This window comes from Theropithecus gelada, chromosome 7a (assembly GCF_003255815.1).
Source record: "Theropithecus gelada isolate Dixy chromosome 7a, Tgel_1.0, whole genome shotgun sequence".
Classification (NCBI taxonomy): Eukaryota; Metazoa; Chordata; class Mammalia; order Primates; family Cercopithecidae; genus Theropithecus; species Theropithecus gelada.
Window position 1 is genome coordinate 30,505,676 of NC_037674.1, and position 144,179 is coordinate 30,649,854.

The following is a 144,179-nucleotide window of genomic DNA, read 5'->3' on the forward strand; positions in this document are numbered from 1 at the left end:
GATCTCGGCTCACTGCAAGCTCCACTTCCCGGCTTCAACCCATTCTCCTGCCTCAGCCTCCCGAGTAGCTGGGACTACAGGTGCCCGTCACCACGCTCGGCTAATTTTTTGCATTTTTAGTACAGACGGGGTTTCACCATGTTAGCCAGGATGGTCTCAATCTCCTGACCTCGTGATCCGCCCGCCTCGGCCTCCCCAAGTACTGGGATTACAGGCTTGAGCCACCACGCCCGGCAGGATATATTTCTCAAGTAGGATTTCCGAGTCAAGTGTTTGTATGTTTTTTATGTCGTTTTTCTTTTAAAACTCTTGACACACCTTGTATCATTTTCCATTTGTGATTGGTGTCAGCCTCTGTGACTTTTTCTCCCACACTATTCCATGAGTGCAAGGACTGCCATCTGTTCCATTTACTATAATATCCCCATCATGTCTAGAAGTGCCTGGCACATAGTAGCACCTCAATAATATTTACTGAATGGGTGAATGGATAAGTGAAAAAATAGCAGTTAAACTTTCAAACACTTTGCAGGTTGCTAGTTTTGTAACTCACTCATCTTATCCAAAAATAAACATTTGAAATTGATCCCAAAGTAATAAATTGGCTATAAATATATCTTGCTTTCAGAGAAGAGGGAAAGGTATTAAGAGGTAGATTAAAAGTCCAAAACCTAGATAAGAGCAGTGGCTCACGCCTGTAATCCCAGCACTTTGGGAGATTGAGGTGGGTGAATCACTTGAGCCCAGGAGTTCAAGACCAGCCTGAGCAACATGGTGAAACTCCATCTCTACTGAAAATACAAAAATTAGCTGGGCAGGTGGTGGCAGGCGCCTGTAGTCCCAACTGTACTTGGGAGGCTGAGGCAGGAGAATCGCTTGAACCCAGGAGGCAGAGGTTGCAATGAGTCAAGATCATGCCACTGCATTCCAACCTGGGCAAGAGTAAGGCTGTGTCTCAAAAGAAAAAAAAAAAAAATCCAAACCCAAACACTTGGGTTCCAAGGCTGCAGTTAGAGTGAAGAGATGTTGGTGGAGATAGGGAAGCAATGAACTATTTATTAAACCCCCGTGGCTCCAGAGCTTTTTAAAAAAGTCATACTTACTACCCTCATGACTGTAGAGCTCCCTACCTGGGAAGAAAATAATAAAGACAGAAAGTGGTTTATTTGTTTTTCTAAGTCAGCTAAGACATTCAGAAGATGCTGCTTTGACTAAATCATCTGTGTTTTGGGATGGAAACCCTCCAAAAGGAGACTGAATAGTTCATCTGCACTAACACACTATACCTGTCCATAGCTAACTAACGGACCTTGAACTCCAGTGTCATTGGGGAAACACAAATCTGATGGCAGAATGTCTTAGTCTGTTTGCTGCTGCTAAACAGACGACCTGAGACTGGGTAATTTACAAGGAAAACACATTTGTTTCTTACAGTTCTGGAAGCTGGAAGTCCGAGGTTGAGGGGCTCGCGTCGGGTAAGGGCCTTCTAGCTGTGGCATTCCATGGCAGAAAAGCAAAGGGCAAAAAAGCGCGTGGGAGAGACAGAGCCCATTCCCACAGCCATTTTTTTAAAGGCATTAAACCAACCCACAAGGGTGGAGCCTTCATGGCCTAATCATCTGGTAAAGATCCTGTGTCTCGATACTATTACAATGGCAATCAAATGTCAGCATGGGCTTTGGAGGGGACAAACGTCCAAACCGTAGCAAAGAGGTTCTGATAAAACGCTTCAACTCATACTCCACTTTCTGCTAGGCCTGTCCACAGATGGTACCACTCACTTATCTTGGAATAAAAACCCCAATGTCTTCCCTGCATATGTCCTCTTCACCTCCTTTTAAAGTTAGGTGGGTGTGTGTGTGTGTGTGTGATAAACCACGCACCAATGGAAGGGCAAGATGATAAGTGCCTCACTCAGGACTCAAGCAGAAATCTTAGCCAGGCCTTCATAACTGGGAGAATTACAGATAAAATATGTAGATCCTGGCAAATGGACCATGCAGTCCTCGCTGTCAAATTCCAAGGTCACATCGACCCAGAGAGAATATTAATCAAACTCCAGTAAAAAATGAAAATGAGTGTCTCTGTGCCCTGTTTTACACCTCAAGGAACATCCAGCTAACTATTGTAGTGCAGTCGTATTAGGTACTTGGAAAATTATGTAACTGCTACTGAAGTTATCCAAGCATCAATCTAAAAATGTTCCCATTATTTTGGTGAGCCGCTTGGTAACATCAAGAAATAGTGTTTCGCAAAATGCCTCTTGAAAAGGCACTATTTGAAAACACCTTTACATTAATTGCCTAAACTAAAATTCTAGCTATTACATAGATCAGTAGTTCTGAACCTTGGGAACACATTAGAATCACCTGGTAGCTTTTTAAAAATACCAGTACCTGGGCCCCAATCCCAGAGATTTTCATTTAATTATTCTGGGAGAGGCCCAGACACTGGTAATTATAAACCTGCCCCAGATAATTCTAATAATGCAGTCAGGTTTGAGGCCTCTCTCTCAGTGCTACTGTAGCTCATCCTCTGTTGCTGTGACCCAAATCTTCCTGGATACCTAATCTCTAATGGAGACTTCTCAACTCAAAGAAAGAAAACTTGTTCAGTAAGGTAAACACTATTTCTGAGAGTCCATATAACTAACAGTGGGGATGAAATGTTGTCATGTGTGTGGTGCGTGGAGAGAACATGATCTTAGATTCTTTGCCACATCAGTTGTTAGAAAGACAATTCGAATGGCACACTAGTAGTCAGGAGGATAAGGCAGGAGGATTTCTTGAGCCCGGGAGTTTGAGTTTACAGTGAGCTGAGATGGCACCACTGCATTCCAGCCTGGGTAACAGAGCGAGACCCTGTCCCTGAAAAAAAAAAAAAATAATTAATTTGTTTTTAAAGAAGAAATCAAGTAACACATCGGGCAACTTCAAAGCCGACTTCTCACCTTAGATGAACCCTGACACTTAGCATTCAAACTTTCATTCCCTGGAACAAAGACAGAATTCTTATTGGCAATAATCTCAACAATTTGGAGAACTTGAAAACTAGCACGAGTGCAATAAAGAACTACTAGATTTAAACGGTCCTAAAAGACATGAACTATAACTAGAATACACTTCCCTAGGATTCAAATTTCTCAAATATAACATGAACTAATTATTCTGCTGCTAAATGAGGCAAGCAATGCCTCACATACAGCAGACACACAATAAACACACACACAAAAAAATAATGCTGAAAATGCTTATAAAGTGGGTATTGATAAAATTTAGAATTCCTATTTGATAACAAGATTAGCAGGCATTTCAGTGCTACCTGTAAGACAGTTCTTCCAACAATTATACTAGAATTAATGTCATTGCTATACTAATTTTTTTAAGAACAGTAAATTTCAAAAATCGTCATTTCATTAAACTTGCTGTCTTAATTACACTTGACCTCAAATGATATCCTGTCAGTCCTGAAAGAACTGGTAAGAAAAAGTATCCATTCTTGTCACAAGAAAAATGAAACTACTCCATAAAATCTATCATTTCCCCAGGACATTTTCTTTTACTGCTAGATTTTTTTTTTCCTCCAATGAATAAAAAACATATATTGAGGACCAACCCTGTGCCAGGCAGGCCCCATGCTAGATGCTGTTTAGGATATCGCCTGGTGATTAGGAGTCAGACAGACCGTGCTTGAATCTAAGCTCTGCTTGTTAGTGATATAGATCAAGTTATTCAATGTCTCTAACTTTCCTGTTTCTCATCGGCACAATAAGAAGGGCTAACTTGAAGCGTTGTTGATATCGGGAGACAATATATGCAATATACCTGGCCTCAATTATTGCTCTATCACTGGATTCTCACAACTCTGGGACTAGGGGGTACTATATCCTGTTTGCAAATGTGTAATCAAAGACACTGAGAGGTTGTGACCTAGATACTTTATCTTTTGAGATGTTTTCCTCCTACGCTTTTTTTGTGGGGGCTTGGGGCAGACAATGTCTCTCAAATTTTGTTACCCAGGCTGGAGTGCAGTGGCACAGTCATAGCTCACTGCAGCCTTGACCTCCCGGGCTCAAGCAATTCTCCTGCCTCAGGCTCCCAAGTAGCTAGGACTACACACATGTGCCATAGTGCCTGGCTTTATTTTTATTGAGTCAGGGTCTCACTGTTGCCCAAGCTGGCCTTGAACTCCTGGCCTCCAGTGGCCCTTCCAACTTTGCCTCTCAAAGCACTGGAATTACAGGCATGAGCCACCATGCTATTTCCATTGTATAGTCTTGTAATGCATCTTCTGGTAATTCTTGTGTCTTCTAGAAATAGATAAATTGTATCTCTATGGAGTCAAAAAGCTTCTAGCTCTTGTGTTCTGGCAGCATGAAGAATCTGAGAACAGTGAAGAAAAACTCAGGGGACAGGCAATATTGATTGTGTGCAACTGTAGCTTAACACAGCACGAACAAGCCTTTCGTATCCTCATCTGCTTTGGGATGCCATGCCCTTTTACTTAGGTGAACTGCCTTTAATAGTTGCTTGCTGCCTGCGTTGCATTCTCTGATACCAGAAAAGGAAATATGTGACAAAATCATGAAGTACAGACTAAGAAACTGTATGGGGGAACTGATTAGAATAGCATTCTCACTGGTGTTCCTCTTAAGATTCCACGGCTTCTTGTCAAACCAAATGTATAGACACTTTCTAGAATGTATTATACTAAAGTATGTAACAGTTGGCATTCTGAACACAAAGAGTTTCTTACAATACTAAGGAGCCAATGTCCTGTATTTTTGTCTTGAAGAAAAAAATCTGTTTCAACAGATTCTCCCTAATTCGTTCTCCTTATTTCTAATTTTATACTCTGGCTATGGAAGTAAAGAACTATTTCCATCAACAAAGCAAGTTCCAGACAAAAGTTCTTTAAGAAACTTGCCAAAAAAAACAGCTCATGCTGTCTTTCCTGGGATTCCTCGACATATGAATGCTCCAGCCAGACCCAGAAACGCAGCTTTGTTTTACTACCATTCGATAATGATCTAAGCAGCAAAATCAGGTATGTAGCCCTAAAGCCAGCACTGCTCCCCAGCAAGCCTTTCCAACAGCGCAGATTTCATTACTGTCAGAGTCACACAGGCTGCTTCTGTTCTTGGTATATCTCTCTGTTGTTAATTTATTCTTTGTATCTTTCAAATTACTGGTTATTTTTAAAATAGACTAATGTAAAACCTAGCATATGTTTACTAGAGGGGAAAACACACTCATTTTCCATTTAGTTGACATTTACTGAGCACCTTCTAGGGTCCTGGTACCCAATACCCATGCCTGGGATAGGAAACAGTCCTCGCATTCTTGGAAATTACGACAGAAATGCATTACCTGGGTATGCTGGAGGATGCCTTCCAGTTAAGACAAAAAGGAACTTATTTGCAGGATCATAGGGAGACACAGAGTCAATCAGAGGCTAAAGAAAGAGACCAGGTAACTGGTACCCCAGGGAAGATCATGTGGCAGAGGAATTACCTCTCCCACATGCTAGCTTCAATTGATTAAGATTAAAACAGGAGAGCTTAAATCAGAGGTCATCCTATAGCACCAGAAGGTAGACTCCTATTTAGCATAAGGAATACATTCTTCAGAGGAGGTAATTTCCCCTGTTGTAGAAACAATTCAAATCACATGAAGACATGCAAGGTACAATTTGTGGATCTCCTGTTCAATCCCACAACATAGTAATAAAGGAGTATAGACTGAGAAATCCTTCCAGAGTCCTTGAAATTTAGTTTTTATTTTAAGTGTTTAACGTTGATGTTTTTCCCCTTGTCTTTTCAACACAATTCAGCAAGCTGCCATGTTAACTTTTACACAAAACTCCTCATTGGATATGAGAATTTACATTAAGCTGTGAGCAATTAAAGTCTGATGTCTTTTTCCAGATCTCCATTTAAAATGTAAATTAAAGGGCAGAGGGAAAAATAACTTCCCTTATGTCACTTAAATTATCCCTTAAGATTACAGGAAACTATTCATTTTTTCAAACTAGGAGGAACCAAAAACGTATTTCCCCTTCCCACTCTTCACAACAGAAAATGCTGATGCAATGAGATGCTCTTCTTAATAATAGAACTTTCTGGCTGACTTAAAGGCTAAAATTGACATTTTAAACCATACATGTCCTTGTTTTTGTTAAGTGGATTTCACTCAATTTAGCCACAGTCATCCCCAAACCTTAACAGTCTCCACCCTTCTCCCAAGTCAAATCCCACTACTGTTGTTAAGTTTTGTGTGGCCACACACAACCAATCCTAATAGCTAACATTTTAACACTAGCTTACTATGATGGTGGCCTTTAAGTATTTCACATGTATTAACTGATTGAATCCTTGCAAAGAATTCCAGGGTTGGTCCTGTTACTATCTTCATTTTTTCAGATGAAGAAACCAAGTCACAGTTGAGTGTCGCTCTCTTAGCTGTTATCTGGGCTTGTGAAGACTTGATATACGAGGCTCTGGATAAAATCCTACATAAATGCAGGGAAACAGACGTGTATAAACACAAATCACTAACACCTTGATCTTCTAGTTCTGTGGTAAAGGAACAGGTTACCTAGTCCTCAAATTTTTCTACCTATATATTTAAATGGGAATAATGCTATCTGCTTCATGAGATATTGTGAAATAGGTCAATCTTCTCAAACTCTTCTGAACTCAAACTCTTCTAAACTTACTCTTCTAAACTCTTCTCAAACTCTTATAGATACAGAAGTTTATCCACAAGATAAACTTCTTCCTAAGGTTTCTATTTTTAAGAAGTAAGAATTTTTGAAAATAGTTTTTCTATATACTGACAAGTTATTGTAAGGTATATGAGTTAAGGATATCCCTTCCCATGATTTCCAATCCTATATTGTTCCAACCTGGGCAACATGGTGAAACCCTGTCTCTATGAAAAAAAAAAGTAAGACAAAAATCAGCTAGGCAAGCTGGAGCAAGCCTTAGTACCAGCTACTTGGGAGGATGAGGTGGGAGGATGGTTTGAGCCAGGAAAGCAGGAGTTGCAGTTAAGCCAAGATCACGCCACTGCACTCCAGTCTGGGCAACACAGTCAGACCGCCTCAAAAAAATGGAAAAAATAAAAAAACAGTTCCCCGTAGTAAACATTTTGCTTTGTTTCACTACTAGCTACTCAGCACAGGCCTCTACCAAACAACCTGAAACAAAGTAGCCTAAAAGTATTATACCATAACAACCTCTCAGACAACATTTTCATGGGAAGTGATCCAAACAGGCTTAGAGGGTTATGGTGGGACGAAAAAAAAAAAAATTATGGCATTTGTATCCGTATAGTTTAGAATGAGATCTGGGTTCTCAAAATTCTATGAAATCATGAAGAGGAAGAAAACTGTTTGGATGCTAAACTTAAGATGCAACACCAGCTCTTCAATTCAGCCCAATTTCCCCCAAATTGATGGTCACAAGGCACGGGCAGTTTGCTCCTTCGCTGGCAGTGTAGGACACTTGTTTCCTAATCAAATGTAACTTTTAAAATGTTTATTTCTTTAAAAAATGAATATGGTATGTAGTAAAAACTCAAGAAACTTTACAAATGTCTTTCCTCACATGTATCATTTCCCCTAATCTTCAATCAATAATATTGTTTACAAATAAAAATACCCAGGCAAAACCACACTGGAACTCAGCTCTCCTAACACTTGGTCCAGGCATTGGTCTACAGCTTTAGTTTTACTACCTAACACTGAAATAAAAAAAGAGCCATTACTTTATAATTATGTAAGGCTAAGAATTAGTCATTTTTTCTACATTCTACCTTAAAAAAAAAATATGCAAACTGATAGTTACTTAGTATCTTTAACATACTTAAAATTGTAAACAATGTAAAAACACAGAAACATTAAGTATCTATTTCTCTTTAATTAAATGTATCTCCTACTTAAATGGGATGTGTGGAGGAAGATTTCTTCTTCCAGATAATCAATACTTCATCTTTGTTTAGTGCCTTTAAATAATAAATATCGCATTACTTTTTAAATGGTTTTATTTTACATACAAATAATGAACATACGTTGTACCCATAAATTCTACCTTCCAAAATCAGCAGCTTTTTAAAAGAAAACCACATAATAACTTTTAAAAGGCGCTGGGATTCCTCTGCTTCTAGATCACTGCTGGGCTAGAAAAATAAAGTTTGTTCTACCAGGAATCACAAGTGAGAACTGAATATTCTCCAAAGTGGAAATTCTAGAGTGTAGTGTCACTCCAGGCAAAGATTATTCAGTTCTCATCCCCAACATCCACAACTACCTATCAGAAGGGTTAAACCAGGTCAAAACAGTCCAGCATAATTTAGGTTTCATCAAACAATGTCATTATGCTCTTCTAAGATGCAAATAAACCAAAACAGGAAATACTAAAACAAAAATAATATCTGATACTGCCATACAAATTGTTAGTTCCTTTTTGTATCCCCCTCTTCTATAACATTAACAAAGGGAATATTTTACCGCAAAGAATATTTTATTTTATACATCACTAGCCATGAATTTTTGCCATTAGTTACTATACAAATGCTGCCTAGTGCCATTACCCAAATGGCATAACCATTTTACATCCACAATTCACTTCTATAGTTATAAGCAGAATTTTCATGATTTACTTAAGTACATCTATCAGTGAAGATTTAACACTGAGATGCAATCTAACATCCATAATATCTGATGTTATGTAGAAGGCAATGTAGGAAAGATGTATTTTAATCACTTTTCATTTAAGTGACCTTATGTAAAAAATAAGATAATTTAGCAGTTCCAAGTATCCAAAGGGTCTTTTCAAATGTACACAAAAGAAATGGTTACAGAGATTTTTAAGGAGCATCTTCCATGTCCACATCCTCTTGTAACTGCTGTACCATTTTCTCTTCCAACTGCTTCCCTTTGCCTTTAATAAAAACAAGTAAAAAATAAACAACTTAATTCAATGTGACCTTACAGAATTCACATCAACACTTTATAAAGGATCCTGCATGTTTTAAAGTAATATAAGCCATTCCTAAGAAATTTAACAACAGCTAAACTAACATAGGTCTTATGATATGCCCTGCATCAAATAAACATTCTACATACATTTGCTCATTTCACTCTCCTAACAACCTCCATTTTAAATATGAGAAAACTGAGGCTCCAAGACAGATTAACTTGCCGAAGGTCACTCAACTAGAAAGTCATATAAGTCAAAGCGCTGGCATGTGAACTCCGGCCATCTGGATCCAAGGTCCCTGCTCTTAACACTGTTCTATCTACCTCAAAAAGGATTACCTAAAAAATTAGATAACAATGGTTCCTTTCTGGTGCTTTTTGACTATCAGTTTGTTATCATGTATATGTGAAACAAATGCTCCAGAATTTTGTCTACTTTAATAAAATTTGGTACAAAAATAATACAAGTAGATTTACACAAACGTACTCAACATGTGATTACAGAATTTGACCTTTACTAACATTTCTTTCCCTTTAAGTGATCTACCTAAGTAAACTGCATAAGAGACTGTACTTGGTGTTAGCTGAGTAAAAGAAACAGTAGTCCAAATTTTAGTATCAGAATCACCTGGAATGCTACTGAACAGTGGCTCAGACTCAAAGAGCCTCGGCCTATGTATTTACACTAAGTTCCCCAAGTTGGTAATTCTGAGACCAACCAAAGTTTGAGAAACACTAATATAAAACATTGTCCAAAAATCCTCTACAAAACTATTACTCAAATAATTTTGCTTAACTTGGGGAGACATGGAACATAGAATTCAATGAAGGGAAAAAAAACACCATATAAATAGATTACACCTGGGAAATACACTGAATAAATTACATTTTAATAGACCAAATCATATCATACCTTTACTATGAAAGATAATATTTAAAGGAAAAAATACCCAAAGTTAGTTGGTACCCAAATACACAGACCACAAAAATCTACATTTTTCATTTTTCTTCTTAAAGCAGAAAATTCCTGTGCAACGTAGAACTCACCTGCAAGAGGGGCTCGGATAAGATGGATGTTTTGCTTGACTTCTTTGATATCCTGAACTTTCTGTAGCTCTTTATTTTTCTTCAATCTACAGCAAAACACATTAAAGCCAAAATTTCAGTTACTAACACTGCTTTAAGTGGCATCAATTCACAATACAGCTTCTAAATGTTGTTACTTCAGTTAGCCCCACAGATGGGGAATGGAAGCACGATGGCTGCCCTTCTGTTCACTCCCCTTTCTTCTCCCCACAACACTCCCCATCCAGCAGCAGCATCAACACCAAGTGAACAAAGAGCCTCTCAGTTCTCTCACGTTATTCCCAAATGGCAAGTGGTGAACATAACCTAAAAGAGATATATACCTTACATTTATTCCCAAATCTAAAGTAAGGTCACCTGTTAAGCCCTCACAAATGTACATTTTCTTCCCTAACAACTCAAACTCAAAGTGGTTTTCTAGTTCGAAATTAGCTCAAAATAGGATTCCTACCCTACCACAACACTTGTTCATGCATTCATTCTTTGTACTTAAGAATGGCACAAAATGGGAGCTCAATATATATTTGCTGAGTAAACGAAGGATGTGAGTCATGAAAAGAAGTAGTGCTTGGCTGGGTGCGGTGGCTCACGCCTATAATCCCAGCACTCTGGGAGGCCGTGGCGGGTGGATCACGAGGTCAGGTGATCGAGACCATCCTGGCTAACATGGTGAAACCCCGTCTCTACTAAAAATACAAAAAATTAGCCGGGCGTGGTGGCGGGCACCTGTAGTCCCAGCTACTCGGGAGGCTGAGGCAGGAGAATGGCAGGAACCCGGGAAGCGGAGCCTGCAGTGAGCCAAGATGGCGCCACAGCACTCCAGCCTGGGCGACAGAGCGAGACTCAGTCTCAAAGAAAAAAAAGAAAAGAAGTAGTACTCTACTACATAAAACAATCTTTAACCCTTTAACTGCTACAGTGCCTAGATCTTTTCTTCTCAAATAGATAAGTCTCTGTTATATAATTTTTAAAAAACCATTGGGTAATTAAAAGAGCACAAAACACATGATATTCAATAGAAATGCTAACAGACTAGTCCTCAAACATTTTTCTGAAATGCTTTAAAATTTTTAAGCCACAAAGCTGCTGGCACGTGCTTCTTTTCCTTGACATATTCCATAGCAATTAATTTAAAAGCTAATGGTCCTGCTCTGAAAAAAATAGCTGATTCCAAGCTGGGGAAGAGGAAACATCTTGTGAGCTACGAAACATGAATGCACTCAAAGAATGAGGAGAACTGTCAAAATGACATAACAGTCTGCCTGAAGGAACTCCCACAGGCCAAATGTGGGCCACTTAGAACATCAAAATAAACAATGACAATAAAGAATTATAACCCAATGTATACCATAAGAATCCATGAATACACACAGATGTAATATGAGTAAAGGAATAAATCTTGAAATTGATGGAAAAGGGAAAGTTCTTTCTTACATGAGAAAATCAACTAAAAAATGTAGAAGAAATGATGGAATTAGAAAAACCACCATTTGGCAACAATCACAACAATAGTAGTAAGTGATTCAGGCAAGACTCTAATGAAAACCAAAACCAGTAGGTACAAGTTTGAGGAGTAATAGGCTCTTTACTGAATCTCTGTGTATCTCCCCCAAGAGATGTACTGATTATAAGGAAAACAAACTAGTAACCTTCCAGTGGAGAAACCTAACAGACATCACCTTAATCAAATGACCAAAGTTAACATCATCAGCAAGGTGACATCATGTGCTTCCCGATATGATGCATGAGAAGGATATGCCATCATTTCTGTGACATCCCTGCCAAAGGTGCCTAACCAAAATCTAATGAGGAAGATATCAGACAAACCCAAACTGAACAACATTTTATACAATAACTTGACCTATAGTCTTCAAAACTACCACTGTCATGTAAAAGAAAGAAAGATGAGAAACTGTCCAGATTAAAGGAGCCTGAAGAAACATGAAGGACTTTCCGTTGCTATGGACGTAATCAGAATAACTGGTGAGGTCTAAACAAAGTTCATAGATTATATAACAGTATTATATCAATGTTAATTTCCTGACTGATAGATAACCACACTGTGTTTAAGAGAATGTTATTTTTAGGTTACATACACTTAAGTATACTTAGAAGGAAAAAGCATTATGGTCTTCAATACATTGTGACAGGGATAAAGTAAATGTAAAATGCTAGCAGAATATATAAGAGTTCTTCATATTATTCCTGGAAGTTTTTGGTAAGTCTGAAGTTATGTCAAAATTAAAAATTAAAAAAAAAAATATGAATGCCTCTAAATATCTACTAGTAATTACTTTCCAAAAGTTACTCCACATAAATATTCATACCTGTTCATTATAAATTTAGCTTGGCGTTTCTGTTTGATCTCTTCAACTCTCTTCATTGCATCAACTACAAAAAAGTTCACAAGAGTTAGCAAATGTACGCACATTCAAGCACTATGATCAACAACTGCAATAACAAGCACTTCTTTATTATTCTGATTTAGAAATGAATTTACATGAAAAAAATCATTACAAAAACAATCCCTACTCAAAAAGCTGAAGAAGGTATATACTCATGGCCATCATCACTCTCAACATTCTAACAATTATCATTTCTCTAATTTTTATTTGACAAAAGTCTCTATTGCTGTTAAATTTTCCTTCCACTTTAAACCAATCCAATGCTTTTCAAATTTTACTATACAGAGAACTTGGACTATTGACAACTAATCTCATTCTTAACTTGTAATTTCCATGAATAAAGACAGCATCTTTCTGGTTATGAACACTTAAAGTGCCTGGGATATGGTCAGCACATGATATTGGCAGAATGAACCAAACAATCAATACTAATATGTTCTAGACCACAAAAATCCAACTGTTTTAGAAAATGTCTGCAGGAGCGTTGGCTAAAAGGGGGCTGAGTCCAACTATGCTCTAAAATCTCTATTAGTACTATCCAATGAAAGACAAACCACATATGAAATTTTAAATTTTCTAGTAGCCGTATTTTTTAAAGTAAAAAGGAACAGGTGGAAATTTAATGATACATTTTATTTAACCCAAATTTTCAAAATACTGTCATTCAACATGCAATCTATATAAAATTATTAGTGAAATATTTCATTCCTATTTTCATATTGAGTCTTCAAAATCCAGCATTCATTCCACATTTACAGCACAACGCAATTTAGACTAGCCACATTTCCAGTGCGCAGTGGCTCAGACACCACAACTTCTGATCTACCTCTTTAAAGTGTAGTCTGCAGATCTACAGAATAAGATATTTATATAGTCTTAACGTGTCTCCCAAAAGTGCACTTACTCATTAAAAAGAGTAAAACAGTAACTCTTCAGTGGAAAAACCTGACAGACACCACCTTAACCAAATGATCAAAGTTAACACTGCTAGTAATGGAACTAATGGACAGCTTGTGTCTCCTGACAAAGAACACTGAAAAAACTCAGCATCGAATCTCTGGTGCTCTTGCCAAATGTGCATTATCCAAACCTAATCTGAAGGAAACATCAAACAATCCAGTTAAGAAATTTTATACCAAACGCCTGGCCCATATTCTTCTGAACTGTCAATATCATGAAATATAAAGACAAACTCAGGAAATGTTCCAGATTAAAAGAGATTAAAGAGACATGACATGTACTATTCTTACAAATTTTGCTATAAAGAATGTGACTGGGACAATCAGAGAAATATGAATAGGTCTGAGATTAGGTAATAATATTCTATTAATGTTAGTTTCTTAATGTTAATAATTGCAGTGTGGTTATGTGAGAGTGTTCTTATTTCTGGAAATACATATTAAACTAGGGATAGAGAACATTATGTTTGCTTAAACAGTTCAGAAAAATATACGCTAAAGGGAGAAAGGGAGAAAGAAGAGAGACAGAGAGAAAAAATTAATTTAACAAAATGTTAACATTCTGGGAGTCTGGACGAAGGATATCAGAGAACTCTACTCCTGCAACTTTTCTGTAATCTGAAATTAGGTCAAAATAAAAACTTTTTAAGAATTGTAGTCTACGACCAGTAACAGTGGCATCATTTGGGAGCTTGTTAGAAACAAAGGATTTCAGGCCCCACACAAACCTATTATATCTGAATCTACATGTTAACAAAAACCACCAGGACAATCTTTAAGACCCCTAGTATTAAAGCAACGTTTATATAAATAATTCTAAGAAAATGTCAACTATAAATCTGCATATGCTGTAGCTCAGAATTAATAATATGCTGGATATGTAACTTTTTTTCTTTGTCTTTCAGCAAAAATAAGGACAAGTTCTAGTACTCAGAAGCATTTCCACACTTTAAACTTATTTAGAAGGGAAATAAACACAAGTGGCAGGAAAATCCTTTCCAAAGAATAATATACTGTATTTCCAAATATTCCAGAAGATTGAAATATTTTGAACCTAAGAAGCATCTGACTGTACAATTCACAACTGCAAAGATATGGAACCAACCTAAGTGCCCATCGACCAACAAGTGGGTAAAGAAAATGTGGCATTTATACATGATGGAATAGTACTCACCCAAGAAAAGGAACAAAACAATGTCTTTTGCAGCAACTTGGATGGAACTGGAGGTCATTATTCTAAATGAAGTAACCCAGGAATAGAAAACCTAATACTATATGTTCTCACTTACAAGTGGTGGCTAAGCTATGGCACGCAAAGGCATACAGAGCAATATAATGGACTATGGGGACTCAAAAGTGGGGGTGGGGTGGGGTAAGGGGTAAAAACTATATATTGGGTACAATGTACACTACTCAGGTGATGGATGCCCTAAAATCTCAGATTTTGCCAATCTACAATTAATCCATGTAACCAAAAAAACCACTTGTACCCCAAAAGCTACTAAGATTAGAAAAAAGTTCAACAAAAATAAAATAAGTAAAAAGTTAAAAAAAAAAAAAAAACCTGAAGACATTAAAAATTCACCTGCAACACAGACAGCCATGAGGGATAAAGTGCAAACTACTTTTCCTGGTGTTTTTGAAATTCTAACATACTACTGTTTCTACAGACATCAATACCTTAACGAAGGTTGTTCAATCCATGTCCTCACATAATTTGATAATGTAAGTAATGAACATACAACTCTTGTCAACAGATTAGTTTATAGACCAAATGATATTGAAATATGAGGGGTGTGGAGAATCAATAAATCTCTTAGAAGAATAATATATTGTTCTGGAACAATACTGAAAACAACTTTTATTAATTGTGTAAAACACCAGGAAACAATCTTAAATTCCAAAGACTCTCATCCTATATACCTAGCACTCATACTGTCCACTTAGCAGATCTTCTTAGAAAAAACTATTTTTAGGATCCCAGTAAAAAGGAAAGCAGAATCAGTGCAGGAAAAAAAAAAAATCTACAAAGCACTGTTTCTTACAGAATTTACAGATGTACAAATGAGGGGGGCAAGAGAATGAGACTCTGTAATAAAACCTAACAGAAACAATAAAATAGGAGTACTCAGTAAATGCACCTAAAGGGCAGAGACTGTGTGTGACCTGTTCATCTTTGTATACCACAGGCAGTGCTTAATAAATGTGCAATGAATTAAAATAAAGTAAGAACTGCAGAGAACATTACCATTACAGCATGTGAAGTCATACAGAACACAGCAGTATTTCTCTCGAGCAATATAACACGAAACTAGCATGGTAGACCATAGAACTGATTATTCACGTTATCACTGAAATTGGATATGCACCTCATTTCAACAACCACCTAAGTCAAAGCAGTTACAAAATATGTAAAAATGATCTGGAGCTGCTGTCTTCAAGCAATAACAACAACAACAAAAGCAAAGGTCAAAATGAAATAAAACTGAATGAAATCCAGAAATGCTTCAGGACAGGCACGGTGGCTCACGCCTGTAATCCCAGCACTTTGGGAGACTGAGGCGGGCGGACTGTCTGAGCTCAGAAGCTTGCCACCAGCCTGAGTAACATAGTGAAACCCTGTCTCTACTAAAATACAAAAAAAATTAGCCAGGCATGGCAGCGTGTGCCTGTAGTCCCAGCTACTCGGGAGGCTGAGGCAGGAAAATTGCTTGAACCCGGGAGGCGGAGGTTGCAGTGAGCCGAGATCACACCACTGCACTCCAGCCTGGGCAACAGAGCAAGACTCCGTCTCAAAAAAAAAAAAAAAAGAGAAATGCTTCAGGACTTTCCAATAATGTCCTTGATAAGGATGCCTTTTGAAATCAATTTAATAATCCTATAAGTTAATCTCTTTAGAAATCCTTGAGTTTGAATAAGTGTTATTTCCTTGTCAAATAAACCCAATAAAAATCAATTGCTTTTCAGAAATTAACTCTTCCTCTAATTATAAAGCAGAAGGAAAAGACCTTTTTTTTAAAAAGGGGGTAGGAGAGACCCAAAGGGTACAATAATTAGGGCTAAGTATAGAAAAGGCAATTCCAAATCTAAACTCCAATTTCTCCACATGGTCCAGGGTAAACAAAGCTTTAGAACAAGTTTGACCAACCCACAGCCCAACATAAATTCGTAAACTTTTTAAAAACATAAACAGAGTTTTTTGCAATTTTTTTTTTCTTAGCTCATCAGCTATCATTAGTGTTAGTGTATTTTATATGTGCCCTAAGACAATTCTTCTTCCAATGTGGCCCAGGGAAGCCAAAGATTGGATGCCCCTGGTTTAGAAGGTGTAAATACTACTACAAAGGTCCACACATTTTCAATTCTTCCCCTGAAGTCTCGTGACTGACTGGAGTACAGAAAGGGATGCCCTGCCTATGATCTATTAGGAGAGTAATAAAGTTTGTGGAATTCTAAGCCTTACAGACTCTGGTTAACAAACCACATCACCCCCACACCCAACACTAGAAATGGCTACAGGCTGCACAAAGGTAACCATGGGAAGAAAAGAAGGCAGGGCCAGTGCCCGGCGTGGTGGCTCACGCCTGTAATCCCAGCACTTTGGGAGGCCAAGCCGGGTGGATCACTTGAGGTCACGAGTTCAAGGCCACCCTGGCCAACACGGCGAAAACCCACCTCTACTAACAATACAAAAATTAGCCAGGTGTGGTGGCATGCGCCTGTAATCCTAGCTACCCAGGAGGCTGAGGCAGGAGAACTGCTTGAACCTGGAAGGCAGCGACTGCAGTGAGCCGAGATCATGCCACTGCACTCCAGCCAGGTGGACAGAGCAACACTTTGACTCTCAAAGAAAAAAAAAAAATAATAATAATAATAATAATAAAAAGGCAGGGCCAACGGTCCCAAACATCCAAACATACACAAATGTTGTAGAACCTACAAGCGAGCTTAAGGGATTAACTTTTTCTACATATGGGACTTTTTTCATTAAACTTTCTGCCTACTTCAGGGAAAAAAAGAAAAAACTAGGTATTATTGCTTTTAATTTCAGAAGATTACAACTTCATTTTTTACCTAAGTCAAACACTTAGAAATTCTCAGGACATTTGTAATGTTGACCTTAAGCACTACACTTTTTAATTTTAATTATAAGGTATACAGAATACAAGTTTATATCCTAAACTATACGGTCTAAACATGTGAAGTGTGTTAGGTTTTGTGTGTATTTTAACTGTCCCACACTCACCCTAAAACGGTATTTTCCTTCTCTCTTTTTTTCAGCTACCTGTATGTTTTTACACCTCTGTGTGGGCACTTCAAGTAGTATCAAAGTGAATAATTACATTATTTTAAAATGAACACACCAGCCAATTGTAAAAAAAAAAAAAAAAAAAAAAAAAGATAAAAGATATGACTACAACAGAACCATTAAAATGAGGATAAAATAATAAAAGCCAGGCGATGACAAATGGAAAATTCAATATTTAAACAACAAGCTGACACTTAAAGTTATAGTATTATCCCAAACCAGTCTCTCCTCAAAATTATTGGTATTTTTCTGTGACTTACTAGTTTTATTCCATAGCTCTCGCTGGTATTTGATAGGTTCATTTCTACGTTTTTCAAATTCAAATGAATTATCCTGTAAGAGGGAACAGAGGAGATAAAAATAAAGTTTTAAGAAAAGTAGAAAGGAAACATTTCTTAAAACATCTTCCTTTTCATAAGTGTTCTGAGTGAACACACATCAAGATTCGCCCCTCAGGGTGATCTCAGAGAATATAGGTTTTCAAACTTTTTCTCCTTTCACACCGCCCTACTGAAAACATCTTTCTATATAACGGTGCTTCTCAAAGAGAGAGGAGGAGTCAGTAACACCTCCATCCCTCAGAACGGCATAGGACAATTACCAGGATTACAAACTGAAAAACCTTCCCCATTTCCATTCCCAGATAAGATTCAAAGCCAGAAAACTCTGAATTACATTGAACCATATGAAACTGCCATTTTTCACAGATCAAAAAAAGTCAACATCAAGAATTCCATGTCCTTCCTGTAGGAGACAGAAAAAAAGAGAGAGAAAACTTCATATGGTTCAACCTAAATATCTATGTGTTATAGCAAAAAGGTATGAAAACTATATATATCTTCAAACAAATGAGGTGCTACTCTGCAGAATATAAGTCAGGCCCTACATTTCTTCAGATCTCCTCCAAAGACAGTTACCATTGCTAGTGGCTGGTATTTTTACAGTTAATGATCCTTTTAATCTTAAAACACACAAAACAATTTTGGAAAAGCTACAGGTATTTCTTGGTTTTCAAATCTATCTGACAGGCATATAAAACAGCACCACCTCTGGATTTAGCTACTATTTCTTTTATATATACACACCTTTATTCAGAGCATAATAACCTCAGCCACAAGGTAAATGGTAATCAGTAAATGACTGACTAGCAGTCTTTCCTCAGGCAGCTGCCACTTGCATTTAGGCTGCTATGCTTCTTCTCGTCCAGAATGAAAATTATTTTTGTGACAGTAATTATGATTTGGCCTTGCATCTGGTCAAACGATACTCTTTACATTTACTGCAAAGCTCTGGTATTAAGGAAGCCAGGAAAGGGCTTGATGGAAAATGCTTGCAGATACTGACTGCCCTTTAGCAATAAAAAGGTGGGAAAGGGGTCATAGGTTTGGTGGGTAAAGGAGGCCATGGACGGAGGGGACAGTTTAAAAGATCTTCCTCCCTCAAAGGTAGCCTGTACTGCATTTTCATCTCCTTTCTTTATAGGGACTGAACGCGGACAGCTTCAAAATATCCCTTTATCAATTCAATGTAACAATATAATGATGGAGGCTCACTCCATTAAATCCTCTTCCCCCTTGACTTAGCTCTAGTCCTCCTCACACCAACATTACTAATTTCTCTGCTCTCAGATACAAAGCCCTGCTAAGGAAATCCAGAAACTGATAAATGACTCTATTATAAACTTCACCTGAGCCTTGACTGCTGTTCAGAAATGCTTTCTCTTAACTTCTTCTCAAAATCTTTCAGTAGCAATACCCAACTTCATCCCAAGCCATTTAAATGATTTTCCTCTTTCTCTGCAAGAGCTAAAAATAGTAGCTCCACAGAATTATAGTTTTCAGGACCATGTAAGAATGAGATTATTTCCAAAGCCAAATACAAATAAGGCACTTATTAATCATGTTATAGGAGGCCTTGCCATGACTGATTAAATGACATACGCCCTTCAAATACTAAAACTGTGAAACGTGTAAAAACTATATTGATAGCTAACTGTACTCACCACTGTAAGCTCTTTACCAGCTGCTTTCCGGAATGCCTTGGTCCACCTAACTTTGCGAGGATTGCGCTTCTTTTTAAAGTTTTTATGACATTTAGATTTGCAAAATCTGAACACCTACAAGAAAAGTTAAAATATTGAGGAGTCAACATTAAAAACTTTTCTATCATAAGATGTTACCCCTGCTAGACAAAAAATACATGCCCTTCTACTTAAACTGCCATTTAGAAATGTGTAAGATATATCAGATTAAATGGAAACAACTATTTTTTGACTGTCAAACATCATCCCAACCAAAGGCTAAGGGCCCTGAAAATATTATTTCAAATTACTAATCATTTGTATAGAATAACAGTAAAATTATTTCAAATAAAGGGAATAGTTGTAAGTAAAGTCATTTAAGTCCTTTCTTAATTCAGGATAATTTTCAAAATTCACTGTCTCTATACCTCAATGGGAATAAAAGTTTCAAACAACCATTCTGAAATCTCCTTTTGAGTCTTTCCATCTTCCTTGTTGAAAGCACAAAATAATTTCAAAAGCAATTAAAACTGGTGCTCTAATAGATTTGTTTTCGACTTATCCATAGATCTGCCAACAACATTCTTTACTACTTTAACTCTCCATCTTCATCCTAAAAGATTTAATCCTTTAATAGTGCTAACTTACAACTTGATGATGCTTCAACATGTTCCTGAAATGGCTTATTAGGACTCATTTTATAAATCTAACAGTATTATTTTGTTATTTCGTAATGCCTTAGAACACACTGCAATTTGTGTATGCCACTGGAGAAAATGGGAAGAGAAAAAGTAATTATTTGGGGTTTGTGGATCTTGGTAAAGAAAATTAAGTTGAATTATACCTAGAAGGTATGACAGATAAATAGGTCAAAATAAACAGTACAAACACTTCAAACTAAATAAGCCTGTGTATGTATCACAAATCATACCACTTTTCACCTTTTATATATGTTGCCCTATGGGGAACCTCAAGTAGGTCACTTACACACAGTAGGACAGTTTTCTTAGAGACTGCTGCTATTAGTTTAATCTGATCCAGGCCCATACCTCCTAGAGAGCCTTCTCCTAGAGTGAAAGCATGTCTATATCCTTGAGTTAATTTCAAATAGACTAGAAAATATAAGAACTACTAAAGTCTCTTGGAGTAGCCTACTATGAAATCATAAATAAAAAATGAATATATTAAAATCATTGTGAAACGAATTATATTTCATTTGAGTATTTTCAGCCCAAAATACTATTACCTTTTTAAATAAAAGCCTCCCACATTTAATATCTACTAGATGACCCTTAGGCAAACTCCTTTTTCTACTATTTATCTAACAGGAGGACTAAACTTGTTTTGGCTCCTCTCAATTCCAAATAGATCCAATGAGGAATCTACTTGGTTCCTTATCTAATAGGTATTACCTGAAAGGCACAATGAAGGATCTAAAGAGACTTGGAACCAGAGGAGGTGTGAAGGGGATTCAATCAGCAAATAAGGAGTATCTATGTGCCTGATGTTGTACCAGTGCTAAGGATACAAGAACAATTAAAATTTGGTACTCTACCTTGAAAAGCTTAGTCTGGCAATGCGATAGTCTCACTTTGCGATCAAGAAAGACCAAGATCTGACTAGGATACAAACAATGAGATAAAGCTATAATCATGTATAATGTAACATGTAAACACATATGAGGAAGTGGTTAAATCTATGGTGGTGTAAGAGGTGGATGGCTTATGTGTCAGGCAAAGCTTTATGTTCTCAAGTTTCTCTTTTAATTTAGTCCCCTAAATGCTAACATGCTAACAAATGATCCCCCATACCTTGGACTCACAGGTCTTCAAACTTTTCTTATTCCACTAATTCAACATGTATTAAGCCCTCATTAAGACTGTATTTTTCCTGTTTGCAAAGTATGTGCAAATATGGAGAATTAGCATTAATTCTACCCTTAATCCATTTATGCCTAAGAAGAGTAAAAGGTGAAGTTTCTATTAACAACAGTCTCAGAAACTAAGAGAATAAAGGCAGAAAGACTAGTTAAAGCCTGGGAAACATAGCAAGTCCCTGTCTCTACAAAAACAAAAACAAAAAAAAAATTTTAATCTCCCCGTCTCTACAAAATTTTTTTTTAATGTTGGGCATGGTGGTGCACACCTGTAATCCCAACTACTCAGGATGCTGAGGAGGTAGGACTGCTTAAGCCCAGGAGACTGAGGCTGCAGAGAGCCATGATCACACCACTGCACTCCAGCCTGGGTAATAGAGAGTGAGATCCTGTCTCAAAAAAAAAAAAAAAAAAAAAAAAGACTAGGTAAGAGGCTATAAAAGTGGTAAGTGCCTAATCTGAACTAGGGCAGGAAAGCAGAAAGAAGGCAAAGACACCACTATTTTTTCAGAGGCAGGATAGGTAAGTCTTGATAACTAGATACAAAAGGTGAAAGATTCAAAGATGACTCTCATATTTCTAGCAAAACTATCTGGGCACTTAAGAGTGGTATTAATTCACAGAGCAAAAAGATTTGAGGTACTAAGGAATTCTCTTTCAGTAGGCCCACTGTGAGGTACATCCAGTGGAAAATTCAGATTTGGAGCTCAGGAGATTTAGACTTGGAAATCAAGAACATAAAAAAGGTGAGATACTTGTTCTTTGTTAGTGCTTCAGGCCCTCTATCTTTTATTTCCTCCATCAACTCTCTTCTGGATCCACTGGTCTTCCTTAGGCCAAGCTGACTCCCAGCCAACTCAACACTGTCCTTATTCTTCATCAACTTAACTTCCACTGTGTCTACCAAATCAATACCCAGGTCTTGACAGCTCTCACGATCTGTTGTTCTAATTCCAATATCCAGCTGACAAGCATCCTGGACGAAAATCACAAAATCGTAACGAGATCATGTATAACGAGATCATGCCTACTCTGAATTAGACTCCAACCTGGCAATCTTTTGGTTCATTTTTATAAACTTCTTATCATGTTCCTGAGAGCAAGTATTCAAAACTTTCTACGTTCTTTTACCTTACCACACATAGCTTTGGTCCCTCATTTTCAGCTGAATCCCCTGCATCTAATTAATGGGGTCAATATCTTTGATCTGTTACAGAGATATAAAGTGAAGTCAGACTTGTAATTCTTTAGCATGTCAAATTCACCTTAATATACAGATTCTTAGACCCTCTTCCCCTCCCCTAAAGATTCCAAGTCAACAGATCTGGTGGAAACCAGGAATCTGTAAAAGCCCAGTAATTCAGAAGCAAACTTAAGAAGTCAAATTCTGAGCAACAATGTGTTTCTCTGAGAAAGAGAGGAACGGGATTCATTCTGTAATGACAGGACAAACTCATGTACCATTCAAAACGTCTTTCACAACTAGGACTCATTTATTATTTACCTTTATACACTTACTATAATTATACTTGTAGCCCTACGCTCAAGGCTCTATCATCTTTTACAATCCAGTCACTTATTCAAACAAGTGGATTTGCTCCGTTCTCTGCCTTTTCTCAAAATGTTCACTTTCCTTCCACTTAGAAGGCTCCCTCCGCTCTTTCTTCCGCAAAATTCAGGATCCAAGATAAGTATCACCTCCATTCTGAGTCTTTCCGTACGGGACCCTCCCCAACTCACCCGCAGTACCTAATGCAGTACTACCTGCAGTAGACTTAATACATAAGTCTACTATTAAGCAATATGGAGCACTTCCATCAACCTCTACACTTTAGTATGGACCTCAGCATAATGCCTGACAGGGTATACACTAAACAAAGTTTACTGGATTCAAGAACGTGGCCCACGTACACAAGTGGCCAAACAGCCCTCACAGACATCCAAGATTCCTGGTAGGCGCTAGCTGGGATCGCTCCTGAAGCTCCACGCTGCCAACGCCACCCAAGGGTGGCCTGGTGACCAGTGCCACTCGGGACACCGGGAAGGAGAAACGCCCGAAGCGGAACGCTGAGACCGGAGCCCCAGTTAAGCCACCCTCCCACGGGGACAGCGGGAGCAACCAGGGCCAAACCCGGCAGACGCAGAAGCACCCAGCACTTAGTCCCCGCGCCCAGGAACCGCGGAAGCTGGGCTGAAGCGCAGACTGGTCTCGGTCGCCTCACCTTGCAATCGTTGCGGACGAACATCATGCCGTGTCCAGGGTAGATGGGCCCCGAACAGAAATAACACTTCTCGATACGCATGTTCAACCCGCGTGGGACCCCACCAAACAAACGCCAAGCTTGAGAGGAAGTGACGCAACCCCGTCACCGGAAGTGACCTTCTTCCCCCTTCCCCCGACCGGAAAAAGGCAAGCGTCCTTAGTTCTCGCGGGTCAGTTAGACGAGAAGCGAACACGACTGTGCCTCCCGCGGCCGTGCGGTGAAAAGCGCTGCCGTTTGACGCAGGCGCAGAGCTGCAGACTAGACCTGTTCGCTCTTACTTTGGGGAAATACGGTTTTGCGCCACCTTCTGAACTCGCTCTCACAGCGCCTATTTTTTTTCCTCTCTGTATGTCGGCATTTACGCACCTTTTATGTATCTTTGGTTTGTGCTTTGCTCCAGAGTGCTCTCGAGTGCACTGTCTTAACTCGTTTGTCTACTGCCTGCCCTAAACCAGCCCTCGATTCTCGTCCCATGGTGACTTTCAGGGTGTAAGCGGCGAAGAACCTGCAATCCAGCGTTGCTTCTTCAAACATTATAATGAAAACGGTTGAGTCGTTGATGCTCCAAGGACTTTACCAGCAATTTTTTAAAATGTAAAATCGTGTTCTCCGCCTCCTGCCTCCCATTTTAATTAATATACATATGTAGTAAACAAATACTTTCGGCTGGGCGCGGTGGCTTACGCCTGTAATCCTAGCACTCTGGGAGGCCGAGGTGGGCGGATCACCTGAGGTCAGTAGTTTGAGACCAGCCTGACAAACATGGAGAAACCCCGTCTCTACTCAAAGTACAAAATTAACCGGACGTGGTGGCGCATGCCTGTAATCCCAGCTGCTCGAGAGGCTGAGGCAGGAGAATCGCTTGAATTCTGGAAGCAAAAGTTGCGGTGAGCCGAAATCGCGCCATTGCACTCTAGCCTGGACAACAGCAGCGAAACTCCGTCTCAAAAACAAAAAGAAAAACAAATACTTTCGCCAGAAACTACCTCCTTTCCTAGACGTGCTGTCTTCCTCCCCAGGGGCAAAACAGTTCCATTTGTTACCTACCAGAGCTTTTCTGTGCATAGGCAAACACGTATATTTGTGTGTTTCCCTGTCTGTACGTCGTCTTCTTTATAATACTAGTTAATATACTATTTACCCTTTTCTGCATCTTGCTGTTACCTTGTCTCCATTGGAATGTGAGCTCCATGAGGGGCAGGGATTTCAGTTCGTTTGGTTTGCAACTACATCTCAGTATCTAGAATAGTCCCTGGCACATAATAGGCATTTGATACACATTTTACTGTAAACGGGTATTTAACATTCGTTTTCATATATATATATGCCATTGTACGAAAGTATTTTAATTGGTCACTAAGCGATAGTCATTCTTATCTTTTGGTATAATAAGCATCTTTACTGACACGCCTTTTCAAGAGAGGGTTTATGTAGAACTGCTGGATCAAGAGGAGCTGGATATAGATATCTAATTTTAAAATTTGGCAGATAATACTAAATTGCCTTCCAAAAGTTTTTACCAATTAACACTCCGCATCAACAAATAAGATGTCTGTTTCACTACACCCCTATGAAAAGTGATCTTTGCCAACCGGAGATGAAAATTTATCTTCTTATTTCAACTTGAATTTAATGACAAATGATGTTAAGAATCTTTCACAATGGTTTTCAACTTTTTTCTGTGAATTGCCTGTTCAGGTCCTACACAGTTTTCTATTGTTGATTTTCAACAGCGCTTTACACGTTAAGGTTAGTCCTTTGCTGAAATGCATTTAGAAATTATTTCCCTATCAATATTTTAAGCTTTGCTCATGGTTTTTTCCATGCAGAAATATGTTGTTTCTATATTCAGATGTATCCAGATTTTTATGATTTTGGATTTGGTACTTTCCTTTAAACTGCACTTCTCCAAAATTGTTTTTCAAAATGTTTTATCTTACGTTTTGTAGTTTCATTTTTTTGCATTTGAATTTTAAACTTGTCTGGAATTTAAGTATAAATGACATAGGACTCCAGTGTCTTTCCCTCAGTGCTATATGTTGATAAAGCATCCTTTCCCTCACTCACTCAAAATGTCACATCTATAGCTCCATTTCTGCACTCTGTTCCATCCTTTTACTTGTTAATGTGCCAGTGCCCAAATATTTAAATTATTGTAATTTTTTAAATAACTGGGTTTACCTCCTCTCCCTTTCTATTAGTTTTCATGCTGCTGATAAAGACATACCCTAGACTGGGCAATTTATACAGGAAAGAGGTTTAATGGACTCACAGTTCCACATGGCTGGGGACGCCTCACAATCACAGCAGAAGGCAAGGAGGAGCAAGTCACATCTTACATGGATGGCAGCAGGCAAAGAGAATGAAAACCAAATGAAAGGGGAAACCCCTTTAAAATAATCAGATCTCGTGAAACTTATGCACTATCGCAAGAAGAATGTAGGGGAAACTGGCCCCATGATTCAATTATCTCCCACCGGGTCCCTCCCACAACACATAGGAATTATGGGAGCTATAATTCAAGATGAGATTTGGGTGAGGACACAGCCAAACCATATCACCCCTCCTTCCTTGTCCTCCTTATTCATTATTTATCTGGCTATTCTTCAACATTTATCTTTTCATTTTAACTCTAGAATCAGTTTGTATAGTTATAATCTTCAAATACACACATTTTTCCTTTTATTGGATACTTTTTCTTGTCTAGTTATTCAACCAGTAATTCCAGAGTAATGTTAAATAACAAAGGCACATACCAGAAATTTTAGTAATAAGCATCTGCCCAATACTTTATTGTCAACCAAGAGACTGAAAATTATTTTACATTTCTTTATTCTTCCTCTCCTATCCTCCTCAACAATTACGGAAGAGGCTTACCAGTCTTTGCAACCTTTACACAATTCCTTCCCAACTCTCAGTTTGTTCCTGCTACTTCACCAAGAAATGTTACACCCTTCCCATACACATGAACACCCAGGTCTACCCGCTTACCTTTGATGTCAGAGGCCACATCCTTTATCTGTGTTCTGAATTCCATACCTTAAGGCTTCATCTGAGACTTTGTTCCCTTCAGTCTATGAACATACTCAGTGCTTCACTTTAGATTGAATGGGTGTGTAGCCAGCCTTAGAACTGTTCTTTTCTTTACACCTATTTTAATGGAATACGAGATTGAACTGAAATCTTGGAAATATGATTCCTTCTCATTTTTCCTTCTTAGGGTTTATGATTCCTAGATCTAAGGGTATGTGTCTTTTATTATTACTGGAAAATTCTCAGCTAGTATGTTTTCATATAGTGCCTCTTCCTTCAGTTTCTCTAATTTCTCTTTCTGGAATTCCAACTAGATATAAGTTGGAGTGTTTTTTCTTCCCTCTATGTCTTTTAACCCCTCCAGGACTTTCTCCTTATCTCTGTTTGCTGAATTGTGGGTAATTTCCTCTGACCAGCCTTCTAGAATTTTCTCTTCAACTCTGTCCAACCTGTCATTTAACCTCTACCATTAAGTTTTGAATATCAATGGCTATATTTTTCATTGTTGGAAGTTTTTGGGTTTTTTTTTTTTAATTCAAACCAGTCTGGTATCTTTAATATTGTCTTCTTTTCTGGATTTTTTAGTTCCTTTCATGTTTGTGATTATCTTAAACACTTTGACTTTATGGTCTCCTTCTGATAAGAATATTATTTGAGGTTCTTAAATGCCAAATCCTGCTGGCTGTTTGCTCTGCTGGCCCTTGCTAATGATTGGAGGTAAGGATAAAGAAGAAATAGATTGTAATTTTTCATTGTAATCTCATCCATAGTAGGGTGTATTTTAGCCTGTGCAGAAATGTTCCATCTGCAAACATTTTTGCTGTGCTTCCACCAAGTAATCCAGAACAAATCACTTCTTTAAAATGTTAATTTTTGTTAATTTCTTGATTTAACATACCCAGAAAAATTAGGTATTATATACTTTAACCCTCAACCTGTGTTCAAGCAGACTTGTGATTGTAAATTTTCACAAGAGATTAAAGACATAGACGAGGTCGGCCAGGCATGGTGGCTCACGCCTGTAATCCCAGCACTTTGGGAGGCCGAAGCTCAGGAGTTCAAGAGCAGCCTGGACAAGATGGTGAAACCCCATCTCTATTAAAAATACAAAAATTAGCCGGGTATGGGTGGTGGGTGCCTGTAATCCCAGCTACTCGGGAGGCTGAGGCAGAGAATTGCTTGAACCCGGGAGGCGGAGGTTGCAGTGAGCCGAGATCATACCACTGAACTCCAGCCTGGGTGACAGAGCAAGACTCCATCTCAAAAAGAAGAAGAAGAAGAAAAAAAAAACAGACCAGGTCCTGGATTTCTGTGTGTTTGGGGACAGAGGGCTGCAGTTTCAGCACCCTATTCTCAATAGGCCCAAGGTTTTCTTTATTAATTCTTTGTAGCCATTATAACAAAGCATCCTGATTACTGATACTGGCAAAACCAAACCAAAAGCAAACCACATTCAGCATCAGGTTGTTGTAAGTCCCCTCTGTTGTCTGTTTTCAAGGGGAAGAAGGTGGTCTTAGGGTATTGCCCATATTTTTTTTTGAGAAATCAACAGTACATTTAAAAAAATATGTTCATACTTTATCCAGCATTATCTAAGTATTTTATAATGGAAGAGCTTATTAGTTATATAAACACCTATATTACCAATAACAGAAGACCTGGAAATACCACCATAGAGATTTCCAATTTATAAAAATACCAAGTGAAACACATCTTAAATAGATTGTTAGTCATCTTGACATCAACTTCAAAAGATCAGAATTTATTTCTCAGAATTTTTTTTTTTTTTTTTTTGAGACAAAGTCTTGCTTCGTCACCTAGGCTGGAATGCAGTGGCAAGATCTCAGCTCGCCACAACCTCTGCCTCCTGGGTTCAAGCGATTCTCCTGCCTCAGCCTCCCAAGTAGCTAGGATTACAGTCATGCGCCACCATGCCCAGCTAATTTTGTATTTTTAGTAGAGATGGAATTTCTCCATGTTGGTCAGGCTGGTCTCGAACTCCCGACCTAAGGTGATCTGCCCGCTTCTGCCTCCCAAAGTACTGGGATTACAGGTGTGAGCCACCGCGCCCAGCCTGATAACATTTTAAATTACTTTTCCAGAATATGTTGTCTTGGCTGGCCCCTCAGTGAGCACCTAATGGAACGTGTATCCCTGAATTTCATTTCCTTTGGCATTACAACCTCTGGTATGAAACTTTGTGATAAGAAATAAAGTTACATTCACACACAAATTTGACAGACTAGACCACTTTATTATAGCTTAATTGGCACATGGTTCACTGAAGATACACTTCACTTTTACATAGGCTTGTAAATAGAAAAATACATTGATGCACAAAAAATATAGTACTTCAATACCAAACTAAAATGATTTCCAAAAAGAATACAGGTTATTTCAATAATTAAAGGTGGCTCTTCTGTGTGCACTATATCATGTATACACTTAATTGTATGTTTAAGGCCAGTGGAATCTATAGCTAATTACTTGGTTGGTTCTTGAAAACTGAAACATGCAAACATTCTTACGTTTAAAGACATTTAATGTGTTATTCTAACACAAATACACCATATAAAATATGCCCTGATATGTAGCTGTAAAATTATGTTGTACTCCACTGAAGTGTTATGGCAACTATAGAAGGCACTGCTGTGTGATTATGACCCTGCTTTTTTTTTTTTTTTTTTTTTTGAGATGGAGTCTCGCTCTGTCTCCCAGGCTGGAGTGCAGTGGCGCTATCTCAGCTCACTGCAACCTCCACCTCCCGGGTTCACGCCATTCTCCTACCTCAGCCTCCTGAGTAGCTGGGACTACAGGCGCCCGCCACCACGCCTGGCTAATTTTTTAATTATTATTTTATTTTTAGTAGAGACGGGGTATCACTGTGTTAGACAGGATGGTCTCGATCTCCTGACCTTGTGATCCGCCCACCTCGGCCTCCCAAAGTGCTGGGATTACAGGCATGAGCCACGGCGCCCAGCCGACCCTGCTCTTGAAATGTCTAAATCTTTTCCTCACTAGCATATACAATTCAAATGCACAGGCCTCAATGACTTCTTTGGAATTTAAAAGAAGCCTTCATTTCAAGGATAGAAATATGCAAAATTTTACCACCCATGGCTAAGTATGTTATGGGAGCAGTGGAAGGACAGTGGAAAAAAAAATAACATTTTTCATTATACTTATATTTTTCCTTTTTTAAAAATAAATTTAGGGGGTACAAGTACAGTTTAGATACATGAATATATTGTGTAGTCGTAAAGTCTGGGCTTCTAGTGTAACCATCACCCAAATACACTTGTTTTTTTCTAATTACAGTTCTACCAAACATTTGCCACCACAAAATTTATTTTTATTCTTTATTTAAATTATAGTGAGTGATATTTCTTCCTAAATAGCCATTAAGATCTCTGGAAGTTTTGATCTACTTTATTCAAACCACTTTAATAAATAAGACTTTTCACCTAAATGAAATACCTTTGAATTTTATAAACAACTTCCATGAAACATATATTAAAACCACCTTAAATTTGGTATGAAGACACTTTGGCAATACAGCAGAATATATGATCTTGGCAAGATCCAGCAAGTACAGTAAATGCTCATGAGCTCTATGAAAAATATAGCTACAGAATACTTCATTTTTCTTTTATTGAACTACAGTACAAATATAACTGCTTCAATATGAACTTCTATCTTCCACCAAATAGCAAACAGGCATCTTATGTAATTAAAAACTAATTACTTCAATTCCACCAATGGAAAAGCAAAACAAGTCGCAAATATCAACAATACACAGCCTGCTGGTAAAGACAGAGATGAGTAATTTATAAGCTAATTAAGCTGCAGCCTGAGGATGCCAGATCAACATTATAAATATGAAGAAAAAGAAACTAAATATTTACTCATCACAAATAATTCGGCATAAGCACCAGCTGTGTTCAGATGTGGCCAGCACATGGGCCAAGTATAAATGTACAATCACAGTGAACTAAAGCCATAAAATCTAGTTCCCTGACCCTTCAATCAACCATTCAGAGCAATGGGAATATGGCAGGGAGCCAGAAGTCCCACTTTGGTTGCTCATAATACATTAAGCCACCCTGCCCCACCCCAATCCCTTTCCCACCAACAAAAAAGTCACCGTGAACATACAATTGGTCAATCCAGTTTATCCAAGGTCTATCGATATGTCCATGATTCGTCTTATATTCATGTTAAATAGAATGCTTACATAAAATTAATACTCAAAGACATTGAGCTGATGTGCATGTATATCCTTATTTAACACTCAAGTGGCTTTAATGGGATTTTAGAATGTCACCTATGACATGAGGCTTTAAATCTGGATTGAAGACTGTGGCAGTTTTATAATTGCATGTAAGATCTTAAATGTAAGACTCTGGGCCTACCTACATTGAGGCAGGTGACAGTACCCTCATTCATTCTACATAATAAATACACTCTTCTGTGACTGCAAAATTCTAAATTCTTGAATGATTTACTATAATAGGCTAAGGCTTTATAAGGCACTTTTGGCTCTGAAATATTTCTCCTAACTCTCAGGCTAAATCTTAAAGAAATATTTCAAAGCTACAACAAATTTATTTTAAAACCAGATGCTTTATTGGTAGGTCTAATGGGGATAGTGAGAAGCAATTTGTACACAATGCCCATTAATCTCTCGCTGTGCCATGTATCAATCATAGAGAAGATCCCAGGCATGGGCCACCTCAACTACTATGTCGCTTACTTGACTTCTCAACAGCCACATGCCCCTTTCTCCTTTTCTTCACTTAACTGATCCATAGAGGCATGACCATTTGATCGCACCACTCCTTCAGGAATCCAAGACTTGTCCACACACCGCTCCATTCGTTTCATTATCAGGTCCAGAAGCATCTCAATTGCTTGGCTTATGTTTGTCCCATTGGCAGCACTAGTTTCAAAGTAGGGGATTCTGGAAGACAGAGACAACTCAGGTAACAACATGTGGAGGGAAAGGACAGTGACCTTTGCTCTTGATAATTCAAATTAGAGAATCGATAGAATACAAATATACAAGGTGACAAACATTTTACCACCCCGGAATACATTAAAAAGTGAAAAAGACAATAAAATACTCACACTGCATTTCTAGTAGATATGCAAAACTGGAAATTTTAGACTCTTCAAAATATCAATTTTCGGTTGGGCACAGTGGCTCACACCTCCCAGCACTCTGAGTGGCTCAGGTGGGCAGATCACCCGAGGTCAGGAGTTCAAGACCAGCCTGGCCAACATGGGGAAACCCCATCTCTACAAAAAATACAAAAATTAGCCAGGAATGGTGGCATATACCTGTAATCCCAGCTACTGGGGAGGCTGAGGTTCCAGAATCACTTGAACCCGGGAGGCAGAGGTTGCAGTGAGTCAATATTGTGCCACCGCACTCCAGCGTGGGCAATAGCGTTAGATTGCCTCGAAAAAAAAAAAAAAGCAATTTTCATTTTTTTTAAAGGAGCATATTTATGCAATATATATTTTGGTAATATATATTGATTTACTATAAAAAGATTTATAAAAAGATATAAAGTAGGGGATTCTGGAAGACAGAGACAGAATTAAATCTTTTGTCATTTAATAAGTTGTTGGAGGGTTTTTTGTTTGTTTTGAGACAGAGTCTCTGTCACCCAGGCTGGAGTGCAGTGGCACGATCTCAGCCCCCAGGCGACTTCACAAGCATTGATCCTCCCACCTCAGCTTTCCCAGTAGCTGGGACCACAGGCACACACCACCACGCCCGGCTAATTATTGTATTTTTTTGTAGAGACAGGGTTTTACTATGTTGCCCAGGCTGGTTTCGACTCCTGAGCTCAAGCTGCCCACCTGCCTCGGCCTCCAAAGTGCTGGGACTATGGGTGTGAGCCGCTGTACCCGGCCTAGTTGTAAGAATTTAAAACTTGATTCTTAGTATGAAAGCTGTTTACATTCCTCTATGTGAAAAGTAAAACTTGAAAACTGTTAGAAGAAAAATAAGAGACTATCTTTTTGACATTGAGATAAGAAAGGATTTCTTAATATAGCCACAAAAGCTCAAACCACAGAGAAAAAGTTTGATAATCTTGACAATGTTAAAATTTAAAACTTTGGTGCCACAACATATATCATAAGCAAAGCTAAAAGATGAGCGACGGGCCAAAATACATGATATTTCATATAAGTTGCAAATGGGTGAGCATCCGAAAAAATAATTCTTCAAATGAATTAAAGTAATAAACAAGATAATACGGAATAGACTAAGGATATGCACAGGAAATTCTAAGAAATTACATTTATGAAAAAACGTTCAACCTTACCCAAAATAAGGGAAATGCACATTAAAATAATGGTATATTAACTCACACCCATCAGATTGGCATACATATAAAAATTTCCCAATATCAAGTATTGCCAAGAAGAAGAAAAGAGGAACATGCATTTACTGCTGATGTAAGTATAAATTGTTATAACTAATTTGGAAAATAGGACGGTAATATCTGGTAAAACTGAAACATGCATGCACTATGACCCAGCAACAGCCCTTCTGGGTATACACCTAAAGCAAAGCCAAGGCATGCTGATGGGCAGGAAGTGAGTTACAGGGATACCTGAGACATGAGCAGTCCCTCAGTCCTTAGGGCAACTGAGAAGGTCTTAGGGCAGCCAGAGTCCCTGAACCAGTCTCCTCCAACCTTGAGCAGCCTTATCTATTTATCCCGGTGAGCTGCACAAATATTATCATTTTCTGCAGGTGTCATGCTATGAAAAATATTGAGAAACCCTGTCCTGGAGCAGCACTATCCAACACAACTTCCCACAATGACAGGAACTTTCCGTATCTGTGTCATCCAGTACAATAACTACTAGCCACATGTAGCTATTGAACACTTGAAATGTGGCTAATGCAACCAAAAACGTGACTTTTTTTTTTTTTTTTTTGAGACAGGGTCTCATTCTGTCACCCAGACTGGAGTGCGGTGGTGCAATTTCAGCTCACTGCAACCTCTGCCTCCCAGGTTCAAGTGATTCTCGTGCCTCAGCCTCCCAAGTAGCTGGGACTACAGGCACATACCACCACTCCCAGCTAATTTTACCATATTGGCCAGGCTGGTCTCAAACTCCTGACCTGAAGTGATCTGTCTTCCTTCCCTCCCAAAGTTCTGAAGTAACAAGCGTGAGCTACCACACCTGGCCAAAAAACCTGAACTTTTAATTTTAACTTAAATAGCTACATGTGACTAGTGGCTATCATACTGGATAGCGCAGCCCTAGAGAAGCTCTCATATATGTACACATGGCATCGTCTAATGGAATAGATATTGCAGAACTATTTGTAATAGGGAAAAAATTAACCTAAATGTCCATCTATAAGTGCATGAATAGTGATATTTTTGTACAATGAGTTATACAATGCTCAAACTGTATCAACTTGGCAAAAATTAAATGTTGAATTAAAAAAACAACTTGTATGATACAAGATCATTTGTGTAAAGAACACAAAATAATTACACATCATTATAAAACCATCTATGCAGTAAAAGTATAACTCCTTGGACTAGAAATATATAATTCTGACTGCTTTTAACTAAAAGTAAAAGAAAACTGTGGCTCAAATTGGCATGAATCACAAGTAGGAATTTATTGTCATGCATAATGAACACAGACCTAGAGTTTCCAATGTTAACTCAGTTGCCGAACAGTAGAAACAAAGAACCTAGATTCATCTCTTCCTTCTGTTCTGCCATCCTCCACGTGTCACCTTTGTCCACAGTCTGACTCCCTTCATGACCCCAGAAGTTAAAACATTCCAGGCATCACATCTCAACACACCACAGCTCCAAGGAAAAAGGGACTCTCTTCCTCTGTGTGCCTCCCTCAGGAAAGAGGAAATCTTTCCCAGAAGTCCCTGGCAGACTTTCCCTCATGTCTCATTGGTCAAAACTGTATCACATGCCAATGCCTAAACCAAACTCTGGCGAGAGGAATGGTACACCCCCATCACTGGCTTAAACCAATCAGTCTGCCTGGACTGGGGACTGGCACCTGCCTCTCTTAAGTAGGACGTCCTCTAGAAGCAGAGTAGATAGCTAAAGGAAATTGGGATTCTATAAAGAAAGGCATGAATATTGTCTAGGCAACCAACAACATCTGCTATAGGAAGTAAATATAGTGTGGTTCCCTCTGAGGAGGTAGGAAGGAGAATGGAATCAGCAAGGAATTTTATAAGGAGCTTCAATTGTATCTGTAAGAAAACTTTATTTTTTATTATGTATAATATCGTTTCAGGGTCAATATGATCATTTAATACATTGATATAATTTGTAAAGATGAGTATACTTGGGGTAGCCATAATCTTAAATATTTGTCTTTTCACATAGAACGATTTAAATTTTTCTCTCCTAGCTATTTCAAGATGTACAATAGATCGTTGTAAACTATAGTCACCCGACTGATCCATCTAACAGTACATCTTATTTCTTCTGTCAAACCATATATTTGTACCTATTAATCAAGCTCTCATCATCTTCCACTCCCTCCTACCCTTCCTGGCCTCTGGTATTCACCAATCTACTCTCTCTCTTCATGCGATCCACCTTCGTAGCTCCCACATATGAGGAAGAACATGCAACATTTGTCTTTCTGTGTTTGGCTATTTCACTTAACATAAGGATCTACAGTTCCATCCCAGCTGCTGCAAATGAAAGGATTTCATTCTTTTTATGGTGGAATAATATTCCGTTATATATATAAACCATATTTTATTTATCCATCCATTGATGGGTACTTAGATTGATTGTGTATCTTAGCTATTGTGGATAGTGCTGCAATAAACATGGGAGTACAGATAGCAAACATCTTTTTGATGTATCTGATATATATCTATATATATCTTTTGGAGATATATATATATATCCAAAAGTAAATAAAGCTTACATAAAACTTATGAGAAAACTTCCACTAATATATATACACACATATATACATATATACACATACACATGTATATATACATACACATATATATATATACATACACATATGTATTAGTGGAATTGCTGGATTACATGGCAGTTCTATTTTTAGTTTTTTAAAAAAAAACATCCATACTGTTCTCCATAGTGCTTATACTAATTTACTTTCCCACCAACGATGTACAAGGGTTCACCCTTCTCTGCCTCCTCACCAGCATCCACTGTTGTCTGTATTTGGGTTTTTTTTTTTTTTTGGCAGGGGTGGGGATTACTGCCTATATTTTGGATAAAAGTCATATTAACTGGATGAGATGTTATCTCATTGGGGGCGGGATTACTGCCTACATTTTGGATAAAAGTCATATTAACTGGATGAGATGTTACCTCATTGTAGTTTTGATTTGCCTTTCCCTGAGTAGTGATGTTGAGCATTTTTTCATACACCTGATTGCCATTTGCAGATCTTCTTTTGAGAAATGTCTATTCAGATCTTTTGCCTATTTTTAAAACAGATTATTGGTTTTTGCTATTGAGTTATTTGAGCTCCTTTTATATTCTGGTTATTAATCCCTCATCAGATGGGTAGTTTGCAAGTATTTTCTCCCATTCTGTAAGCTGTGTCTTCATTTTGTTGTTTCCTTTGCTATGCAGAAGCTTTTTAGCTTGATATAAATCCCATGTGTCTAGTCTTGTGTTGGTTGCCTGTGTTTTGTGGTCTTATACAAAAAGTTCTTGTCCAGACCAATGACCTGGAGTGTTTCCCAAATGTTTTCTTCCAGTAGTTTCATAGTTTCAAGTTTGATATTTAAGTATTTAATGCATTTTGAGTTGATTTTATATATGGTGAGAGGGGTCTAGTTACATTGTTCTGCATGTGGATATCTAGTTTTCCCAGCATCATTTATTGAAGACAATGTCCTTTCCCCATTGTTCTTGGCACTTTTGTCCAAGATGAGTTGTCTGTAAAGGTATGGATTTATATCCGGGTTCTTTGTTCTGTGCCATTGGTCTATGTGTCTGTTTTATGCCAGTACCTGATTCGGTTACTATAGCTTTGTTGTAAACTTTGAAGTCAAGTAGTATGATATCTCCAGCTTTGTGCTTTTTTCCTCAGGATTGTTTCGGTTATTGAGGGTCTTTTGTGATTCCATATAAATTTTAGGATTTTTTTTCAATATTTGTGAAAATATTATTGGTATTTTGATAGAGATTGCATTGAGTCAGTAAATGGCTTTGGGAAGTGTTATTTTAACAATGTTAATTATTCCAGTCCATAAGCATGGAGTATTTTTCCATTTTTGGTGTCCTCTTCCATTTCTCTCATCTGTTTTTATAGTTTTTTTTAATAGTTTTCCTTGTACAGATGCTTCACTTCTTTGGTTAAACTGATTTCTAGGTATTTTACATTCTTTGTAGCTATTGTAAATGAGATTGTTTTCTTGGTTTCTTTCTCAGATTGTTCCCTGTTGGTGTATATAAATGCTAATGATTTCTGTATGTTGATTTTGTATCCTACAACTTTACTGAATTCGTTGATCAGTTCTGTTTTTTTTTTTCGTGTAATCTTTAGGTTAGAAAAACATTCTTAAAGCAGGCCTGTAGCAAGGAAGGCCCAGAAAAGTAAAGCGGTCTGATCAACGTCATTCAGCTAATAAATGACAGAGAAGCAAGCAGGTTCTTCCTGTTTTCCTATACAGCTCCTCATATACCATACTACATCTTGTAAAACAAAATAGGAAATGTCTTCTCAGTGTTTAGTTCATAGATTACTGATTTCCAAAACTATTAACTAGAAGAAAAAAAATTGGGTGAATTCAAATTTTGCAACATACTATTTTATTAAATGAGTTTTCTGGATTATAACCTTTTTTTTTTTTTTTTTTTTTAGCTTTTCCCCCTTTTTTGCTTCAGGGATTTCTTGCATATTCTCTTCAGAGTGTTCTGGTTTGCCTGAATTGAAACAAGCTGATATATATGAGTCATTTAAAATCGAAGAAAATAATAACAAAAATTATTTCTTGAGCTACCCAGTACTATGTGTCTTACATGCATGATTCACTAAATATAACCCCTACTGTATTCAGGAACACAGTGTTCCCATTTCACAAATGATTAAGGCTGAGAAAGATGAAAGGAACTTGCCCAATTCACAATGCTACAAAGTAGTGGAGTTAGGATATGGGTCCACCTCTAATTCCAATGCAGCCATCTTAACCATAGGTTCTACTGATTCCAAACTAGTATGAGGGCTTTCAAAATAAATAAATCTTATGCACCGCACAAGAAGAAAACGCTGGCTTTGGGGAGTAATCAGAGGTCACTGGCCATGTTTATCAAAGGCTTTACCACTTACCAACTCCAGACTATATTTCTGGACCATACACTTGAAGACATTCTGAATTTTACAGCATCAAGATCCTCAAGAGCATCAAATCTTTTTTTTTTTTTTTTGAGAGAGTCTCACTCTGTTGCCCAGGCTGGAATGCAGTGGCATCATCTTGGCTCACTGCAAGCTCCGCCTCCCGGGTTCACACCATTCTCCTGCCTCTGTCTCCCGAGTAGCTGGGACTACAGGCGCCCGCCACCATGCCCGGCTAATTTTTTGTAATTTTAGTAGAGACGGGGTTTCACCATGTTAGCCAGGATGGTCTTGATCTGCTGACCTCGTGATCTACCCGCCTCAGCCTCCCAAAGTGCTGGGATTACAGGCATGAGCCACCGCGCCCGGCCCATCAAATCTTAAGTATACATTTGTTTTGTTATTCAGAGACCTGTAGTACAGGTGTAATTTTTAAATAACTCACAAAGCATTACTTCAAAACTGTATGGCTGTTTTTCACATAATCTTGGGAAATCAGTCTTCTTGTCGAAGTCATCCTTTATACATTTGAGATGGTCTTTCCAACAGGATTAATCACCTGACAAATTCATCTTGCTTTTCAATAAAGCCATGAAAGACGTGATAACATTGTATTTCCTTCAACTGTTGACTTCATTGCGACCATTTGTGAGGAATCTAACCAAAATGCTCTTAGATATCAAAACACAAAGCAAAGTTATTTTATCATCTCAGGGAGTCCTGCAGTTGAATTCAGTAAAGTATTTCTTAAATTTATTAGAATTTTAAAGTCCTCCACGATTACTTTTCTTAAAGAATGTTTTTGTTTTTCTGTATTCTCACAGCATGTTAACAACTACGTCAGTGACTCTGATTACAATTTACTTTACTCTTTTATTCTTTCTTGGCCAGTAACAGCTTCTATATGAGAGCTTGGTAAAGTTTTCTTTTTTAACTTCTTAATGCTTTTACAGATCTTTTCAGAACTCTTTGACGTTACTAAGAAGCATATTTCGATCAGGGGTTCCCAATCCCCAGGCCACAGACTGGTACCAATCCATGGCCTGCTAGGAACCAGGCCACACAGCAGGAGGTAAGCAGGGGGCCAGTGAGCAAGCGAAGTTTCATCTGTATTTACAGCTGCTCGGCATCACTCGCATTACCACCTGAACTCTGTCTCCTGTCAGATTAGCAGTGTCATTAGATTCTCATAGGAGCACAAGCCATATTGTGAACTGTACATGTGAAGGATCTAGGTTGCACTCTCCTATGAGAATCTAATGCCTGATGATCTGTCACTGTCTCCTATCACCCCCAGATGGGACTGTCCAGCTGCAGGGAAACAAGCTCAGAGCTCCCACTGATTCATTATGGTGAGCCGTATAATTATTATATACTATAATGTAATAATAATAGAAATAAAGTGCACAATAAATGTATTATGTTTGAATCATTCCAAAACCACCCTCACCTCCACTGGTCCATGGAAAGATTGTCTTCCACGAAACCGGTTCCCCGTGCCAAAAAGGTTGGGGACCACTGATTTAGAGGATATACGTGTAGGGACATAAGGCTATTTTTCCATTATGATTCCTCAGTAATGCTGTCTTATTATTTGATAACTTCCTCCAGGAGGTGATAAGGCCGTGCAACTGAAACTCTGCAATTCTCTGTTTTAGCACAGCTATTAAAAACTGGTTGAGAAACTATCACCTCATTTGAGTATTTATCCACCCACCTGTGAGTTCTGCAAGGCAGAGTTGCTCCACTAACTCTACCACGCTCATCTTCTGTCATCCTTTGATTTGCTGAGTCTAAAATATCTTAATCAGAAAAAAGTTTGTTGGGAAAAATGACATGGTCTTAGCAGTTTTTAAACTTCCTGCTTGCCTCTTAGTTACTGTCAATCTTTTTTCCTCCATCTTCATCTATCGCCTTGCCCACAAAATGAAGATAATGCATCTCTGTCCCCCCCTAGTCACATGTAATATTTGATTAACAACCTGAAGGGGCAATCCTTTGTGACTGGAGTCAATATGTGTTTACTTATCAAGAATCTATAATATTATTGAGCTAAAATCCTAGGGATAGTTTGTGATGCCATTGCTACAAGAATAGAATTTTAGAATGAGATTTTTCAAAATGTAAATAGTTACATTTTCTTCATTATGATCTTTCTCAATTATATCCATTAAAAATCAGTTAATGTCCACAGAACATTTCTTATACTTAAGGAGAGGGCTTGACCATTCTATCACCTTTCAGAAATACATTACATGAAAAAGCAGTTGAAAAACTCGGATCTCCCCCAACGGAATAAATTGGAAATATTTTTAAAAGTAGTTGAACAGTAAGTTTCTTTAAAATACTAAATCACAATAATGTATACTTCATTTTAAAAATTCTCTCAAAATCAGTTATAAATATCTTTCCAACTCCAGAGTCTCCAGCCTCATTTGATTCCTTAATTTTCCTCCATGACTCCTGAAAATTACCTCACCATCATTTTTGAGGAATAAATAAGAAAACATAGTTGAAAGTACTTTGAAAACTATAAAACCTATGCATGGAAGTTATCGACAGCATGAATCAATGGTTAAGAGTTATAACCTCAGGCCGGGCATGGTGGCTCATGCCTGTAATCCCAGCACTTTGGGAGGCTGAGGCAGGTGGATCACCTGAGGTCAGGAGTTCAAGACCAGAAAGCCCGTCTCTACTAAAAATACAAAAATTAACCAGGCATGGTGGAGGCCTGTAATCCCAGCTACTCAGGAGTCTGAGGCAGGAGAATCACTTTAATCTAGGAGGCGGAGGTTGCAGCGAGCCGAGATCGCGCCACTGCACTCCAGCCTGGGCAACAGAGGGAGACTCCGTCTCAAAAAAAAAAAAAAAGTCATAACCTCTGGAGTCATGCTGCCTGGATTCAAATCCTAGTACTACATCTGACCAACTGTGATTCTGACAAAAGTTTAACCTCTGTGCCTCCGCTGCTTCATCTGTAATACCAAACAACATCAGTGTCTTCTTGTAAGGATTAAATGAGTTAATATTTAAAGCACTTAACATCAGAACCTGACACATAGTACAAACAATAAATGTTTCCTATTTCCAACACAGAATTGGGTTAGGTGATAAAAGCTTATTTGTAATTATGTTGTTTAAAACTCAGAACACAGCCAGGCACAGTGGCTCATACCTGTAAAACCCGGCACTTTGAGAGGCTGAGGCAGGTGGATCACCTGAGGTCAGGAGTTAGAGATTAGCCTGGCCAACATGGTGAAACCCCATCTCTACTAAAAATACAAAAATTAGGTGGGCATGGTGGCATGTGCCTGTAGTCCCAGCTACTAGGGAGGCTGAGACACGAGGATCTCTTGAACGCAGGAGGCAGAGGTTGCAGTGAGCTGAGATGGTGCCACTGCACTCCAGCCTGAACAACAGAGGGAGACTCTCTCTCAGAAAAGAAAAACAAAAACTCAGAATACATCATCCCAAAAATGCAATGTCACTAGCAACATGGTAAACATTAAATTCTCAGTCTGTGTGTTGTGTGAAATAAAAATAAAAATAAATTTGCAGACTAACCAACAAACATTGGTTTAATCCACAATGTAGTTGATCTATAAAATCCACAATACTGCTCTAATTCTGGTACCTGGGACCATGCCTCCCTACATCAGAGATGCTGCACTCAGACTCGTCCTGGCCAAAGTGCTTCATGCCCCAAAGCATTTGCCTCCCTCACTCTTCATCAAACTCCTCACTTCCCAAGCAATCTTCATTAAATGCTGGAAGAAAATGGATCTTACTCTACTGATTAATACTGAGGTCTAAATGACTGATGCTTCTAGCAGAGCTGTGAGGTACTGTCCACTGTTTATTAACTTAAGCAAATATTTAATTGGTATAATTTCAAGGTATAAGAGTTCTAACTTTTCAAGTTACTCATGCTAAAAGATGCACAATATTAACAAGACATAGTTTAGACTTGTAACTCCAAATTCAAGTAACAAACTTCTTTCAATTAAAAGTATTATTTTCTTGCCATTTGTAAACCTCTAGGTCATGGGACCACGAGTCAGGTTAACAACTTTAAAATCTTTAGAGTAATCATTCAGAGTTTTCTGAGCAATTTGAGGCAGTAAGATTTTCATTTCTACAGGAATAAGTGAATAGAGTTCACTCCACTCTCAGCACTGTGCCAGAGTAGTATTGAGCTACAATCTCATCTAGCAAACTAGATGAGAGCCATAGAAAAGACCCTGAATTAAGACTTTCTTTCCATAAGAAAATCATGTTCCAGGCTGGATGCGGTGGCTCACCTGTAATCCCAGCACTTTGGGAGGCCGAGATGGGTGGATCACTTGAGGCCAAAAGTTCAAGATCAACCTGGCTGACATGGTGAAACCCCATCTTTACTAAAAAAGAATACATAAAAATTAGCTGGGCATGGTGGTCCACATCTGTAGCCCCAGCTACTCAGGAGGCTGAGGCAAGAGAATCGCTTGAACCTGGGAGGCAGAGGTTAGAGTGAGCCGAGATCGTGCCACTGCACTCCAGCTGGGTGACAGAGCTAGACTCCAACTCAAAAAAAAAAAAAAAATCAAGAGAATGTATTGTCCCCATTTTAACCATAGAAAGATTGCTATTGTTCCTTCTCTCCACATGGTGGTGCTAATGTAGCACCACCATGGAGCCCTACTGCGAAAGCCAAAAAAATTCAGTGCTGCTAATCGTATTATCAGTCTGTAAGCAGCCACTTAAAGGCCATTTGGAGTACATGCACACCATCAATTATAATGCATTTTCCAAAACTAGATTAATCATAAATTTTTAAATAAAAAATTTAAGTAAACAGATTCAAATCATTGAGAGGGGCATGAGCATTTGCAGTTTTTCACCAAGATCTTGCTTGTGGCGTAGGTCAGCATTCTGATTTCTTTTCCATTATTTATTCTCACAAAACTAGAAGATCCTAAATCTCAGTCAGAGGTTGCCAGGAATGACAGCAAGTAGGTTTGGTGGTCAAATGGCTCTAGATATTTGGCTCCCATGCGGATCTAGAAATTATGAAGAAATGTCTCACTGAAGTGAGAAGTGAGTTTCACACTACTTTTCATAGCCTGTTGGATGCTAATTGAACAACATTTCCAGGAAACAGCTGGTGTGCTGACTGTTTGAACCTGGGAGATTGTGGCAAATGAAATCCAGATCCTCTGCTGAGTTAAATGGAGCTCTGCAAATTAGTCTTTTATGTTTGATTATGGCTTATTTGTGTACTTTTCGAACATGCCCAATGCTACAACACTAAGTTATTTCTCAAATCAAGAAAAGATGTAATCAAGTTTGTAAAGAATTAAACTATTAGAGATCAAGCTATTTGTACCACATTTCATCTAGTTCAAACTAGGGAAGACACTGAGCATGCTGTTGAACTAAGCTACTTGAAATCCCTGAAACGATCCATACTGATATTATTAATGTTGTAAATAAATATTTTTAATTCCTCTTTCATTCCAGAAACTCTTGAGCATCTTCCTCAGCAATAACCAGCAGCCTTCAGTAGGGAGAACAACATCTTAAATTTGCTGCCCTTTTCTTTGCACAGCACACAAAATATCTACATTCAGTTGTCATTCTTAGTTCATATTCTTTTTTTCTTTTTTTCTTTTTTTTTTTTTTTTAAAGAGATGGAGTCTCGCTCTGTTGCCCAGGCTGGAGTGCAATGGTGCAATCTCGGCTCACTGCAATCTCTGCCCCCTGGGTTCAAATGATTCTTCCGCCTCAGCCTCCCAAGTAGCTGGGATTACAGGCACCCTCCATCATGCCCAGCTAATTTTTATATTTTTGTAGAGAGGGGTTTTCACCATGTTGGCCAGGCTGGTCTCGAACTCCTGAGTTCAGGTAATCCACCCACCTCTGCCTCCCAAAGTGCTGGGATTACAGGCATGAGCCACCATGCCTGGCTTTAGATCATATTCACATTTTTCTCTATTTTCCTCAACCCTGAATCAAGAACAAAGGCTTATTATACCACCAACCATCCTCTGTGAATAAAGTGTGGACAGACATTTCAATGCAATCACATTTAGTCACAGAGTGAAGCCCTTGTCTGCTCACTTGTGGTTGGTGCTCCTTCACTACCAATGCCACAGTCCCTTCCCAGCCTACATCATAAGGGATGTAATTAACTGGGAGAGAAAAAAATCTTCCTCTCTTTAGCATGGATTTTCCAATGAGAAGTCATTGAGCATATTTCACTCATTCATGCATGGCACAAGTAGACAACTGGTTCATATCCTGTACCAGATTGACTTTGTCCAAAGAAAATATTGCTGGCATGCTCACCTGTCAAGCAAAATATCTGCTAGTGTGCGTATGTGATAGGAACTCAAAGCGTTGTCTTGAACCAGCAGCAGCAACATCTGGAAACTGATCATCAGTGTAAATTTCTGGGCTCCAACCCAGACCTACTGAATCAGAAACTGTGGGGCCCAGTGTTCAGGTGACTGATTCTGATGCACACTGAAGCTTGAGATCGAATAGTACCTTCTAAAAGAGGAATGTTGCCAATATTTCATTCTGCTTTCTCTTCTATTTGTCACTGACTTCGTAGGTATCTTTTTAGAGTGTTTCAGGAACCATGTGAACTGTAATCATTTGGCTGGCAGGAGTGTAAGTTTGAACAACTTTGTTTTGTTCTCTTCTCTAACTTCATTGACAATATCACTCAATATAATACATTAGAAACCATTATGTCGCATTTGTTCCAGGAAAATTCAATTGGTTTACCATAGAGATCACTTTGATTTGTTAGGAAGTGACCTGAGAGCTTCATATTACAATTTAACCAAGTTTCACAGCAAAAACAAAACAAACAAACAACAACAAAAAAAAAAAAAACATGGAAAATTAGGGGTAGACTCAGGTCACAAATTTTTTTTTCTGATATTCATTATCGTGCATACAATTTGCCCTTTACATTTTTGTCTGTTGTAGGAAGTCCTCATTCTCAAATTTACTTGTCCCAGCACACACAGATTAATATTCCATATTCGTACTACAGTGTTCTTCATTAGGCTTACAAAGTTCTTCTGAGACATGGTTTTTGATTCTTTGAATGCATGTCTATTCCAGAGAACCACTTGTAAACCAATGATCTGGGGTTTTTTTCAGTTTGTTTATTTTTGTTTGTGTTTTAAGACCGAGTTTTGCTCTTGTTGCCCAGGCTGGAGTGCAATGGTGCGATCTTGACTCACTGCAACCTCTGCCTTATCAGGGTTCCAGCGATTCTCCTGCCTCAGCCTCCTGAGTAGCTGGGATTACAGGTGCCTGCCACCACACCCGGCTAATTTTTTGTATTTTTAGTAGAGATGGGATTTCACCATGTTGGCCAGGCTGGTCTAGAACTCCTGAACTCAGGTGATCCACCTGCCTTGGCCTCACAAAGTGCTGGCATTGCAGAGGTGAGCCACCACACCTGGCCCCAATGATCTGTTTTTATGAATTGAGAATAGAAGACAGCAAAATAGTAACAAAATATAATATAAATTTATCAAACAACATACAAATTATATGAAGACACGCCATAAACTTTATCCTGTTTTCTGACTGTTAGCACATGGTTAAACTGAACAACATAGTCCTTTAGTGCATGTGCAACCAATGTAAATGTTATAAGAATAATGATTATTTTCACAGGTGTTTTGTTTCAAAGTTATATGCCATATTTGTGAAATGCATGTAACCAAATTGTTCCATCGTATTTTCCTCTGAAAGTATCAAACAGCCTACCGAACTACATGTTATGCTTTCTGTATATCCTAAGGGACTGTTTCCAGCCCTTTTCTTTCTTCAAGAGTTTCAATCATTATCTGCTAAATCACCTTTTCTCATTTTAATCCAATTCAAAAACTATAGATTGAGCTTCTCTCTATGAAATACTCCATAACCATGGTGACCTGGGCACAGGTCATCCCTCACATACCCCATATGACAGAAGGCAAGGTTAGGTTCTGTGATACCAGACAGGCTGTGGAATCCTAAGAACCAGGCACAGGAAACAAGCAAAGGGCTGAAAAAGCCCACAGGGACAAGAAGTCAAGCCTGACCCTCCCCCAGTACTTGAGAATATACTTGAATGTGCTTGTTTGATCTAGTTAACTCCTCTAACTGCCTTTTTTTTTTTTTTTTGCATTTACTGACATACTCTCAAAAGAATGCTCTAGATCCATGGTTTCCATTGCTTCATCACTTACTTCCTCCTTACCCATTGCAACACACCTCACAGCTTCAACACTTCAGTATTCTCTGTGGTATTTGATCTCTCCCTGTTTCTTTTCTACTACATTACATGAGTGCCTCTCAGGGGAGCAGGGGGGCATTTCAGAATGGCCGGTAAGGCTCTGTCAACCTCCACCTCAGAATCACCTAAGTCACGGGTTCTCAACCATTGCACATGAAGATCACGTGGGGGCTTTTAAAAGATACCAATGCCCAGGCTTTGTAATAAGTCAACTTGGCTAGGCTAAACAACATTTCCCAGAATTCCCTTTCTGGTTAAGGTGGGCCACAAAAGAGATTTGGGGGCAATTTTGGGGGTGGGAAGTGAAGCAACATCCATTTCATAGCCCTCATACATTGTCGCTTATCTGCTGGCTCATCTTGTTGGCATAAACCTGCAACTAGACCTGCACCTGGGCCAGGTGAATGTTGTTAGCCCTCTGACAAAGGGCCCCAGTTTCTGCAGGACACCCACACCAGCCAGGTCAGAGGCAACAGGAAGTGACATGGGTTTTAGTCCCTCACCATGGGCACCAGCTGGTTCTCACTTTTTCCATCTGTCCCCCACTTCACATCCTTCTTCCCTTCCTGTCTGCCTGTCCTGTCCTTCAAACTTCAGCATCAGACACAAAGACAACACCTTACAGAGACTACTTACCCAGCTCCCACAATTGCATATGCTCAAATTCCTATAACAGAGCCCTTCATGTATAGGTACGCTTCTTCAGTTGAACCCTGCCCGAGAAACTCCTCCAGACCAATTACGTCTGATGATCAGAGGTGAAGCCCAGACATGAGCATGGGTTAAAAGTTCTCTGGATGTTTCTAATATGGTTAAACACCGTCTGCCCTGGGGTAAAAACCTCTACATGCAATTGCAAATCCTTGCCAGAGTAAGCCTATACTGGAGGGGAGTCCTTCAGCTGAGCCAGACTTGAAAAAAACCTAAAATCCTGCCCTACTCTATGTGTTTTTCCTGATTTATTCTTCCTTTTCCTTTTTCACAAAGCTAGCCTCTGCCCACCTCACAGACCACTGCAATCTATCAATCTCTAGTCTTTCCTCTCTCTCTCCACCTATATAGCCTCTAGACTGATCTGGAAATGTAAACATAACATCCCTCCACGCTCAAAGACTTTCAGCAACTCCCTGTCCCCCAGGAATCAAATCTAATCTCCTTACCTGGTATTCAAACCTCTCCAGAGTCCGGCTTCTTTCTACCCGGCCAACCTATCCTCCCCGTCCCTTCGCAAGTAGAAACCCTACCAGCTTTCTGAACCTCTATCAACCAAAGAGAGAATAAAGAAGATCACACAATAAAAAGGGAAAGGTTTTTCCTTGGCCTCCTTGGATTCTGCCAACCACCAAGGCCACAAGCTGGGTAACATCCCCTACGCCATCTACACCATCTCTATTTCCCTCCCCTCCTTTCTCAACGCACTTGCTTCCTTCCTCTTTTAATGCTAGTAAGGGTTTGAATTTACATATGGATTCTCATTGTATGAGAGGTAGAAAGAAAGTAAAGTACAAATTCCTTTTAGAGGCACCCTTAACACTAATACTTTAATAAGCAGCAGCTGACCACTTCTTTCATGTCCAATTCATGCTGCTGCTGCGGCTATGATCCTATTCCCAGAACTCAAGGAGAACGACAGTATTTTGCCGACCCTCCACCACAAGACCATAGACTAAGCCGAAGAAGATCTCACACTCCTCTCCCAGCATAGAAATTTCAAAACCAGCACCTAGTCTGCAATAACCAATAAGATCTTCTTATATGCTAGCGTTCTCTATAATAGTATATAAAGTGGCTTTGAAATTTCCTTGCTGAGGCTGGGTGTGGTGGCTCATGCCTGTAATCCCAGCACTTTTGGAGGCTGAGGCAGGTGGATTACAAGGTCAGGAGTTCAAAACCAGCCTGGCCAATATGGTGAAACCCCGTCTCTACTAAAAATACAAAACTTAGCCGGGTGTGGTGGTGGACTCCCATAGTCCCAGCTACTTGGGAGGCTGAGGTAGGAGAATCGCTTGAACCCGGGAGGTAGAGGTTGCAGTGAGCTGAGATTATGCCACTGCACTCCAGCCTAGGCAACAGAGTGAGACTCTGTCTCAAAAAAAAAAAAAAAAAAAGAAAGAAAAGAAAAGAAAGGAAAAGAAAAAAGAAATTTCCTTGCTTAACATGGAGGATTTCTTTACCCCAGGAGTCTCCTATTTGCATCTTGGAAAGAAGACCTTACACTCTTAAGACGTCTCTGAGACAACTCAAAGTTGTCTCTCTGCAAATGCCAAGAGCTTGAGAAAATGGGACCAAAGCACTGAAGGAAGCCCTTGCCACATGCATTTTCAAAGGATCCTACTATCACATAATATAAAAAGGAAACATTCAACATGCCCCAAGGCCTATGGCTGAGGTTTTGCTTTAATTTCCCACTTTTGTCTTTTTCATTACCATTCTCCTGCTAATGTTTATATCGAAAATGCTTTCTCTAGACTTCTCCACAAAAATACTCACCCATATTTCTCTGCGAGTGCTACGGCTTCCTCTTCTTTCACTGCTCTCTGGTCCTCCAGATCACTCTTGTTTCCACATAGCACAATATCTGGGTTTTCACAATATGCATGCATCTGTAGCTGGCCTATTAATATAGGAAAGTTTATTATATACGTAAATAATAATGTAAGTGTATGATCAATGAACAAAACACGCAAAAGTGCTTTGAAGACTGTAATGTATATATAGATATTGGGAATTGATATAATGCTTTCAAAGCATCAATAATCTTATCTGTAAAGCTGAATAGTTGGGGCAGAAATATAAAACCATTCTTAAGCACATACCCCAGTTTACTGACATCAGAGAGTTGATAAGAGAATGTGCTACCTCTCAAGTGTGAGGGCCAACATGTGCACACACACACGTGTGCACACACACATACAAAACACCCTTTTTTATGATGGCTATTTGAAAAGAAACTTGGAGGAGTTCCTAGGGTTTATTGCTAATCTTAAAACTGTTTTTATGTGTCTTTTTCTCCAGAGCAATGACATTTCTAAAAGAATTGTTTTTCTCCAAACTAATCTATTTCTATCCAAAATGTTTTTCACATGTTTCTATTATCCTAGGGCAGAATCAATTCATTTAAAACAAACAAGATACAGGCTTCAATGAGAAGAAAAGACCCAGAATAAACAGTAAATGATTCTGTCACCAAAACCAAGTGGAAGCAGAGGACTGTAATTCTTCTTCCACAGCATTTATTTCACCTGAAAACCTGCAAATAGGCACAATTATAAAAAGCCATTGACTCAAACCAAAGAGCTTCACTAAGCTAAATAGTTTAATCTTTCAAAGCAGGAAAATAACACCTCATTTCTTATTCATCAACCCCAGAATAAAATTAAGGCCTAAACTTCCACAGTAAGTCATACTTCAAAGTTTATGGCCTAATTTATTTTTTCATCATGGTTAACCAGAACCATGTGGACATTTTAGTTCCTCATTATGAAGTCGTGTTCATTATATCTTATCATGAGAAAGTCAAGGAGGTAGGTGTTTACTGAGCATTAGCACAGGCTTGATACTCTGCATGGAATTTCACAACAGTTCTTTGCCCTCATGGGGCAACTGGGGTAATAAGACCTCCAGAGGAGAGACTAAACTGTGTACCATTTCATGAAAAGCCATGCCCTTTCTTTCCTCCAGGTTGTTACACATGCTGTTCCCACATTGTTGAATACTTAACCACAACCTTCCTTCAAGACTTGCTTCATGGTTACCTCATTATCTTTCTGGTCTCCCAAGTGGTTCTGTGCTCTGTTAATGCCTTATAAGGTGTTATAGGGTCCATGCCCAGTGTGATGGCTATAAGCAAGGACTCAGAATCCAGTACACCTAGGGTTGAATCCTGGCTCTGCCATTTACTAGCTATGTGACCCTGATGAAGCTATTTGACTGCCTCAATTTCCCCATCTGTAAATGGTGATAATGATACTACTTACTTTATACAGTCAAGGTAAGGATTAAAATGAATTAATCCAGCAATTCTGCAGGTAAAGACTGTGAGCCACCAGCCTTAGCATAACCTAAGAATTTGTTGACATGCCAAGTCTCAGGTCCCACCCCAGCTCTACTGAATCAGGAATGCTGGAAATGGGGCTAGAAATCTGTGTTTTAAAAAGTCCACCAGGTGACTGAGATGCACATTCACATTTGAGAACTACCAAGTTAGTATATTAAAGCATTTAGAAGAGCATGTAAGTATCACCAGGAATTCTGGTTAACAGTATTTATTTTGGGCAGTCTAGGAAGCATGATTATTGGTGATTTCTTCTTTTTGTCTCATTTTTCCTAATTTTTCTACTAAGATTGTACTTATCTAAAAAGTAGATTAATCAGTTATTTTAAAAACTTCACTAAGAGAAAAGTCACCTACATAAATAACTACAATCCTGTACTGGACGTGATAAGGACCCTATAAACAGTATAAAATGTAACAGGGGTTAAGAAGAGGGAAAAAATCTAACACAACTAAAGTTATCACAGAAAATCTCACAGAGGCCATCTTTGCTAGGTTTTAAAGAATAAGCAGAACTCTAGTTGGTTAAAAAATGGGGGCAGGTGACCGGGCGTGGTGGCTCAAGCCTGTAATCCCAGCACTTTGGGAGGCTGAGATGGGCAGATCACAAGGTCAGGAGATCGAGACCACCTGGCTAACATGGTGAAACTCCGTCTCTACTAAAAAATACAAAAAACTAGCCAGGTGAGGTGGCGGGCGCCTGTAGTCCCAGCTACTTGGGAGGCTGAGGCAGGAGAATGGTATAAACCCAGGAGGCAGAGCTTGCAGTGAGCTGAGATCCGGCCACTGCACTCCAGCCTGGGCGACAGAGGGAGACTCCGTCTCAAACAAAAAAAAAAACAAAATGGGGGCAGGTGTGGAAAGGGTTTTTCAGACAGAAAATAATGAGAATAAAAAATAAAGAGGTAAAAATATGTAAAATATATGCTGTTGGGTTCTTGCACCACTTACGTAAGTCTACAGAAGAAACTTTAGAAATGTAGGCTACTTTAAAGTTCCCTTAGGAAACACACTAGCATTGGATGAAGAGTGACTCCGGGCATGACTTGCTTACTCCTCTGAACTCCAGGAAGACAGGGCAGTGACTACCACACTACCAAATTCCTTTCAGATTTCAATCCAGGCCCAGAGGACTGAGCCTCTGTTCTGTCTCCTCAACTGAGTGGGGCTTACTTTAGACTTGTATCAGCCTTGTCAGGTGGGCATGGAGAGACTGAGTGAGAGGGAAGGGTCTGCAAGGAGCAAAGGGAAAGGGGAGGGTATATAGACCTGCTCTCCTCTCCCAGGCCAATCAGGGCCCACGAGTCAGCTACTTCTTTAATGCAACACTGCGTTCTGGCACTCACCACTGATTTTTATATGTGTGTGTGTGTGTACTTGTGTGTATTAAGCTATCATTTTAATTAAAAGATAAGAAATGGGCCGGGCACTGTGGCTCACGCCTATAATCCCAGCACTTTGGGAGGCCAAGGCGGGCGGATCACCTGAGGTCAGGAGTTGAAGACTAGCCTGGCCAACGCGGTGAAACCCAGTCTCTACAAAAATACAAAAATTAGCTGGGCGTGTTGGTGTGCGCCTGTAATCCCAGCTACTTGGGAGGCTGAGGCAGGAGAATCACTTGAACCCAGGAGGCGGAGGTTGCAATGAGCCGAGACCACACCACTGCACTCCAGCCTGGGAAACAAGAGCAGAAACTCCCTCTCAAAAAAAAAAAAGATAACAAATGAATGATCCTTGTAATAGTCAAAATGCTTACAGGAAGAAGAAAAATTAAAAGTACAGATAATTAACAAATGTTTATTCCTAATTAAGATTTGATATTACCACTTCTGACACTGAACATTATACCTTTTTGTTTAAATGGTAGGGGGTGCAGAATACTTTCCATTAAAGACATAAAATCCTCAATACATATAAGTATTCTTTATCTAATTGAGCAATAAGGATTCTTTTACTAAGGAAAACAAAATGCATCAATGTGTATACATATTTTCACATAATTTTGTTCTTTATCCAGCTAGTTAGCCAGGATAGGCAACATTTATCTAATGTCTCAGAGTTTTAGTGTCTACCTGTGAAAAACAGGTGGGCTATTTTTCAATGCTAAGATTCTATGAGCACTCTCCAGTGATCCTTGCAAAATGGTTGATTTTAAAAAGCCCCACAACTTGTTCTGATGATGCAAAGGAGGGATGACAAGCATGGATTGAGAGTAAGGGACCATAAGTAGCCACTGTCATTCAGCTACAAGGGAAATAATGAGGTATGCAACTCAGCCAGGCATCTAGCGAAGTGAAGTCCCAGTAAGCATTATTATATTTGGGGAACTCATATTTAAAGTAATTAATAGCTCTTCAACTCTTAGTGGCCAACTGACTTGAGAACGGTCATAAAAGGCCATTAAACTGACAGCCAAAGCTTCACATCTTTGGATAAGTCTATTACTTTTTAAGGCTCAATGTCCTTCTCCTGAAATAAGGACGCAACACTGACCTGAATCTTTGCCCAGGGTGATTGTGAGGATCAGACACAAAGTATGTGAAAACCACAGTGTACTAAATTATTTTTAAACTCATTTTAAAAATAAGGTTTTCTACTATCAAAACTACAGCCAATTACCCTTTCAAAATCCCAAAACAGTAAGTAATTTTTAAGTATCAGGTCTTTTTAAATCGGTGTTTTATAGATTTAGACATTAAAAATTTAATATTACAGGTTTCTCTAATAGCTTCTCTAGGGTTACACTAATATGACCAAATAAGGAAAACATACATTTGAAAGCCGTTATGCAGTCAAGTGGCAGAATTCTAAATGGCTACGAACCATTTAGGAGGTTAAAATCTCTCCAAAATAAAGGTTGACATACATTGCACTGGGGACCACTTTTACCAATGCAGTTGTAGAGTTTTCCATGGCAGAATCCTCCTGAAAGATGCTCTAACCCTAAAACCTAGAAGGGGACTCTAAGCACAGAAAAGACATGAAGCCAGGGGTATGAACCATTAAGTCTTCAAAAGCTATCTGCATCTATGTAATATACATGTAATGCCGAGAGATGATAGAAGAATTGATAGCATACAATAGACAAGCAGATACTTAGAGATTTAACTTCTCTAGGCTTCTACTTCCTCATCTATAAAATGGGAAAAAGACTCTGTTCTGTGGGATAGACTGAAAAGGAGAGCACACATAAAGTGTTGCCTTGTACCTGGAGCACAGGAAGTACTCAACAAATCAAAGTTATCAGTACCAGGGAGAAGCAGCGTATTTCAATTATCTTTGTCCCTAAACTAAAAACCTTGCTCCTTAAAATAGTATTTGCACTAAGATCTCCTCCAAAACAATGTATCACAGAAGTAGAGCTTAAGAGGGCATTCTATAAATAAGAGAGGAGTGTGTAGCAGGACACTGGGGAACAATAACACTTACTTATCCAGTTTCTGACATTGAGGAAACTTTGCTCATTTGTCAGATCAAAAAGTAGAAGAAAACCCATAGCATCTCTGAAGAATGCTGTTGTTAAGCTACGAAACCTAGGAACATAAAAGCAGAATGGTAAGTTAAACCATCGCCCCACTCCTGAAATATAAAGCTACAAGCAATGCCTTCAGCCTCTTACAAAAGTTTACCAATGACAAGCTACATGGTGATATTTCAAAAGTGTAGAGGATAGTTATCACTTTTATCAGTTTAAGTGTTAACAGACCATGTGATTTGAAAACCCAGCCTGCTGGACAGGGATGACAAGAACCAGCTTGTGATCTTAGTCTCAGCCAAGAATTTATTGTACAATTATGAGTTAATTTGGCCAAATGCAATAGTGTATGTTTTCCTTCTGTGAAAGCTTGACTTAACATTACAATGTGTTCCATGATCTTTTAATTTCAGAATATGCAGAGATCTCTTATCTCTGATTGCCCTTTGTTTGACTTGAAGGTAAGAATGTCTTGACTCAGACCCTATTCTGTCTTAGTACTCTGCCTTCCAAGGCTTTATCCTCCTTTCTTCTCCGTCTTCTCTCTCTCTCTCCCCACCCCCAAACCCACCCCACCACCAGTCAGTTTCCTCTGTCTTTGCCTATACGTAAAATCTGTAACTGACAGGCAGGCTCTAGGGAAGAAAATATTGGTATGAATTTGTCATCTAATCAGCAATATTAGGTTTTTCTCAAATACTTTTCATCAATGTTTTTATTTAAAACAGTTCTTGGCCAGGGGCCATGGCTCACGCCTATAATCCCAGCACTTTGGGAGGCCAAGGCGGGCGGATCCCTGAAGTCAGGAGTTCGAGACCAGCCTGACCAACGTGGAGAAACCCCGTCTCTACTAAAAATACAAAATTAACTGGGTGTGGTGGTGCACACCTGTAATCCCAGCTACTCGGGAGACTGAGGCAGGAGAATCACTTAACCAGGGAGGTAGAGGTTGTGGTGAGCTGAGATCGCACCATTGCACTCCAGCCTGGGCAACAACAGCGAAACTCTGCCTCAAAAAAAAAAAAAAAAAAAAGAGTTCTTATCTTTTAGAGCTACATACCACAAGTATTACAAATGAAATAATATGATGTCTGGAATTTGCTTCCAAATTATATGGCAAGGGGGTGGGAGTGAGAAGAGGTAAGGGGTGTAAATGAAATTCTATTGGTCACAATTTCATAATTGTTGAAGGTGAGTAATGGGAACCTGGGTTTATCATATAATCCTTCCACTTTTGAATATCCTTGAAGTTTTCCATAATAAAAAGTTAAAAAACAAATCCTTCAAGGTGGTTTTGAGAGAAAACAGAAGTTTTAGCTAACTGAAAGAACTTTATATCAAGATTTCATGTGGCTTATTTTGGTCAAGTATTCTCTGGTCATATGAATTAATTCCAACCAGATTTCCCACTAGGTTTCAACAATCAGGTAAGAATAACGCATGTAACTTGGCCACTTTCTTGTGGTTGAGTAAACAGCAAAAGGAAATGGAGCAAAGTATCTATGTCAAAAAATTAAAAGAAGGAAAAGAAAAAAGTCCACGAGTAAGAATCCTAACCTTTCCTTTGACCCTGTATGAAATAAAGCCACCATTCTCATCTCAGACTGACAAATTTCCTGCTAAATTGGCAGCATTCTTTATCCAAGTACAAACCAATGAATTGGCTGGCTTTTTCCTGCTCAGGTCACTGTTTAAAGAATGCAACTATTTCTCCCTTTCCTTCGGTAAGGAGCACATAACTGAAGATCTCATACCTCTCCTGCCCTGCTGTGTCCCACAACTGCAGGTGGATTCTCTGGCCTCTGCCAATGGCTCCATCCGGCCCATTGGCTCTGTACACCTAAAACAGCAAAGTGAAAGAGAAAATAAGAGAGAACTTCTGACACCAGTGAACCCTTCTCACCTTTTTATTCAGTACAAATCCCTAAGGCATCTAAACTTCCAAAGAGAATCCCATATGGAATACAACCACGTTTGTATTTATGTCAAATAATTATATCCAGGTAATGTAATAAGTTATACTGAAATATATGTATATATTTTATAAATATATTGTAAAATATGTATAAAAAATAACTTGTATAGTATAAAATATAATATAATTAGCTTATCTTTCCTCAAAGTTCTCTTGGGTCACTAGTTTCAGGAAATATTACATTTCTATGGCTTTTTCCAATCTCATCTTTTTTGTTGGTTTAACCAGGGGGTACACGTGCAGGATTGTGACATAGATAGATTGCATAGTGCTGGGGTTTGAGCATTTATTGAACTCATCACCCAAACAGTGAACGTAGTACCCAGTAAGTAGTTTTTCAGCCCCTGTCCTGCTCCCTTCCCCCTTTTGGAGACCCTAGTGTCTACTGTTTCTGTCTTTATGTCCATGCGTACCTACTGTTTAGCTCCCACCCTGGACCGTTAAAAATTTCTTCCTCCACAATAGCAACAAAAACACTGGTAAAAATTGTCCAAATCAAATTTTTCAGTACTCTAGAAATTAACAAAGACTTGCAACATTCCAAGGAGCATTTATTCAAGAAAAACAGCTGAATATCAGTAAAAACAGTAAGCTTTGAGGTGTTTTTTTACCTTGCCCCAGCTTTTAGAAGACTTAAAAACCACTTGCACAAATGTGGTAGTTGTGAAAACATCAGCCTAGCCACCACTGTGGACAGCGGAGGCACAATAGGTTTGGAGCTCCCTAAAAGTCCCATACTGAGAAAAATTGTCAGGAAGCCCCTTGGAAAGCTCCATGCCCCAGCTTTGTTTTTATTTGACCTCACTCAAAGCTTGCTCTTTGAGAACAGCCCTATCCCCAAGGGCGTTTGTTGAAAACTATTAGCAGTAATTTATTTAACATCACAGCTACCAGAGGTAGCAATACCAGTTAGGGCTAACAAAAGTCTAACAACAACAACAACAAAACAAAATTTAAAAACAGAAAATGAGATTTCTATAATGCTCCCAAATATTCCTTGGAAGCTATAAGGCCATGTTCATGGGCAGGGCTCTATAAATGCCCAGGAAAGATCTAAAAAGGTCCTAATCTCTCACTTCTGACTGACTTTGAGGTTCTTCTCAGGCAGAAAATAAAAGCTAAGGCAGAGTTGTAAACTGCCTGCAGTCGTATTAAACACATACCCCAACAAACACACAGAGACTCTCAGAAAAAGCTAAGAGACTTATTGGTTCAAGGAATTTAATAAACTTTGTCCACTCATTAGCTGTCCACTAAGTTCACTGAGCAGAGACTTCAGTAGCTGCCTACAAAGAATACAGATTTTGCAGAATTATCCTAGAAACATTATCAAACAAACAAACAGCAACAACAAAAATAAATAAATATGCAGTAAAAACAAGAAACCCAGGTAGGGGAAAGAATCCTAGAATAGACACATTATTTTAAATGTCCAGTTTTCAGCAAAACTTGTAAGACACACAAAGAAACAGGAAAGGATGGCTCACGCACAGGAAAAAAGCAACTAATAGAAATTATTCCTGAGAAGGCCCAGATGTGAAACTTATCAGACAAAGACTTTACATCAGGAATTATAAATATATTCAAAGAACTTAAAAATCAGTAACATAGCTGTCCTCTAAAATTAAAGGATAAATTAAGACAAAACTGAGAAAAGTCATCTCTAGCAGACCTGCCCTACAAGAAATACTAAAGACAACTCTCAAGACTGAGCTGAGAGGACACTAGACAGTAACTTAAATCCATACAAAGAAATAATGAGCGCCAGTAAAAATATAACTGCATGGTAAATATAAAAAAACAGTATAAACGTTTTTTTCTTTATAGCCCTTTTCCTCCACCAGATTAAAATTTAACTGCAGGCTGGGAGTGATGGCTCACGCCTGTCATCCCCCAGCACTTTGGGAGGCTAAGATGGGTAGATCACTGGAGGCCAGGAGTTCAAGACCAGCCTGGCCAACATGGCAAAATCTCAGCACTACTAAAAACATAAAAAATTAGCTGGGCATGGTGGCGAGTGCCTGTAATCCTAGCTACTTGGGAGACTGAGGCAGGAGAATTGCTTGAACCTGGGAGGCAGAGGTTGCAGTGAGCCGAGATCTCACCACTGCACTCCAGCCTGAGCAACGAAGACCCTGTCCCAAAAAAAAAAAAGATAAGATAAGAAAAGAAAAATTAACTGCATACAGCAATAATTGTAAAGCTGTGTTGGCGATAGGCACACAATGTAGAAAGATGTCATTTGTATAGCAATAATGGTACAAAAAGAGGGGAGAAAACAGAGCCATATAAGAGCAAAGTTTTATACAGCATTAAAATTAAGTTGCTACTAATCAAAATTAGATTGTGAAAAATTAAAATAATTGTAATCCCCAAAGGAACTATTAAAAAAGAACTCAAAATATATAATTTTAAAAAGGAATTAAAATGATACACTAGAAAATAGAAAAAGAAACAACACAATATCTATCAACAGACAAATGGATAAACAAACTGGTGTACCAATACAAAAGAATATTATGTAGCCATCATAAGTAATGAAGTCCTGATACATGCTACAACATGGAAGATCCTTGAAAACATCAGGCTAAGTGTAAGACGCCAGACACAAAAGGCCATATATTATTCCATTTATATGATGTGTGCAGAAGCCAGATAGAAAATTCATGGTGGCTAAGGGGAGGTAGAAAGAGGAATGTCTGCTAATAGGTATGAGGTATGAAACTATTCTAAAATTCAATGGCTGTGATAGCCACACAACTCCAAATATACTAAAAACCACTCAATTTTTATACTTTAGATGGATGGATTTCCTTTTCTTGTGAATTATATCTCAACAAATCTATTTTTTAAGTTATAAAATAAGTAACCAACAAAAATAATCACATACATATATACAGATTCTATCAACTATACGTCAATATTAAAAATTTCATTAGGGCCCTATTGTTATTCAGTGGGTCTTAATCTCTATAAGACTCTCTGGTAGTAGAATAAAAGACCTAGAATGGGCAAAAGAGAACGTTCTTCTGTCCTAAAAGCCAGGGACCTTTCCCCCTGACAGAATATGATCCATTAAAGGACCTTTGTCATTAATTTCCTGACCACTTGTTTACCTGCTTCATGCTAACAATGGATTTTTCAGCAACAAATGTAATCTAAGGAGAAGGCCGTCTTTCCTCATCTGCAACTGTGACACAATGACCTTCTGCCTTCCCCTCCAACACTAGAATAACTTTCAGTCTTAAAGTCCTTAAAAAAATAAGTAAATAAAAGCTTCTCTCTTTAACATTTTGCAGAACATCACATTCACTACTGGCATTCTCCATTCCTACTCCAACCTCACCCTCCCGGCAGCAGTGATGAGTTCTGCCAGTTAGTATTCCATGCGGAATTGCTGAGACTTTATTAGGAGAAATCCCATTAAAAATAATAAGATACCAAAGGTGGAAGATACAGCTCATAAAACAAGAGTATGAGGGGCAAAGTGGCTGGCAGGCTTCAAGACAAATAACTGTTGGAGTCCAGAAGGGAAGATACAAGCCAAAAGAGTACCAAGGTGACATTTTAAAGAACTGTCTTCCACTTTGTCTGCCTGGTTTTATATGAAGTGTTGTCAGCACAACCTTTTCAATCATGTTGCCTGGATTGAATACAACTCACTTTCCTACGTACCTTTTAATTTCAGATCCCGACCTTTGTCCTCCTAATTCCTACAAAGTAAACTAAACAGACCAGCAAATGTTGACTCAAAGATTACATTTTTACACAGAAGGATACAGAACTTACCACTCTCTTTTCCCTGAAATCAATGCCCACTGTTGTGATAAATTTGGAGTTAAATTTACCATCTGTATATTGGTAAAGTACACTGGTCTTCCCTACGCCAGAGTCTCCCAAAGCTAAAAACTTGATGAGGTAATCATAATCTCCATCAGACATAATGAAGAACTCAGTGGTTCACCTGTAAAATACACACAAATTTTTTTAATTAAAATCCATTAGAAAACATTAATTATCCATTAAAAAAATGACGACAATATTCAGCTTAACACCTAATGTTAACCTGTATGTCTACAGGTTGTATGAAAAGAGGGTTACATACATATTGGTCACCATCCTTGAAGACCCAATAACTAGCTAGATGAGAAGCTATTGAAATAGTAATTAACAGTGTAGTTTTAATTTAACATATATGTAATCCCAGCACTTTGGGAGGCCAAGGCAGGCGGATCACCGAAAGTCGGGAGTTCGACACCAGCCTGACCAACATGGAGAAACCCCATCTCTACAAAATACAAAAATTAGCCGGGCGTGGTGGTGCATCCCTATAATCCCAGCTACTCGGGAGGCTGAAGCAGGAGAATCGCTTGAACCCGGGAGGTAGAGGTTGTGGTGAGCCAAGATTGCGCCATTGCACTCCAGCCTGGGCAACAAGAGCGAAACTCCGTCTCAAAATAAAAAAATAAATAAAAATAAAAATAAAAACATACATATTATAGTACCAAAAAAGGACAAAAATTCCAAGTGAGAATGATAATCAACAAGAAAGTAACAGTCACTAAGTCTTATCTGCAGACTATATAGAATAAAAACTAATACAAGAAAAATAGAGGAAGGAGAATGTTATAAGGAATAACAGTAATTGTTAGAGTACAAGTGGTTCCAATTTCCCCTCCTTTTTCAAAGTCTCCTAGTGCTACAATTTGCAATTGCAAAAATAAGGAACCAGTCCAAATGCTCACCAATCAATGAGTAGATAAAGAAATTGTGAGAGAGAGATATATACACACACACACACACACAGATATATATGCACACACACATATATACACACACATACATATACATATACACACACATACATATACATATACATATACATATACACACACACACCATGGAACACTACTCAGCCACAAAAAGGAATGAAATGATGGCATTCACAGAAATCTGGATGGAATTGAAGACCATTATTCTAAGTGAAGTAACTCAGGAATGGAAAACCAAACATCATATGTTCTCACTCATAAATGGGAGTGAAGCTATGAGGATGTAAAGGCATAAGAATAATACAATGGACTTTGGGGACTCGGGGGAAAGAGTGGGAGGGGGGTGAGGGATAAAAGACTACAGATTGAATACAGCGTACACTGCTTGGGTGATGGGTCCTTCAAAATCTCAGAAATCACCACTAAAGAACTTATTCCTGTAACCAAACACCACCTGTTCCCCCAAAAACCTATGGAAATTAAAAAAAAAAAAAAGAAACAAAGTCTCCTAGTGCTAGAACCTTGCCTTTTCTCTCTTTTTACATGGACATCTAGGCAATTTCATTTATTCTATTCATTTTCACATGTTATTACAGTTCCTTCAAAGACACTGTTATTTCACAAGTAAATTTACTCCCTGCTTCCTTACATATTACTATTAATATGTACTACATGTTATGTCAGACTTCTTTGGAATATCACTGCTCACTTGGGAACTGAGTTCCACATTTAAACAGTCACTGCTCACAGACCATAGTCCCACAACCAAGGGCTCGCTTACCTATATTTACCTGGGTATTCTATCAAGAACTGCTAAAAATTCAGCTCTTCAATACTGACTAAAACAAAAGTCCACCTTAAGGAAGAAAAATTCATTTATATCAGCAATACATAACCATGGCTATTTTTGGTTCTTTGCAATCAGCACTTTTCATGATTTGTTTTTACCCTCTAAATAGATTCAAAACCAAAATATCAGTCCAACTAGAAATGGGATCTCTCTCCAGGGAAGGTTTACTTTTTTATTAAAATATTATTGATACATAATATTTGTACATTTTTATGGGGTACATGTAATATTTTGTTACATGCACAGAATGTAATGATCACATCAACACAATGTTACATGCACAGAATGTAATGATCAAGGTATTTAGGGTATTTATTACCTCGAGTATTTATCATTTCTATGCATTGAGAACATTTCAAGTACTCTCTTCTAGCTATTTTGAAATACACAATACATTTTTGTTAACTATAGTCACCCTAGTCTACTGTTGAACATTAGAACTTATTATTTCCATCTAACCGTATGCTTGTACACATTAACCAACCTCTCTCCATTCTCCCCAATGCCAACAAACTCTCCTGAAAATCATAAAAATAACTATCTCATTAACACTGACAACTCTACATGACTATTCAAAAACATACATATTTATCTATCTATATACATGCCTGATGTCCTGCATTAGATGCTACTGAGTCCTGGCATTATCTCCTTTTTACCCAGCCCCATATCCAGAAACTTGGCTGCCATACTCAGTGCTTCCTATAGGACTATTTCTATGTATCCATAAAATTAATAAAAACTCAGACAAGAATATTGACTGGTTTTCAATGTTGCCTCCCTTACCCTATCCTCAACTTGGTGACTCACCTTATGCTGAAAACTCCTGAATGCTGAGCCCCAAGAGCCACTGCAGGGTGTTTCCTCAGAGTTCTTCAGTGCAGATCTGCAACCTCATGTTTCAGGTATGGTCAGCCCATGGATAAGGGCAGAGCCTCTACAAACATTCAAAATTCTATTTGCACACCATAAAGAGTGACACTTCACAGATGATGCCTTACCTATCTTTATAGTTGGGTATTTGCAAGTGTAGGTCACCAGTATTAATGGCATATAACAGAATTCCTCTCCAAAAACCGACAACGTGGACGTCAACATTATGGCATGTCACATCACAGCATCACACCTGGCTCTAAGTTAATGGAAATAAGAGCTAAGAATTGAAAAGCAAGTCCAGATAATGTTGACTCATTTGGGGGCTTCCCCTCAAACTGAATGGAGCAGCAGAAAACAATACCGATCCTGCAGTGAGAATGATGCAAGAAGACACTGTGGCTACCTTATTTCCTCTTTATTTTTAATTTGAAAAAAAAAGTTGGTATAACTATGTTTTTTATATCACTTAAGGTACATGAAAAAATGCTGTCACTAATGGCATCATATTCTAGAATTCTCTAAACCCACTTAAGTGGAATTCAAAGACTTAAAACTATCTTTAATGTGTTTCATTTCCATGGATAATCACACATGTAAGTCTACAAGTGATCTTCATGAGTTTTGTTTTCTATTCGCAATAGCAATAGTGACCAAGTAATCATAAAGGGACTATTAACAAACCAAATACCGCAAACTGAAAGTATAGATACCACCATCAATATTAATCATAGTTCGCACTTTTCAGATTGTATCTTTAAGACAATTATCTGCTTTCTTGTTCAGACCTTCCACTCTCTGGGTTCAGTTTTCTAAAGGATAAAACAGAACCCAGAGAAGCAGACTGATTTGCACAATCTGGAATCTAGATCTCCTAGTTCCAAGTCCAATGTCTGTTCTACCCCAAGCTTCATGTCCGTTACTCATTTTTGTTACAAATGCAATATTGGGCTTTAAAGTGACCACTAGTATGGTATTTTACAAGGTAACCTAATAGGAAACTCATAAAATCAAGCAGAGCTGGGTTTGAAATCCCAAATCTCCCAGATACCAATTACTTAGATGTCTCTGAGCCTTAGATTTCCAGGTTTCTGTTCTATAAAAAAGAATACATACTACACCTCACACCATTGTTCTGAGGATTCAATGAGATACTGTTTATGGAATGCCCAGCACAATGGTTGGCATATACTGGGTACTTAACTGTTAGCTCACTTATTGTCTCCATTGTGGACATTCAGACTGAGTCTGAAGACCTAGAACAATTTTCAAATTGACTCTGGCCAGCTTAAAACATGTTTTTCTAGCACAAAGTATTGCTCACTGGTTCAAAGTGGTCGGCTGAGTTAACAAAGATCACTTTCAAACTAATTCTGATCTTTTTTAGCTGGTTCTAACCATTTGCAATTCATTTAATAAAGATATGTTTATTTCAAAAGAGTTCTGATCAACTTGAAAACAGGTTCAAATCCATATAAAATACACCCATCCATTTCAGCAAGTTCATAGTTGTTCAAAAGAATCTTGTTCATATTATTTTAGGGTGAGTTAAAAGAGGTTCTCCTACAAAACTACTTTCTGACTCTGGTTAAAACCTGATATATCTAACCAAAATTATTGGAGTCTCATTGTAATTAGCTTTAATTGCTTCAGACTGGTTTTAGCTAGCTCAAATAGGCTCTGACTTGGACATGCAGGTTCTGACAGGCTCCTATAAGTTTTAGTTGGTTCTGAGTATATTTTACTGGATCAAACTCTGCTGACAAATTAAATCTACTTTCAATTGAGTCACACTTGCTCAAACTCTATTAAACTGCTGGAAACTAGTTTGATAACTACAGTTATCTATAAAATTGTTCTTACTTGTTTAGACTGATATAGACTGGTTCAAAACAGTCTGAAATGTTTCAAATTAATTTCAGATGTCCCAACAGTTCAAAACTAGAAATGTAAAATGACAATCGGAAGCACCAAAAACAACAGTGTGGTGCTTAAAACTTGTGCCAAACCAACAAACTTCAAATTCTATTTTTAAATTACCTCATTTGTAGGTATTCTGTATCCAAAAATGTATCTCCACCATTACATACTGTATCGCCACACTGGAACAGCATGTATGTGTTCGAGGACAGTAAAGGATTGGGAGAAAGGAGCACTGGCATAGGAGATGATGACAGATAACAGGGAAAGATGTGATGAGTGACACAGGCTTCCTGGGTTGAGAATTCATCTCCCATCTTACCTCAAAGACCCGGCAGAAAAACATTCACCCATGACCCAGCAATGAAGACTTCAATTGGGGAAAACCTTCAGCAAATTTGGATGCTGTCTAGAGTTTGTCCAAAATTGATCACACTGACCAGGCTGGTCTGGGTTAACAGAGACCAGAATTCCAAAGAATAAGGAAATTTCAGAGAAATAAAGGGAGTTGGGGGCAGGCAGGTTTTCAAAATAACAGATCTTTCAAGGTTTGGGCATGGTGTTCAGGGTGGCAGCCTTCTTATCTGAGCTTGCAGTCCAATTAGTGAAAGCCTGGAGTTAATGGAATTACCCCATCTTTCAGCAGAAAATCATTCTAGTCCATAGCAGACTAGACTCCCAACTCCATCTTGCAATCCCATACCTGGTTTTCTCATCACTACTTATCACTACTAGGTGAAGACAACTTCATGTTAAGTCTCAATTGATGGTAGATTTTCATATAAATAATTTTTTTAATTTATTACTCAAGTCCTGAGTGGTATTCCTAGGGCCTGTTTTCCAGGAAGAAAATACTCCACTCCTCAAATACAGAAATCTAATAATGTAAATGATTTTTGTGTCGGCATTTCAGAGGACAAAGGGAAACAGTGAGAACACATAGTACCAGAATTTGACATTGGTGGCACCCAAACAACATTGTACACTCACCATTTCCTGCTTGTACTCCAGCCTACTGAGGTTTGGGAAGCCGTTTCAGAAGGACTTCCCTGTGACACTCTCTTGTTGAAAATGTATCTGAAGCCTAGGTCAGATGTCCACATGTCAAGCACTTTACACACATTAGTACAACAATCCTCATCACTGCCCTAGAGGCAGGTTGTACATAGCATATACACTGTCTCCCTCAGAAAGATCTGGGGCTGTTCTATCATGAGTGCCGCAACGAGGGCATAAGTAACTGGATCTTGGCCAGTCTACCCACATATTAGCATAGGCTCAATTCCAGTGTATTATTGACAGGAGAAAAACACGGAGGTTAAAGGCAGAAACTCTACAACCAAGCCACCTGTATTTGAGTCCAGTCACGTAACTTTCGAAAATTTATTTAATCTCTTTTGTCTTGGGCTCCTCGTCTGTAAAATAGGAATGAGATTCTATTTTATCAATTCTAACATGCTTTCTTATTTTAACTTCTTTAAAACTGGGGTGCATCTTACATTTCAGTCTTACAACCCAAGACATCTTGCAATTGCTATTATAAATCAGGTGTCACTAGAGATACAGTTGTGTGAAAGTCTTTTGTTAGCATCTTCTAGCAAGGTCAAGAATGCATCATCAATATATTTTAGACTTAATGAAGCACAATAATAAAGCTATTTCTGAGGGCTATTGTGAGGATTGAGCTAGGGTATACACATAAAGTTTGGAACAGTGGACAGGACATATAGTAAGTCCTATGTAAGTATTAGCTGCTATGAGCAGCAGCAGCATCCAGCAATCTGGCTTCCAAGGGTCAATATGCAGGCAATGATCTTTTCTTTCCTAGAAGTATAAGAAAGTACACTGAGCCCCTAAACTGAAAATTAATTTTTAAAAATAAGGATGTGCTAAGAGTATTTGAAGCCAAGGTTACATATTTAAACTCTGTACCTTCTTGAAAAAAGTGCTGTCTACCTCAAGGAAATGTCTTCTAAAAAGCCAAGAATGACCTTAATTTGGGATACGCAAAAGACTTTCTTATTCAGCTCACTTCTCTCTCTCCTCCTTATACAAATATTTTTTCAAAGTGCTCTCCACCCTCACTATCATCAGATTAACAATAGAAAGCAAGGAACACCCACTTCCTCAACATGTACTATGTGGTGTTAATTGCCCAGTGAGAGAAAGTCTATCATCTTCCTTATTTTTAAAATAAAACATATTTTCACCTGTAATACCAGTGGCTGAGGAGGCTGAGGCAAAAGGATAGCTTGAGGTGAGGAGTTCAAGACTAGCCCAGGCGACTAGTAAGACCTATCTCTTAAAAAAAAATATATATATATATAAAAAAAAAAAATATATATATATATATATATATATAAAATTAGGCAGGTGTGGTAGCATTAGCCTGTAGTTCTAGCTACTTGCTTGGGAGGCTGAGGCAGGAGGATTGCTTAAGCTCAGGAGTTCAAGGCTGCAGTAAGATATGATCACATCACTACACAGCAGCCTGGGCAACAGATTAACATCCCATCTTTAAATAAAATTTTTTAATAAATAAAAATAACTGCACATGTACCCCCGAACTTAAAATAAAAGTTGAAGGAAAAAAGCACTTAAAAAAATTTTAAGTGTTTTCAAAAATACTTTTTAAGCGTTTTTTAGGAAACAAGATAGAAGAGAGTAGATTTAGTTAAGAGCAAAGGGAAAATATCTAGTTCTATTTCTCCCTCTCTTTCTGTCTCTCCTACACACACACACAGACATATCACAGCCTGGATTTTCCATGACGTGTCATATTAAAGTCAATCATAGACTCCAACCTTAGGATCCCCTACTATTAGGAAGAATCATTCTAAAACTACTCCAGACAGGTCAGCCATCTTTTGAAAGCCAAATTTTCCCTCTATTACTCATATTTAGTGCAGAGCAAAAGAAAGGGGAGGAATAATATTAACTGAACAACTACATGTAATAAATACACTTGATTTTATTTTATCTGCTCATTATCCTTAAAAAGAACTTCATGTCTGGACAAGACTCATACTATATAGAGAGTGATGTTTTCTCAGTGTGATGGCAAATAGACTTGAGTTCAGATTCTGACTTTTCTACTTTGTAGGACTTGATCCAAGTTTTTTAAACTAAGCCTTCTTCTTTCAACTGTAAAATGGAGATAATAACAGTACTAATCTCACTGAGTTGTTTTAAGGACTAAGTGAGATAACCCACAGAAAGCTTTTGGCACATTGTTTGCCCTGTGCTAAGTGTTCAATAATTGAAACTTATTAACAATACTACTAATAGTTTCACCAAGTTCTTTATTAGCAAGGCATGTAATTTTATAACCTATTCTTAATGTAACCAGTACCTGAACCTTCAGAAAAATTATAGAAAGAAATTCAATGTAAATACAATGACTTTGGGGTACCCTACCCATCACAAAATCTACTTTGGCATTCCAATCTAAGAATGAGTTGTATCTGGGTGGTTTTTGGTAATTTCAGACCTAGGAGTACCCATCAGTTGAATGCTCTAATTTCCAGAAGAGGAAACTGAAACCCAGAGAAGGCAAATGAATAGTCTGAAATAAACCAGTTAGATATGGGGCTAGTCTAGATCTCAAGTCTCCTAAATTTCAGTCATGTATGCGTATTTTTTCGTCTGTCTGTATTCCTTCCTTCAGAGCAAGAAACCTCAGTTATAGCTTCTTGAATTCAAGAATCACAAGTTTTCTTCAGTGCCAGCAGTTATAGCAGTGATAAACTGCTTTACGATTAAGGCTTGGGCTGTTAGAGAGGTTGGGTTGAGGGATCTGTACTTCTGTCCCCAGAGTCCCTCTGTCAAGAAGCCCTTCCTCCTGATGAGCTCTGCCAAGGAGAGAAGTCATAAATTGGGAGCTTGTCTGCTTCTTGTTGGTCACTGCAAATCCAAGAAAAAAACAAAACAACAACAAAAAACTCTTCTTGATACTTGTACCATATCCCATAAATCATCTTTCTTTCCCATGGTTTCAAAATGAAAAGCAAGCAGAGTAATCATGAAATTTTCCATTTCCCTGTAGAATTGCTCAGTCCCTTAGTATTTTCCTCTCAAATAAGATTATTTTAGGCTGGGTGCAGCAGCTCATACCTGTAATCCCAGCACTTTGGGAGGCCAAGCGGGGTGGATTACCTAAAGTAAGGAGTTCCAGACCAGCCTGGCCAACATGGTGAAACCCCATCTCTACTAAAAATACAAAAAATTAGCTGGGCGTGGTGGCGGGCACCTGTAATTCCAGCTTCTTTGGAGGCTGAGGCAGGAGAATCACATCGAGATCGTACCATTGCTCTACAGCCTGGGCAACACAGCGAGACTTTATTTTCTCTGACATCATGTCTCTGTAAGGATACTTCTGACCCTCTATCTTTTTCCTTCATTCAATAAATATTGATTGAATGCTTACTATATGCTGGGTGCCAGCGTACAATGGGGATCCAACTCAGTTATACTCAATGTGGAAAATGTATCTCTTACTCCTTGCCTACCTTAGACCTTATGGTTTTAGCCATGCCCCAGTCTAACTTCTCCCAATGACTATACCTGCCTTTGGGTTTTCAAATAAGCCAATCATTCTGAACATTTTAAGCTTCTCTCATAAACATAACACAACATGACATCAAAATTCATATCCCAAGTCAGATGTTTCACAAAGATGCAAAAGGAATAAACATGCAAAAGGAATAAAAATGTGAAGCTCAGACGGGTATGGTGGCTCACACCTGTAATTAGAGCACTTTGGGAGGCTGAGATGGGCGGATCACTTGAGGTCAGGAGTTTGAGACCAGCCTGGTCAACATGGTGAAACCCCGTCTCTACTAAAAATACAAAAATACAAATGGCTGGGCATGGTGATGGGTGCCTGTAATCCCAGCTACTCAGGGAGGTTGAGGCAGGATAATCACTTGAACCTGGGAGGTGGAGGTCGCAGTGAGCAGAGATGGCACCACTGCATTCCAGCCTGGGAGACAGAGGGAGTCTCCATCTCAAAAACCAAGCCAACAAACAAACAAAACAAAACAAACAAACAAAAACACGTGAAGCTCAGTAGAGAATAAAGAGACAGCCTCAACCTCCTGGGCTCATGTGATCCTCCTGTCACAGCCTCCCACGCAGCTGAGATCACAGCAGTGCACAAAACCATACACCATGCCCAGCTTTTTTATTTTTTGTAGGTGGGAAGATGAGGTCTCCCTGTGTTGCCCAGGCTAGTCTCAAACTCCTGAGCTCAAGAGGAGAAATATTTAGAAAGAGAAACATAAGGTATATTATAAAGAATGCTTTATCTGAAAATATTTTGTATTTTTTAGAATGGTTAATAAAATATTCGCGTGTTCCCAGGTAGCTTATGGACTTCAGTTCTTGCGGTGTAAAATTATTTTTGCAGAGAAACAGGAGCAGGTGAATACAACTATCACTTTTCGGGTAGCACAGAACATCAGCATTTATGTGAATTACAACACCACATGTTCTTTCATATAATTTAACAGCCCCTTGTCCAGGGATTCGTTTGGAGAAAATGTTCATATACAAATGACTGGCATAGAATTATAAAGCTTATCAGTGCTTTTATGTTTAACGTTAAAAGCAGTAGGCTTTTCTTGGTTTTTTGTTTGTTTGTTTTGTTTTTAACGATGCCACTGTGGACCCATACGTGGCATTCTGGAAGGGAACACATAACAGAGACACCAAAAGCAAGGAAGAGAAGTCACGTGGCATGAGGCAGGATAGAAGAGGCATTTTATAATGTACCAAGATATTTGAGTAGGGACAACTTGTATTTACCAAATGAGCCCTGGCCACAACTCTCACAGCCCATTACAATTCCCACACCCTGAAGTGAAACACAGCTACTTTCACTTCAAAAGCAAGATGCATAGTGCCCAATAGCAGGAACCCCATTTCCATAAGTGGAGACAGCCTATGTCTTCTGTGCAGTTTACTCATCTCAACTTCTGGTCTAGATGTGTGTAGATATGGTCCTGCCCTCCCTAATATGTCAAGAGTGGAAAAAATGACGTTATAAACAAAGAGCTTGTCTTGTTTGTGCAAAATCTCAGGCGTAGAGAAGTGGAAATCTAACACCTTTGAAAAGTAGAAGGAAACAGGAATATGATTTTTCCTTGTTTCTTATTAAAAGATGAGTTTGATTTTATCTAAATTCAGAATATTAGATAACTGCATTTTATATTCACCTATAACCTAAGATTCATAAGTGCATTCCTATCAGTACAGTGTTTTATAATAATAACATAAGTCCATCCTTAACAGTGATGTTGAGGCAGCAGAGAAGTTCACAGCTAGAAACTGTTGAGATTTTAAGGTGTACAGCATTTGGCTTAATATTTACAAATGCACCTGCTACATAGGAATATTCCATTTCCCTCATTTAAACAAAGTGAAAACTTTTAGACCAAATGCTAGAAAACTGCTAGACCAGCTTCTAGCAGATGGTGATATTCCAGTATAGCAAGTTCTTCAGACAAAAAATAAAATTATCTGCAAATAGTGTTGATTTAAATATCCATTTCTAGGTCGGGCATGGTGGCTCATGCCTGTAACCCCAGCACTTTGGGAGGCCAAGGCAGGCGGATCACTTGAGGTCAGGAGTTCAAAACCAACATGGCAAAACCCTGACTTTACTAACAATACAAAAAAATTAGCCTGTAGTCCCAGCTACTCAGGAGACTGAGGCAGAGAATTACTTGAACCCGGGAGTTACATGTAATGTACATATACACATGTATATACACATATATATAACATGTAAATATATACATATAATACATATATATATACACACACACACATTTCTAAATGCTTCCAAAACATACCTCATTTTTAAAAGCATCTTCCAGATGTTCATAATTTTTCTTAAAGAGAAAGACCAGGATGAAGAAAAAGTAAACACTCATAGCCCAGAAACCCATGAACTATTTCTGAAATGTTACCATCACCTCAGTGGGTGACCAACATAACCCAGTAGGCAAATAACACAAACAACTATATGTTAGGAAACAAGAGGGCATTGAAATGATTCCTGAAAGCAGAAAAGGTTGTGGAAGACCAATGTCAATGACTCAAATGAGATATCGGCTTTTTTTTTTAATTTATGGAAACCATTGACTCATTTACCCAAAAGACATTATTTGTTGCCCAAGGCTCTTCCAGGATCAGAATATGAATGTTTATAGAGATTTATGGAAAGTAAATGCATCAAAACACTGGGTCTTATAGGACTTACAGTTTGTGACAAGTACCTCTTGCTTTATAGATATAGGGTAATAGAAAAGAAAAGCAAACATAGAATATATGCCATTGGTAAAACATAGGCAATACAGTGGAAACAGGTGTGGCTGTTTGGTTTGCTTAGTAATATCTCAAATAATGTGACAGCAGTCTCAGAATGGACACAACCACACAACACTGCAATAGTCTGCTCAACCCATAGCTAAACATGCCTCTTACCACCACCAAGAAGCAAGCAGCCTCCAAGAATTTGGAACAAGTGCAAAATCTATGAAGTATGCTCCCACTGAGTGGTTGCTTTTTGTGAGCACATAGAAGACAATGAAACACAGACTTCGGAGTCAAGTTCTCCTAAATTCAAATAACAGTACACCACCTCCTACCTGTATAAAGTGAGCAGCAAAATGCCTAATGAAGATCAATGAACCATAGCTATTCTTATGATTATGACAGATTAAGGCTTAAATCAGGCTTGAGCACTGAGCCTGGTGGTTTTTCCACTCTACCTTCAGGATGACACTGAGACTTCATAAAGCTATCAAAGAATGGAGTGGAAATATTTCCTGAAAATGAAAAAGAAGGAACAACTTAAGCCACCTGGAAGGTGAAACATCTGCAAGCCCAACTGGTAAGTACAGGGAATTCTGGTATTAACAAGCTCTGAAGAGGTAAAATGCAGAGCTTTGGTTATCTCAGAGTGCCACCAAACTCGTGGGCTCAAGGCTCAAAGGCAGAAAAAAATAGAAATGACAGCACAGCCAGGACTGAGAGAATTACAAATCAGATAGCATTCAAAAAAAAAAAAAATCAGCACTCAAAGGACTTCACATTGCAAGGAGAATTTCCAAGTTGCAAAACGCAGACCTAAAAACAGTGTCAAGGAATCTGCCAAGACTCATCTTCCTGCAACATGAAACGTGCATGGAAAACCTTTGACCAACACAGACTGACTCCCTCTTGCATCTCACCTTCCTCAAGTTTTTTGTTTGCTGCAACACAGGAAAGATGTTAATCTGTTAGGGAAACACACCAATTCAAAAAGCAAACCCTTTGCTTTCTGAAGGAGCAATGATGCTTCTTTCCTTCTAAGAAAAATGTTGAATTAGAAGCAGCCAGACCTGTTAAAGATGACTGTCCAAATAATAAAAACAATTAGACAAATGTCCACGAGTTGACAGTAACTGGGGAAGAGAGGGGCTCATTTATCATTGACTTTTTAAAAAATGAGAATATGAGTACCATCAGTTTGGCACATAGATACTTAAAAAGACTACTAAGAGGCACCGGGTATGGCTTCACACCTCCCTTGTCCTGCCTACCCCACACCCTCACCCTCACTAACCACATTTTTTTTTTTTTGAGACAGAGTCTCGCTCTGTTGCCCAGGCTGGAGTGCAGTGGTGCAGTCTCAGCTCACCGCAAGCTCCACCTCCGGGGTTCACGCCATTCTCCAGCCTCAGCCTCCCGAGCAGCTGGGACTACAGGCGCACAGCACCACGCCCTGACTACAGGCAGTAACCACATTTAAACAGATACATTCTCTGCCCACGGAATATGTTCTTCAGGTACATGGTTGCATGCTAAAGCACACAGGACTTCCATCTCTTCACAGCTGATTTTCATTTCCATAGTCAAACATCCGCCCTACCACACCCCATGCTGTGTTCCAACAGCCTCACTTCCAACCATCATCTGGGTGCCATAGCCTCTCTACTTTTAGTCTTTTTCCTCTTCTGGCTTTCCTGTCCCTCATCTCCAGGTACTGTTGCCAACTCCAGTTTGCATGTGCAAAAAGTGACATGAAACTAACAATGCCAGTGCTTTTCTTGTTACACACTGAGTTGCTATGTGAACTTCAAGGTGTGCAACCCTCCTCAATAAATTCATAATGTTGCTGTGTCTTCAGGGACTCCCACTTTTCCAATCAGGAAGAGTTTTTCCCCTGTAAAGTCTGGGAAAAAAGCCATTCTGGAAACCCAAGTGCTTCTTAGTACTATGCCAGTTTGGGCTTTACCATAATGTTAATGAAAAGGTAGCATTCTGATACAAACAGGTCACGCGTTTAAAACATTAGTATCTATAAATATGTTTATTATATCCCAACTTAGTTCTTTTAAAAACAGTAAACTAGGCTCAGAAAAATCAAGGCTTTTCCTGATGGTTTTTTTTTTTTTTTTTTTTTTTTTTTTTTTTTTTTTTTTTTGAGACGGAGTCTCACTCTGTTGCCCAGGCTGGAGTGCAGTGGCCGGATCTCAGCTCACTGAAAGCTCCACCTCCCGGGTTCACGCCATTCTCCTGCCTCAGCCTCCCGAGTAGCTGGGACTACAGGCGCCCGCCACCTCGCCCGGCTAGTTTTTTGTATTTTTTAGTAGAGACGGGGTTTCACCGTGTTAGCCAGGATGGTCTCGATCTCCTGACCTCGTGATCCACCCGTCTCGGCCTCCCAAAGTGCTGGGATTACAGGCTTGAGCCACCGCGCCCGGCCTTTCCTGATGTTTTAATACCACTAAACCAATGATGCCAGGATTCTTAGCTTCTTCCATTTGGTGTCAGTACGCTGTAGACAGCCAGCTATATACAGGTCTTTTTGATTTTTGTCAAGTCTACTGTCTCCATTAATATATATTTACAACACATGTTTAAATGTTCCCTAAATATCATATTCTTTAGTAACTGAACCAAAAAAAAAAAAAGAAAGGAAACTCACCTAATGGACAAGGTCAAATCAAATATACTTCTTATTGCTTCTCAAAGTCTTTCCTTATTTCACCTATTATTCAGTATGCAGAGTCTCAGAACTGACTGCATTTCTATCAGCAGCTGTTTATAGAATGGGGTGTGACTTGTGTTTACTTATACAAAAGGACTGAAGAACAACAATGCACACTCATCCAGCCAGTTTCTAACTCAGCCTGTCAGATTACAGTTGGCTTTTTTGCTATTACTGTTGTCCATCTCTAATTTTATTGCACTGTGATTGCTAAATGTGGTCTGCATAACATCGAATTTGGGGGAATTTAAGAGGAATTAAGTTTATTTATTTAGAGACAGGGTCTCACTCTGTTGCCCAGGCTGGAGCGCACTGGCGCAATTATGTCTCACCGCAGCCTTGACCTCCCCAGCTTAAGCAATCCTCCCATCTCAGCCTCCTAAGTAGCTGGGATCACAGGTATGCACCACCAAAAATGGATAACTCTTTTTCAGTTTTTTGGTAGAGACAAGGTGTCACTATGTTGCTGCCCAGGCTGATCTTGAACTCCCGGGCTTAAGTGATCCTCCTATCTCAGCCTCCCAAAATGGTGAAATGACAGACATAAGCCACCATGCTCCACCTGAATTAAGTTTTATAAGTGTTCCATGATTATGTGAAAACAATCTGTACACCCTGTTAGCTGGATGCAAAATTACATACATTCTAGTCAAACTAGTTAGTTGTGGTTTTCGATCTGATATACCATTATTTATCTTTTTGCTACTTCATCTGTTTCTAAGAAAGGTGTGTTGAAACTCCTAGATCATATTCATTTTTAGAAAATAAGCCCAAGGTCATCTCTTAAAGAGGATGAATATAAAGCATAATAAAAGAGTAAGCATTGCAGTCTTTATTCAGAGAAGCACTAAATCTGTGCTATTCAGTTTGCATTCTGTGAAACTCTAGGATTCATGAAAATACTTTAAGAGTTCTGTAAACTGGGGCCGGGCGCGGTGGCTCAAGCCTGTAATCCCAGCACTTTGGGAGGCCGAGACGGGCGGATCACGAGCTCGGGAGATCGAGACCATCCTGGCTAATACGGTGAAACCCCGTCTCTACTAAAAAATACAAAAAACTAGCCGGGCGATGAGGCGGGCCCCTGTAGTCCCAGCTACTTGGGAGGCTGAGGCAGGAGAATGGCGTAAACCCGGGAGGCGGAGCTTGCAGTGAGCTGAGATCCCGCCACTGCGCTCCAGCCTGGGCGAAAGAGCCAGACTCCGTCTCAAAAAAAAAAAAAAAAAAAGAGTTCTGTAAACTTACTTTTTATTTTTCTATTGTTTGTTTTTGGGGTTTTTTGGGGTTTTTTTGTTTGTTTGAGATGGAGTCTCACTCTGTCACCCAAGTTGGAGTGCAGTGGTGTGATCTCGGGCTCACTGAAACCACCGCCACCCAGGTTCAAGTGATTCTCATGCCTCAGCCTCTCCTGTGGCTGGGACTAAAGGCCTGCGCAACCACGCCCAGCTAATTTTTGTATTTTTTAGTAGAGATGGGGTTTCACCATGTTGGCCAGGCTGGTCTCAAACTCCTGACCTCAAGTGATCTGCCCACCTCAGCCTTCCAAGGTGCTGGGATTACAGACATGAGCCACCGCGCCTGGACTTTCTATTATGTTTTTTAAAAACTGGAATTAAAAAAAGTATATGGTCAAATAAGTGATATACCAAATTTAGAGACCTCCAAGTTGTTTATTTATGCTACTTTAAGTTATTTACGTCTGCCATTAGCATTTACATGTTATTTGGAATTCCTATAATTATTAGTGGAGAAGCCTGTAATTTGCACTAGACTTCTCTCCTTTTCTTAATCAGAATGGATTCATTTGTCTATTGTTGTAAAATTATTTAAGGAAGCACATGTGAACTACATTCAAGAAACGGCAGTCAAGGCTCAGGCACACGTTTCAGCACACGTTTGCTTTCATCCTGTTACAACAGTCAATTGAGCAATAAAGAACGAACACAATATGTTGCATCATAACATTTTATTACAGATCACTATAGAGATTATTCTTTGGGAAGTTTCTTGTCTGACTTCTAGAAGCATGAAAGGGCTATTCTAGGTTTGGGCTACTTCTTTTTCACAGCAGATGAGTGTCTTCAGAGCCAGTTCCTGCATAGGAAACCTACATAATGTCATTGCAACAAACCTTTCATTGCCTCAGAAAACTGCTCTGGTCCAGCTGGTTGCAAACTTTCTTTAGCAATAAAACTGTTTCTTCAAATAAAATCTTACATGGCACCCCAACATATAAAATAGGTGGCAGCAGAATGATTCTAATGAAAGGAGTGAAGGTTAAGACACCAGCGCCCATAGACCCACCAAGGACATAAGAAAAATCTCACGGTACACATTTGGAAAATCATTGCAGAAAGGTCTACCTACAATGCAGCTCTGAATCATCTCCTTTGCCTTTGGCTTTGTCCCTAAACACCTCCTCTCTGCCTAACCACTTCAGTTGACAGCTCATTTGTAAGGTCTGCCACACTCTTTATTCAGCGTCTCCTATACCACCTTAACACACTTCTTATCTGGGAGGGATCTGAAATGCTTTGGGTGTCCCTGGTGAGAACTGCAAGAGGAGCTATCTAAAGCTTGAGAGAATGAAATGAGACCACAGGAAGAGTCTTGAGAACAACCATAACTGGGTCATTCCCAGGGAATGTGTCCTGGAAATGAGTCCTGGAAAAATCTAGGCCAAATGGCCCAAAAGGGAAGCAGCACTGACCATGGGATAGGAAACTGGTGTCCTTAAAGGCGCAAGAGAGAAAACTGTTGGGAGGATGTTTGTAACCAGCTACACTGGTGATCCTTTCTTGTATCTAAATGGACACTTTGAGGCCATCAGAAAATATGACCAGATTAGTCCTGACGGACTCAAAAATCTATATATGGATGGAACCCTCAAAAGTCAAGGTATGGTTTGAAGAACACAATGAAATGTTGGTATAGCAACTTTAAGATAACTGAGAACATATTATTTTGAGCTGTATCAGAAGTCACTTCATACTAAATTATAGCACAAAAGAGCATAAAGAGGTACAAAAATTTTTTAAAATACTGATCAAAGTAAAACTTCAGATTTTCTTCTTTCTATGAATTCAGAAGAAATTTCTAGTATTAGGCTCAGCTAATGGCTGTGCCAGGAGGAGTGTTTTACAAGAAAGTACCCTTGCTTAAAACCATTACAAAGTTCCAGGGAAGGAGAAAGGGGCAGGAGGTAGAGGGGACAGAGAAACCCCTGGCATTCCCTACCTGGCTTTATGTCAAGGCAGCACAAAATCAACTCAAATCCACAGGGATTAAGTACAAAGGGAGTTTTCAGACAGGTTCAAAGTCATATCAAGGTCAAACACCAAGAGACTAAGGAGCACGTCAACAAAGGGAAAGAGTCGTTTATGGATCTGGGAGTCTCGGAGGATAGCATTCCAAGAATTCAAGAGGACATCTGGGCAGACAACACAGTTCATTAGAGCCCACAGTAACAGTAGCTAGAAAAGACTAGGGGAGAGTGGTGAGGGATATAAAAACTACATATTGGGTACAACGTACACTATTCAGGTGATGGGTACACTAAAATCTCAGAATTCACCACTATATAATTCATCCAAGTTGCCGGGCACAGTGGCTCGCACCTGTAATCCCAGCACTTTGGGAGGCCAAGGCAGGTGGATCAGTTGAGGCCAGGAGTTCAACAGCCTGGCCAACATAGTGAAACCCCGTCTCTACTAAAAAATACAAAAATTAGCCAGGCATGGGGACACGTGCCGGTAATCCCAGCTACTCTGGAGGCTGAGGCACGAGAATGGCTCGAACCCAGGAAGCAGAGGCTGCAGTGAGCCAAGATTGCACCACCGTACTCCAGCCTGGGTGACAGAGCGAGACTCCATCTCAAAAAAATATAGAAAATAAAATAATAATTCATCCATGCAGCCAAACACCCGAAAAGCTATAGATATAGATAGATAGATGTAGATATATGTATCTATTTATATATACCAAAAAAAGACCCATAGTAGTTGTTGCTTTATCAAAAGCCAGAGAAATTTTCTAACCTTCTAAGTTACAGCAATTTGCTTTCCCCTATTCTGCCCATCCAGTTTGAAAGACTCCCTGGCCAGGCACGGTGGCTCACACCTATAATCCCAGCACTTTGGGAGGCCAAGGCAGGAGGATCATGAGGTCAAGAGATCGAGGCCAGCTGGCCACCATGGTGTAACCCCAGCTCTACTAAAATTACAAAAATTAGCTGGGCATGGTGGCATGCGCCTATAATCCCAGTTACTTGGGAGGCCAAGGCAGGAGAATTACTTGAACCCAGGAGGCGGAGGTGCCAAGATCGTGTCACTGCACTCCAGCCTGGCTGACAGAGCAAGACTCTGTCCATTAAAAAAAGAAAAGAAAGGCTCCCTAACTGGCCAGGTGTGGTGGCTCATGCCTGTAATCCCAGCACTTTGGAAAGCCAAAGCTGACAGATCACCTGAGGTAAGGTATTCGAGGCCATCCTGGCCAACATGGTGAAACCTGTCTCTACTAAAAATACAAAAATTAGCCGGGCATGGTGGTGGGCACCTGTAATCCCAACTACTCCGGAGGCTAAGGCAGGAGAATTGCTTGAACTAAGGAGGCAGAGGTTGCAGTGAGCCAAGACAGTGCCACCACACTCCAGCCTGGGTAACAGAGCAAGACACGATCTCAAAGAAAAAAAAAAGAAAAGCTCCCTAACTACTCCAACTAGGTTCCTTCACTAAGTTTCCTTTTCCTGACTAGGCAGATGGAAAGGCAAGCATCCAGGTTAGAACTTAGTCCCCCAAGGCCATACCTTGTCTCTGTCCTCAGCTAAGCCTGTGATAAGGCTATCCATGGAAACAAAGCTCCTATTTTCTTAACATGCCTCTGAGAAAGACATTTGAAGCCTAGAGGTTAAGAACATAAGGGCTAAAATAAGCAGGCAAGAGGGTGGCTCAGAAAGAACAAGAGCCTTGTTTTAAAAAAAAAAAAAAAAAAAAAAAAGTCAGGGAATAAACCTCAATACAGATTTACTAACACAGAAATAAAGACTTTGTGTTAGCAAAGAGACTATGAATCAGCAAGCGAACAACCCAAGAGGATAAAGGAAATTGTAGACAAGAGGAGCATAAACCATGAAGACATAAGTACCCACGTGTTTATAACATGGATAATTGATAAGCAATAAGTAAGTCTTTAGAAACTATGAGTGTTCAGGGGAAATCACAAAAACAAGTGACATTACACTTAATTTTTTAAATGAGGGTGAAATGAGATTCTGCATGAGACAGATAACTGTAAAGTAGTAAAAAAAGTTTTCAGAAGTCACACATGAAAATCAATCTCATAATTCTACAATCACATTTTATTATGTCCACATTTTAAAGTATAAAGTTAGCCTTTATATACCAACAAATTTGGCCGCAAAGGTTGGTTGAGTTTTGACCTCGAGAAATACCTTCCTATTTTTTAAAGAAATAAATATTATAATGATATTCCTTTTATTACTTTCCTATGTATACTTGCTCATCACATAAAAAATATAATTGCTATATAGCCATCAAGCATTAAAAATAAACCAACACATCTAACAATAGGCCTCAATGGTACCAATCTATTTTCCTAGATGTATCACTCTAAAACCATATATGAATGTTCAAGAAATGCAAGTTTTTTATTTTTCTTTTAGAATCTACAGCATAGAACATGATAGATAAAATTATTCCATATAGAAATTATGATTTTTAATTAATTTGAAATAATTTCCATTAATTTCTGATGCTTGTAAGCATTTTAGATATACATTCCTTTAGCTCTTGAAATACAGTTCTAAACTGTGAAAAATTCTGACACAGGCAGGAACAGATATCAAAATTCTATTACTTTTAATCTAAAAGCCCTCCATCTTATGTTTTCTGTAGGAGACAGAAACTCACAAAAGAAAATGTGTTGGCTTCTATTATTAGGAAACTGGACATTTTTCACATATATTATAGTGGAAGCAGTTTTACATTTCATTCAGGCACAAAATATTTATGAACTCAGGAGCAGCCCAAACATAAAGACAAAATGCAGCATGATTTTCCAAACCAAAATCTGGGGCTTATGTCTACGGATTTTTGCAACCCTTTGGGAAAAGGCAGAGTTGGAAACACAACTTAGTTGTCCAAGTATTAGAACTTTTAAAGCATCTCTTTGATTTATGAAGAAAATGCACAAAAATATGTTAAAGAAGTACCAGAAAATCCAGCAAGTTGCTCATCACTACACACCTCCATGCACAGATGACATGAGCAATTATTTGTCTTTCTTTCACTTCTGACTTCCAGGGCTCAGGGCTGAGGTCCTATTGACTGCACATAGTAGAAGAAAGGGAAGAGAAGTTGTTTCAATGGCAACATCCTCACCTACTTATGTCTCTTTTCTCATGGCTCCAGTAATTAACTGAATGATTATAAACTGAAACCAAACTGCATCTCTATCCCTTCCATTTTCACCCTGGAAGCCTGTTCTCATAAATTCATTCTCCTCAGGGTATTCCTTTAATCAGTGTTTCTTAATATGAATGAATGCTTTGGCTAACTTGTACAGGTCATCTGCCACTTTTAAGTACTCCGTTCCCACCTCATGGGTGTGTCTCTTCAGTACAGTTGCATATTTCCTGAAGAGTCTCATTTTGTGTATTGCTTCTCCACTACCCCTCACCACTGGACAGACAACTGGCCAGCTGTCACTCAAATGCTAATTGTGTCTACCATCTACTTTCTCTAACAGGCTTTTCCTTCCCCTAGTTCCCTCCATTCCCTGCCAATTTTATTTAGGAGTGACTCAAAAAGTGTTTTGGGACTCCACTGATAGCTGTGCTTTTCTGATAATTAAACGATGTTTACATCCAACTCAACAGTATTTGGTAAGCAATTACTACCTACCCATTACTGTGCTAGCAACTACGAATGTCATGAAAGAAACATATGATCCAGCTACTCCCTTAAAGAAGTTGGTAATCAGGGTTAGGTGGAATGACGCACTCATTTACAAAAAAGGACGGATAAGACAATATTATCAGGGAGAAAAACATCTGGTACACCATCTGGACCAGCCAGCACAAGAAATCAAAAGTGAAAGGGGCTTCAAGTCAAAAGACCTGAACTATGCTACTTCCTTCCCAGCTATGTGTCCTGTGGTGAGCCAGACAGCCTCCCCCTACTGTTTCCTCAGTATGGGAATATTTATCTAGCAAGATTATTGGAAGGATTAAAGGGTACGTTACGTGAAATGCATTTTATAAACTGTAAACTACTGGGGACATGTAAGATGGCTGTTTTATAAGTCAAGTAGAGCCTGGGAGGTCAGAAAAGGAGAGCAATCTGCCAGGCATGGTGGCTCATACCTGTAATCCCCCCTATTCAAGAGACTGGGGTGGGAGGATCACTTGAGCCCAAGAGATCAAAACCAACCTGGGCAACATAATGAGATGCTGTTGTACAAAAATTGTTCTAATTAGCAAGGTGAGGTGGCTTGTGCCAGTAGTCCAGCTACTCGAGGTGGCTTGTGCCAGTAGTCCAGCTACTCAGAAGGCTGAGGTGGGAGGATCACTTGAGCCCAAGAGTTCAAGGCTGCAGTGAGCCATGACTATGTCACCACACTCCAGCCTGGGTGACGCAGTGAGACCCTGTCTCAAAAAAAGAAAGAAAGGGAGCAATGTGACCATGACTCAAAGCAAGAGCCAGGACCTGAGCTGGGCATCTTCTTCAAAGCCAGGCAAGATTTAGCTAGAGAGTGAGGAATAGGATACACAGCATGTTTCATGCAAGGACACGTTTTGACTTCCATTTAATAAGTATTGAGGAGCTTGCTAATCATTTCAAAGGATACAAATGTGTTTAAGATATAATCCTCCAAGTACAAAACTGGCTGTAAACTCAAAGGAATGCTTATGAGGTAATGTGGCAAGTTAAGGAGAGCAGGACGACTAATCCGTTGGTATATGGGGTTCCTCTACCACCATCTGTGTAGACCCAGGATAGGTCACCATCCCTCTGCAGGCCTTGTTTTCTCAAATATGAAATAAGAGGTTTCACCTCAATGGTCTCTTTCCAACACAGACATTCTATGCTGTATGATTCCAGGTTCAAAGTTCAAAGCTCAGCCATGAGCAATTTAAGTGGGGTCATGGTGACAGCTGTCCCTTCTATCACCTCTCACTCCTTGCAGATGAGGGCCTAGATGAGGGCAGCCGCATGGGGATGGGAAGAAGGGGATCCAAGATACACCAGTTTTAAAATAACAGAACAGAGTTCCACATCAGGTAGAAAAGGATACAGCAAAGAAAACACCAAAGAATAAAGCCTAGAGAGCCAGGAGGCCAAAATAATGCTGCCGACAGAAGCAGGACATGTGAAGTGGGGAAGGGAAAGAATTGGAATGGCCATGAGGTGTTCGTGGGTGGTATCAGATTTTTGGAAGGGAAGGATGATGAGATTGGATGGGGGCAGCTTCAGTGTGAGAGATCATCAAAGCCACATCACCGAGAAATGCTTGAAAATCATCCCCATTCCCTGTGGCCCACATTTACCTCTGTCCTTGAGACAGAGGCAGAGTAGCCAACAGTGAAAGCTCCAAAAAGACCATGACTGTACAAGCCACAGAAGACGGAACATGCTATTAGTTCAGGATGAACAAGACCAAGGATAACAGCAGGGTGCTCTCAGCCAAACTCAATACACAGGACATGATGGGCAGTCCCGGCTGTTCTGATTAAACTTGGTTTCCAGATACTATCTCCCTGTTGTAAAGTTCTTTATCTGGCAGTGAGTAAAAAAGGAAATGTCAGGGAAGACAGCTAGATGTCCCACACGGCACTCACTCATTCACTCCTCTTAGAAGACTGCAATAAGCACCTCCTCAGATTCCAAACTTAGGCCTTGCCCATCATCATCCACCACCCATCTGAATGTATCTCAATAAAAACACATACTAGCTGGGCATGGTGGCTCATGCCTGTAATCCCAGCACTTTGGGAGGCCAAAGCCAGCGGATCACCTGAGGTCAAGAGGTCGAGACCAGCCTGGCCAACATGATGAAACCCCATCTCTACTAAAAATACAAAAATTAGCCAGGCATGCAGATGGGCACCTAGCCCAGCTACTCAGGAGGCTGAGGCACGAGAATTGCTTGCACCTGGGAGGCAGAGGTTGCAGTGAGGTGAGATAGCGCCACTGCACTCCAGGCTGAGGCACGAGAATTGCTGGAACCTGTGAAGCGGAGGTTGCCAGTGAGCTGAGATCATGCCACTGCACTCCATCCTGGGCAATACAGTGAGCCTCAAGTCTCAAAAAAAAAAAAAGAAAAGAAAAAAGAAAACACAGGAAACACAGTGGAGAGGAGTTGTAGTATTATCACCTTCTCTGCCCCGCTCACTCTCCTTGAAACCACTGACACTAAGAAATAGGAGGTTAGAACCCTTCTCTAATTACCCTTATCTAGTTACTTAATGTCTCTGTGTTTTCCTAGAAGAAGAATTCAGTACCTATACCAGGTCTACCATGTTTTTGGTCTCACTTAACACTGCTATATGTATGTGCATATCTCCTAATGCACACCAGCAAGAGTTTCTCTAGAAAATTGCTTTTCAACCTTGTTCATGATATTTGTATGACCTACCAGGACACATGCTCTTGATCAAAGGCAACAGGTCTGAGGGCCCCAGAAAGGCCAGGCCCTGTCCAGCCACCCTGAGGGACAAGGGGTTCAACATCTCAACGCAACTGAATGAATTCGGCACACAACTGAACGAATTCAGCGCACACCAGGGGGAGATCACCTTCTCTAGGGTAGGTGTCAAAGCGTGAAATTCCTGGGCTATATCTATGCACACATGTTCAGTAATAGAAGATAATATCAAATTGCTGTCCAGCATAGTTGTTTCACACACTCCCAACTTCATATCTTCACCAACATTTGGTGCTTGTTGTCAGACTTCTCAAAATGGTAACACATTATGATCTAAATTTGCTAATGAGTGTGAGCATCTTTTATTAGTTTCTTGGCCATCTAGTTTCCTCTTATTAAAATGCACATTTGTATCTTTCTCCTATTTTTCTATTGGGTTCTTTTTTTTTTAAGACAGAGTCTCCCTCTGTTGCCCAGGCTTGTGTGCAGTGGCACAATCTCATCTCACTGCAACCCCCACCTCCTGCGTTCAAGTGATTCTCACCCCTCAGCCTCCCAAGTAGCTGGGACTACAGGCACGCACCACCATACCCGGTTAATTTTTGTATTTTTAGTAGAGATGGGGTTTCGCCATGTTGGCCAGGCTGGTCTCGAACTCCTGGAGGCAAGTGATCTGCCCACCTCAGCCGTCCAAAGCGCTGGGATTATAGACACAAGCCACCACGCCCAGCCAGGTTCTTTTTCCATGGATGTGCAGCTCTTCATATATTCTGGATACTATTTATCAGTCACGTATGTTGCAAATATATTCTTACCGTTTTTGGTTTGTCTTTTCACTTTTTTAGTGTCTCTTAATCTTAAAGTCGTCAAATTTATTCTTTTCTTATAGTTACTTTAATTTATATTATGATCAAGAAAGCCTTTTTTTTTTTTTTTTAAATGGAGACAGGGTCTCACTCCAGTGCAATGGCACAGTCATAGCTTACTACAGCCTCAACTTCCCAGGCTCAAGTCATCCTCCCATCTCAGTCTCCCAAGTAACTAGGACTACAGGCATGGGTCACCATGCCCAGCTAACTTTCTTTTCTTTTTTGTAGAGACAGGGTCTCACTATGTTGCCCAAGCTGGTCCTGAACTCCTAGTCTCAAGTGATCTTCCCACTTCAGCCTCCCAAATTGCTAGGATTACAGGTGTGAGCCACCATGCCCAGCCAAGAAATTCTTATCTAAAGCAACAAAGATATTTTTGTATATTATGTTTGCAAAGATACTGCCTTATTATTTACGTCTTTAATACACTGAGAATTTGAGGAATATGTAGGGATCCAATTTCATTATTTTTCCCTTAAGGATACACAATTGTCATAGCACCATTTATTGCATAAAATTATCTTTTCCCCAGTGACATGCAATAAATGAACGGATCTGTTTCAGGGCTTTACATTTGGTTTCATTGGTCATTTTGACCATCCCTGGGCCAGTGCCACAATGTCTTAATCACTATGACCCTAAAATATAACTTCATATCTGGTAGGACTGGTACCCACCTTACCATGGACATGCACCCTTCACACTTCCATCTGAGTTCCTCAAAAACATATGGGGATTTTTATTGGGATTGCATTGCATTGCATCGGGATTGCATAAATCTATAGATCAAATTAAGAAGATTGACATGTTCATGATGTTTAATCTACCTACCTAAGTACATGCATATTTCTCCATCTATTTATGTTTCAGTGCTTTTAAAAATATTCTCGCATCTCACAAAAGAAGATATACAAATGGCAAATAAGCATATGAGAAGATGCTCAACATCATATGTTATTAGAGAATTGCAAATTAAAACAAGAATGAGATATCACTATATACCTATCAGAATGACCAAAATCCAAAACACTGACAACATCAAATGCTGGTGAGGATATGGAAACCCAGAACTCTCCTTCATTGCTGGTAGGAATGCAAAATGGTACAGGCCCTTTGTTATAGACAGTTTGGCAGTTGTTTACAAAGCTAAACTTACTCTTACCATACAATCCAATCACATTCTTTGGTATCTACCCAAATGAAGGGAGAACTCATGTCCACACAAAAACCTGCATACTGATATTTATTATAGCAGCCTTATTCATAATTGCCAGAACTCAGAAGAAACAAGATGTTCGTCAGTAGGTGAATGGATAAATAAACTGTGGTACATTCAGACAATGGAAAATTATTCAGCACTGAAAAGAAACAGCTATCAAGCCATGAAAAAACATGGAAGAACCTTAAATGCATATTACTACCTGAAAGAAGTCAATCTGTATGATTCCAACTACGTGGCATTCTAGGAAAGGCAAAACTATGGAGATAGTACAAAGATCAGTGGTTATTAGTGGTTGGAGCGGGGGAAGTGAAAGAGATGAACAGGCAGAGAACAGAGGATTTTTAGGGCAGTGAAATTATTTGTATGACACTATAACATAGATAGATGTCATTATACGTTTGTATACATACCCATAGAATGTACAACACCAAGAGTGAACTCCAATATAAACTATGGACTTTGGATGATAATGTATCAATGTAGGCTCATCACGTGTAACAAACGTACCACTCTGGTATGGGATGTTGATAGTAGGGGAGACTGTGCATGTTGTGGGTGTTGGGAGGGAAGGGAATATATGAAAATTGTACTTTCTACTCAGTATTACTGTGAACCTAAAATTGCTCTAAAAAATAAGCTAGGCTGGGCATGGTGTCTCACAGTGGCCTGTAATCCCAGTACTTTGGGAGGCCAAGGCAGGTGGATCATGAGGTCAGGAGTTCAAAACCAGCCTGGCCAAGATGGTGAAACCCCATCTCTACTAAAATACAAAAATTAGCCAGGCACGGTGGCAGGCATCTGTTATCCCAGCTACTCAGGAGGCTGAGGTAGGAGAATTGCTGGAACTCAGGCAGCAGAGGTTTCAGTGAGCCAAGATCATGCCACTGCACTCCAGCCTGGGTGACAGAGTGAGACTCTATCTCAAAAAAAACAGAAATAATAAATAAATAAACTCTAAGAAAAGAGTATTTTTGGCTGGGTGCTGTGGCTTATGCCTGTAATCCCAGCACTTTGGAAAGCCACAGCAGCCAGATTATGAGGTCAGGAGTCCAAGACCAGCCTGGCCAACATGGCGAAACCCCGTCTCTACTAAAAATACCACAAAAAAAAAAAAGAAAAAAAAAGTTAGCTGGGCTTGGTGGTGTGCGCCTGTAGTTCCAGCTACTTGAGAGGCTAGGGTAGGAGAATAGCTTGAACCCAGGAGGCAGAGGATGCAGTGAGCCGAGATCGCTCACTGCGTCTCAAAAAAAAAAAGAAAAGAAAAGAAAAGCATCTTTCAAAAAGTTTTTGGGCCAGGCACAGTAGCTCACACCTGTAATCCCAGCACTTTGGAAGGCCGAGGTGGGTGGATCATGAGGTCAGGAGTTCGAAACCAGCCTGGCCAACATGGTAAAATCCTGTCTGTACTAAAGATACAAAATTAGCCGGGCATAGTGGCATGCACCTGTAATCCCAGCCACTCGGGAGGCTGAGGCAGAAGAATCACTTGAACTCAGGAAAAGAAGTTGCAGTGAGCCGAAATTGCACAACTGCACTCCAGCCTGGGTGACAGGGCGAGACTCCATCCCAAAAAAAAAAAAAAAAGGTTTTCAAAAGGGAGGCGGAGCTTGCAGTGAAGCGGAGACCCGCCCCCTGTACCCCACCCGGGGGGGAAGAGAAAAAAAACATCTCAAAAAAAAAAAAAAAAAAAAAGGTTTTCAATAAACACTTTTCATGAAGATCTTGTGTATCTTTCAACTTATTGATACTTTGTTTTTGTCACTACTGTAAGTGATAACTTTTAAACATGTATCTTCTATATCTTACACAGCCATATTAATTCCAGCAATTTGTTAAACATATTAGGTAAAAATAAATTACTTCTTCCTTTCTAATCTTACCTTTTAGTCTAATTATAAAAAGTCAGCTGGGCGCAGGGGCTCACGCCTGTAATCCCAGCAATTTGGGAAGCCGAGGCGGGTGGATCACAAGGTCAGGAGATTGAGACCATGCTGGCTAACACAGTGAAACCCCGTCTCTACTAAAAATACAAAGAAATTAGCCGGGCGTGGTGATGGGCACCTGTAATCTCAGGTACTCGGGAGGCTGAGACAGGAGAATGGTGTGAACCTGGGAGGCGGAGCTTGCAGTCAGCCAAGATCACACCACTGCACTCCAGCCTGGGCAACACAGTCAGACTCTGACTCAAAAAAAAAGCTAATTATACCTAATTATACCTTTTATTTATATTTCTTGTCTTACTGTACTGAAAATCTCAAAAAAAAAAAAACAAAAAAAAACAGTGAATACACATGGTGATACAGGTAGTCTTATCTCTTTTTTTTCTTTTCTTTTTTTTTTTTTTTTCTTTTTGAGACATGATCTCACTCTGTTGTCCAGGCTGGAGTGCAATGGCACAATCACAGCTCACTGCAGCCTCGGCCTCCCAAGCTCAGGTGACTGTCCCACACCAGCCTCCCTTGCCCAGGCTGGTCCGGAACTCCTGGGCTCAAACCACCCACCGGCCTTCCAAAGTGCTGGGATTATAGGTGTGAGCCAGCACGCCCAGCCCAGTCCCGTCACGTCTTGATTCTAACATTTCACTGTTAAGAATAACATTTGCTGTAGACTTTTGGTACACATTTTTATCAGGTTAAGGAAGTTCATCTATCCTAGTTTGCTAAGCATGAGAATTAAGAATGGGTGTCAACTTTATCACATTTTGTTTCAGCAAGTATCAAGGAGACTGTTACTTTTTTCCCTTAATCTGTTAATTTACCAGCTTTTACATTTATTCTGCCTTTGATATTTTTCTTTCCTTTCTTCTAGTTTCTTCTCTCACTTTACTGGTTTCTGCTCTTTTCTCATACTTTCTACCTAGAATTTCTCTTTCAAAGTCATTCTGTTTCTCCCTTTTGCATTTGCCAGGGGGTTGGGAGAGCGAAGGGAGGTAGTTCTCAGGGTAATTAATAAATATTTGAATGGCTAAAAGGTGAAATACCTAATAGGTGCCAGATCCTTGAGGTGACCTTATCCAAAACCAGTCTTCAAATGTAACATATTACATTTATATAAGTTGTTCCCGTCTTGGGCTCAAGAAAAAAAAAGTTACTTGAGATGCAGTCACTAGAGGAAGAATTATAGTAGAATGTTTTAAACAGAAATGGTGTTTCACCCTCTAGAGAAACATCGAAAATGCATTAGCTATCATCCGAATTTTCTTTTGAATACAGTACTATATTTAATTTTAACTACTAGCACTTGGGTTCCCCCATTTAATATCTAGAAAGTAGGGTACTAGATTATAAAAATGGCAAGTATCTTAAGAGAGACAAGGAATAATGTTTATGCATTCTGTAATTCAACACTGTATGTTAAAAAGGCCAGCCCATGTCTCTTCTTAATTTTCAAATTAAAGAAGCCAAACCCAAATTTCTGAATTCTGGCTAATAATTTAGGAGCCACTTAAAAAAACTTTGCCAAGTTTTTTCATTAGTCTATATTTAATTGTCCTAAAGTCTGTATTTCATTTAACTCCACGAAATGCATATATTTGAGGAAAGATGTTAGAGTAACCATGATCTAGAAATGAAAAGGGCACTTACACAAGAGAAACAAATCAGCAAACAACTCTGTAACAGAATTCTGGAATCTTTAGTCTTACAAAAAACCACATTAAACATCATAAGAGAATACAACATTTAGTCCACACCTGACTCCAAAGAGTCCCTCAACTATAGCCAGGATTACTTTTTTTTTTTTTTTTTTTTTTTGAGACAGAGTCTCTCTCACTGTGTCACCCAGGCTGGAGTTGGAGTGCAGTGGTCTGATCTCGGCTCATTGCAACCTCTGCCTCCTGGATTCAGGTGATTCTCGTGCCTCAGCCTCCCAAGTAGCTGGGAGTACAGGCATGCACCACCACATCCGGCTTATTTTTATATTTTTAGTAGAGACGGGGTTTTGCCATATTGCCCAGGCTGGTCTCAAACTCTTGACCTCAGGTGATCAGCCGGCCTCGGACTCCCAAAGTACCGGGATTACAGGTGTGAGCCACAGCTCCTGGCCAAAATCTTTATTTTGTGATTTCTACAAACCTTTAATCACTTTTAGATTTTAAACATTTTTCCAACCTCTATAAGCTAGAATAGATGGGGATCTGTTTTTTAACAGAAATTTTAAGCTGTTTTAGAGAAAAATAAACCTGGCTCAAATGACAAATGTGAAAATATCAAAACTACAAAGCATAGGAGGATGTGGGAAAGGGTTGTAGTGTTCTTCACAACACATATGAAAGTATTTCCCAAATATATATATTAAATGTCCTTCAAATATAACAGAAGTTAAATGCAAAATAGCATACATATACCTATCCAAAAGCTGTTAGTAATTTTAAATAAGGTTTGATAAGTAAATTGGCCTCCACCAAAGATCCAAAGATATACTAGTAAAGCTTGATGCCACTAAGGAGGGAGAGAGCCTGGTTTAAATGACTGAAATTCAGGCAGCAGCTTATGAGCACATCAATTAAACATCTAACGAACAAGAACTGGGGATGTGCCACTATGTTAAGCACCAAGAATGTGGCTCTAGAAGAGCAACAGTCTAATAGGTAAGCTATTTGTGGAAGTGCCCAAGGAAAATGCATGGAAAGAAGAACTATAAGGCCTGGCATGGTGGCTCATGCCTGTAATCCCAGCACTTTGGGAGGCCGAGGTGGGCGGATCACCTGAGGTCGAGAGTTCAAGACCAGCCTGACCAACATGGAGAAACCCCGTCTCTACTAAAAATACAAAATTGGCCAGGCATGGTGGCACATGCCTGTAATCCCAGCTACTAGGGAGGCTGAGGCAGGAGAAACATTTGAACCCGGGAGGCAGAAGTTGCAGTGAGCCGAGATCGCACCATTGCACTCCAGCCTGGGCAACAAGAGCAAAACTGTGTCTCAAGAAAAAAAAGAACTGTAACAGAAGTATGTGCAAGCCATTGGGGAGATGGGAGGTCTGGGGAGATAGCACAAGAGGGAGGAGAAGGAGCCCACGATGTCTAAGGAGGGAATCAGAAAAACTTCACGTAGGGGCATCTGAGTCAAGGACTGAAGTCAGAATGTGAGTGTCCAGGCACACAGAGGGACAAGTGACAAATGTGAATGGACAAAAATTACACAGTGCACCAGATAATGTGGGGAAGGTCTTTACCTCACATGTCAGCCAAATAAGCATTATCCTTTCAAGATAACAAAAACTGTAAGCAAATAATTCTTGATGCCAATCCAAAACATGTAATCGAGTTTTGATGGAATTTGGTAAGGAATGCCTCATGTCCAAAATTAAAAAAAGAAATAGACCAGGTTTAAGTCCTTCAGGAGGGAACACATCTTGGGCTGACTGATGCGGGTGAGTAAGGGTTTGAGGGTTTGCACTTGCAAAGGTGTAGGAGGCTAAGGTTACATAGGATGCATGAAAGGACCTCAGCAGTGCACGTGGCTGAAAGGATGCATGGAGGTAGGGGAGAAGGTATCCAGAACAGAGGCTGAAAACATGGGAAAGTGTTGGAGACCTGGGCCTAAAGGGACTGTGACATGGCACTAAAAAGTTTGTGTGTTCAATGAGATACCATCTCACACCAGTTAGAATGGCAATCATTAAAAAGTCAGGAAACAACAGGTGCTGGAGAGGCTGTGGAGAAATAGGAACAATTTTACACTGTTGGTGGGATTGTAAACTGATTCAACCACTGTGGAAAACAATATGGTGATTCCTCAAGGATCTAGAACTAGAAATACCATTTGACTCAGCCATCCCATTACTGGGTATATACCCAAAGGATTATAAATCATGCTGCTATAAAGACACATGCACACGTATGTTTATTGTGGCACTATCCGCAACAGCAAAGACTTGGAATCAACCCAAATGTCCATCAGTGACAGACTGGATTAAGCAAATGTGGCACATATACACCATGGAATACTACGCAGCCATAAAAAAGGATGAGTTTGTGTCCTTTGTAGGGACATGGATGCAGCTGGAAACCATCATTCTCAGCAAACTATCGCAAGAACAGAAGACCAAACACCGCATGTTCTCACTCATAGGTGGGAACTGAACAATGAGATCACTTGGACTCAGGAAGGGGAACATCACACACCGGGGCCTATTATGGGGAGCGGGGAGTGGGGAGGGATGGCATTGGGAGTTATACCTAATGTAAATGATGAGTTGATGAGTGCTGACGAGTTGCTGGGTGCAGCACACCAACACGGCACAAGCATACATATGTAACAAACCTGCACATTGTGCACATGTACCCTAGAACTTAAAGTATAATTTTTAAAAAAAAGTTTGTGTGTTATCCTCTGGGCAAGGGAAGACCACCATGGGCTCTTTATGCAGGAGAGGACCATGAAATCTGTGCCTTACAAAGATCTCTATGGCAGCCACTTGGAGACTGGAAATACACACAGCATCAGGAGGCTCTAATGTTACCGAGTGAATGTTTGTGTCTTCCCAAAAATGGTATGTTGAAATCTAATCCCCAATGTGACGGTAGAAAGAGGAAAGTCTTTGGTAAGTAATGAGGTTTTGAGGATAGACCCTTCATGAAGGGGATTAGTGCCCCTATAAGAAGAGTCTAGAGAGCTACCTTTCTGCCTGGTGAGAATACAGTGAAAAGTCAAGTGTCTGCAGCCTGGAAGAGAGCTCTCACCAAAATCTGAGCATGTGAACACCCTGATCTCAGACTTGCAGCCTCTAGAACCGTGAGAAATAAATGTCTGTTGTTTGCAAGCTATCCAGTCTATAGTACTTTGTTGTAACAGTTTGAACTGGCTAAGACATATGGAGAGAGACTCTGAGGGTTTGAATTGTGTTGGAGACAGTAGGGATGAAAAAGAAGTGATTAATTCGAGATATATTTAGGAGGTAGAAATCAATATAATTTCTTGATAGACTAGTATAGAAATTAAAGATAACCAAAACTTTTAGTTTGGTAAATAAATGGTACATCATTAACTGAAAAAGGAAAAGATTGTCTGAGAAGATGATAATTATTATAACGAACACTGAGCACTATTCTAAATCCTTTAAAGCACTGACTCATTTAGTCTTCACAACAACCGTATAAGGTCCCTAATCTACAGATGGAAAAAACCAATGCACAGAAAGGTTAATAAATTTGCCCAAGGTCACACAGCCAGAAATGGCAGAACCAAGATTTGAACTCAGACACACTCTCAACTACCACATTACACTGTACGGTACCCAACCAGTTAAATGTCTCCATGTCTGAGGGACATCAAGGGAGTTGTATTTAATTCGCATTTGGAAAACAGACCTAGGGCTCACAAGAATATGGCTATGAATTTTAGTGTCATCAACATAATTCTATTTCCTGAGGCCATGGGAAAAATGAGATGGACATTTAGAGTGAAGAGAGAACCAAAATGTAAGGCGCAGCAAGACAGATCCAAGAAGGACACTAGGAAGGAGATTTTTCAACCAGTGATCATCCACAGGCTAGCTCAGTTGCCATACCACAGAGGTACAAACTTGAAGTGGTCTGGACCTTCTCCGTGTGAAAATGGCGAACCCATTCACTATTTGTTAGATGAATGAATTTAACATCTAGCTATTTGCTGGATTTACCATCTAGCTAAAGAATAGCTAAAAGATTCCAGCTTAGATCATGTCATCAAGAAAGGAGGCCTGATAGAGTATGAAACGGGGAAAACAAGAAAAACAAACAAAAAAATGGATGCTCTCAGCTCTTGAAAGGATGATTTATACCCGTGTTTGAGCAAAGTGACTTCTGCCTTCAGAGAAGCAGCAGCAAAGCTAGCTCCTCTCTCAAGCAGCACCCCATCTCATCCATCACCCACTTCCCCCACCTGCCCCCAGCCTACACCGTAAGAGGGCCCCAGCCATGCTGCAGCAACACCAGAAGCGCACAAGAAAACGTGCTGGCGCATAGACAGCGCAAGTAAATAATGGCTCCTGTGATAATCAGCTTTTGTTTTTAATGGGCTTCACATGACTCATCAGCTATCATGTGTGCTATAGCCTGAGCTCTGGCTCTAAATCAAACAAGTTCAAAGGGAGGAAGAAAGGAATAACAGCAAAAGATGAGCAGATATCTCAAGAAGCCTTAATCCTACAGAGGAAAATCAGAAATGGAGGCAGGGAGAAGACAGTTTCCCCGTTGAGCACTCAGGTACCGAGGGTCCAGAGAGGGCGGAAGCTAAAACAGCTACAGAGAGAGGCAGCCTAGTTGCCATGGTGCCATCCTGCCAGCCAGCAAGGTTTCATCAGACCGTCCCCTTTCTGCCACAGTTCCTGTCTTGTGGGCAGCAGAAGCACCAAGAAAGAAGAAAAACAGTTGTTTGTATTCTTATGGCCGCAGAGTCGTAGCTCTACGACCTATTTCTACAAGTGACAAGGAGAAAGAGCTAAGAAACAGAGAAAGCAGCCAAGATGGGGCTAAACTCCTTTGGAATGTATTTAATCTAACTTCATTCTATGGATAAAATGCCCTCGTGAATAAACACTCATCCCCAAAACATCTCTTTTTTTTTTTGGTATTTATAATCCAAGAACCTTGACACAGAATGTCCGCTTTTTATCAAGGCTCTTTCCCACAATGACTTCTGATAATGGGGCTTGGGGCTCATTCCCAGGTGAAAAGCATGAGTTTGTGGCAAAGAAAACAGTATTTTTTGGTCACCACACTGGAATGGAAGCCAGGAGACTCTGAAGGATGACTTGGCACTAATACAAATCAGCAAATGACTTTAGCACTTCTAAGCCTCAATTTCTTCATCTGTAAAATGAGAAGAATGGACTGGGTGAACACGAAGTCCTTCCACTCTCTTAACCTATGCTCATGGGTGCTCAGGGCAAGGGAACCCTTCCAGGTATCTCTTGTGATATTAGGCTGTCCATGTGTCAGGACCGTGATTGTGCCTCCAGGGACACACAAGTGTGAGAGTGGCTACAACTCAGTGGAAGGAATAAGCAAACACATACACACTCACAAAGTTAGATCCCTGTATTTGATTAAACCATGGGTTAGTGGACAGGAACCATGTCTTCCACATCTTTACACACTCAATATCCAGCACTTACCAGGCACTGGGCTTAACAAATGTTTACTGCATGCAATTTCAGGCAAATCTTTAAAATATCATATTATGAAACTTTTCAGACTGCCAGTTACGGATTGAATTGTGTTCCCCTAAAATTCACATGCTGAAGCTCTAATTCTCAGTACCTCAGAATATAATGTTTTTTGGAGCTAGGACCTTTATAGAGGGAATCAAGTTAAAAAGAGGTCATTAGGGTGGGTCCTAATCTTCCCTCATGGTCTCTTCACAAGAAAGGAACTGTGATCACAGATATGAACACAGGGAGGATGGCATGAAGAGACATAGGGAGAAGACAGCCATCCACAGCTAAGCAGAAAGGCCTAGAATGGATTCTCCCTCACAGTCCTCAAAAGGGACCAACCCCACTGACATCTTGATCTTAGACTTTCAGGCTCCACAACTGTGAGGAAATACATTTCTGTTTTTGAAATCACAGTTTTAAAGCCACCCAGTTTATGGTACTTTGTTATGGCAGCTCTAGTAAACTAATACAATATCCAGAAGTAGAGAGAATTACATAATGAAATCTCCCATCACACCACCCAGATCTTTCACTCCAGCATACTTCACTTTGCATCTCTAAAATATATGGACATTTCCTTACATAACAACAATACCCTTATCAAACCTAACAGAATTAACACTAATTGAAAAGCAGATTTTGGCCGGGCGCGGTGGCTCAAGCTTGTAATCCCAGCACTTTGGGAGGCCGAGACAGGCGGATCACGAGGTCGGGAGATCGAGACCATCCTGGCTAACACGGTGAAACCCCGTCTCTACTAAAAAATACAAAAAACTAGCCGGGCGAGGTGGCGGGCTCCTGTAGTCCCAGCTACTCCAGAGGCTGAGGCAGGAGAATGGCGTAAACCCGGGAGGCGGAGCTTGCAGTGAGCTGAGATCCGGCCACAGCACTCCAGCCTGGGCGACAGAGCCAGACTCCGTCTCAAAAAAAAAAAAGAAAAGAAAAGAAAAGCAGATTTAATTCCCAGAAGAAATAAACCTTACACTAAAACACACACTTACATTCCTCCATTAAAACTATTAACACTATTAGGCCGGGCACGGTGGCTCATGCCTATAATCCCAGCACTTTGGGAGGCCGAGGCGGGCAGATCACTTGGGGTCAGAAGTTTGAGACCAGCCTGGCCAACATGGTGAAACCCCATCTCTACTAAAAATACAAAAATTAGCCAGGCATGGTAGCTTGGGGTCCCAGCTACTCAGGACGCTGAGGCAGGAGAATTGCTTGATCCTGGGAGGCAGAAGTTGCAGTAACCCAAGATTGTACCGCTGCACTCAAGCCTGGGCGACAGAGCAAGACTGTCTCAGATTTAACAAAGGAAAGGGAAAGGGAAAGCAAGAAAGAAAGAGAAAAGAAAGAACGCTGTTAACACTATCAAAAACAAAACACCAGTAAGCTTGAATTTTTGTCAAACAACCCTCAGAGGATAAGCAAGACTCTCAGAATAATTCAATCTCTTAATCAGCTCTCATATTCAACAATTACCTGAAAGTAAAAACCTGTGTTTCTTTATTCACGTACAGAAAAGAAAGGAAAAATGCAGTCAGTATTCGTACCCACTCCCTGGTCACTGAAAATTCACTTTTCAAACTAATCCCTAGAAATTTAGTAGACATCATTAAGTCTTTAGTTTAAAAATAATATGTGCACTGGTATTGTGTGTTATATTGCACATAATTTAAGCGCATGAAAATTGACATGACAGAGCTCAAAACCACTACCAAAAAAAAAAAAGATAAATACAAAACCATACCTTGCCAGGGTAGAGAACCGCTTGTTGTAATTTTCTAAAATGTTAGAGACGGGAGTTACCAACGCTTCAACAATTGACAATTTCCAATCACATGTCCTCTTCAGGAAGGTTACTTTTTGTCTGAGGTTAAGACAGGGAGAAATGTTAAAGTCAGAATGGCCTACTTAAAAAGGTTTTCAAAAGACTCTTTTGAAAAGCATTCGCTCCATCAACTTTCAAAACAGGCATCGCTGTAAAAACCCGCAATCCAGCTAATTAGTCTCAGCTGTTTGTCATATGGCACTGCAGACCAGTCAAGTGATTTTTGCCCCTTTCAAGCTTACCAAGTTCCAATTCGACTGGCCACTCAGAGGGCGGCTTTATTAACCTCTTCTGGTATTAGAAGACTGGTACTTCAGCTCTTTCTTCCTCCCCCCTACCCCGTGAATCAAAAAAGTAGAACATTTGTTTTCTCGAGAAAATATTTAGAAAAGTATTGTATTCTCAAGGCCCTTGAAGGTTATATTCGTATTGTTGCTTACAAATACAATGCCTCATCCAAACAAATGATATGGGAGATCAAATGGAAGTGGCAGGAGGGAAGCGGCTGGATTACTTACCAGACCTTGCAGCTGGCCTCCAATTCCATAAGTAAAACTGCCTACAAGGGAGTCCACCCAGATATCTTGCTGGCATCTCAATCCAACATGTCCTGTACTCACCTCCTTTGCTTTTCTCCACAACCTTGCTTCAATCCCACTTCTCTTCCTGTGTCTTGAATCACACAATCCCAACACACAGCCAGAAATCTGATGGTTCTCATTAACTCCTCCCTCTCTGCCCCTCCCACTTCCAATTGGCCAGCAGGTCCTAAGGATATTCATCATCTCGCCTTTACTCCAAGTTTTGATTATTTCTTGGATGGCTATAATAAACCTCTTATTTGGTTTTCTGATCCCCACGTATTCTTGACTCTGATCCATCCTCCACACCACACCCAAAGTGATCTTTCCAAAAGGCAAATGAGAGTCCATCACTCTCCTGTTAATGGCTCCCCACAATCTCCACAATAAAATTCCTACTCCTTAAGCTTCTGCCTTCAGTATCACCTGCCTCCTGCCTATAAGCTGCCAGAGTCCAGCCATCAGAATTCGTTGTAATTCTCTAAGTTAAGTGGTTCTCAAACTGTGGTTCCAAGACCAGTATTACCAGCATCTTCTAGGAGCTTACTACATTTGCACATTCTTGGGCCCACCCCACTGAATTAGAAATGCTGAGGATAGGGCACAGCTGTCTGTGGTTCAACAAGCACTCCAGGTGATTCTGATACACACTAAAGTGTGAGAGCAGCTGCTCTAAATGCACCAAGCTCTGTTCACCAAGAGAATCAGCTCCTTGGCTCCTTGTGCCAGCAATGCTGAGCTGGATGCACCTTCCCTGTGCTTAGTATTTCTACAACTGGTCACCCCTGTATGCTAATTATTCAATTTATTTCTTGGTCTTTGTTGTTGGTTTGTGACGATCTTGAAGACGGGGTTGTATCTTGTTTTTTATTCATTCACCCCCCAACGAGTTATTGAGCACTTATTAATTATTGGGTGAAATGTTGGACATAGAACTAATCAATGTATCCCTTACCTCTAGGAGAAGCTACGCTTTCATTTTGGCAGCTCAACGTGTGACTGAAGACTCAATCTGTCCAATCTAAAAAAACTACCACCAGCCTCAAGAACTGTGGGCAGCTAAGAAAAGTCTGAGCACAACCAGTCTGACATCTCTTCTCATGGTAAATGAAATGGAAGTTTTGTTTCATACCTGATGAAAATCTCATGAAAATGCACCCCTTTCTCTTTTATATCTCACAGCAACCTCGAGAATTTTGAGAACAATTTAGTAAGAAAAATGTATCAAGATTTTTAAATCCCAGATGAAAATTCATTAGAGTTAGCTTCCTTTAATTACAAGTTCATATTAGCACTTCTCAAGCCTCAAGATATATAGGAATCTCCTAGGGATCTTTCAAAATGCTAATTCTGATTCAATATTCACGTAGGGGGAGATCAAGACCTTACCGGCTAACACAGTGAAACGCCGTCTCTAGAAACACAAAAAATTCGCTGGGCGTGGCGGTGGGTGCCTATAGTCCCAGCTACTCAGGAGGCTGAGGCAGGAGAATCGCGTGAACCCAGGAGGCGGAGCTTGCAGTGAGCCGAGATGGCGCCACCGCACTCCAGCCTGGGCGGCAGGACGAGACTCCCTCTCAAAAAATAAAAAAATAAATAAATAATTTCTGTAGGGGGCCCAGGAGTCTGTATTTCGAGTAAGCACCCAGGTGATGCCCAGGTAATACCGACATTCCTAACTCTGGAACTATAATTTGAATAGCAAGTAAAATTATTACAACAATACCATTTTTCGTAGTCTGCTTAAAGCAACAAAACCTTTTTTGGATGCTGTTGCATTAAAATCTTTCTAAAATATCTTTCAGACTTCAGAATAAAGATGGCATGCTCAGCATGTACATGTGGTTCTGCTTCCTCCCAAAATCTCACTAATATAACAATAAAGAATGTTTTATTTCTTTTAGACATAAACTCACAAGGACAAAGATCAGGTAGTGGAAGCAACAAAATGGTAGAGGCTAGAGAGTAGATGGACTAGAGGTAACTGATTAACAGACCTCGGAAAGCTGACTCTTTATCTGCCAGTAGGGAAATCCAAGAAGGAACTCATCACAGAATCTCCAGAAAGTCTCAGGGATTCAGAACCCCAAAACTTCTGGAATTCGGGGGACCGTAAAATCGGGACTCAAAACAGACAGAATGGTGGTCATCTGCTTAAAAAGCAGCTCAGCTTTTTAAGAAAAGAAAGAAAGAACTACCAAATAGAAAATAATGAGCAAAATGGCATAGTAAGTCCCTATCTATCGATAATTACTTGAAATGTGAATGTATTACATTCTCCAATTAAAAGACATAGAGGCTGGGCATGGTGGTTCATGCCTGTAATCCTAGCACTTTGGGAGGCCAAGGCGGGCAGATCACTTGAGCTCAGTTCAAAACCAGCCTAGCCAACATAGTGAAACTCCGTCTCTACTAAAAATACAAAAAAAATTAGGCAGGCATGATGGCGGACACCCCTAGTCCCAGCTACTCGGGAGGCTGAGGCAGGAGAATGGCGTGAACCCGGGAGGCGGAGCTTGCAGTGAGCTGAGATCCGGCCACTGCACTCCAGCCCGGGCGACAGAGCAAGACTCCGTCTCAAAAAAATAAATAAATAAATAAAAACAAAAGGCATAGAATGACAGAATATATATAAAAAATAAGATACAATTATTTGCTGCCTAAAAGAGAGTCGTTTTAGATTTAAGGGCAGACAGACTGGAAGTGAAGGGATGGAAAAAAATATTTCATGCAAATAGAAACCAAAAGAAAGCAGGGGTGACTATACTTATATCAGAATAGACTTCAAGTAAAAAACAGTCCCAAGAGACCAAGAAGGTAGTTATGTGGTGACAAGGAGGTGAATTCATCAAGCAGATATAACAGTTGTAAACATGTAAGCACCCAACATCAAAGTACCTAAATATATAAAGCAAATATTAACCAAACTGAAAGGAGAAATAGATAATCATACAATAATAGTAAGGGATTTGAATACCCTAATTTCAACAATGAACAGATCATCCAGATAGAAAATCAATAAGGAAATGGCAGGTCTGAACAATATTATAGAACAAATAGAATTAACAGACACATACAGAACTTTCTATCCAACTATAGGAGAATATACATTATTCTCAAGTGCACATGGAATATTCTTCAGGATAGAACATATAGTAGGCCACAAAACAAGTCTCAACAAATTTAAGAAGATTGAAATCATACTAATTATCTTTTCTGACCACACCAACATGTAACTAGAAATCAATAACAGGAAGAAGACTGAAAATTTCACAAATATGTGGAAATTCAGTGACATAATCCTGAACAGCTACTTGGTCAAATAAAATCAAAAGGATTTTTTTTTAATCTCGAGATACATGGAAATAGAATATAACACATCAAAATTTTATGGGATTCAGCAGACGCAGTTTTAAGAGGGAAGTTTACAGTGATAAATGGCCTCCATTAAGAAAAAAGAAAGATCTTCAGTAAACAACCTAAGTTTATACTGCAACAAACTAGAAAAAAGGGAACAAAATAAGCCCAAAGTTAGACGAAGGAATGAAATAATAAAGATTGGAGCTAAAATTAAATAGAGACCAAAAAAATTTAAAAAAAAAAAAAGAAAAGAAAGAAAAGATGAATAAAACTAACTATTTTTTGAAAAAATAAAATTGACAAAACTGGCTGGGCGCAGTGGCTCATGCCTATAATCCCAACACTTTGGGAGGCCGAGGCGGGTATCACCTGAGGTCAGGAGTTTGAGACCAGCCTGAACAACATGGCGAAACCCCATTTCTACCAAAAATACAAACATTAGCCGGGCGTGGTGGCGGGTGCCTGTAATCCCAGCTGCTTGGGAGGCTGAAACAGGAGAATCACTTGAACCTGGGAAGCAGAGGTTGCATTGAGCTGAGATTGCACCACTGCACTCCAGCCTGGGTAACACAGCAAGAATCCGTCCTCAAAAAATTAAATAAATTTTATTTTACTGAGGCGGAGAGAGAGAGAGAAAGAGAGACAGAGAGAGAGAGAAAACTTTACCTAGTCTAAAAAAAGAGTAAAAACTCAAATTAATAAAATTGTAAATGAAATAGGAGGTGTTACAACTGATACCACAGAGGTACAAAGAATAATAAGAGATACTCTAAATAATCCCGTCAGGTACAGTGGCTCACGCCTGTAACCCCAGCACTTTGGGAGGTCAAAGTAGGTAGATCACTTTAGGTCAGGAGTTCAAGACCAGCCTGGCCAACATGGTGAAACCCCGTCTCTACTAAAAATACAAACATTAACTGGGGCATGGTGGTGCGCATCTATGATCCCAGCTACTTGGCAGGATGAGGCAGGAGAATCACTTGAACCCAGGAGGCAGAGGTTGCAGTGAGCTGAGATTGCTCCATTGCACTCCAGCCTGGGTGACAAAGTGAGATTCCATCTAAAAAAAAAAAAAAAGACGAAAAAAAGTGTGATTACATCAAACTAAAGCTGCTGCACAGCAAAGGAAACAATAAAATGGAAAGGCCACTGGCCGGGCATGGTGGCTCACACCTGTAATCCCAGCACTTTGGGAGCCCAGAGGCAGATCACTTGAGGGCAGGACTTTGAGACCAGCCTGACCAACATGGCAAAACCCCATCTCTACTAAAAATACAAAAATTAGCTGGACATGGTGGTAGGCACCTGTAATCCTGGCTACTCAGGAGGCTGAGGCACGAGAATCACTTGAGTCCAGAGGCAGAGGTTGCAGTGAGCGGAGGTCGTGCCACTGAACTCCAGCCAGGTGACAGAATGACACTCCACCTCAAAAAACAAAAAAAAAAGAAAGAAAGAAAAGGCAATGTATAGAAGGAAAAAAAAATGTAAATCTGATAAGGGGTTAATATCCAAAATATACAAGAACCTCATACTACTGAATACCAAAAAAACACCCAAAAGAAAAAAAAATTTAATGGGCAAAAGACCTGAATAGACAGTTTTTCAAAGAATACATAAAAAATGGTCAACAAGTATATGAAAAAGTGCTCGACATCACTAATCATCAGAGAAATGCAAATCAAAACCACAATGATTTTGATTACCTCACATCTGCTGGGATGGCCAATTAGGAAAAAAAAAAAAAACAAGAGGTAAGTGTTGGCAAGGATATGGAGAAAAGGGGCCCTTGTACACTGTTGGTGGGAATACAGAGTGGTACAGCCACCATGGAAAACATTATGGAGGTTCTTTAAACTAATTTTTTTCAAAAATTTTAAAAATAGAATACCATAGGATTTAGCAATCCTCCTTCTGGGTATAATACATCTGAAAGAATTGAAATCAGGATTTCTAAGTGGTATCTGTACTCCCATGTTCACTGCAGCATTATTCACAATAGCCAAGACTTAGAAGCAACCTAAATGTCCATTCACAATGAATAAATGAAGAAAATGTGGTCTATACATACAATGGAAAAGTATTCAGCGTTAAAAAAGAAAGAAATCCTGCCATCTGTGACAATACGGATAGGTGTGGAAGCTATTAGACTAAGTTAAATAAGCCAGACACATAAAGAAAAATACTATGTGATCTTCCATATATTTAATATATAGAATCTAAAATGTCAAACTCTACACGCATGGTGGCCACTCCTGTAGCCCCAGCTACTCAAGAGGCTGAGGCACAATAATTGCTTGAGCCCATGACTTCAAGGCTGCAGTGAGCTATGATCACATCACTGCACTCCAGCCTGGGCAGCACAGCAAGATCTTGTTTCTAAAAGAAAAAAATGTAATTAAAAAAAAAAATACTCAAACTCCCAGAAGCAGAGAGCAGAATGATGGTTGCCAGGGACTGGGAGGAAGGGGAAATGGGAAGGTCACAGTTAAAGGGAACAAGCTTCAGTTATGCAAAAATAAGTTCTGAAAAGCTATTATACAGCATAATGTCTATATAATACTAATACTGTATTATATACTGAAACCTGCTAAGAAGATAGGTCCAGTGTTAATTGTTCTTAAAACACACACACACACAAAGCAATAATAATAATAAAGGAGGCAGGATAAAACTTTGGGAGATGACGGATATGTTTATGGCCTTGATGGTGGCGATGGTTTCATGGGTGAATAATTATCCCCAAATTCATCAAGATCTATATATTAAATATGTATAGCCTTTTATCTGTCAATAATACCTCCATAAAGTAAAAATAAACTGTTGAGTAGGGGAAGGAAAGAATGAACAAACAAATGTAGGAACAAATGAACAAACTCAGGTAAGAAAGAGGAGATGAAAATGGTACACTTGTAGCAGGGGTGGATGGAGGAATGAGCTAAATTCTCTTCTTCTGTAATAAAGTATCGACAGATAATGACTAAAACTGAAAAACTGACCATAGGAATAGAAACATGTCATTTAGAGACTAGATGTGTAAACTACTGCAAGAGTTCACTGGTTAACTCTGGGGAGCAGGAAATGGGCTGGGGGAGAGGAGTCTACTGGTTTTGTGTAACAGGCGTTGTAGAACAATGTCCATGTATAACTTTGGTAAATTTGGCGGGGCATGGTGTCTCATATCTGTAATCCCAGAACTTTGGGAGGCAGAGGTGGGCAGATCACTGGAGGCCAGGAGTCCGAGACCAGCCTGGCCAACATAGGGAAACCCCGTCTCTACTAAAAATACAAAAATTAGTTAGATGTGATGGCACACACCTGTAATCCCAGTTACTTAGGAGGCTGAGGCAGGAGAATCACTTGAACGAGGGAGGCGGAGGTTACGGTGAGTCAACATCACGCCACTGCTCTCTAGCCCCGGGTGACATAGCGAGACTCTGTCTCCCAAAAAAAAAAAAAAAAAAAAAAAAGCTTTGGTAAATTTTTAAAAATTAATTATTACAAAATAAAATTTAATGCCCATGGGTTTTTTTTTTTTTTCCTTGGAGGATTCAGGACATCACAATAAACCTCACTAACTTGCCATGCTACGTCCTCAAGACCTAGGACCTACACTGAAGTAGGATGTTGAGGATCTGAGTCTGGAGACAGACTGTATGACTTTAATTCTCAACTTTACCACTCACAGGCCATGTGACCTTGAGCAAATTACTTAACCTCTCTGTCTCAGTTGCCTCATCTGTGGAACAGGAATAATAATAGGATTACTTTGCATGGATTTAATTATGTATACCTATAAAATGCCTAAAACTGTGTTTGACACAAAGGAAATGTTCAATAATAGCTATTCTTTTTAATGTATGTTTGCCTCCATAATAAATGGCTCCTGACCACTGTATTGATTTCGTGTCTTTTGTTAATTTATATTTCCTTCTCCCTGCCCTCACCTTTGCTATCAGTCAGGCAGCTATCCCTCACCACAGTAATCCGTGTGCCTTCCTGGGTCAACCCCTACCCCTTCCGATGCACTGTTTTTAATTGACAAGGCACCTGGAAACCAAATAACCCAGATTATTAGAACTGTGTGTAAAATGAAGAAAAATGGGCACCAAAAAATGTTCTGAAAGTTGCTCTGTGAGGCAGGTTGGCAATTTTCAGTATATTAACCACTGTCTAACTCAGAACCCTTTGGCCTTACTATTAACTGTGGGTCAGCAGGTTGGGTGACACTTGGTGGGACCAACCAACCCAGTTTAGTGGAGACCGTCTGAGTTATAGCACTGAAAGTCCTGAATCCCTGGAAACCATATCCCAGCATTGGGCAAATTACTTCATCCTCTTGAGCCTGTTTCATCATTTGTATAATGAAGGATAATATCTGCTTTGTAAGATTCTTGAGGATTAAATGAGAAAGTGTTTGTATAATTCTTGACACATATGGTAGCTGTAGCTATTATACTCACTTGCATATTGTTATTATCAACTCTAATATCAGGTAGAAAAAGAAAGTATTCTTAGAAACATAACCTATAATTTGCTTTATATATAGTGGACTTCAGGAAGCTGCAATGTTTGCTTTTGTGAATTTCCTTCCCATTTTGTAATACACATTTTGTTTCAGGGACTAAGACATATTAAAGAAATTTAATAGTTTAACATTTCTGATTTCTCTACTGGACAAAAGCCTGGCCGATTTCCACTATCTTTTCATAGACATGACTCTTTTACACTATGGGATTCCTGGGTTATTTATGTTAGTAGCTGCTTCTAAACTTGTAGACAGAAATCAGCCTGTCACCTCACAAAGGACATCAGGCATCATATCTGAAATTTTTTTTTAATTTCCATTTCACTTTTTTCCTTCATAATAGCACCAGATTATTCCGTCTTCTAATTATTTAGTGAATTCAGTACATTTGCATGGGGCTGAACATCTGCATCTGCATTTCTAAGTTCTAAGCCAAATCATTCACTATATATGTCAATTCTATCCCTGAAAAACAAGGGCTTTTATCACCAAACAGATGAAATACCATTTCTGACCTCAAAAGCTGAAGCAACTCCCTACTCCACAGTTATTAATGACAGCCTGAAGGAAATGGCTCACATCTATGCACCCCACAGACACAAGGGCAAAGTTGCTATAAGAACAGTTACGGCCGGGCGCGGTGGCTCAAGCCTGTAATCCCAGCACTTTGGGAGGCCGAGACGGGCGGATCACGAGGTCAGCAGATCGAGACCATCCTGGCTAACACGGTGAAACCCCGTCTCTACTAAAAAATACAAAAAGCTAGCCGGGCGAGGTGGCGGGCGCCTGTAGTCTCAGCTACTCAGGAGGCTGAGGCAGGAGAATGGCGTGAACTCGGGAGGCGGAGCTTGCAGTGAGCTGAGATCCGGCCACTGCACTCCAGCCTGGGCGACAGAGCGAGACTCCGTCTCAAAAAAAAAAAAAAAAAAAAGAACAGTTACAAACTTTGGGATAGATAATGGAAAGCATCACAAGTTACTCAAAGCCAAAATATGGCCTAGGAACCCTCTAAGCAGCAGCAGAGACAGCAGAAAGAGCCGGGCAGATAAGACTCTTAATAAAGGCTCCCATGGCCTCTCCTCCCATACTCATATTTCTTCTCCAACCAGTGTCCAAGGCCTGGGAGCACAAAACACAGGAGAACACAGAACTTCAGAGAAGCCTTGAGGGGCAACTGGTCAACCAATTAGGGCAGGTGAAAATGGATCTAGGACTGGCGCAGAATCACCTAGGGTATTTGAGGAAAATTCAAAATTCTGGGTCCCATCCAGGCCTCCGAATTAGGATCTCTGCAAGGGAGGCCTAGGGAATTTGCATTTATAACAAGCTTCCCAGGGGCGTTCTGGTTATACGCAATCAAGCTTGTAAGCCACTGTTCTAGGGAGACAACAGATGGCAAAAATGTACAACTATAGTTAGGCAAATAGCCTGTACATCAAGATTATATCTAACTTCTACTAGCCTCAGATACCAAATCTGTAAAATAGGGATAATAACACTGACCTGGCAAGGTGGATGTGAGAATTAAATGAAACAAATAATAGCCTCACACACAGTGCCTCACATACGGCAAGTGCTCAATAAAAGTCCATTCCCAGCCAGGTGCGGTGGCTCAAGCCTGTAATCCCAGCACTTTGGGAGGCCGAGGTGGGCAGATCACGAGGTCAGGAGATCGAGACCATCCTGGCTAACACAGTGAAACCTCGTTTCTACTAAAACTACAAAAAATTAGCCAGGTGTGGTGGCAGACGCCTGTAGTCCCAGCTACTTGGGAGGCTGAGGCAGGAGAATGGGGTGAACCTGGGAGGTGGAGCTTGCAGTGAGCTGAGATCACCCCACTGCACTCCAGCCTGGGCGACAGAGCGAGACTCCGTCTCTAATGAAAACTTACGACAATAGTTTCTGTTTTGAATAAATATCACCAAGGAAAGCAGATAGCTAGGAAAGTTAAGGCCTCAATGTTAATGACTCATCAACTACAAAGGCCGAGGTCAGCAGCTTTAACCAGCGATTGAGTCATGAAATGTACCTGCAGACAGTGATTCTCAAGCTTCGGGGTGCATCAGAGTCACCTAGATGGCTTTAAAACACAGGCTCTAGGCCCCACCAGAGTTTCAGATTCAGTAGGTCTGGAGTGGGGCTGAAAATCTGCATTTCTAAGTTCCCAGGTGGTGCTGATGTTACTGGTCCTAATCTGACACTTTGCAATAAAACAAAACAAAACAAAAAAAAAACTATGCTGTGTATATTTCCTGTTTGACACTAGACTGGTTAGTTACATGAATATAGAGGAAAAAACTAAGAAACCAACAATTTCCGAGGCTGTGCTGCCCCTGTCCCTGAGAATCTTACTATGTTGTTTGAACGATGCATACAGAGGACAGGGAGATTTGAATTCTATCTTCCCACTCACTTGCTGTGTGACTCTGCATGAGACATATGATCTCTTCCAGCCTGAGTTTACTCATGCTGGAAGTAAAGGTGAGCTAGGCACTGGTTGCCAAACCAGGCTGTCCACCATCAATCACTACAGCAGTATTTTAAATAAAACATAGATTCCCAAGCCCTCACCACAAACCTAATAAATTAGAATCTCCAAAGGAGAGACTGAAAAATGTGTTGTTGTTTCTTGTGGGTATGTTTATTATTATTATTATTATTATTATTATACTTTAAGTTCTAGGGTACATGTGTACAACATGCAAGTTTGATACATAGGTGTACATGTGCCATGCTGGTTTGCTGCACCCATCAACTCAAAATTTACATTAGGTATTTCTTCTAATGCTATCCCTCCCCCTCCCCTCACCCCACAACAGGCTGCAGTGTGTGATATTCCCTGCCCTGTGTTCAAGTGTTCTCATTGTTCAATTCTCACCTATAAGTGAGAACATGCGGTGTCTGGTTTTCTGTCCTTGTGACAGTTTGCTGAGAATGATGGTTTCCAGCTTTATCCGTGTCTCTGCAAAGGACATAAACACCTCCTTTTTTATGGCTGCATAGTATTCCATGGTGTATATGTGCCACATTTTCTTAATCCAATCTATCATTGATGGACATTTGAGTTGGTTCCAAGTCTTTGCTATTGTGAATAGTGCCACAATAAACATATGTGTGCACGTGTCTTTATAGTAGCATGATTTATAATCCTTTGGGTATATACCCAGTAATGGGATTGCTGGGTCAAATGGTAATTCTAGTTCTAGATCCTTGAGGAATCACCACACTGTCTTCCACAATAGTTGAACCAATTTACACTCTTTTGTGGGTATGTTTTAAACAAAAGCTTCCTGTGCAATTTTCACATCCAGCCAGTTTTGAGGAGCCATTAACATGGTAATCTTTCTCCAGCATCAAAGCTCTTGGGTCTTTTTGATTTCCAATTCACTGGGTGCTGAGTCTATACTTACCCAGTAGCTTTCTCCTTTTATATTTGCTTCACCTGGATATTTTTCCTATAGGAAGCATACGCTGTCTTCAAAGAAAGGAATCTATTATGCTTAGCAGTTCCATTTCTCATGTATCAATAAACTGGCATTCTGATTTCATTTTAAAAATAAAGTCCAGGATGGGCGAAGTGCTCACAGCTGTAATCCCAGCACTTTGGGAGGCCAAGGCAGGCAGATCACTTGAGGTCAGGAGTTCAAGACCAGCCTGGCCAACATGGTAAAAACTCATCTCTACTAAAAATACAAAAATTAGCCCAGCATGGTGACATGTTCCTGTGGTCCTAGTTACTTGGGAGGCTGAGGTAGGAGGATCCACTTGAGCCCAGGATGTTGAGGCTGCAGTGAGCTGGGTGACAAAGACAAGAAAGAAGAGAAGGGAAGATAGAAAAGAAAGGAAGGGAAGGAAGGGAGAAGGGAAGGGGGAACGGAAGGGAGAAGGGAAAGTAGGAAAGGAAGGGAGAAGGGAAAAAAAGGAAACTAGAGGCCCTTACAGACCACAGCTACCTATGTGGATCTCACACCTACTACAATGAAAGCAACTAGGGGATTTTAAGCAGAAGGATATGACCTGAATTCCTTTAACTTTTTAAAATTTTGTTTCATGCTCCTCAGGAGTGTGAATTCCTTTTTTTTGGACATCACTGGCTTTGTGTGAAAAATGGGCTATGGCAGGGAGGCGCAAGAATTGGAACAGAAAAGTAGCAGTACAGGCCTTTAACCAGCAGCTGGCACAGAGAAGGCACTTGGGTATTTCTGCACTGCTTTAACACAGGGAAATCATGATATACTTGTTTTGCCTCCTAACATATTTCAGAGGAGTTCAAGGAAGAGACTCTGGGTGTTAGCAAAGTTCCATCTAGAAGTCACTTCCTTTGAACAACACACACAATTTTGGATTGTCCACAGTACCACTGGTTCCAATCAAGAAATATTAGAATAAGAACATAAAAAGAACACACCAGGGAACCAGCAGACCAGGCTTCTGGAACCATCCCTGCCATCAATGAGCCACGTGACCTGAGGTACAGCTCTGGACTTCTGGGAGGGGAGCCTGAGCTACAATTTCCAAGGTCCCTACCAGCTCTTAAATTACACAATTCTGTAAGTGTAACAAATGTGGTTTCCTTATCTGGGTGGCAAAATGGGCTGATGACTCAGGGTGAGGTTTTTTGTTACTGATTTTCAACCTCCCAGAGAAGCTCTAGTGAAGCTAGAATCAGGGTGTTAATAAAGAAACTGTCCCGTTTTATCATTTCCTTTCCAGGGTATGGTGGTCAGCCGGAAATCTGGGAAGTAGACATTCCCGGCAGCTGAGAGCTTATCGTGCAGAAACTGAGAGCCCAAGTCCCTGTGTAACCCTTCAGGTACATGTTCTCTGTGGTCGCTCACGCATGTGGCTTCTGCTCACGTGGAAGCACGCAATAGACAGGCCTCTCACTTCCTCCTGCTGGTAGGCTGTTCCGAGAGGGTCCACTCCTCTCTTATGGCCAACCTGGCACCTCCATGAGAACCCCATTTCGCATGATCCCTGGGGGCAGTGGTTCTCAGCCTCAACTGCAACTGCCCATCAGAAGCCCGTGTGGAGACAATAAATAAATAAATAAATAAATAAATAAATAAATAAACAGGCTGAGCCCTACCCCATATTTACTGACTTAGAATTGGGGTGAGGGAGAGGTTAGAAAGACAACAGTGGTAGAGTTAGGCTTAGTTTTACATGATGGAGAGAACGTGTAACTTGGGAAACTGCAAGCCAAAGAGGTTTGTCTAATGCAGGGTTTCTTAGCCTCAGCACTGTTGACATTTTAGGCAGGATAATCCTTTGTTGGGGGCTGTCCTGTGTACTGGGAATGTTTTGCAGCATCCCTGGCCTCCACCCACTAAATGCCAGGAGTCACTCCCCAGTTGTGACAGTCAAAAACGTCGCCAGGCATTGCTAAATGTCCCATGTGGGGTGGGGCAGGCGAGAAAATCAACCCCAACTGAGAGATACTGGTGTGATATCACATAGTTAATAATCAGGAATATGGAGACTAAAAACCGACCTACTGATTCCTGACTGTGTTGATTCTTCCACATTCAAGCAGGAGCTCTGGAACACAGGAACGAGCCACCGCCTGAGGAAATATCACAACCCACTTCACTACACAGCCCTCTGTGCCTAGGGCAGACGTGGGGCCTGGGACAGCTGACCTTGTCCCTAACGAGAAAAGTCACATTAGGTCTCTAGTATTTGACTGTGAGGACAATGCCTTATCTTTTCAAGGACCGCTAGACCTCTTCACTCATTCTTGGAGTTGTTTCCTTGTAATGATGAGATGTATTATGAAAATCACTATTTTCATAATGATTTCTTAGCAAGAAACAAAGAAATCCTGACCACAATCATAGGTTATATTTTAAAACTCTTTGGTATTGCAAATGAACATTTAAGCCATGACCTATTTGTGTATGTTTCATTTCCCCTCTTATTAGGGCTAGTACAGCAAGAATAAAAGTATCCTATTATCATGTTTAACTAGCTGATTTAGACCTTGTCTTTGCTTTTAAAGATACAAATACACAGGAGATTAGTATTCAGCCATACCCTGATAGGACCTGACCAGCCTCCCATGAGGTTGGGATCAGGCCAAGGTAGATAAACTGTAGCAAATAAGGATGAACAGGTTTTTCAGTCTCTTGGCAACCAATTTTATTATTATGCTTTGACCTGGCAGCTGGTAAGACTTTATATGAATTAACCAACCAGACTATGAAAAAACAAGATTAGTGGTTCTGAAATATGGTATTCAAATAGCAGTTAGAGAAAGCATGTTCACTTTCAAGGCTGCTTTCTTTTAAAGAGGTACAAATAATTGTAATAAAAAATAATAAAATATTGTTTAAAAAGAACAGATCTCTAGTAAGCAAGTCACATATACCTGTCTATCTACCTTGGTCCTTGTCATATGTATATCTTCCATATTCATTCTACCAAAATAAAAAGGGGTGAGGAGTTTCGTGGGAATAGGCCACTCAAAGCAAGCAGGCTTCCCATAAGACAATACTTAGTTGTTGTGGAATTATACTCAGTAAGACCACCTTAATCAAAGCACCTTACAATAAATACTCAAGAGGGTCAAAAGTGTTAACAAAACCATAAACAAAATAAAAATAGGCCAGGCGCAGGGGCTCACGCCTGTAATCCCAGCACTTTGGGAGGCGGAGGCTGGCAGATCACAAGGTCAGGAGACCGAGACCATCCTGGCTAACAGGGTGAAACCCCGTCTCTACTGAAAATACAAAAAAATTAGCCCAGCATGGTGGCGGGCGCCTGTGGTCCCAGCTACTCAAGAAGCGGAGGCAGGAGAATGGCATGAACCCGGGAGGCGGAGCTTGCAGTGAGCTGAGATCGTGCCACTGCACTCCAGCCTGGGAGACACAGCGAGACTCCATCTCAAAAAAAAAAAAAAAAAATACATTGAACTACAGGCTTTCTGGCATAACAGCAGGGAAGAGAACCACGTGGGGCTTTCAACAGTCATGTAGCCCTCAGAGAAAAGTCAAGGTGTCTCATGAGAATGGCTTTGACTGCCACATGTTGGATCTGGGGACTGAAGGACAGTATGATAATGAGGTGATCTTGAGTGGATGGCTACAGATGTGATTAAAGGTCAACATGAAAACATAAGCAACTTTTTCATGACCTCTTAAGGGACGGGATTATGCAGCAGAACCACCGCTGGTCCCACAGTCCCATGTCCAGCTCTGCCACTAACTCTATGTGACTTTGACAAAGTGACTTAACCTCTCTGGAGTAAATTCCCTTAACTATAAAAGACTAGAGATAAATGAAATGTTCTCTAACTTCCTTCTAATTCTAATACTCCTTGGGTTTACAAATCCTCTCTTTTGGATACATGCACAATCACTAAAAATCAGCCACGGCTCAATCATTCTTTGGACATTTTCACGATCGATGCAATTCCTATGCATAAACATAACCTCCAACTAGGGCTGCCAGACACAAAACAAGACACCCAGTTAAATATGCATTTTGGAATAAAGAACAATTTTTTAGTAAAAGCATGTCCCAAATAATGCATAAGATATAGGAAACAATTATTCAGTGTTTATCTGCAATATTTAGCTTTTTTTAGTTTGCTAAATCTGGCACCCCACCTCTATCCCCACATTAGAATCAAAACTCTTCACTCCATACACATGGGAGGTTGGCTGACTAAAGCACTACATGGTAACCTTCTGTTTAAGGCAACATATACAGAGGAAAAACGAACAAACAAAAAACAGGAAAGGAGGAACAAAACTTTCAGCATTCCTCTTGAGTAAGAGAGGCATCTAATTTTACTTGACACTAAATCAAATATGAGTGTTACTAGACCTCAGTCATACAAGTGCCTGCACAACGAGAGTGTCCAAACAGAGCTGAATGCTCTCTACTCCACACACCTTACCCTATGAACACAGGTAAATGACAGACCCCTTATCTCTGCCTCCAGCTCAGGGCTCCTGTCTGCACTTGGGGAAACCAAATCATAAACTCAAACTTCCTGACCAAGAAGCAGAAGAACAAATACAGTCCAAGCAAAATCTGCATGCGGCATAAAAAGTGAAGGCTATAGAAAGGATAAATTACTCTCTTCAAGAACCAATCTTGTTTTAGCAATGGCAAGACAATTTCCCTTCGCAGGGGCCTGGTCAACATGGTGAAACCCCGTTTCTATTGAGTAAATACATAAGAAATGAATTTCCATTTTCTTAAATTTCCAAAAAACTTCACTCTTCCTAAATCAGCACAAGAGGACAACACCCTGGAGATAGGCACTGAATGGCCCTGCCCAGTTTGCCCAGGATACAGACAGAGGGTTCCGGTCTGCCACCGTGGAAAGGACCGACAGCCTCACCTTTCTACTTATTTGAACTTCCCCTTTTTAAGGAAGATAAGACTATTATTTTTGGGAAAGTAGGACAGAAGATGAGAGACTTAGGAGATGCTGGTGTATCTATAGACGTTGCTTCTCTTAGAAAAAAAAAATGGATAGAATAGTAGGAAAGAAACAGCAGAACGCTCTACAGACATACCAGCCTGAATGCACCTGTTCTCCTCTGATCTTGGAAGCTAAGCAGGGTTGGGCCTGGTTAGTACTTGGATGAGAGAAATGGCAGAATGATCCCTATTGCTCCATCTTCCGTTCCCTTTTTCATTAGTTCAGCACCTATCTTTTTGAGCGCTTAATGTATGTCAGAAACCATTCTATGTGCTGTGGACATCACAGTGAGCAAGGCAGATTCCTGGCCATCATGGAGCTTGTCTTCTATCAGTGAAAGACAAATATCGTGTGTATGTGCTGGTTTGTGTATGACAGTACTATAAATACTCTAAAGAAAACAAGGCAAGGTAAGGGGGCAGAAAATGATGGGATGGGTGAGAAATACTCTTTTAGATGCGGTGGTCAAAGAAGGCCTCTCTAGAAAAATGACTTTTCACCTGAGTGAAATAAATAAGAAAGGCACACAGACATCTGAGGGGAAGAGCATTCCAGGCAGAGGAAACAAGGGCAAAGGTCCTGAGGTATGGCGGCAGCAGAAGTCAGCAAAGGAAAGAGTGAGAGCAGATGAAGCCACACTCCATGCAAGGGCTGTAGAGACCATGGTGAGGACTCTGTCTCTTCTGAGATAAAAAGCCATTGGAGAGTTTCAAGCAGAGTGACGTAATTGACCCTGGCTGCTGCCTTAAGAATAGAGTGTGCAGCAGTAAGGGTGGAAGCAGGGAAGTCCTTTAGGAGGCTTTTGCAGTAATCCAGGAGACAGAGATGATAGGAACTTGGTGGAAGCAGCAGAAGTGGTGGAAAATGGTTATCATCCTAGATGTATTCTTTTTGTTTGTTTGTTTGTTTGTTTGTTTGTTTGTTTGTTTGTTTGTTTTGAGATGGAGTCTCAGTCACCCAGACTGGGGTGCAATGGTGCAATCTTGGCTCACTGCAACCTCCGCCTCCCAGGTTCAAGTGATTCTCCTGCCTCAGCCTCCCAGGTAGCTGGGATTACAGGCACCCATGACCATGCCCGGCTAATTTTTGTATTTTTAGTAGAGATGAGGTTTCACCATGTTGCCAGCCTGGTCTTGAACTCCTGACCTCAGATGATCCACCTGTCTTAGCCTCCCAAAGTGCTGGGATTACAGGCGTGAGCCACTGTGCCTGGTCAGATGTATTCTTAAAGTAGAATCAGTGAGATTTGCTGAGGAATTTTTTTTTTTTTTTGAGATGGAGTTTCACTACGTTGCCCAGGCTGGAGTGCAGTGGCACCGCCATCTCGGCTCACTGCAACCTCTGCCTCCTTGGTTCAAGCGATTCTCCTGCCTCAGCCTCCCGCCTCAGCCTCCCAAGTAGCTGGGACTACAGGCACATACCACCATGCCCAGCTAATTTTTTGTATTTTGGTAGAGATGGGATTTCACCGTGTTAGCCAGGATGGTCTTGATCTCCTGACCTTGTGATCCGTCCACCTGTCTCCCAAAGTGCTGGGATTACAGGCGTGAGCCACCACACTCAGCCTGCTGAGGAATGTAATGTGGGGTATAAGAGAAAGAATCAAGAATGATTTCAGGATGTTTGGTGTGAGCATCTGGAAGAGTGAAGTTGCCATTCACTAAGATGGAGAAGACAAGGGGAAAAGCAACTTTGGGAGAGAAAACTCAAAAGTGTGGCTCCTAGAGATTGTTGTTCACTTCAAAACCCTTACATCTATTCTAGAACCAAAACAACAGAAATTGAGAAGCTGACTTTAAATTTCATATGGAAGGCCAGGCACAGTGGCTCATGCCTGTGATCGCAGCACTTCGGGAGGCTGAGGCAGACAGATCACCTGAGATCGGGAGTCCGAGACCAGCCTGACCAACATGGAGAAACCCTGTCTCTACTAAAAATACAAAATTAGCTGGGCGTGGTGGCGCATGCCTGTAATCCCAGCTACTCAGGAGGCTGAGGCAGGAGAATCACTTGAACCTGGGAGGCGGAGGTTGCAGTGAGCCGAGATCGTGCCATTGCACTCCAACCTGCGAAATAATAGCAAAACTCCGTCTCAAAAAAAAAAAAAAAAAAATTCATATGAAAATTCAGGGAACTGGACACTCAAAACAATCTTGAAAAAGAACAAGGTTGAAGGACTCACATATCCTGATTTCAAAACACTATGTAGCTACAATAATCAAGGTAGTATGATACTAGCTTGAGGACAGACATACAGATCAATGGAATAGAATTGACAGTTCAGAAAGAAACCTTTACATTCATCGTCAATTTATCTCAACAGAGGTGCCAAAACCATTCAAAGAGGAACAGTCTTTTAAACAAATGGTGCTGAAAGAACTGGATATCCACACACAAAATGTTGAAGTTAGACCTCCTACCTCACACCATATTTAAAAATTAACTTAAAATGGATCAAAGAATGAAATGTAAGAGGTAAAACTATAAAACTTTTAGAAGAAAACATAAGTATACATCTTCATGACCTTGAATTTGACAATGTTTTCTTAAATTTGACATCAAAAGCACAAACAACAAAAGGAAAAACAGGCTGGGTGTGGTGGCTCAAGCCTATAATCCCAGCACTTTGGGCTGATGCGGGTTGATCACTTGAGGTCAGGAGTTTGAGACCAGCCTGGCCAACATAGCAAAACCCTACCTCTACTAAAAATACAAAAATTAGCCAAGCATGGTGGCGCATGCCTGTAATCCCAGCTACTCTAGAGTCTGAAGCAAAAGAATCACTTCAATCCAGGAAGCAGAGGTTGTTGTGAGCCAAGATCACGCCACTGCAGTCCAACCTGGGCGACAGAATCAGACTCCGTCTCAAAAAAAAAAAAAAAGGAAAAATAGATTAAATATACTTCAATGAAATTAAAAATCAAAGCAGGTCATAGAAATTAAGGAAGGAGGGAAAAAAGCGAGGGAGGGAGGAAGAGAGAAGGGTACAAAGGAAGGAAGAAAAAAGTAGGAATGAAAACATAAAACAACATAAACCAACAGAAAATACAGAAAATAATGATCCTCAGTCAAGTTCCTTCGGCATTATATTAACCTTTCTTCACTTCTAACCATCTGCAGAAACTGTTTTCCAGGTTGTATTTTCCCTCTAAAGCAAGTTTTTAAGAAGGCCGGGGAAAAAAAAAAAAAAGTAACAAGAACAGTGAGTGGAGAATCAACAAATTTAATTAGCAATGATTAGAGAAAACGTACATAGCGCAACTCTATAATCCCTCTACCCCCAACTCCAACATCTGACCGATCAACCAACCATAAAAAGTGAGAATCCATCCGGAAGGAAAGAACAGCTGTTAGCTGCAGGGGTAAGGAAGAGGACCCTGTGGCAGAAGACCCTGAGGCCATGCAGGCCCAGGTGGCCAGCAGGAGCTAAAAGGCTGGGAAGGCTCCTCAGTCCAGGGCTCACAAAATTCCCTTCGCTTCAGGCCTGCCTTTGCTGAGCTGGTGATCTACTGGGACAGAGACAGGCTTTGGCAATAGTTACTAAAGCCTGTCATCACATCAGCCCACCACCAGTCCCGACGGCAGGGCCTGGCCGCCAGGTAGTTTGCTGTCTAACTGACAGGAGAAGGGAGAGCCCCTCCCTCGCAGCCAGTCTGCAGTCCAGACCCTCACCGAGAGGGCAACCGGGTTAAACAGTTAAACTGAAAGCTAAAGAGGGAGGAATGAACTGGGGGGCGTGCGGGAGGTCGGGGACTTTCCTCCTTTCCCTCCAGGAAAGTTTCCTACCCTTGATGGGCACCCTCGCACCTGGATGCAACCCGGAGGCGACCTGAGACCCTGGCCGGACCCCGGACCGCACCTGACCAGCACCAGGCGGTTGTCATCACTGGGGTCTGCACTGAGGGCCTGGGAGAGAAGCCACTTTTCCGGCGGGCTCGGGTGCCAGGAGGCGAGGAGAAAGGGCGGCGCAGCCTCCGACCCCAGCCCCAGGACGGCCCCACGGGGACGCCTCACTCGGTCCTCCCGGAGGGACCGAACCCGCCGCGAGCCTCCCGCTCCTCAGGCCCCCTCACCTGGCTCGCCCCGCAGTCCTGTCCCCGCCCGGCTCGAGTCCCCGCGCGCCGCGTCCACCCGCCGCTGGCCTTTTTTGGGTTCTTGGCGGGTATTTTCCGCCTGGCCCCACATCACTTCCCGTAAAGGAGAGCGAGGTGGGGCGGGACCTTCTCTCCTCCACCTCCCGCCTCCTCCTGTCACCTCGGGAGCGGCCCCTGCCCGGTTGGCGGGGGTTGGGGGACTGTCGCGCTCTCCCCCGCCGCCGCGCCTCTGAGGGGTCCTCTGTGAGCCCCGAAAAGGCCCTGCTCGCCTCCTTTGTCCCAACACTAGTTTCCACTGCCCCGTTCTGGAAGGTGCTAGAAGACAAAGGGATGTTTTCGTTTTGAGACACGGGGGTGACATTTACAAAGTGCACCAAGAACCGGTATGCGGCGAGGTGTCCTTTGGGGACTCTGCCCTATTCACCTCCCCCAAAAGCCATGTTCTAAAGGTGTTTTCCAGGGCATCAGATCGCGGTGGCCACCGTAGCAGCCGGAGGTGCCGGGCGAATGCACGCCGGCCCCGCCCGGGGTTCCCGAGTCCTCGCGGCTCCTGAGGCGGCTTCCCGGGCCCGGCCCTGCTGCCGGCTTCCCACCCCTGCGGCTCCTGGCTCAGGTCGGCCTGGACACGGCCTTTCCGGGGCAAGGAAAAGTCTGGGATTCCTGGAAATAACATGGGAGAAAAATAAGTAAAACTTTTCGCAGGAAAAACATCAATGTAATTCTGAGAGGAAATGGCAAACGGAGTCTCTGCTCACACTGTCTAATTCAAGAATATAAAACCACTGTAAATTTCTAAGAGTGTTAGAGCAATGAGTTTGAAAAGAAGGAAACTACAGTATGTTAAGGAACCGCCTCTGTCGGAAGAAACCTGCGTGCCTTTGCTGCCACCCAGTGGCTCTCTTCTTCCAGCGCCGACGGTGTCGCTCGGGCCTGCGGGGTCGTGAACCTGGGACTTTGTAGGGGATCAGGCCTCCTGGTTCCCACTCAGAGGCAGCCAAGTTCATCCACCTCAGCGGCCTTGGGCCTGCCCCTATGGAGTCTAAGGCAAAGGCCCTCTGAACCAAATGTTTCCACTTCTAAGTAGAGTAAAATGTTGAGAAGCCTTAGTCTGGCTTCTCTTCTGCCTTCTAAGCCATCTTGCTAACTTGTGTCTACCTCCACCGCAAATTCCAGCTGTCCCAGGCCCACCTGGCCAACTCCATCACCTTTCCAATCTGTAGCTACTCACAATTTGCGTTACAGTAGTTAGCTTGTCAGATGGGTCCAATTTACAAAAGCACGTATAGGATGAACCTTATGAAATTACCAATAGTCGGCAATTTCACACATTTGATATAACATTTCCAGGAAACCATAACACAGTAAACTCGGGTTTAGAGATAACAGATGTCATAACAGGTTGATAAGTTCAAGAGCTGTTCCCGTGTGAGAGAAGGGCCATCAGACTGTTGGTGAGGTTAAGAGAAAAAGGCCGGGTGCGGCGGCTCTCGCCTGTAATCCCAGCACTTTGGGCGCCCGAAGCGGGCGGATTACAAGGTCAGGAGATTGACACCATGCTGGCTAACACGGTGAAACCCCGTCACTACTAAAAATACCAAAAAATTATCCGGGTATGGTGGCACGCGCCTGTAGTCCCAGCTACTTAGGAGGCTGAGGCAGGAGAATCGCTTGAACCCAAGAGGTGGAGGTTGCAGTGAGCTGAGATGGCGCTACTGCACTCCAGCCTGGGCGACAGAGAGAGACTCTGTCTGGAAAAAAAAAAAAAAAGAGAAAAGGTAGCCCTATGTTCATGTCTAGAGGAATAGTCCTGGCAATCACTGGTCAGCTAAAATCTGGGAAGCCAATAATGCAGTAATTGCTAATGGCTGGTATGGTACAGGGAAAGCCCACCTTCAGCTTTCCCCACTCCTGCGGCCAGGCAGTGCTCTCACCAGGAGTATACCAGACAGGAGATCAGAAAACCCAGGATGGCGCTATGGCCCATTCATCACCCATTCATTCACTCATTCATCAAGTCAGGCCCTGTATTAGTAAACAAGGTAAACTGGTCCCTGACCCCAGGACTTACTTGAGAGACCAACGAATAAGTAGGCAACTCCCGTAGTGAGATAAGAGCCTCAGTAAAGGAAGTTAAAGAGTGTTATTGGAACACAGATAAATGACACCAAATCAAGAGAAAATGATGGATAAACTTAGAATGAATGAGGGCAAGGGGCAAGGGAGAAGAGAATTCCAGGAAAAGGGAGCAGAGGGAAGGCCTGGAAGCAAAAGATAGGATTCGACCCTGGAGCAACAGGAAGAGGTTCAGAAAAGCTGAAAGACTGAAACAATCAGAAAAGAATTTGGAGAAATAACAGAGGCCGTGTGGTGAATAACCGTGCAATGATGATCATGATAATAACTAACATTTCTTGATCATTTACTATGAGTCAGCCAATACGCTAATAGTTTTGACTACATCACCTCTTATGTGTCTTACAACTACTTTATGAAGTAGGTTCTATTCTTGCCTCTGTATTACAGATGAGGAAACTGAGTCCTAAAGCGATTAAGCAATCTGACCAAGATCATATAGCTAATAAGTGGCACAGCCAAGACTAAAACTTGGAACTGAAGTTTGTAATGGTTCTAAGACTAAGAATGGGTTTGAGAGGTCAATTAGCACTCTGTAATCCAAGTGAGGGATAATAGTGATCTGATTAAGGCAGTGGCCATAAGGATGGAGATGAATGGACATATTTGACATATTTAGGAGAATGAATCAAGAGGACTTGGATGTGGGGGTGTGAAAGCGAGGCAGGAGTCCATGGGGATGTCCAGTTTCTGGTTTGGGCAACAAGAAACCATTGAGCAATAGGAAGAAAACCTAGTTGCAACCGGGAGGAAGGGTGAAATAGGCCACGGTGATGAGTTTAGGACATTTCCATTTCGACACACTAGCAACAACAGAATATCCAAGTGAAGCCTGGATATTTAGTATGTAGTCAAATAGGCCTATCTGAAGCACTGAAAACGTGTGCTGTAGCTATTACCCAAAAGGTACCGGAAGGCATTAGAATCAATGAGCTAATCTAGAAAGTGAGCTGAGAGGACAATAGGCTTGTTACAGAACCCAGATGAACACCCAGCTTTTAAGGCATGAGCAACAGAAGTTCAAAAAGGAATCCAAAAAAACAGTATCCAGAGAGGTAGAAAGAAAACAAGGAGACTGTTATTATGGAAACTAAGTATACTGAACACATCTTGTGTGCCAGTTCAAAGTCATCTCTACGCCACTTCTTACTCCAGCCACAGAATCGATCACAGTATACCTCTTGCTTCCCACCCTGGGGCTTTTCGGGCACTGCTACTTGCAGCATGGAGAGTTTCACCTCCAGTTTTCCTAATAGAATTAAAGTTGGTGGAATCAGTAAGAATTCAAGGATTTTAATATATAAATATATATATATGTGTGTGTATGTATGTATTATCTAGTTCTGTCTGCTAAGAGGTCCTAGAAGCAATTATATCAAAGTAGCTATGAGTACACTTAGCACCTGGATCTTGATTTCTTTTTTTTCTTTTTTTTTTGTTTTTTGAGACGGAGTCTCGCTCTGTTGCCCAGGCTGGAGTGCAGTGACCGGATCTCAGCTCACTGCAAGCTCCGCCTCCCGGGTTCACGCCATTCTCCTGCCTCAGCCTCCCGAGTAGCTGGGACTACAGGCGCCCGCCACTTCGCCCGGCTAGTTTTTGGTATTTTTTAGTAGAGACGGGGTTTTACCGTGTTAGCCAGGATGGTCTCGATCTCCTGACCTCGTGATCCACCCGCCTCGGCCTCCCAAAGTGCTGGGATTACAGGCTTGGGATCTTGATTTCTTAATATCCCTTTCCAACAAAAGGAACCAATTACATGATATTATATATAGAAAATCCTAAATAATAAAAAAACTATTAGAGCTAATAAATGAAATAAGCAAAAATGCAAAAGACTAGATCGACACATAAACATTAGTTGCATTTCAACACATTAGAAATGAACAATTGAAAAGGAAACTTTAAAAGTTCCATTTACAATAATATTAAAAAGAATAAAACACTTAGGCATAAATTTAACCAAGAAGGTGCAGGATTTATACATTGAAAACCACAAACCACTACTGAAAAAAATAAAGAAAATCTAAATAAATGAAAAGACATGGCTGGGCACAGTGGCTCACGCCTGTAATCCCAGCACTTTGGGAGGCTGAGGCAGGTGGATTACCTGAGGTCAGGAGTTTGAGACCAGCCTGGCCAACTTGGCAAAACCCCGTCTCTACTAAAAATACAAAAATTAGCTGGGCGTTGTGGTGGGCACCTGTAATCCCAGCTACTCGGGAGACTGAGGCAGGAGAATTGCTTGAAGCTGGGAGGTGGAAGTTACAGTGAGCCAAGATCGCACCACTGCATTCCAGCTTGGGTGACGAGTGAAATTCCTTCTCAAATTAAAAAATAAAAATAAAAAATACATTTAATGTTCATGGATTCAAACACATAATATTGTGAAGATGGCTATATTCCCCCAGATAGAGCTACAGATTCAACAACATTTTTGAAGAAATGGAAAAGTATACGCTAAAATGCATATGAAATTACAAAGGACCCAAAAATTTAAAAAGCTCATGCTTCCTGATTTCAAAACTTACCACAAAGGTACAGTAATTTAAAAAAAAAATTATGGTATTGATGTAAAGACATATAGAGGAGTGGAATAGACTTGAGAGTCTAGAAATAAAAGTATGCATCTATAGTCAAGATCATTCAATGGAGAAAGAAGTGGCCTCAGCAGGTGGTACTCGGAGAACTAGATATCTACATGCAAAAGAATGAAACTGAGGCCTGGCATGGTAGCTCATGTCTGTAATTTCAACACTTTGGGAGGCCATCGTGGGTAGATCACTTGAGCTCAGGAATTCCAGACCCAACAGGGCAACATGGTAAAACCCTGTCTCTACTAAAAGTAGAAAAATTAGCCAGACATGGTGGCTTGCGCCTGTAGTCCCAGCTACTCGGGAAGCTGAGGTGGGAGGATCGCTTGAGCCCAGGAGGTTGCAGTGAGCCGAGATCCCTCCACTACACGCCAGCCTGGGTGACAGAGCAAGACCCTGTCTCTGGAAAAAAAAGAAAAAGAAAAAAAAAGAAGAACAATAAGAAATTGGACTCTTATCAATATCATATACAAAATTACATGATATACAAAAATTAACTCAAAATGAATCAAATAGCTGAATATAAGAACTAAAACTCTAAAACTTTTAGAGGAAAACATAGGCACAAATCTTTATGACCCTGGATTTAGCAATGATATTTTTTAGGTTTGACACCAAAAACACAAGCAACAGAAGAAAAGAGTAGATTAATTAGACTTCACCAAATTTTTTGTAAATGGTGCATAAAACACGCTATCAACAGAGTGAAAACACAACCTACAGAATGAGAGAAAATATTTGCAAATCATATATATCTGATAAAATTATAGTATCAGAATATATAAAGAGCTGTAACTACTCAACAACAAAAAGACATAACCCAATTAAAAAATGGGCACATGAATATAATTGGATATACATTTCTCCAAAGAAGACATAAAAATGGCCAACATCAAATGGAAAGATGTTTAATGTCATTAGTCGTTAAGAAAATGTGAATCAAAACCACAATGAGCTGCCACTTCAAACTCACTAGGTTGGAAAGAAAGAAAGAGCAAGAGAAAGAGAAAGAAGGAGAAGGAAAGGGAGGGAGGAAAGAAGGGTGATTTGACAAGGATATGGAGAAACTGGGAATGTAAAATAGTGCAGTCACTTTGGAAAACAGTTTGATGAGTCTTCAGAAAGTTAAACAGATGACCTAGCAAGCCTATTCCTAGAACTATGCCTAAAAAAACTGAAAACAGGCATCCAAACACATATTTAATACTTGTACCTAAGTGTTCATAGCAGCATTATTTACAACAGCCCAGAACTAGAGACAAATGGCATCAAAGAATGAATAAACAGAATGTGGCACATCCATATAATGGAATTGTATTCAGCCATAAAGAGGAATAAAGTATTGATACATGTTACAACATGGATGAACTTCAAAAACATTACACTAAGTGAAAGAAGTCAAACACAGAAGGCCACATATTGTATAATTCTACTTACATGAAACATCCAGAGCAGGTAAATCCGTAAAGATGGAAAGCAGACAAGTGGTTTCCAGAGGCTGGGGAGAGGGAGAAATGAGGTGTTCACTGTTAATTGCACACGAGGTTTCCTTCTGGGGTGATGAAAAAGTCTTGGAACTAGATAGACGTACAAAATGTCACAGAATTGTACATTTTAAAATGACCAAGATTAATGTTTTGTGATGCAGATTTTGCTTCAATTTTTTTTTTTTTTTTTAAAGAACCAATACTTTTTTTTTTTTTTTTTTTTTGAGACAGAGTTTCGCTCTTTCACCCAGGCTAGAGTGCAGTGGTGTGATCTCAGCTCACTGCAACCTCCGCCTTCCGGTTTCAAGCAATTCTCCTGCCTCAGCCTCCCAAGTAGCTGGGACTACAGGCCCCTGCCACCATGCCCGGTTGATTTTTGTATTTTTAGTAGAGACGGAGATTCACCACGTTGGCCAGGTTGGTCTCAAACTCCTGGCCTTATGATCCGCCCGCCTTAGCCTCCCAAAGTGCTGAAATTACAGGTGTGAGCCACTGCGCCTGGTCCCAGTACTTCTTGATTCAAAACTTGGTCTGGGGCCTGACGCGGTGGCTCACACCTGTAGACCCAGCACTTTGGGAGGCCGAGGCGGGCAGTCAGGAGTTCCAGACCAGCCTGGCCAACAGGGTGAAAACCCGTCTCTACTAAAAATACAAAAATTAGCTGGGTGTGGTAGTACACGCCTGTGCTCCCAGCTACTCGGGAGGCTGAGGCGTGAGAATCACTTGAACCCGAGAGGCGGAGGCTCCAGTGCACCTAGATGCCTAGATCGTGCCACTGCACTCCAGCTTGGGCGACAGAGGGAGACTCTATCTCAAAAACAAAGAAACAAAGGAAAACAAAACTTGGTCTGGGAAGGAAAAAGATGAGTCAGAAAGTAAAAGAGTGCTCAGAAAATGACAGTGACATGCAAAGGACACAGGATCCATCCTGAGGGAGGACTATTCCTCAGTTAAAGGCTTATTTATTTTTAATGAGACTGTAATTTTCCTTTTAAGCTATATTAGCAAAATTTGTTTTTCGAAAACAGCTACTGTGAATGTCAAAGTATATTATTAAGTATTTTATACCTAATTGTAAACTTTTTTTCCCCAAAAGTTCTGCTTTACATTTGTTAAATGGAACACAACTTTTGGATAATGTTTAAAAATTAATTTCTATACTTGAAACATTTATTTAAATAGAAAAAAAAAGGACACAGGAACCAGCTTGAAGGGGTTCTCACTAGCCAAATCTGGGTCAATTTGAACATCAAAATTAATAGTGTTTGTCAGGGCTGACTTTGTGGGCCTATAGAATCACACAAGGCTTGGCACGCAGAAATTTAATAATGTAGAGTCATTGCCTTAAAACCCTTTATCATTTTACCTTTGAATTTGTGGTTTCTAAGTGAAGTCTGATGGCACAATGGAGCATTCTGAGAACCTGGAGCCTCTGATGACACATGGGTCTGAGGCCTGCTGCTGCCCACTCCCTACCCCCGGTCCCGTGGTCCCTGCCCAGCTTTGCATTCTCTGCCTTGCTTCAGAGCAGTGACTGGGTCACCTTGGCTGGGGGAGGCCCGTGTTTTGCCATCACCTTCCACCCTGGCAGAAGCCTAGACATGGATAGGTACAGGAGGGTTCAGGGTTGGGCCCATATCCCAGGGCAGTCAACCTAAAAAAAAAGACATCAGAAAAAAAACCTCATAATATAATTATTTTATCTGGGAGTAAGCAAAAAGGATTATAACCTGGGATGCACAGTTACAGCAAGCCACAAATGCATCCAAAGAGGGGAAGGTAAAGAGAAGCCTTTATCAGTAACACAGAGACGTTCATGTAAGCTGCTTAGAAACAGTTTATTGATACCAGAGGTTCAAAGCCAGAGTCGGTAGCAGTGAATGGCTTCACTGGTAGAGAAGCCATTATCAGGCAAGCCTTCTTTTGAGATTATCTTATCTGAATAGATGCAGTCCTAAAAAACGTCTAGTAAGAAATCATGTCAAAGAAATATGTGCATGTGTGAAATATGCAAGCCATGCAAAGCATAAGATGCATGAAGGACATGAGAGAATTTCTTGTGGGTTATTGCCTGGAAACAGCTTTTAGCTTTAGACATGCAAGCATGAGCTCTCTCCTTTGTGTTCTCCTATCTCCAATTTGTCTCGGTCTGAGTAGAGTGGACTTTATCCTGTATTTGCAACTTTCATAGCACCATGGCGTGATCAAGAAGGCAGTCATCCCCTCCCTAATCTGACAGTAACACAGCACATTCTGCAGGCCATTCAGCTAGGGCCTCTTACCAGTGCCATCTAACAATCGAGAACAAACCAGCGTGGAGGATACAGTTCCCTGGGCATTGTCCATTTGCATCGACTGGAACAGCAGTTTATGAGAAGAGGAAATTGGCTTCCTTGTCCACACCCAGGGCCCTGCATTTTCATTTGTGCTGAGCCCCACAAATTACGCAGCCAGCCCTGATAGTAGTAATGGATTGTAACCCACGAAATAGGAATCCATGAATCATGGTAATACATCATTTCTGTATGTTTCTATCAAACTGAATCTATCAAATAATTAAAAAACCATCAACAAACACAATTTAAGGGACATTCTACAAAACAGCAGGCCAGTATTCTTAAAAAATGTCATTTGTGACCGGGCGCTGTGGCTGACGCCTGTAATCCCAGCACTTTGAGAGGCTGAGGCGGGCAGATCATGAGGTCAGGAGATCGAGACCACCCTGGCTAACAGGGTGAAACCCCGCCTCTACTTAAAAAAATACAAAAAATTAGCCGGGCATGGTGGCGGATGCCTATAGTCTTAGCTACTTGGGAGGCTGAGGCAGGAGAACGGCGTGAACCTGGGAGGTGGAGCTTGCTGTGAGCCGAGATTGCACCACTGCACTCTAGCCTGGGCGACAGAGCGAGACTCCGTCTCAAAAAAAAAAAAAAAAATGTCAGTTGTGGACCAGCCACAGTGGCTCATGCCTGTAATCCCAACACTCTGGGAGGTCAAGGTGGGTGGATCACCTGAGGTCAGCAGTTAAGGACCAGCCTGACCAACATGGCAAAACCCCGTCTCTACTAAAAATACAAAAATTAGCCGGGCGTGGTGGCTCACACCTGTAGCCCAGCTACTTGGAAGGCTGAGGCAGGAGAATTGCTCCAACCTAGGAGGCAGAGATTGCAGTGAGCCAAGATCACATCACTGCACTCCAGCCTGAGTGACAGAGTGAGACTCTCTCTCTAAAAAAAAAAAAAAAAAGTCAGTCGTGAAAGGGAGTGACTGAGAAACTGGCTCCAGAATAAAGGAAACAAGAGACATGACAACTAAATTCAAATATGATTCTGGATTAGTTCTGGGACCAGAAAAAAACAAGTTTGTCTTATTCTAAAGGACATTAATGAAACTTGGGAGAATTTGGATGATATATGAAGTTAGATAATAATGTTATATCAATCCTAATTTCTTGATCATTATATTGTGATTATGAAAGAGAGCATCTTTGCATTTAGGAATTAAATATTCAGGAATAAAAGGGCATCCTGCATATGACTCACTCTCAAAGGATTCAGGAAAATTATAATAGGCTTGCGTGTGTGTATCTATAATTACATATACACTGCCATGGGAAGCAAGTCGGGAGTGCAACCAGGGTGTCTGGACCCAGAGAGATCTGTGGTGATAGCTAAGAGATATGGTATTCTGAAAGGAAAGGTAAAAGGGGTGTTTCTTGGCTGGGCCCGGTGTTTCACACCTGTAATTCCAGCACTTTGGGAGGCCGAGGCGGGCGGATCACCCGAGGTCAGGAGTTCGAGACCAGCCTGACCAACATAGAGAAACCCCGTCTCTACTAAAAATAGAAAATTATCCAGGTATGGTGGTGCATGCCTGTAATCCCAGCTACTCAGGAGGCTGAGGCAGGAGAATCACTTGAACCCGGGAGGTGGAGGTTGCAGTGAGCCGAGAATGTGCCATTGCACTCCAGCCTGGGCAACAAGAGAGAAACTCTGTTTCAAAAAAGAAATGGGGTGGTGCTTCTTGACTTACATATATTTTTTTAAAAGGCAGGGGGCAAGGGCGAGATGCGTAGGGAATCAAGAACTACTGGATAGAAGGCTGATGTCAGTCTCTACCATGCAAATCATGGTCCCTCACCAGTTTACTGATCTAAATCATTTCATAGACTTCATAGATGTAGAGCCCAATGATTTAAATAGCCGTATCCACCCCTGGGAAAGGACTCTTCAATGCCATAAAAATATGCAATGATCATTCTCTTGCTCCTTTTCTCAAGAGATCCAAAGCCATTAACCAGACAAATGTGCACTGGGGAAAGAAAAATACTCAGACTTTGATGGCCACTGGATACAGGCCTTAAGTGGACGCTGGTATAAGCAGACTAGAAAATGCCACCATGACCTTTCAGTTAAGAGTGGGAGTTCATGGAGGTTAAAGGATGAATGCAGCTTTGGACCAAACTAATCTAATAGGACCCACTTTGCAGGATTTTTTTCTCCCGGTCTTTAAGTGGGACAGATATAAACTCAGTAGTTGGCATGTGAGAGACCTCACACCGACCTTGTTGTAAAAGCCTTTATGATAGAAAGTGCTAACTGAAAGCCCCCGAATCTGCCTTACCTGGCTAAGACAGTAAATTAGAAGCAATTCATAGGCCAGGCGTGGTGGCTCACACCTGTAATTCCAGCACTTTGGGAGACTGAGGCTGGAGGATAGCTTGAGCCCCGGAGTTTCAAAGCAGCCTGGGCAACATAGTGAGACCCCATCTCTATAAAAAAGTTTTAAAAACTAGCTGGACATGGTGGCACATGCTTATAATCCCAGTTACTTGGGAGGTTGAGACTGGTGGATCAATTGAGTCTGAGGTCAAATCTGCAATGAGCTGTGATTGTGCCACTGCACTCCAGCCTGGGGAACAGAGAAAGAAAGGAAAATAAAGAGAGAAAGAAAAAAAGAGAGGAAGAGAGAAAGAAAGAAAGAAAAGGAGAGAGAGAGAAGGGGAGGTGAGCAGAGGGGAGGGAAGGATTGTAGACATTAATGTAACCTTCAAAGATTTGAAGATCTAGAGATAGGGGACTCTATATCCCCATTCAATTCCCTCCGCTCCCTGTAAAAACCAGATAGAAAACGTCTGGAGATGGATGGTGGTGATAATTGCACAACAGTGTGAAAGTACTTAATGTTACTGAACCGTATACTTTAAAACAGTAAATTTTAAGTATATTTTACGACAATTTAAAAAATAGATGGATTGTAGAGTACCACAAGAGCAAAAAACACTGAACTGCCTTAACTGCAGTTGCTAGTTTGAATGCAGTATCTTATTTTAATGACAGCTTTGAGATATAACTCACACACAATAAAGTTCACCCCTTAAAAGTGTACAATTCAGCGGTTTGCATGCAGTATCTTCATGACAGCTTTGAGATATAATGCACATACAATAAAGTTCACCCTTTAAAAGTGTACGATTTGGTGGTTTTTAATATATTCACAAAGTTATACATTGATCACCACTATCTACTTTCAGAAAGTTTTCATCATCCTAAAAATCTTTTTTTTTTTTGAGATGGCGTCTCACTGTTTCCCAGGCTGGAGTGCAGCGGCACGATCTCGGCTCACTGCATCCTCCAGCCCCCTGGGTTCAAGCAATTCTCCTTCCTCAAACTCTTTAGTAGCTGGGACTACAGGCGTGTGCCAACACACCTGGCTAATTTTTGTATTTTTAGTAGAGACAGGGTTTCACCGTGTTGGCCAGGCTGGTCTCAAACTCCTGACCTCATGTGATCTGCCCACCTCGGCCTCCCAAAGTGCTGGGATTACAGACATGAGCCACCATGCCCAGTTCATCACCCTAAAAATAATCTCCACGGCCGGGCACAGTGGCCTAGCCAATATGGTGAACCCCTGTCTCTACCAAAAATACAAAAATTAGCTGAGTGTGGTAGTTTGTGCCTGTGATCCCAGTTATTCGGGAGGCTAAGGCAGGAGAATCGCTTGAACCTGGGAGGCAAAGTTTGCAGTGAATCGAGATCACACCACTGCACTCCAGCCTGGGTGACAGAGCCAGACTCTGTCTCAAAAAAAAAAAAAAAAAAACATCTCCACTAGTAATGATTCTCCATCCCCCCTTCAATCAACCCCTATCAGCCACTAATTTACTTTCTGTCTCTAGACATTTACCTGTTCTAGACATGTCATACAAATGAAAACATACCAATAGGTGCCATCTTGTGCATGGCTTATTTCATAATGTATTCTAATTTTTTCTATGTTATAACACATACTTTTTCTCATTTTGGCTGAATAATATTCCTTTATACGGATATACCACTTATTTATCCATTCATCAGTTAATGGACGCTTGGGTTGTTTCCATTTTTTGGCTATTATGAATAATGCAATGAACACTCATTTACTAGCTTTAGTGTGAACATATATTTTCTGTTTTGCCTGTTTTTTTGTTTGTTTGTTTTTGCAGTTGCAAGATTTAATAGAGTGAAAACAGAGCTCCCATACAAAGGGAAGGGACCCAAAGAGGATAGCCATTGCCAGCTCGAATGCCTGGGTTTATATCCTGATCATTGTCCCTCCCACTGTGCTCTCAGGCGATAGATAATTGGCTATTTGTTTTCCTCCTGTTTTTGCCTAATTAGCATTTTAGTGAGCTCTTTTTACTACCTGATTGGTCTGGTGTGAGCTAAGTTGGAAGCCCCATGCTTAAAGGTAGATGTGGTCACCTTCCCAGCTAGGCTTAGGGATTCTTAGTCGGCCTAGGAAATCCAGCTAGTCCTGTCTCAGTTCCCCTCTCAACAGGAAAACCCAAGTGCTGCTGGGGAGGTTGGCTGACGACCGCTCTAACTGCTTCCTGCCGAATTGGAGCATAGTAGGGGTTGTGCAGTTGAGATTTCCTCAGTAGGGGTGACTCTGACGTCATTAACATCGGAGCATGGGCTAGCAGGCCGGTCCAGGGGTCCGCAGTAGATCTTAGTCATGGACTGCATCTGGGTATCCATTTGAAGAACCATTTGTAGCTTTACAGCTTCGATTCTGGAAGAGAAGAACTGAACAAGAAGGTTAAAGATACAGGGTCCAAAGAGGAGAAACAATATTATAGCCGCTAGAGGTCCTAAGAAGGGGAGAATCCAGGGTATCCATTGGCTGAGGAGGCCCCAGGGTCTGGTGTTTTAAAGCTCCTCTGCTCTACGTTGTATTCAGTCTTGAATCTCTTTAACTTTCTTGGTGACAATTCTGGATTGATTAACGTAATAACAGCATTCTTCCCTTAAAAACAAACAGGTTCCCACTCTTTCGGCAGTTAGTAAAGTCTAAAGCTCTTCGATTTTGAAGGACTACTGCTGCAAGGGAATCAAGTTGATCTTGCAAGGTGACCAGGGAGTTGGCGACCCGTTCCATGTCACCATTTAGTTCTTGAGATAGTTTGTAGTAGAACTGAGCAGAGGTTGTGATACCGCCAATGCCAGTACCTAGTCCGCCTAGCACTCCTGCTCTGATAACAAAAGGAAGAATGGGTACTCTTTTGTTGCAGGGCTCAGGTATGACATAATTGTATAAATCTTGTTCAGTGTAGATAGTCATGGGGGCACTAAGAATGAGAGGAAGCACATAAATTCTGAAGAGCCATTCAAACAATGATAGGCTGAGGTACCACAGACAAAAAATATTCCTGAGGGTAGGCAGACTATTCGTGTGGGAGGAGTTACCCACCTGATGCATTGGGAGTTGGTTGTGTCTATAGTATTGCTAAATTTTACACAGGTGAGGTTTGAGGTATGGGTTATTTCCAGATTGGAAACAAGAGGTCCTACTAAAACGGAAGTGGAGTTTATTTCTGTGCTGAAGTTGTTCCATTGTTCAGGTACAGGGATTGAAATGTATGGCCTGAAGTGCAGGGGGAGGCACATCCAACAGTTAGTAGGGTTTTGGGCTGAGACCTCATGAAGCCCAGTGAGGGTGGTATTAAATAGGCTTATCAGGCGAGTATGGGTACGGAGGGTTTCATGTAGTTTTGAGAGATCTAGTCCTTTGTAGGGGCTAGGCATGCTATGTACCCAGGTCAGTTGGGAGATTACTTCCTTTACGTGTGTTCTTTCTTGCCTGATCTTGAACTCCACCCCCCTCAGACATACCGGTATGGGTGAAGTAAGTCCAACAGACAGTGGCTCCAAGTCCTCCAGGACAACTAGGATTAATCATTTTCCCTGTCCAATAATGAGTATTTGCATGCATGCAAAGAGTGGCAGAGTTACAGCAGTTGCAGGGCATATGGGTGTGGGCGGTGAAGGTGAGGTTTCCCTTAGATAAACTCCTATACGATGGGGCATCAATATTTCCGGGAAACCACATTCTCCATAGAAACTCTTGGTAAGGGGAGCTACTGGTCATACAGCGGCATGGGGGGGGGTGGTGCAGTGAGAGTGAAAGGGGGTAAGAGAACAGTAAAGAGAAAAATATAAGGGAGGGCCATGGGGATTTGCGATTTTAGTTACTTTCCTCATGCTTGTTGCTTGAAGAGCAGGCGCAGATCCTCTAAAGGTTCACAGGAATAGCTAGTGTTGTCTCCTGGATTTTCAGGTTCCTTTGGCAGTATCCAGGGTTTGACTCAAGTGTGACGTATCCAAGACTCCACTCCAACCAGTTTAACCGCAGTTGGGGTAGATAAAATGACTGGGTACGGTCCTTCCCAGGATGTATCTAGGGATGGGGAATTAGAGGGAGGGGACTTGACTAATACCATGTCACCAGGGTGGAATAATTCTTTTCCCTCCTCTTGGGGACAGGCTCCTTGTAATGTTTTAAGAACTTGATATTTGGCTAAGGAGGTGATGTCTGCAACTAAGTTGGCCGTCTCTCGGTCAAGCACAAAGTCATCGGTTAGGAAGGGCCGTCCACACAGCATTTCGTATGGACTAAGTCCTGCTTTTTGGGGAGAGTTTTGGATTCTTAGTAAGGCTATAAGCAACAGAGCAGGCCATGCAAGGTGGATTTCCTGGGTTAGCTTTTTTTAGATGTCGTTTGAGTGTTTCATTCATCTTCTCAACCTTCCCTGAGGATTGTGACCTCCAGGCGCAGTGTAAGTGATATTGTATACCTAACGCCTGGGATACTCCCTGGGTTACTGTAGCCTTGAAAGCGGAACCATTGCCACTCCATAAGCCTCGGGGAAGTCCAAATCTGGGAATTATTTCATGAACTAGTGCCTTTATTACCTCTTGGGACTTTTCTGTCCTACAGGGGAAGGCCTCTGCCCAACCAGTGAAAGTATCTACCCAGACTAGTAGATACTGAAATCCCTGAGATTTGGGCATGTGGGTAAAATCTAGTTGCCAGTCTTCTCCTGGGTAATGACCTATTCGTTGTTCTCCTGAAGGAGCTTGGCGATAAGGCGGGGGATTATTTCTTTGGCACACTTCACCGGCCCTGACTATCTGCTTAATAGTTTTGAAAAGGCCTGGTCCAGTAAATAATGATTTGGCCACCTGATGGGTGCTATTGATGCCTAAGTGAAAGGTTTGGTGAAGAGTTTTAAGTAATTTCCATTGGTTAGCTGCAGGTAAAAGTATTTTTCCTTCTTTGGTGGCTAGCCATCCTGAGGGGAGGAAACTATGTCCTCGTGAGCTTCCCCATTCTATTTCTTCTACTGAGTACTGGGGCTTGGTTTCCCAGAGAGGATTACCCCGTACTAGGGGTCCTTCTATAAGTATTTCTAATGGTCCTTCTGTAAGCATTTCTAATGGAGGGTCCTGCCTTGCGGCTCTTTTGGCTTCAATATCCGCTTGGCAGTTCCCTTCTATTTCCCTTTCCTTTCTTTTTTGATGACCCAGCAGTGTAAGACTGCCACCTCTTTAGGTTTCTGGACAGCCAATAATAATCCCCTAATGGCTTCCTGATGTTTGACAGGTGTTCCCTCGGAAGTTAGGAATTCCCTTTCTCTCCATATTGCCTCATGGGCATGGGGGTAAGCGTACTTATGTACACTTACCTAGTCTGTATATATATTTATTTACCCTTTTTCCTTCTCCTAATTCTAGTGCCCCAGTGAGGGCTATTAGTTCTGCCAGCTGAGCACTAGTTCTTGGAGTGAGGGGATTACTTTCAAGTATTCCATTATCACTGACCACTGCATACCCTACTTTTCAAAGTCCTTTTTCTACAAAGGAACTTACATCAATATACAAATTGAGGACGGGATTGGTCAAGGGAACCTCTAAAAGGTCCCCCTCAAGCGGCGTAGGTTTGAGCAATTACTTGTTAACAATTATGTTCTATCTTTTCTTCACTGTCTGGAAGAAATGTGGCTGGGTTGTGTCACAGCACTGGCCCTTCAAGTAATAGAGCCTGATATTTAAGTAAACAACTGTCTGACAGCCACAAGTCTCCTTTAGCAGTGAGTATACCGGTCACATCATGAGATGTCCACACAGTAAGATCTCTTCCTCGTATCATTTTAACTGCTTCAGATACTAAGACTGCCACTGCCGCCACTACCTGTAAACAATGAGGTCAACCCTTTGCCACTACATCAGTTTCCTTATTCAGGTATGCCACGGGTTGCAAGCTCATCCCTTGGACCTGTGTAAGGACTCCTAGAGCTATTCCTGTTTTTTCTGTGACATATAAAGAAAAGTGTTGCCCCATTGGCAAGCTTAACACTGGGGCTTGGGTTAGGGCCTTCTTTAGGACCTGGAAAGCCGCTTCTGCTTCAGGTGTCCATCTTACTAGATGGGTATTGGCTTTCTGAGTTTCCTTAGTGTATATAATGGTCTGGCTATTTTGCTGTACCTGGGAATCCATATTCAGCAGAAGCCTGTTATGCCAAGGAACCCTCTTAGTTGCTTTAGGGTTTTGGGATGAAGATAAGCCAGTACAGGCTGGATACGTTCCTCACTGAGGGCCCTAGTGCCTTTGGATAATTTTAGCCCTAAGTATTTAACATGCTGTGAGCAGAGCTGAGCCTTTGGTTTGGAAACCTTGTAGCCACAGGTGGCGAGGAAATTTAAGAGCCCTTGGGCGGCTTGATGGCACAAGGTTTCTGAACGGGTGGCTAAAAGTAAATCATCCATGTACCGAAGGACAAGAGTGTCCAGGTATGAGAACTGGCTCAAGTCTTGGGCTAATGTCTGGCCAAATAGATGGGGGCTAACCCTGAACCCTTGGCGTAAAACAGTCCAGGTGAGTTGAGACGTTGGGTTCAAAGGATCTTCAAAGGCAAACAAGAATTGAGAGTCAGATGTAAAGGGATGCAGAAAAAGGCATCCTTAAGGTCCAGGACTGGAAACCACTCTGCTTCCTCTGGTATTTGGGAAAGCAGAGTATAAGGGTTAGGTACAGCTGGGTATAGAGGGACGATGGCCTCATTGATAATCCTGAGATCTTGCACTAACCTCCACTGTCTGTTGGGTTTCTGTACTCCTAAAATTGGAGTACTGCAGGGGTTATTGCATGGTTTTACTAGGACTTGGGCTTTTAGGTCCTTAACAATTTTTTGGAGTCCTTGTTGGGCCTTGGGTCTAAGGGGTTACTTCCTTTGGTAGGAAAAGGAGGCGGAATCCTTTAGTTTAACTTGAACAGGATGGGCATTCTTTGCTCGTCCATATTGTCCTTCTGTTGCCCAGACTTCAAGCAGGGGACAACAAACGGGTGTTCCTTCTCCTATGTTCAGGTGTATAATGGCCACTGCTTTTGCTAGAATGTCTCTCCCTAACAAGGGAGTGGGGCTTTCAGGCATAATTAGAAAAGTATGTGAAAAGAATAAAGTTCCCCAGTCACAACTTAGTGCCTGGGAGAAGTATCTAGTGACTGGCTGTCCTAGGACCCCTCGGATAGTGACAGATCTGGAGGACAGTTGTCTGGGACAGGACAATAAGACTGAGAAGACTGTGCCAGTGTCCAGGAGACAGTTAACCTCCTGGCCCTCAATGGTCAAGCATACCTGGGGCTCTGTGAGGGTGATGGCACAGGCTGGCACTTGCTCCGGGCACCCTCAGTCCTGCTGCTGGATCATCTGGTTAATGATTTCTGACTCAGAGGACCTTCATCCCCTGGGGCAGTGAGCCTTCCAGTGATTCCCTTGACATAAGGGTATGGACGAGGGGGCAGCTTATTTCTACTTGGACAATCTTTTTTTAAGTGTCCTTGCAGACCACACTGGAAGCAAGCCCTATTAGGCATTCGATTTGCCCAGCTTTTCCCTTTTCCAGAGCCTCCAAAGTCCGCTTGCCTGAGGGCCATGACTAAAGTGGTGACCTTTTTTTTTAATCCCATTTGTCCCATTCCACCTGCTCCTCCTGTCTCTATTATAAAAAACTGAGGTTGCCAATTTCAATAGGTTTTCTAAGTTTTGCTCCGGGCCTAAGGCGACTTTTGAAGTTTTTTCTAATGTCTGCAGCTGACTGAGTGATAAACCTATCCTTTAAGATTAGTTGACTTTCAATAGAGTCAGGTGACAGAGAGGTATGCTTCCTCAATGCCTCCCTTAGTCTCTCCAGAAATGCGGTAGAAAACCTCTCCAGAAAACCTTTCCCTGTGTTATAGTGGACATCACTGAATAATTCATAGGCTTCTTCCTAGTTTTCCTGAGTCCTAGCACGCAAGCTAGCAAATGTCTGTGGCACCAATCTCCATGTTCTGAGGCCGTGTCCCAGTGAGGGTCTACACTGGGAACTGCCTGCTGGCCTGTGGGGAATCGTTCTCTTTCCTCTGTTGTCATCCTGTCATTGACCTGACTGAGATACCAGAGATCGCCAAACTCTCGGGCTGCAGTTATGGCGGCACTTCTCTCATTTGGGGTTAGTGTCTGATTTAGCAGTAACATTATATCTCTCCATGTCAGATCAAAGGATTGTCCTAACCCTTGTAAAACATCAATATAGCCATCAGGGTGATCTGCGAATTTACCTAGGTCTATTTCAATTTGCTTTCAGTCTGAGAGAGAAAAAGGTGCATGCACTCTGGATGGGCCGATTTCTCCTCCTCCCACTGCTTGGAGGGGGGCATAATCGGGGAATACTGGCACTCTCTGGTTCACTGTTTACCCCTTTGTCTATCTCCTTTTGGACAGTTTGGGTTGAAGGGGGGTCCTTATTAGTTGGGGAAGGAGTCGGGGGACCCTGGGGCAGGGAGATAGATTCTGAAGGCTTCCTGTAGGGCATAAACCACACTTTTTACATAATTGCGAGTTGTCTCTTAATGAAAATAAAGTTTGTACATGTGGCACTTCACTCCATTTGCCTTCTTTTCTACAAAAGAGGTCTAGCTGTAAGATGGTGTCATAATGTATACTTCCCTCAGGAGGCCAGGTTTCTCCCCCTTTAAGAGGATATTGTGGCCAGGTGGTACTGCAGAAGAATGTAAGTCGTTTCTTTCTTAAGTGTCTGAGAGTCAAACTGGTCCCAATTCTCCAGAATACATCTTAGGGGCATTTTTGCTTTGGCGGGAACGTTTCCCATCACTTTGGAGGTCCCTTCGTGGTCGCCAAATGTTACCCGGGGTCCTTACTCCCAGAGCTCCCAAGATGGTGGCCGGCCGCTTCTAAGATGGTGGCAAGCCTCATGTTCTCTGACCTGGGGTTCTTGGCTTCACGGATTCCAAGGAATGGAATCTTGGGCCATGCAGTGAGTGTTATAGCTCTATTAGAAGCCATGGAATCCGGAAGAGAACCGTGGAACCCAGTGACTAGTGTTTAGCTCAATTAGGACGAACCCAGGCACTTAGCCGTGCAGGAATAATGGCAAGCCTTTAGCCTGATTGGGAGTGGCAATCGGCGCCTCACTGGATCAGGAGCACAGCGGACACCCTGCCGGATCCGAAGGGATGGAAGTCAGCGGCAGGTCTGCAACGGCAGTAAACAACAGGGGTGGACGGCGAGCCAAAGCTCAGCTCCAGCCGTAACAAACATGGACCAGAAGAATTCAGTTCCAAGATGTAACAGAGTGAAAACAGGGCTCCCATGCAAAGGGAGGGGACCCAAAGTGGGTAGCCCTGAACATATATTTTCAATTATCTTGGGCATATGCCTGTAAGGGGAATTGCTAGGCCATATAGTAACTCTACATTTAACCATCTGAAGAACTGCCAAACTTTCCTAAAGTGACTGCACCTTTTAACTTTCCCACCAGTAGTGTATGAAGGTTCCAATTGTTCCACATCCTCACCAGCACTTGTCATTTTCCATCTTTTTGATTGCAGTCATCCTAGTGAACATGAAATGGTAACTCAGTGTGGTTTTGATTTCAATGAATGCAGTATCTTCACTGGAAGAAAAAAAAACTCAGCCTCTGGCACTCGGTATATAACAACTAAAATGGCATCCTTTTCAAAAGGAGGATCAAAAGCAGTTTACTTTAACTTGATGTGTTAGGATTATTCCTTGAATGTAGTAACATTATATATTCCTGTCACGTGACATGACTTTGCATCCTATGAGAAGAGTCCACGTTCCTTGCCTTGATGACTTTAGGCTTGAGCGTGCGACATGCTGTAAGCCAAAATATGAGCAGATGAGATAATTTGCCACAATTGAGCAGAAACTTACAACTACTCTCAATCTCTCTCTCTCCTACACCCTGTCATAGCCCTGACAGAGGCTGCTCCTTGAGCCTCGGTCCCAGAATGAGAAGACACAAAGAACAGAATTCCAGTCTAGAGCCAAGCAAAGCCAAACCTGTTACCCAGCAGACACTTGGCATTTAAATTAAAATTTTTATAACTACTTTTAAGTGCATAGGAAAAAATCTTGCCAAGCACAGTGACTGGCACCTAGAATCCTAGTGCTTTGGGAGGCCAAGGCAAGAAGATTGCTTGAGTCCAGGAGATTGAGACCGGACTAGGCAACAGAGTGAGACCCCCTTTCTACAAAGATTTGTTTTAAGTGGGCCAGACGTAGTTCTGCACAACTGTAGTCCTAGCTACTGTAGAAGATGAGACGGGAGGAATCACTTGAGCCCCGGAGTTCAAGGTTATAGCGAGCAATGATGATACTACACTCAAGCCTGGGTGACAGAGCGAGACGCTATCTCTTTAAAAACAAAAAACAAAAAGAAAACCTCAAAAGTTCACCCTAAATTGTTAAAGGTACTGAATAAATCAATTTATACATCAATCATTTTCACTCTTCACTTTGTTAACTTTGTATTATTAGAATGCTTTAAGGAACATATACTACTTTTGTAATTTCTTCACTTTCTTTTTTTAAAAATTACCTATGCTAGGCCAGGCGCAGTGGCTCATGCTTGTAATCCCAGCACTTTGGGAGGCCAAGGTGGGTGGATCATTTCGGATCAGGAGTTCAAGACCAGCCTGGCCAATAGGGTGAAACCCAATCTCTACTAAAAATACAAAAATTAGCTGGGTGTGGTGGCAGGTGCCTGTAATCCCAGCTGCTCAGGAGGCTGAGGCAGGAGAATCGCTTAAACCTGGGTGGGGCAGGTTGCAGGGAGCCAAGATCACGCCATTGCACTCCAGCCTGAGCATCACAGCGAGACTCCATCCCAAAAAAAAAAAAAAAAATTACCTATGCTGGTCTCCACTTAACATAGCTGAGATTAACTTATAATGAATTTTAGAAATTCTTAAATCTTAAGATTAAAAGTAAATTCTTGGCCGGGTACGGTGGCTCAAGCCTGTAATCCCAGCACTTTGGGAGGCCGAGACGGGCAGATCACGAGGTCAGGAGATCGAGACCATCCTGGCTAACACGATGAAACCCCATCTCTACTAAAAAAATACAAAAAACTAGCCGGGCGAGGTGGCGGGCGCCTGTAGTCCCAGCTACTCCGGAGGCTGAGGCAGGAGAATGGCATAAACCCGGGAGGCAGAACTTGCAGTGAGCCAAGATCTGGCCACTGCACTCCAGCATGGGCAACACAGTGAGACTCTGTCTCAAAAAAAAAAAAAAAAAAAAAGTAAATTCTTACACATCTTAAGAAAAAGAACATCAATAATAATAAAAACATGTTCATTTAGATAAAGAACTTTGTATATATGTGATTACATTTATAGATCTCATTGAAACTACAAGCTTAATAGAAGCATTCCCTTTGAAAACCGGCACAAGGTTGCCCTCTCTCACCACTCATATTCAACATAGTAATGGGAAGTACTCGCCAGGGCAATCAGACGAGAAGGAAATAAAGGGTATTCAAATAGGAAGAGAGGAAGTCAAATTGTCCTGTTTGCAGATGACATGATTGTGTATTTAGAAAACCCCATTGTCTCAGCCCAAAAACTCCTTAAGCTGATAAGCAACTTCAGCAAAGTCTCAGGATACAAAATTAATGTGCAAAACAAGCATTCCTATACACCAATAATAGACAAACAGAGAGCCAAATCATGAGGGAACTCCCATTCACAATTGCTACAAAGAAATTAAAATACCTAGGAATACAACTCACAAGGGACACGAAGGACCTCTTCAAGGAGAACTGCAAACCACTGCTCAAGGAAATAAGAGAGGACACAAATGGAAAAATATTCCATGCTCTTGGATAGGAAGAATCAATATCATGAAAATGGCCATACAACCCAAAGTAATTTATAGATTCATTGCTATTACCATCAAGCTACCATTGACTTTCTTCACAGAATTAGAAAAACTACTTCAAATTTCGTATGGAACCAAAAAAGAACCCACATAGCCAAGACAATCCTAAGGAAAAAGAACAAAGCTGGAGGCATCAAGCTACCTGACTTCAAACTATACAAAAATGCTACGGTAACCAAAACGCCATGGTACTGGTACCAAAACAGATATATAGACCAATGGAACAGAACAGAGACCTCAGAAATAACACCACACATCTACAACCATCTGATCTTCAACAAACCTGACAAAAACAAGCAACGGGGAAAGGATTCCCTATTTAATAAATGGTGCTGGGAAAACTGGCTAGCCATATTGAGAAAACAGAAACTGGACCCCTTCCTTACACCTTATATAAAAATTAACTCAAGATGGACTAATGACTTCAATTGAAAACCTAAAACTGAGAGAAGAGAGACAGACCCTCTCATATTGTTTTATATTGTTTCATACTCAGAAAAGGGGGAAAAAAAGGCAAAACAAAAGGCAGGTAGCCCGGGGCCTAGGAACCAGACCTGAAACCAAGCCTGGGCCTGCCTGACCTAAGCCTGGTAGTTAAAATTCCACCCCTGACCTAGCAACTGATGTTATCTATATATTCCAGACATTGGATGGAAGGACATTTTCTGTTTCACTCTCACCACCAGTTCTTGCAGCCCCTGTCACATACCCCCTGGCTTGTTCAATCGATCACGACCCTCTCATGCGGACCCCCTTAGAGTTGTGAGCCCTTAAAAGGGACAGAAGTTGGGCACCTGACAAGCTCAGATTTTAAGACGCTAGTCTGCCAACGTTTCCAGCTGATAAAAGCCACTCCCTTCACTATCTCGGTGTGTGAGAGGTTTTGTCTGCGGCTCATCCTGCTACAAAACCATAAAATCTCTAGAAGAAAACCTAGGCAATACCATTCAGCACATAGGCACGGGCAAAGACTTCATGACTAGGTCACCAAAAAGCAATTCCAACAAAAGCCAAAATCGACAAATGGGATCTAATTAAAGAGCTTCTGCACAGCAAAAGAAACGATATATCAACAGAGTGAACAGGCAACCTACAAAATGGGAGAAAATTTTTGCAACGTATCCATCTGACAAAGGGCTAATCTCCGGAATCTATAAGGAACTTAAACAAATTTACAAGAAAAAACCAAACAACCCCATCAAAAAGTGGTGAAGGATATGAATAGACACTTCTTAAAAGAAGATATTTACGCAGCCAACAAACATATGAAAAAATGCTCATCATCACTTGTCATTAGAAAAACGTAAATCAAAACTACAATGTGATACTATCTCATGCCAATTAGAATGGTGCTCATTAAAAAGTCAGGAAACAACAGATCCTGGCAACGCTGTGGAGAAACAGGAACGCTTTTATACTGTTGGTGGGAGTGTAAATTAATTCAACCATTATGGAAGACAGTGTGGCGATTCCTCAAGGATCTAGAACCAGAAATGCCATTTGACCCAGCAATCCCATTACTGGGTATATACCCAAAGGATTATAAATCATTCTACTATAGACACATCCTCGGCTGGGCACAGTGACTAACACCTGTAATCCCAGCACTTTGGGAGGCTGAGGGGGGTGGATCACGAGGTCAGGAGATCGAGACCATCCTGGCTAACATGGTGAAACCCCGTCTCTACTAAAAATACAAAAAAAAAAAAAAGTTAGCCAGGCATGGTGGCAGGTGCCTGTAGTCCCAGCTACTCGGAAGGCTGAGGCAGGAGAATGGTGTGAACCCAGGAGGCGGGCCTTGCAGTGAGCCGAGACTGTGCCACTGCACTCTAGCCTGGGCAACAGAGCAAGACTCCATCTAAAAAAAAAAAAGACACCTGCACACATATGTTTATTGCAGCACTGTTCAAAATAGCAAAGACTTGGAACCAACCCAAATGTACATCAGTGATAGACTGGATAAAGAAAATATGAGACATATATACCACGGAATACTATGCAGTCATAAAAAATTAGTTCGGCTGGGTGTAGTGGCTCATGCCTGTAATTCCAGCACTTTAGAAGGCCAAGGCGGGCAGATCACGAGGTCAAGAGATTGAAACCATCCTGGCCAAAATGGCGAAACCCTGTCTCTACTAAAAATACAAAAATTAGCTGGGCGTGGTGGTGCACTCCCATAGTCCCAGCTACTCAGGAGGCTGAGGCAGTAGAATTGCTTGAACTTCGGAGGTGGAGGTTGCAGTGAGCCAAGATCGCACCATTGCACTCCAGCCTGGGCGACAGAGCCAGACTCCATCTCCAAAAAAAAAAAAGAAAAAAAAAATGAGTTGATGTGCTTTGTAGGGACATGGATGAAGCTGAAAGCCATCATTCTCAGCAAACTAACATAGGAACAGAAAACCAAACACCACATGTTCTCACTCATAAGTGGAAGTTGAACAACAAGAACACATGGACACAGGGAGGGGAACATCACACATCAGGGCCTGTCTGGGGGTGGGGGACAAGAGGAGGGAGAACATTAGAACAAATACCTAATGCATGTGGGGCTTAAAACCTAGATGACGGGTTGACAGGTGCAGCAAACCACCATGGCACATGTATATCTACGTAACAAACCTGTACGTTCAGCACATGTATCCCAGAACTTAAATTAAAAAAAAAAAAAAAGAAAATACAAACTTAAGATTAGGTTAAAAAGTAATACCAATTCTTAGCAACTTCAAAAAACTTTTTAACTATATGAATAACAGCTTCATAACAAACTATTCCCTTAACACCATTATTAATGCAAATTTGCTTAGTGGATTAAACAAACATCTGTGTCACACCTGCCATCCTCTCAAACAGCATCTACCTTCTCTAAAACCCCAATTTGATCTAAGCCATCCCAATTCTCAACTACTCCTCCACACCGCCTGAGATGAAAAACGGCTAGGATTGAATGACTGCCGAAATATATTAAACCAATCTAATTGCAGGGTAACTGCAGGGCTTTCTGTCTGAGGTAGTTTAACTTGGTTCACATATCTACAAATACTATTGTAAACACCCTCCCCAATTATTTTATACACACTGAAGCTGGCACCCCATGATATTACATATGCTAAATTCCTAGAAAAACAAACCTCAAGTAGAAAATATTTCTAAAACA

General features: G+C 40.7%; 3 protein-coding genes across 6 annotated transcripts in view; all 3 read right to left on the reverse strand.

The window, feature by feature from the left end:
- Positions 1–8,027: 8,027 nt before the first annotated feature.
- On the reverse strand, positions 8,028–24,124 carry RSL24D1 (ribosomal L24 domain containing 1). Its single transcript, XM_025389558.1, has 6 exons — positions 23,860–24,124; positions 19,744–19,857; positions 18,002–18,074; positions 12,396–12,459; positions 10,030–10,115; positions 8,028–8,944 (listed from the first exon to the last, which is right to left on the reverse strand). Exons 1-6 carry the CDS (start codon positions 23,938–23,940, stop codon positions 8,871–8,873), a joined length of 492 nt encoding a protein of 163 aa, XP_025245343.1. The 5' UTR covers positions 23,941–24,124; the 3' UTR covers positions 8,028–8,870.
- A 5,043-nt stretch (positions 24,125–29,167) lies between these two features.
- RAB27A (RAB27A, member RAS oncogene family) lies at positions 29,168–118,361 on the reverse strand. 4 transcript variants are annotated; one of them, XM_025389554.1, is made up of 7 exons: positions 118,230–118,361; positions 97,173–97,292; positions 59,864–60,038; positions 55,854–55,939; positions 54,054–54,157; positions 49,061–49,184; positions 29,168–31,894 (listed from the first exon to the last, which is right to left on the reverse strand). In XM_025389554.1, exons 3-7 carry the CDS (start codon positions 60,014–60,016, stop codon positions 31,696–31,698), a joined length of 666 nt encoding a protein of 221 aa, XP_025245339.1. In that variant the 5' UTR covers positions 60,017–60,038; positions 97,173–97,292; positions 118,230–118,361; the 3' UTR covers positions 29,168–31,695. The 4 variants fall into 4 exon arrangements, with proteins under 4 accessions (XP_025245339.1, XP_025245340.1, XP_025245341.1 ...); XM_025389555.1 differs by lacking the exon at positions 118,230–118,361 and adding an exon at positions 97,874–97,924; XM_025389556.1 differs by lacking the exon at positions 97,173–97,292 and having other exon boundaries at positions 118,230–118,342.
- Positions 118,362–144,159: 25,798 nt separating this feature from the next.
- PIGBOS1 (PIGB opposite strand 1) overlaps positions 144,160–144,179 on the reverse strand; it is a 1,915-nt gene continuing 1,895 nt past the window's right edge. Inside the window, exon 2 of the mRNA XM_025389675.1 lies at positions 144,160–144,179. This exon is cut by the window's right edge and continues 742 nt beyond it. The gene's annotated coding sequence lies outside the window, so the exon portion shown is untranslated.

What these genes read in the sequence shown, in the direction of transcription:
- RSL24D1 (XM_025389558.1), bottom strand. Translation starts at nt 23,940, where the DNA reads ATGCGTATCGAGAAGTGTTATTTCTGTTCGGGGCCCATCTACCCTGGA. An exon ending in TCGTCCGCAACGATTGCAAG is followed by an intron (nt 19,858 to 23,859) that starts GTGAGGCGACCG and finishes CTTTTCTTGTAG; the next exon opens with GTGTTCAGATTTTGCAAATC. An exon ending in CTGGTAAAGAGCTTACAGTG is followed by an intron (nt 18,075 to 19,743) that starts GTGAGTACAGTT and finishes TCCCTCTTACAG; the next exon opens with GATAATTCATTTGAATTTGA.
- RAB27A (XM_025389554.1), bottom strand. Translation starts at nt 60,016, where the DNA reads ATGTCTGATGGAGATTATGATTACCTCATCAAGTTTTTAGCTTTGGGA. An exon ending in ATTTCAGGGAAAAGAGAGTG is followed by an intron (nt 55,940 to 59,863) that starts GTAAGTTCTGTA and finishes TTGCTGTTTTAG; the next exon opens with GTGTACAGAGCCAATGGGCC. An exon ending in CAATGTCAGAAACTGGATAA is followed by an intron (nt 49,185 to 54,053) that starts GTAAGTGTTATT and finishes CTATATTAATAG; the next exon opens with GCCAGCTACAGATGCATGCA.